We start from the raw sequence: 115,647 nt of genomic DNA, 5'->3' as shown, positions 1-115,647 counted from the left end.
TAAAAATGATATCGAATTTATTTTTAAAAAATTTCGGCTAAAAAAATATTGATATATCGATATATCGGACAAAAAATAGAGGCCAAAAGTATCGATATTTTTTTCAGAAAATATCGATATATCGACATTATTTTTGATGACATTTTTGTTCAATTATTTTATTTAGATTAGAATTTTGTTGTATGTCAAAACCAAACTGAACTAAAACTCAGAGTTGATGCGGCAACATTGCTACGTTTCGACGTCACAAATTTAGGTGACCTATGTACAAAATAACTAGTAGGAACTAGTCCTATTACTATTATCTAGTTACAGCCTGTTGAATGTTTTGAATATAAAACCATCTTAAAAAATACGCTGAATACTAAAGCATTATACAAATTATTTTAGCATTCAGCTTATTCGCCGGGTTTACCTTCCTCTGACTTCTGGATCTTCTCACAACTCATAAATTATTTCGTAGAAAATTGTTTTGATCAGAAGTTAGAAAAATTACATATTCATGGGATCCCTAAATTTGGCAACGTTGCAATAATAAAAAATAGAATTCTTAATAATTTTCCAACCAATTAGTTACTAGTAATCATAAAAATTCGAAGAACAATATATTTGTGAAATCTAATACAGGAGTTTTAACTGCTTTCCTTCATTTCAAACTTGACATTTAATGCGAACCAATTGGAGAAACGAAGGAGACGGGTTCGGGCACGATTAATCATTATGAAAATTTCATTGTAGCAGGAAAATGTTCTCGCCTCTCACTGCCCGACACCCATCGTAAAAACCCGGTTTTTCTCGCTCTGTTTCCTTCTGTCGAAATTCCAAGTTAAATGACACGTCGGAACTTTGAAGCCCCAAAACGTTATACCTGATAAAACCAGTTATAAATTACGATATGGATTCCCGAGCGAGACGAAACGAACGCCATCCTGGCAAGGGTTTGAGGTATTGAGGAAGTTTTGTCGTAACGACAGCGGAAGAGACGCATCAGATCCATTCAACGGCACACGACTTGGTTAGAAACACCCGATTGCCGAAAACTTCTATAATCTGTATGAAATTTATTTTCGAACTTGAAAATGATATATTTTATATATTTACAAATTATACTAATATTACAGAATGAAATTAAAGTTAAACTATCGCATTATATGTATGAATATATTTTATGAAAATAATTATATATATAAAAAATATATATATATAAAATATATCTTATAAAAAAAGATAATAACTATTTGCATACAGGCTAAAGACATTTGACAGTGACAGTGACAGCATTTTAGATGAATATAAAACTGACACTCTCTAATATCATTGCCACAATTGCATTCTGAATTCTAATTATATTTATATATTACATCTTAAAAAATATATATTTTAATACATAATAAAGTGAAAGTTTTTTTGGTTACCTTTTTAACATTAAACAAAAGTAGCGCAACAAGATTTAATTTGTAACGAGGACTAAGCCGGATACGTATCCCAGTTTTAAGCGAAACTTCCGCTTTATTTACGGAAACTCCAGCCGGTGTGGTCTTAAAATAATCATATGCAATTTACGAGGGCTTAGGGGAAACTTAACCACAGTAACAGGGATTGCAGGGACATAAAGCATCCAGATTTACTAGATATTTTTCACCAAAAAAACGCGCTCTAAGAAAACATGTTTTTAAGCAAGGTGCGCCATCTGTTACTGAGCGTTGGACTTATTATATTATTTATTAATTAAACTAACTTATTATTGAAATGTATTTATTTTTATTGTATAATTTGTTGTTAATAGAAATGATATTACTGTTTTAATTTCAATAGACACTTTATCAAATTTTCTTTAAAGAAGAAGTGTCAATTGTCAAAAACAGCTGATATGTCAGACGTGGTAACATAAACAGTAATTAAAAAATATAATGTTGATAAATTAATGTTCGTTCCGTAGGTGTAATCTAGTTTTCTGTACCGTTATATTTCTATTAAAACGGCTTGCCTATGAATTTGGGATTATTTAATCGCATGAACCTCAAGGTAGGGACTCGAAAAACTATAGTTTATTCGAAAATAGTTTTAAATATGTATTATTTACTTATATTTGTTGTTTAATCTTTTATTTAATAAATACTTTTTAAATAATATATTTTCATAACATTGATTATTTTATATGACATTTTAGTAATGGGAAGAAAAATGTATCTTTATTATTGAAAAAGATTGTAATTAATTATTTTAGGACAGCAACGAAAATAAGGGGATGTATGGAGAATGGACATCCTTAAGCTTGATGGTTCAACAAGCAGAGCAAGAAGGTCAAAGTGTATTAGAAAAGTTTGATCTTCCTATTAGTAAAGAAATCACTATAAGTTTAGTGAAACAATTAGCTAGTAATCTAGGTCTAACTCAAGCTCCTGAGCCAAGTATTTTGATTAATGATAGAGATGTATGTACTACTTAAAACTTTATTTTTTTATTAAAATATTTTATGACAGGTACAATGGAGTATGGAAGTATTATGTTTTGGCCTCTCTTTACCCCTTACTGAACATGAAGCTATAAAAGACTGTGTTAATGTATACTGTGAATGGTTAACAGCATTATTACCAGTACCAAAAATATGTGTACCAAAACCGATAATAGAAGATCCAAATATATATGCCCGAAAAATTATATCCCACTTACATTATTTATTTGTACCTAGAAAAGGACAAGGTAAATATAAAAGAACTTTCTACATAAGTTTAATCATATCATTCATTAACATGATGTATTTTTTAAAGACTGGACTTTTTTGTACTTGGACTTGGGTATGAACTGTTTATGAAATTTAGTGTTTTATTTGTTGATTCAATAGATTTTTACAGTGCATGATGAACTGTGTGTTATTATACTGTTTTTCATAGTTAATGTTCTTCTTGTGCTCACCTAGAAGAACTGCATATCTCTAAAAAATTAATATGTTTTCTTAGTGTTTCTAATCAGAAAAATCGAAACAGCAATTTATGCATGTTCTCAAAAATGCGTGTTTGTGCCAATTTTATAATATTTATTATTTACTGCCTTAATGAAAAATTGGTTTCATATTTTTCAGGACCTGATATCATTCACCGTCAAGCGGTACTGTGTCACCGAGTACTAAGAACACTGCAAGAAATCAGCCATAAATCAAGAATACTTGACCGGGATACTTGGGAAGCCCTTCTGTTATTTCTTCTCGCCATAAATGATATCCTTCTCTCTCCTCCAACAGTGAAGGATGATGTAGCTGACCAACTGTGTGAAAGAGTACTTAGTGTATTATTTGAGGTATTTAGTTTATGGTTATGGTTTATAATTAATCTATGGTGATTTAAATTAAATATTATTTATTAGTTAATATATTTGGTCAATAGGTTTGGTTAATAGCATGTGCACAATGTTTTCCTTCACCACCTTTGTGGAAAACATTAAGGGAGTGCTGCATGAACTGGAGACACAGAGTGGCCTTGATTGAGCAATGGAACCGAGTTAATCTGGCTCTTACGTCAAAAGTTTTGATATTTATGTATGGACCATCATTTCCAGAGCTGAAAATAGGTAATAATTTAATCATCTGAGTAGTATTTTATTAATATTTTTTAATATCCGTTGTATAGGAGAAGAAGACTTAATACCAAAAGGAATGATGAATGATTGTATTGCTCAGAGTTGGTATAGGTTCCTCAATACTATTGGTAACCCAGTTAGTCTTACCAAGCCAGAGGTAGAATTTGTTAAATTAACATGAAAATGCATTGATGTTTTTTTTTTGTAGGTTATAAGCCAGACTCAGAAGTTTTTACAATTCGCCATCAGTACCGATGATGTAGTGGATCCTTGCCAGCACCCTTGTCTCCAAATGCTCCCAATGATTTTCCTGAAGGCCATTAAAGGGATCGCCGGTCACGTCGACGCCTTCCTCGGTTCGTACGTTCATCACCGCGTTGCTGCCTTGCCTAAGCGTTTGTTTGTGTATAACTTGTTTGTTTTTAATTTTCCACCATCTTCAGAAGCGGTAGTTGTTGAATGAAGCTTGTAATCATTCGAGCAATTACCCCCTGGTTAAGACGACATTCTTTTTATTCTTGCGATCTCTAGGCATAGCACCCTCTGTCTGGTGGGACACGATGGTGGTGGGCACAAGCACGGAGAAATCACGTGGCGAAGTTCCGGCACCAGTTGTCACACATTCGCCCACGCCTCCCACACAAAGGAGACTGGCTAAAAGTTTTAGTGTTGCACAATCTTCCGTATCGAAGGGTTAGCCATTTCTTTTACCTATGGGGTTGTGTAGAAAATACGGTCTTCATTTAAAATATTGATGTCTTCAACTTAATCTAGAAAACATATAGTAGAAATGGCAATATTCAACTTATTTAGGCCTTGTTTTCTACACAGTCAAGAACTTCTATATTTATACGGAAATACATCAGTGTTTATATAAAAAGTAAATAAATGAGCCGGGTCAGTTTATGCCAATCATTAAGAATAGCTGTTGCACTGATTACACTAAGATAATTGATAAATTCCATTCCAGAACAAAATCATTCTTTTCTCTAAGTGGTTGTTTTATAAAACTTTTATATTCAATAAAATACTTATACTTAAAAGCCTCCATTAAACAATTACATATAAAATAATCCATGGTCTCAAAACCTAATTTTTTGTGATGATGTAAAGTTTTACTATTTTACTTCACTAGAAGAAACAATAAAAGGGCTGCTAAAGATCATCGAATGCTGTGTGAAGCTTATAACAACCATGCTCCACAGATTTCAATATGTGAATACTGCTTTCGACATTTTAAATGTGCTGATTTTGGCACCGAGGCAAAGAGTACCCTGGACAAGCAAAAAAATGGGAAGACGAAGATTTTACGGCATTATTCGATGAAATCATCAATGGGCATTGCTATCGGCTACAATTGATACGCTTGAGCTAAATGCTGCGTGAAAAACGGCCGGAGTACGAGCAAAGACACGGCAATGTTATTCTTCAGCATGACAACGATCGACCACATGTTCCAAAACCAGTGAAAACATACTTGGAACCTTTTAAATGGAAAGTGCTACTCCAGCCGACGTATTGTCCAGAGCTTTCTCTTTCTGATTACTAGTTGTTCCGACATATGAGTCGTGACCTGTCTGAGCAGCGCTTCACTTTTTATGAGGACCAAAAATGGATCGATTCGTGGATAGCCTCAAAAGATTCAAAAATTATCAAACAAGTGCGTGGCTTTAGTTTAATGATCCAAAATGTAGTTGTTTAATCACCATATTCGCCAAGTGATAACAATGTCCTTCAGCAAAATTCAGTTTATTGAAAAGAATAGAATTGGTACATTTATTTTTGAAAATTTTAGGTCACAATTTTTAATATTAATTCATTTAATCTGCTTGTTATTTCTCGCACTGACAGTTAACCCCTCACATTAAATAATCAAGTCGTTTCAGTTTCAAACTATCTTTTGATCAGTGTTTAATACATACATAATAATATTCTAAGTTCTGAATTATGGGCATTATAAATAATTATTTATAGGAAATTTCAACAAGGAAACCAGCAAGTATATTGATTACCATGTACAAATATGTAAATTACAAGTACTCACTTTCTTTGTTTAATGTCTTATGCATCTTTACATTTTTTGTATATTTTCAAACGCATGTATTATGTATTTTCAATGTACATCTACAATTTACATCTTTAGCGTTTTTCAATAAGGTATTTTATTGTGTCTTATCGGCATAGACCTGGAGCTTCAGAGAATCCCACAGGAGGAAGTCTAGCAGGATCTTGATGGTCAATTCGTATTACCCCTGCGAAAACAACAGTTTCGTCAAGTAGTTCGTGCAATTCGACCATCCTTAAACCACTATCGCGCAATTTTGACTAAAAAAATTGGATAATTAACAAATTAAACAGGCTCCATCAAACCAACATGGCCGTTACAGAGAATATGACTTATCCTTATTGAAAAACCCTATGCGTTCTATATCTGCGTCTTATCCACAAGCCTACTATCAACCATCACGGCCTAGAGCAATTATCTACTGTTTATATACACTATAATCTATATTTAATATCTGCTTTTACTATACTTTATATATTTAAATTTGTAGTCTATATCTATAATCAGCTCTCTAAGTCTATAATTCTACACCATCCTTATATACCCACTATTAATTATATAATTATATTTCAGATTGTATCAGTTAAAAACCTGTCATTTGAACCCTAACATGGCAATAGTTTAAACACGTGAAGAAGAAATAACCAATTATCAAAGCATATTCCATATAAATAAGGGTGATTTATATTTGCCAATGAGCCCCTCATAATTAATCATATCAGCGTATATTACTAGATAAAAATGAATGAGGAGCAAGAAGAAGAGAACTAAAATAAATTAAGATTTCGTGACTAATCTCGTTCTTATGTGCTTTTGTTCGTTAAAATCATCTTCAGTGTACCTGTTTATCTAAATTAATGTTCTTTTCGCACTTTTTGTTCATCGAATCCGGTCCTGTGTTAATATTTTCGTTTTTTTTTTTTGTGAATAGGTATACCCAAGTCATCCCTAATAGGCCTGACAACAAGTAGAACCTCCGTAGTGCCTGTTATAGCACCAAATAGTGGTCCATCCTCGACCAGCAGTGTATCGTGTTAGTACCTGTTTTGTAGTTTTTATTTTTTTTTTACTTAGATTATTTGATGGCGATCAATATCCTTAATTTAAACAAAGAAAGATATTGCAGGTCATTAAACAATCCTAGTAAAATCCCCATTTTCTGATTAAATATATCCAATTCCATACCATAAATTAACCAAATAAAAAATATGTGATTTTTTTCTGCATAATCATCTGGGCCCTCCAATTTTTAAAGGTAGTTAAAATTAATCTATTTTTGTACTGTTTCAGCTTTAACATCATTTGGTTTAGACCCGAGAATGGCACTGGCACCAGGTAGACCTAAGTGTAACACTATCCTTCACCTATTCGGTGAATGGCTCTTGGAAGCCGCCTTTATCGGAAGCGAAGTGAACGCCCAGCACAGCCGTGAGATTATCAAACCGAGTTCAGTGATTACCTCTGATTGTTTTGGCTTCTAGGTCAATCGAGTGGATCCTTCAAAAGGCCAAACTCGATGGTACTAGACGGGTCTAAGAACTCGTTGAATTATTCTCAACCAAGTTCCTTATCTGACACGGAAATTCCTCCTGGTTTAACAATCGACAAATACGAAAGCGGCAAGGCAGAAGCTTTGGGAACGCTGTGTCGGATTTTCTGCGCTAAGAAGACGGGAGAGGAAATTCTTCCAGTTTATTTAGCCAGGTAAAACATTTAGCATATAATAACAACCTTCATATAAGCATAATTTTTCTTCGACAAATCGACTTTTCAGATAAAAATCAATTAATTTTAGTCAACGAAATTCAATTTAAAAAAACTTTTTTATAACATCTTTATTAGATACGCTTAGTACAATTTAATTTACAATTAATTTATTACTACATTTCCTATGTACTTGAATTAATTCACAAGCAAGACAAGTGCGAGAAAATACATCAATATGTATACCTCAATTATAAAATTATAATAACTTATAGTTATAGTTTTAGTGTAAACTATGGTATACACTTTGTATAAGTTCGTATGGTTTTGTTCGCTTCAATCTCCTGACATCCTGCGCGTTGTCCAGCAGTTGTATTGCTTCCACGTTAATATGATTTAGTAATCTTCTTTCGTGTTTCAAGGCGAAATCTTGGATAATTTCGCAAATCCATTTGATTTCCAGGTCATCGTGCGGTTCTTCGTTGGTTACGTAGCGATGGGCATTGGTAATCAATCCAAGAATCTTGTTTTGACAGCGTTGTATGACTAGTTGATTTGAATTTTTAGTGCAACTCCATATTTGTACCCCATAGGTCCAAATTGACTTTATATAGAATAATTGTATTATAGATCAACCCCTTTGATTTTAGATCAAGTTGAGAGTATCTTCCGACTAACCAGTATAGTTGTTTTATTTTGGTTCTAATGTGTTTTGCTTTTTGTCTAACATGATGTTTCCAATTTAATCTACCGTCAAGATGGATTTCAAGGTATTTAGCTGATTCTGCTTGAGGAATCGGGCATCCATTGAGTGATACAATTAAGTTTTTATGATTTCGCCGTAATGCAAAATTAACCTGGACAGATTTGGAGCTATTAAGTTGAATTTTCCAATCTTTCGTCCATTTGTAGATTTTGTTGACTGCCACTTGTACTTTTTCTATTGCCCAGGCAGAGATATATCTTTCGCCATAATAATTGTGTCGTCAGCAAAGGTTCCAAGTAGTGTTTCTTTTGTTGTTGGAATGTCAGCAGTGCAGATCAGATACAGGAAAGGTCCTAACACGTTACCTTGTGGAACTCCAGCCGAAATAGTTTTAAATGTCGAGAACGCCATTTCGTACGATACTCTAAATTTTCTTCCGAAAAGATATGGCTGGGGTCAATTGACAATTGTTACGCGGTAACAATTTGCTCATCTTACAGATTAATCCCGAATTCCAAAACCGATCAAAAGCTTGTGAGTCATCCAGGAATATTGCAGGGCAGTATTTATTTTCCTCAAACGCTCTTTCAATAGCCGCAGTTACTCTGTGTACCTGATCGATTGTTGAATGATGATTTCGAAGGCCAAACTGGAAATCTGGTATTATTACAAAATTTTTAATACATTTAAATAATGTAAAGAGAATAAATAGCGTAAGATTCGACTTGTTCTGCAGGTTTGTCAGGTTTTTTGAGCATAATTATTTGTGCCACCTTAAAGCATTCCGGAACATGCTTTAGCCTTAAACAGGCATTAAATATATACGTCAACATGATGATTGCTTTTTGTGGCAGTTCTTTCAATAATCCAGGTGAAATGTCATCTATAACAGGTGTCTTTTTAGGATTGAGGTTATCAATTTCAGTGGCAACTTCCGATGGAGAAATTAGATTTAGATCTACATCGGGTTGATAAACAGGAGATGTATCCATGGTAGATGCTATATCATTAGGTTGAAATATGTTAGCTAAGTATTGTGCGAACAATTCAGCTTTTTCGTCGTTTCGCCGAACCCATTCATTTCAATCATTTATTGGCGGTACTCGAATAAATGGTCTTTTAAATCTTCGAGTTGCTTTCCATAGCGAATAATCTTTGTCTGCTTGTGGGCTTAATTCACTTACATACTTTTGAAAGCAATTCTGTTTATATTCTTTAATCTCTTGATTCATCTGATTACTAATTATATTAAAAGTAATTTTGTCTGCAGCATTTCTGGTTCTGTTCCATACTCTTCTAGCTTTTCGCCTTTCTTTTATCATTTCTCTAATTTCGAAGGGGTAAATTACTTTATATTCTGATTTCTCTCTTGTTATTGGAGTAGCATCTTTTGCAGCTGACCGAATTTGTTCAATTATATTTTTGGTTTGTTGCTCAAGATCATCTATACTTTTAAGTCTTACTTTTAAATTGATTTGTTCCTGCAGTATTAATCTGAATTTGTCCCAGACAGTATATTTGTTGGTAAGATTAGGCTTTCTTGCTTTTCTTAGGATTGTCACGCCCAGTGTTAACAATTCTGGAGTGTGATCAGATGTTAGATCGCGCAAGCTTTCTGTACTAATTTGATTTAATGAGATGCCTTTTGAATTGCAGAAATCTAGCAGGTCTGGGACTTTTTACTGTCTTTGAGCCAGTAAGTGGGTTCGTGCCCTGAATGACAAATTTCAAAGAACTGATAGAGTTTATTCCGATTTAATTTTCATTAATCATTAATAAAATCGATTTTTTTTCTCTTTTTAGGTTCTATATGGCTATATCTCAAGGCTTGAAATCAAATTCCAATTCGAAAGAATGCGGAGAATGTATGGTAGCTATCCTTATGAATTCTACAGATATTTTCAGTTTAGATTTAGATGGCGCTAGGTAAACATAAAAACACTGATAGTTTTGTCACTGGTTTATATCTCTATTGTAGAATATTGATTCCCGCCTATATATCAGCATTGGAAGTGGTCTTGCCTGATAAGGACCTAAAAGTTTCAGGAAATGTTAACAAAGTGGAGCTACGAAGAGCCGCCATACATTTACTACTTTCACTGCTGGTTTTACCTCTTCATTTTCAAAATTGCCCCATAAAAGAATTATACAGTACAGGTAAATTGGCCTGATATACACGAAGTCAACACTCAACAAATTTTCCATCCTCCACAGGCGTGAATGATAAAATTGTGTCGTTCGCTGTTCTTAAACCCAAACTGATGAACTTGTTAATGAACGCGTTACAAGTGGAGTTCGATCCCCAGAACACTCACATGCTCCTGGGAGGCTTGTTCCTTTGCGTTCAAGATTCCGCTTTATACGAAACTGCGGAGCACATCACCCAACCCATCAACGACACGACATCTAATCTTCTGAGCAGTGGTAAAGTATTGTCGAAATCGCTTTCCCGTTCTTCATTTATCACGTAGTGAGTGGGTCCGAAAATGTACAAAAGGTGTTTGCGCTTGATCAGGTCTCGTGGAATTCACTGACTACAATGAAAAAATGGCATTAAAACATTTCACGAAAGATTCAGGGCAAAATTTCACCCAGTTTACGGCTTTTCAATTTTGTTTATTGTTATTTTTGCAAGTACGATTGAATAAGAGTATCTTATATAAATTTCAAACAATAATTAAAGACTCTTATTCAGTAATGTACCCAACCAGGATATTGTTCAATGGGAATGGTCAAATTGCTCCTTTAATTTTATGTTTTATATTCATTTCTAAGCAATATTATCTGTGATTACACAGTTCTGCAATGAAATCCTTGAAAAAAAATTAATATGAAAATTATAACGCACCAAATTACTATCTACTTTATTTGCTTCGACCGAACTCTGTATTGATTCAATTTAGTTCACGAACTTTGTTAAACATTTTAAATGCCTTTGAACAAAAATATATAACTAGAAAGTCAACAAAGCTTTAGCAACAAACCATGGCCATTGAAAAATCTACATTCGCTTGAGTTTTGTTTTGTATTTTCGTTATTTCGCTTGTAGCTTCAGACACTGCAAGTACCATAAGCATGGCTAGCAGTTGTGATCGTTCAATCACTCCAGATCAACGTTCTGCATCCGATAATGATCAACACACTCCATTAGGTACGTCACCATTTGTTCTTGTTTTCCTATATTCACACAAGTCTTTGAAAACGCACAATGGCCACGTCTGAAGACATTCATTCTTCCGAACAGATTCAGCTCATGCCTTGTTCGTCAGAGCAACGTACTTGGTATGTCACCGGTTGATATCTTCGTGGAAGACCGACCTCAACGTATCTCTGGCTGCTTTAGAATTGCTCTCTGGATTGGCAAGGATACACATTAAGGAGTCAGGTGGGTAAATCATTATATATAAGATAAAAAAACAGTTTAATGTCAAATACGTTTTCATTAAATCTCTGTGTACATGCAGCTAAAAAACTTACAGGTATAATTAATAATGACAATTCTAAATATATTTCAATAAGTCTAATTTTGTTTTTAACATAGATGCAATGGAATGCAAAAGAGCAGTTAAATGGCTATGCGACTATATCATTTATCAATGCTCCAGACCTCCCCCTGCTCATTCAAAAGATCTCCATTCTACGATCGTGGCAGCTTTTCATTGCTGCTCGGTCTGGTTATGCGAGCATCCCTATTTATTGAAGGACAAAGATTGTTTAACAACGGTAAATGACGACATTGCCTCAATTTCGAAACAACCAAAAGAAATCAACTCAAACCCTAATCTAGGTTCTGGAAGTGGCAGAATTGGGTGTTTCTGGTAGTAAATCTGCAGGTAAGATTGGAGAAACTACCAAAATGAAAGAGGAAAAAGAGCTCAAACCCGCTTCGATGAGGGTGAGGGACGCTGCGGAGAATCTACTAACTTGTATCTTGGAACAAGTATCATATTTTCCCAACCAGTGCGGTCCTGAATCTATCAGTTCACTCCTAAACGAGATATCTCTACTCAGGTAAATTTCCTTTCATATTTGTATATTAAATTTAATTATTTCAATGGTGGTAACGTGATTTTTTCATTGACATGTGTATTCTAATATTTATTGACTCGCTATTAAATCATGCATCTTTTGTCAGTATGGATACTAGAATAGAATTTAATAAGATTTTAATAAGTTGAACCTGGTTATGTAGGACTGCCTCTGGGTTTACCAATACACTAAACTAAAACTGCCTCACAGCTGATATCTGTAGGTTTCTACTGCCAATGCATTAAATTTGGGGATAATGGCACCTGCCAACCGGGCAGCCATTAATGGGCACGAGAACCCGGCGAAAGAACAGATAGTGAAACTATTTATTAACGAACTTAATTTAACACACGACTGGGTGCTGTCGTATGGGGGCAAAAGTTATAGCTGTATCATCGGATGAGGTCGTTACAGCCTGGAATAATGGGGAGATTAGCGGTGACGCGGTGCTAATCCAACCTTACTGGATTTGGTAATGCCAACCGAACCTTTGGTCGAAGTGGAGAACTACGTACGTGACGTTGTCCAGCCATGGAACTGTTGCGGTGTCGTTCTTGAGTTGCGCAGTGCATAGCGTTTCTTATAGAAAATGATGGCCTGGGTTTTCAGAGGGTTGATTTGCAATCTCCACTAGGCCGCATGATCGAGCTGCTTCTGTAAACGTCCTTGAATGGTATCCTCGAGTCTGAAAGCTGTTAGAGGACTACTCCGAGCTTTTTACGTTAGCCAAGAGCGTGATAGATGTGGGCGGCCGGACAGGTGACCTGATGAACGGATAAATAGTGAGCGCCGAAACCGAATTGTTCGTTATGAATGATGTTGTTTTCCTTCATGAAAGAGTTGGTAGCGTAGAGTATTGCCCTCTCGGTAAGCTTCGAAATGGCACCGAGAAGGCTGATGAGCCTGTAATCAGATGAAGATAATTTTTCTCCTCTTTTGGAAATAACCGCTACATGTGCGTGTTTCCAGGAAACCGGGAAACGTTGCAGCCTCATGATGGAGCTAATGATGTTTGCCATTTCCGCGAGCTGCTTATGCAGGAGCTTTTTTAATTGGCTGATCGATATTCCGTCGAAACCCAGAGATTTTTGACTGATTCTTCTATGTCAAGTCTCTGACTGATATTCTTGCATTATTTGAATTTTATAGGTGTAATAATCTATGCACATTTACTTGCACACATTTTCGGACATACAAACTGATACTTCGCATTTTCTACCATTCTTGATAACTTGTTTTTTAATCTGTAACATCTCTTATAAATATATTAGTTAAGATAGTTGCCATATTCACTTATCATGTTTGAATATTAATTGATTTGTTTAGCTAGTTTAATACGTGAAAAACAACGCTTTTTTATTTCCAACAGTAAAGAAAATATATATAATGAAATACCTTCCAGGCAATGTAGTTCTTCAAATGCTAGCTATAATGACCTATCGAATGCGGTCGAAAAGTTTCGATACTTTGTGACTGAGGGTTCGGTCATGTTGGCTTTATTGGAGGAGCCTTTAGGGAACGATCAGGTATGCATATAATGACCCCCTTGAATATATATTAAATCATTATATGTGTAGGACCCACAACCAACGGTTACTCTGTTGATCCGAGGCCCATTCGGTCGACATACCTGGACCATGCAACTGAGACATTTACCTCGCCACAAATCCGGAATTAAATCTTACTCTTCCAACGCCTGTAGACCTGTGGCTATGCAGGACGCGCCAGTAAGAACTACAGTGAAACAAAAGTACTTTCCAGATGGGGTAGATCGGGTACAACAGTGTCAAGTGTAAGGACGACGTGTGGTGTTTTATTTTAGATGATCTTTTAACGTCGTTTATTACAGAGATCATTCCATACCGACATTAGATTCTCTTCTGGAAAACAATCTAACTCTGAAAGAGGAATCAGAGCTAATCCGGCAGTTAATTAGCCGACAGGACACAGTTGAAGCTAATCTTTATAAGATGCAAGCTAACACTCCAAAGGAATGTACACCGCCGCCTGTTTGCCACGAGTTTCAAACCGCAAGATTATTTCTCAGCCATTTTGGTCTACTAGCGTTAGATGAACAGGTATTATACATTATGTTACTTTTTTAGTAAAAGTGGGACAGATAAGGAATACTATATTTTATTATGAGTGAAAATGTTACATTTTAAATATACATAATTAATAAAATGCGACATCTAGACAGTCGTCTTATATTTGTCAGAAGTGTAAATCAATTTAAAGATATTGGATCTAAATTTCAAGTATGAATGAAGCTCATGATTGTTGATAACTACATGATTTGTCGATGTTAGTCTTGGTCCTCTGAATGATTTTCAAGATTATAACCATCAATAGTATTTTTTTACTTCTCCATATTTTATTCATCAATTAGAAACTCCTTCAATTACCACAAATACTAATTAAAAATTATATGAAAGTTGGTACTGTCGAAATTATTAGGAAGTGTTTGAATAACTGCTCCAAATTGTCTTCAACAATAACATCCTCAACTTGGAACATCCTCAAGAAACTTTTTCATGATAATATATTCAAAATGAACAAGAAGACAACCCGCTGTGTTTGTGTTGTAAACTAGTGGGCTCCAAGTCCAATCCAAGAAGCTGTCTTCCAAGTAATAAGTTTAATTTTGCATAAACGTTATCAGTTTCTTTTCTGTTTTCCCTTCAGAATTGCAGTTCGCATTATTTCCATAAAGTTTTCTGATTTACTTCAACAGTATTCTATTGATTTGTATTATCTTTTTGGCCCCTACACATTAAAATACATTTTAACAAAAGTAAAAACTTTCATCTAATATATAACCATATCATGTTTCTGTATAGGAAAATCCTGATACTACTCCCAATCTAGTAGCACTGGATAGTAGTGTTGCGGAATTTTGTAGAGATCTGCAAATTCTGGATCAGCTTAGCCCCCGAACCTGCGACACCGTTCACATATTCTACGTGCGTTCGCAGCAAACCGATGCTCAAGATATCGTCAGTAACATGCACAGCCCCAATCTCATCTCTCCGTATTTCTTTGAATTCATACACACCTTAGGATGGCCAGTGAAAGTGCAAATTCATCCAGGTACGTTCCTATCTCACCATGTGCAACCTTTTAATACTGCATCATAGGATGGACAGGACACATATCCACATCCTGGCAACTTAATCAGCATCAAGATCAACCTGATCAGGCTCCGAAACAGAAGCTTTATGATGGAAACAATCACATCCTGTACTGGGCAGATGCTTGTTCCGAAGTTGCCTTTGTTATACCATCCAGCTTGAAACCGAATGATACCCAAATCAAATTTAATAATAGTAATTTGTCATGTAAGAATTTGATTCTCCTAAAAAATACGAGTAGTTCACATTTAACAAGTAATTAATCCCCTAGCTTGGAGCGACAATTCATGGTCATTGGATGATAGGGGCAAGAGGACTCAAAGTCTGGAATTTGAAAAGCAGCCGGTACCCCCGAAACGGGGCAATAAAGGAAATATGTACACCAATGTTAACACCAAAATAATGGTTGTATGGTTAGAAAGCTTTGAAGACCACATTAATCTACCTATTGGAGATCTCCTGGAATCCATGAACACAGGTTTTGAGAAGGGGGTTGCCACGAAACCCAGTGATGTTCTAGTGATATATTTACATTTGCTGGCGACTGGTCTGCTCAGAGTTCATCTACAGGTATACATATTTGTACTCCCAAGATAAAATTGTAGTAAAATGTACTTTTAGGGTCCCACTGGCAGAGTTAGTTTAGCATCACCTTTAATCAACGGCATGATTGCCAGCAGAAGAACTTTGGGTTCCTTGGTGAGACATACTGCATTGAACATGGCCAGAAGAAAGCGTTTGGACTCTGATAAGTATGTTTATACTTGAGAGGTTAAATTGATTTAGTAGAACTAATTAATGCTATCTGATTTAGCTACCAACCACCTCATGTACGACGGAGACTTAAAATCCAAGAAATCGTTCAAAAGTATAAAAGAGAAATGACCAAACCAGAGCTGCTTACATACCTTTTCAGTGTTACTTAAAACATACATTATTTTAAGAAGTATTGCTAATCATTACCTTAGAAAGTATTATTTTTATTTATATTAATTATAATTACAATTAAAATAATAAAGGAATCTATAAGGAATTAGTGATCTTCCTTCTTCTCATCTGTTGTAACCATTCTTCTAATTGTTCGTGTGCTTCTTTAGGTGTGTGTTGATAATAATTCTCTGGTGGAGGACCTTTTTAAAAAATATATAAATTTATCAAAATATTACCTAAGTTAAAATAAATACCTTCTTCCAATCTTACAAAATAGTGGCAATGTATATATTCGATAATTCCAAATCTTTGTCTACCATGCCTTCTCATTCCTTTAATCACCCTACCTTTACCCACAAAAGACTCAGCTACAATAGAGCACAATATAGATCTTATGTCTAATATTTTGTTAATTAATTACTGACCAACCCACATATTACTACCAAATTCTACATTGTGTTCTTTCACAGCTAATTCCTTAGCTTCTTCAATAACTTCTCTAACATCTTTAGCTCCCTTTTTCGGTATAAATTTTAACTGTTTAATAGCTTCATCTACTGCCATTCCCCTGACAAGACTAGCGATGTACCACATTTTATACGGACTGTATTTAATGTTGGTACGTTGATGGCAGACAAACTGGAAATAAAAATAATTTAATTAAGAAAATGTATTATATTACAAAAGCATTACAGCTGGTCTAGGTTCCTCATCTGGAGTTTGTGGTGGATAGATCTTTTTATTATAATCTAACCATTTAGAAGGAACTTTATTTTGTCCATGCCATGCACTTAAAGCTACAGTATTGTGAAAATGTGCAGCAGTTTGAAAAAATATTGGATTGCATAATTTAGTTCCTAGTAATAGACCTGCTTCGAGAGACCTTAAAGACATTATATATATTATAAAAAATTCGGTTGTATTATCCCAACAACATCGATTTAGTATATAAACTATATAAAAAAATTTACTACTAAGTTTGGTTAGGTTTAGGGTTGTGAACTATCGACTAAGAACAATCGAATTAACCGATAGTCAAAAAAGCAGTCGACTAAATGTAGTAATTACTTTTTCAAATACTAATTCCCTATAATTAATATTATTAATAATTTTTCAAACGCATGTTTCTACTGCTCAGTTGTATGAATTAATTCCTGTATAAATTAAAATTTGAGTGATAAATAAAATAATGAATTAAATTTGAGCAAAGACGGGGATAAATGAATCACAAAATATAGAGAATTACTCTCTACGTTTTGTGAATTCAATGGATCGCTATGCTCAGAGACCAGTTCATTTTAAATGCTTTGAAATTGGCAAGTGGCAGTATAAAATGAATTTTATCGATTTTATCAACACTCCAAAAAGAAATACTCGTAAAATATACCGCTTTATTAATTACTTTTTTGTAGAAAACATTCAAATACTGTAATACATTTTTGGAGGTTGCAAATAATCTCTGCAAAACCTATACCTCTATCTTCCACCGCAAACCTTCGTTAGAGTTTTGTATGTATCTAGATTTTCTATTGGACCGCATACTTCAATGTTACGTTGTTAACCCTGCCAATTCACCTACAAAACCAGCAAACCCTATCAAATGTATGCAATACGTATCTCACCATAACCGCAGCACAGACTCCAAGCTTTCTGAAAAATTGCTTTCACACGAATTATGATCACCCAACAAAATCATTACTTAGGGTTTTTTAAATAAATAAAAACTTGAGGTATGAAAAATTTATTGTGAAAATGTTAACAATAAATAGAAATAACTTTTACTTCTCGCGTAAGATGTAGGTTACTTGTTTTCCTAAACCTACGATTTTCTTATCGAGAACAACGTTGATTTCGGAGGTATCAAGGTCAACGTTAAACGTTGAGTTATGGGGTATTGCAGTTTTACCCTTAAGAGGTTCTTCGAACGATGGCAGAGTCACCAAACCTATAATAGGATCTTCAAAACGATATAAATCTACTAACTCGGGCTCTGCAAAATGGAATACAGTTAATCAAGGATACAGTCATACCAATAAAACTGCTTACTTTTTATTTGCCTGAAATGTTTGGCTAATTTCTCGACGACTTTTCTGTAAGTGTCTCCGTTATTGATTACTATGTACTTGGAAAACAATCCAGATCCTGGGATCGGATTAACAAATTCCAACTTTACACCAGGCTTGTTGGAAAAGACCACAAAGGGTGAGCCAGGACAACATTCCTTCATTTTCTCCGTAGCTTCGGGTTCATCTGTATATTTAATAATAACTTCATCCACCTAAAAAAAAAACAGAAATCAGATAATCATTGACAATGGAAAATCCTTAAACAATACATCTAAAGTGTTTGCCAGATATATGCTATTCTTCCTCAAAATTTCCGCCTCATCAAATTCCAGAGTCAGAGCGAGAGCTTTAAGTCCAAGCTGGTCGACCTTTTCCCTAGTAGCTTGTACGAATGGCATCACGCGCTTCATGTACTTTTTCAGTTCCTCCTTCTTGGAAAATTCGCTGGAAAGGGTTTTGTTATCCGGAAGATATCCATCCTTCTATAATTTTTCATATAAACCGTGCAAAACTAATATGAAGTTTTAAATTTATTTGCTCACCACAAAATGATCCTTCAACACTGTAAGTATACAACTCTGCCAAGGAGGGAATGATTTGGCTACCCAAACAGTCACTAAGTTCGGTTTTTCAACTGGAGGTGGGTTAGGATTTTGTTTAGTTTTAATGCCTTGCATATAGGTCTTGAGATGCACTCTAAAAGAGTGGGCAGTTTCCATCAGGTATTCTGATGCTTTTATGTTTATCTCATTTATATCACCCACTTTTGGCATTAAGGCTTTAACAATACTGGTTTTCTAAAAAAAATTGGAATAAATTACAATTTTATTAGTTTATAGTATTTAGTAATAGTTCCTTACTTTTCCAAGAAGCTCCCATACTTTTTCCGAAACATGCGGACAAATAGGTGATAACAAAAGGGCCTGAACTTCAATAAACCTAAATGAAGTAAAACTCAAGAAGTTTTAAATAAAATTATTCTGTAAAAAAACACAAATGTTACCTTAATATCAAATCAACATGCATCCCATCTAAAAGAGATAACTCCCTGTACTTATCCCTGGTGGCTTGGAGCTCAAAGAAACCAGTCCTTAGAGCCTCCTTGAATAACATTTTGTTATAAAACTCATCAGTTTCTTTAATTTTCATATTAATTTCGCTCTCAAACACTTCGTCATTGAAGGTCTTCTCTTTTGATGATCTATAATTATTAAAAATAGTAAACAATAACAATGAAACTGGTGAAGTATACCTAAGAGAATCTTTAGATTTTAAGATTTCTTTTACCCATTCGATAAAAGTGTACAGTCTTAGGATTCCGGCATCTGCTGCAGCTTCAACAAAATTTGCATCCTCGACAGAATCGCCAGCATCTGCGAGGCATAATCTGTAAGAAATATATCTTTCATATCATGTGGGAATGTATCAATCATTTACCTCATGCCATCTGCGCTGAATTTCTGAAGAGCCTCCCTCAGTGATAAGAAATTACCATCGCTCTTGCTCATTTTTGCAGAGTTTAATAGCAAATGTCCATTAGCTCGGATACCCTTGGGCCACTTAGATTCATCTTTTGGCCAAATTGCACAGTGGTTGTAAATAAAGTATGTTAAGTGGTTTTGGACTAAATCCTTTCCGGATGTGCGTACGTTAACGGGATACCTGAACGATAATATTATAACCAATACAATAAGAATGTAATCAATACTCACCAGTATTCAAATTCACGTTTCATACGATCCAAAGACTCCTTTTTGATGCCACAATTGCTTGGGTACTTGGCGTCCTTGAAAAAGACATAATCCCAAACTTCCGGCGTTAATTTTTCTGCTTTAATTCCCAATACGTTCGGTTTATCACCACGAAAAGAGTTTCCCTGTCAAAAAACATTAATCTCAAATAAATGCGTCATAAAAAACTAACACCAACCTGTAAAAGATGTGCAACTGTATAATAAGCATTGTATATTGTAGAATCTGAGAGAGACTCAATCAACCATTGAGGATCCCAGGGAAGTTTAGTACCTAAGCCATAGGTTCTTGAGCATGCATGCTCATGTAACCAATCCAGACAACCCAAAAAGTTCTTGCGTACTTCCTCATGATAAGTGTTTATCCCATCAAGAGCTTTATGTGCCTACATTAAGATTATAAATTATCATTGTTACAAACAAAATCGAATGTATTCACCTGCTTCTTCCAGTTTTCTTCCCCATAATCTAAATACCACTGGTCACATAAAGATACTACACACTCATCTCCAGATCTAGATATAACTGTTTTCTCTGGTTCATAATAGATAACACCCTGATTTGTGTCTAGTAAATTCTTCTGAAGTAGTTTTTTAACATCTTGTATTTTCTTGCCTTTATATTCACCCACCAGCATTATCTAAAATTAATTGATCATTATTGTACTTGGTCATAAATCATATGTTAGGCATACTCCATCATAAAAGCCTTTCAAGTACACCATTTCTTTAGCTTCAGCTAATTTATCCTTATCATTTTGACTCTGTATTTTCAATTTATCATACGCAGCAACAGCTGACAAGTTTCCAAAATCCGGCACTTCGATAATTGGCACAGGATAGAAGGGGAGTACCATCTCATCTTTGATTCCATACTTTTCTCTGAAAGCCTATAATATTCTCATAAGACAAAATAGTTGTTCTGAAAAATTGGTATATCTTAAAAAATCAACAAAATCATCTCTATGACAACAAATTCTTCTCTAAGGAAAATGACCTTGAAAAAGCGCATAGTAACTAATTTTCCAAGAGAACCATGAGAAACAAATGCAGCTCATTTCCGGCTGAATTGTTGAGTGAAATGGTTGGGTCCTGGACCAGGTAAGTTAACTTGTTTTAAATTTTTAATAATTAATTAGATATATTTATTAGTTTAATATCTAATACTCTAATAATATTATTGACATATACATTTTTCATTAAAGTATATATTAAATTTTTTTATTGCCTACCAATAATTTTTCAATTGAGATTTTATATTTTAATTTAATTTTAAAGGTTATATTAAATAAATATAAATATTTTAAAAGAAATATATGTTCCTTGGGACATATTATACAACAGTTATCAGCTACTTTTTAAGTAGTTAGTTTTTCAAGTTATTTTATAATTTATATTTTCGAGAAAAAATAATATGTAATTCTAAATTAATTGTATAATATACAAGTAATAACTAATATTTAAAAATTCCCAAAACTGAAATACTTTTCTCGCCAGTCAAATAGAATGGTTACCTGTTTCTTTTTTAAATCAACTAAAGCGGCATAATCATCCGGGGAATCCGAAGGTACGCTAGTAACCACACCAGTTCCTTTATTATCCTTGATGGTCAGCATTGGTAAAGAATAAATTTTCTCATAGTTTGTCATAGGTGCTTTTAAAGCACACCCAAGAATATCCTATGAAAAATTAATTAAAATTGTAACAATAACAAGCTAACCATTTTATTTACTTGACCCAAAAGTTCTACTAATACTTCGTAATGTCCTTCTTTATTTGTAAATGCTTGATAACACATGTTCTTTGCTGCCCTTGCAGTTGAAATAAATATTTCGCCTGATTTAGTTTCAAAGGCAACATATTTCATGTCAGGTCTTATCCAACAGTTAGTTTGCCCATACATCGTCTCAGGTCTTAAAGTGGCAGCAACCAAGTATATTGCTTTGCTCGATAACTTCCTAAAAATATATAATTTCCAATGTAATCCATTATCTAAGTTCTTTCACTAACCTAAGTTTCACTGGTAATGGTTCAAGGAGTTTCATTTTAACAAGAGTATACTCCTGGGGTCCCACACCCTCCCCTGATGATCTATCATGGTCCATACAAGGCTGCCCATCCTTAGCTGAGTAAACAGTGTATCTTTTTCCAAACTGTATTTTGTTTCTCTCTTTTAATCTTATGAATTGCCATCGAACAAATGAATCGTAAAAAGGATTAACATCAGTAGTGATAAAAGTTCTTCTCCAATCAACATGTAAGCCCAAAGAATTTAAGTCTTCTACAGCCAAAGGAGGGAAGTAATCAAGCCAATAATCTGAATTAGCAAATTTTTTTATTTCTTCATTTTTTATGCCTAAACTCTCCATTATTTGCCACTGGTATTTAGCTGTGCCTGCTTTAGCAGTTGCTTTACTCTACAACCATCAATAACATGAGCCAAAAAAGGTTACTGTTAAAATGTAATCACCTTCTTTCCTTTACTTTTATCTTTTGGTATTCCATCGTTATCCTCACCGACTTCAATTTCTTCATCAGTAGGAAACTCAGGAGGGTAACCATACAATTCCATTTCCCTTTTCAGTTTATCAGCACATGCTTTGATTGGCATTCCTGTGCAATGGAAACCAAAAGGAAATAATACTTTTTTCCCCTTTAGTCTATTATATCTATAAATATAATTATTTTAAAATTATTCAAAACTATACTGAATAGCATCTACCTGACAGCAAATTCACATTTTGATAAAGAAAATGTGTGTCCTAAATGTAGCTGACCATTCATATATGGATAAGGAAAAGTACATAGAAATTTTTCATCATCCGATTTTTTTGATGAGGTGGGTGCATCTTCTTCGAATATTTTTTCTTTCTTCCACCGTTCCTGAACCTCCAATTCTATTTTTTGAAGGTACTCAACTTTAAAGGTGCCTTTTCTTTCAATGCTTGCCTAAATCAACAAAAATTGCATCAGATTTTTAGTTTAAATATTGACTAGTACTATGAAACCTTTAATACTAACCATTGCTATATTCGATGATATAAAACGTTTTTAATGGTATAACGCAGCTAAATTAAATAAAATATATTGAGGTTCTAAAAAGTAAAATTGTAGATAGAACACGGAGTACAACCGGATTGTCAGGCGTTTCATAACCTAAAATATCGTAAAAAAATTTCTAGGTACGTATGTAATTCTACATATCTTTTCTTTTATTAACCCAACCTACTTTAAAATAATGTTATATTATATGTAACTGTATATATATGTAACTCTTTTGAACTACCTCAGATGTACTATTAGAACTACTCGGCAATTGCTCAGGAAACGGAAAGACGGTCATCTGTTCAAAAATATATTTAAAAAATTATAATTTGCTTAATTTTGTCAAGCCATAAATGAAGCTAGTTGCCCCTGTTAATATTGATAATACCTTACATATTTTATTCGGTAATTCCTAAATAATGTCAAGCTAATTTTGTTAGTTTTATGGCATATAACAAAATCACCATAGTAAACTAAGGAAAACAAATGAAAATCATCCCTTATTTTGTCCATTTTGTTGGTAGGCAGTTTATCGGTGATATTTTGTGTATTTTTTCTGAGTAAGTTTTTTTTTATAAAATTATATTGTAACTGCGCATTAAATAAATAATAATGCAGTTTTAAATGATTATGTTAATCCACGTATGGAAAATATATTGCGTTGCAGTAGTATAGAAAAATGTTCCCTGAATGACAACTGGTTAAGGCAGTTGTCATTGGCAATGTAACGTGTTTTCTAAACCGAAAATTAATAAAACTGATATTTCGATCACTAATAGAAATTGATCCAATATCGGCCCCCCAATTTCTCGACGTACGTAAAAATGTTCATTCTGCAGCGAGACGGATAGACAAGAACGCACACACAGGCAAAGCCGTATATTTTTCAAAAATAACACCTGCCAAGTGTCGAAATAAGGTCGAAAATTGCATAACGCTGTTTTCCGGGGCTGCAGATATTTCGACGTTCCCCCCCTTGTTTTGGAGTTTTTGCGTGGCATCAGCTCCATTAACGCTAATCTTATCGTGGCAATTTTACTTACAAAAGGCGTATCATGTGACCGGTTACAATCGCCATCTTGCTTGGAACTGGCTATGCGAAAAGTCTTCGATTCAATAACCATTTTGTCCTTGCGTTTTAGACGCAGACGCGCCATTTGCTAAACATTTTCTCGTCATGGCATTGGTAAGTTTTTCCTTCGTTTTCAGTCACTTAAAAACACTTTTGACCGGTGTTTTATAAACCGGCCATCTTTTTTTACCATCTAGTAAAAGGAACCAGTTAACAGTGATCCCCATAACCTTACAATTGTTAGTTATTTTTCGGCGGCTAAGTGCTGCTTGTTTATTCCGTCGTTGTTTTCTGTCGCTAGCAATTATTTAAACCGTCTCACAGGACTCTTAACCACTAAAACGATCCATATATTGTTTCAGATAAACGTTTATTCGCAAGAATAATATATTTTGGCCTATTTGGATCTTGCCTTTACTGGAATCAGTTAACGGGCTTCAAACAATACTGTGGCGAACAATAAACAAATAAATGCAACAATGGGTACAAACGTAAAGGAAGACTATATATCGGAAGATCAGTGCCTGACAGATGCCATGAAGCCTGAAGACTTTGCACTAACTGAAGGCACAATTGAGATAAATGGTAAAATTTGCAGAGAACAACTGGAAGATGCCCTCCTGGCCGATCCCGATAATTGTGGAATTTGTGGGTAAGTACAGTAATTTTTTGTAGTCTTAATATTAACTAATTATATGATTATCCTCAGGGAAACACTGGTTATGCCTCGTATACTCCACTGTTTGCATGTGTTCTGTGAGAGTTGCTTGGAGAAGAAACTGATGGATGAAGGTGGTGATGCGGGAAGCCCTAACACTACCATTGAGTGTCCAACTTGCAACTTTGGTACAAAGGTAAGACTCAAGGGTTTTTTTATTTCCGATATCTAGTACCATTGCATAACATGTAGTCTACAATAGTAAACAAGTCTACAAAGTAATGAATGATATGAAGATTTGCATAAACAAATACAAATATACAGAACTTAATTAATTCAACTTCAGTAACAATTATTATCTGTCTGATATCTTATAATATCTATGTCTCTTATCTTGTAAGTTTGTGGAGGATTTGTCATTTATAGTTATTTAGTTGTTGAAGTATGGCTTATTTCTGTAACTGATATGTTTAAATAACATTTAATTAGTCTATAATATACGCAATAGCTCAAAAACATTTACTTTCACTTAATCTTAATGTAAATTTTAAACTTAATGTAAAATATATTTTTAATGCCACTTTATATGATGAATAACTAATGTATGAATTACATTATCTCTTATCTTTAGTTTTAAATTTGCATGATTTATATGATATTAAATACTATCAATTTGTGGGTGTATTTTTAATGTGTTTTAAAGTGAACCATCATAAAGTAAATATTTTAATTTATTTCCAACACTTCCATAGTATTGTTTTTTGATTGCATATTTGTAGAAAGATTCCATGTTAAATCCCTAGTTCAAATACCAAAACTTGAATAAATGTTGTTTTCAATGACAAATCATTGACAAAACCGGCAACACAAAAATAGTAAAAATAATTGGTAACTTATCAGTTGGGTTTTTTACATAATTAGAAGGATTTGTGTAGTGCATAAATATTAACACCATTATTATTATTTCATGTTATTTGAAGTGTTCAATAATAAAAATTTTCTAGGTGGGCCTAAAGAAAATCGCTGCTTTACCGCTGGACGTGACTAAAACCAATGTATCTGATGTGTCTCACTCTATGAATCCTACATGCACTTCTTGTACTGCCAAGGAGATTGCCAAGTCGCGTTGCAACACCTGTCATAATCTACTATGCAACAATTGCGATTCTGCCCACCACTACATGAGATGCTTTGAGTCGCACAAAGTGGTGGCTTTGGAGGACATGAGAAAGGTATGTTGTTGCTATAAGAACCTCATTATTTGTTTTTAAAAGGGTTAATTTTAATTGTGCTAATTATTCTAGGATGGTATTAAAATTACTATCCATAAGCCATTAGAATGCGATTTGCATGCTGGTGAAAATATCATCTACAATTGTGCCTCATGTAACTGCTTGATATGTGGACAGTGCGCTAAAAACGAACATAAGGGCCACCCCACTGAGGGCGTATCTGATTCTGAAATACGAGTACGCCAGGATATGGAAAGTATTCTTGCCAAAAGTAAGGAAAGAGTTGAAAAATTGATGAAGTTGTCCAATGGATTGGATGGAAATATGGAAGAATTGGATCATCAACGGTCCGCAGCTAAAGACTTGATCAATGAAACATACCAAAGTTACAAGGCTGTCTTAGAAAAGTGTAAGGTTAGTGTAAATTATCAGGTTGCTTTTTGTTTATGTATATACAGTATTTGTTTATGTATATGTTGTTATTTTGATTATTTTAGGATGAAGCTCTAGAAGAGTTAAACAGACTATATCATGATAGGGAACTCAAGATAATGAAACAGTCAGACGAGCTAGGAAAGACAATCAGCAATTTCGAGGATGCTTGCAAGTACACATCCAAACTCCTTGAGACTGGTACAGTCTTGGAGATGATGTATTTACGTAAGGTGGTTGCTGCCAGGTTAATGGCTCTCAACACCAACTTGCCCATAAGTGAGAAGACTTTCACCATCGAGTTTAAGTCAGATTTTGCTAATTTTGAGAAGGTAATGTTTTGGTTATTGTATATTCCAAAAAAATATAGTCAGTTTATATATTTTAGGTTATGAAAGAACATTTTGGTACTTTCATCACCGAAAACATCTTGGTATCTCCTGTGCACAGTCCTGTGATCAAAATTATCGAACTGCCCGGGTTGAGTATCAACGATGTTATGCCAAAAGCATCGGCTCTCACCAATGGAACGTCTATCGGCCTGCCCACCACGATTCAATCCAATTTTGATAGCAATCTTTCTAATAGTTTGCAAACTTTCACTCAAATGGGGAGTCCCCCCTTGCCGCACGTTTCCTCTACGCCAAATCTTCAAGGCTATTCCAGTATTGCTGAGTTTAACCTAGCTCAACTCGCCACACTGGCAGAGACTTCTAATAGTGCAGCCACTTCACCGACGCCCCCATTCAATCTGGCCGATTTGTTAACCAACGACACAGCTTTCAAGAATTTGGCTTCTTTGGCCAAGTTGGGATTGAACGGTAATGGTAAGTAAATTAGTTGATATCTAACAAAGTTCTCTTAGTTTGTTAGTCTGTAGGAATGCTGAATAGGCTGTATTAATACCGTCAATGATCTGTTTTATTTGAAATGTTCCTGCGACAATATTTGTGTTCAATCTAGTTACATCGTTTTATTTTAGACTCTAATCCTGCCCTCTCCAACACCTCAGACATGTCTCCGGACATGAACGATCCCCTTACCCTCTCCCATAACGTTGTTAACCGTTTCCGACGCATATCCCCTTCAGTTTCGAACTTGATGATAGAGGACTTAATAAACGGTAAATGTTACGCCTTATATATTACATCCAAATTAGCAGTGGCCATATATCATCTAAATACGTCACAATGTTGCCGCATCAACTCTGAGTTTTAGTTTATCTTGGCTTTGACATATAACAAAGTTCTAGTCTAAATAAAATAATGAAACAAAAGTGTTATCAAATATAATTTATTTTAACATTATAGCACATTTAATGCATATATTATTGAATAATTTAAACTGCATTTACTGATACAACCTCAATGGTTTATATTAGAGTTGTTTTATTATATTCACATTGAATTATTTTCCTCATGAGGTAAGAGTTCTGGGCATGTTTTTTTATGTAGTGGGGTCCTCTGGATTACCATTTACCTTTTTACATTTAGCTCTTGCTTCCTTCAATGGTGTATTTCCTTGTCAAGTATTTCACATCACTGTATTTTTTTGATTCTTCTGTTACTACATGTGTACACCATTCTTGATAAAACTAATCACTGACTTCCCCCTAATGCATTTATCATATCTACAAAACGTTTTTCATTCTCTCCTCGCATTCTAATTTAATGCTCATGTATAATTCTAAACAATTATACACATATCTAAGCACATAAATTGTTCACACTCTACAATACAACCTTTTACAATATCTCAATTATACATTCACTTTTAGTTAATTCCACTCTGATCACCCTGTCTTGAAAGTTGTCAGCATTGAATCGTAATCCCACATTCAGAAAGTTTAATTCAAGTCAATAACGAAGCTGTTCATTTCCAATCTAACATTTGTTCACAATTTCAGCTTTTGTCAATTTTTTCCTTAATGTGTCTGATTGAGTTCATCCAAACCAAAGATGTTATTAACCATTCCAACTCAACAATTCTAAGAACAAAAATTGTATTATTTTGAAAGCAATGTCTGGAAGTTCCATTAGAGCTCTTCAGTGGTTATCTTTACACCATTTAAATCCTATGTTAACGGTGTACGAAGGGGATGTTCTACATTCCTCAAACACCATATATTATAGATCTGAGCTATCTCTGGATATTTTCCAGATATTTTCTTCTGAAATAATGAATTAAATTATATATGTTTTGATACATTTCATATATTTGATCTGTAATAGAGCTAACATCAAGCTGATCTATATTCGTCAACCGCTTCGTGTGAGAACCGTTAAAAAACTATTGCAACAGTTTTGTATTTAACAGTAAAAATATTTACCTCTCTAACCAATTTTATTGACAAGAGGGGGCCTCCATTATCTCATTCCTGTCTGATGTAACTGATTATAGACGCAATTTGTTCCGTCTGACTTCGGCATTTTCAGTCAGAGTAATAATAAACAACGATTTGAAATTTATCAAAATAACCAAAGCGTTAAAACAACGTCTGTCGGTTTATTATAACATGTAGTCCTTATAACTAATTTTTTAAAGAATTTTGCGGACATTTGACAACCGAACGACTTTTATACTGTCATTCGTTTACTTGTTTGAACATATCACATAACATTGTATCTCTTTTTAACTGGAATAAAATGAGAAGGAAAATATTTTCTGATTCTAAAACGAATTTACAAATTGCGACAGGCATTACATTAAACATGTCGATGACGTATGTTCGCTTCTTCTTTGGGTAGGCTATGGAGATCAGACCTTGGTTGATCGTTTATTTGACCTACAGCGAACCACCACGTTTTTGTTTGATAGTGAAATCGTACCATTACTTCTTATGCCAACTTTTGTTTATGAGGTATAGTTACAAATTCCTTTTGTTATTTTAGATGCAAATCCGTCACTTCCTACCAACGGTTCCAATATGCTAGTACGTTCCACATCCACGGCCTCTTTGAACTTGTCTAATAATCTAATGAATGGTTTTGGTGGGGTATCTACGTCGACTTCACCGTTATTGTCGACCCCGGAAGATATTATTCCGAATGGTAACGACTATCTTTGGTAGTATTGGCCGGATTATTTATCATTTTCTGTTCCAGACCCCACCCTACCCAATATCTTACCGGCGCCCACCGCCAATCCAAACCCAGTGCCAAATCGCACTAACAAGGTTAGTCCGATGCAAATCAGGTGTAAATTTGGACAACTGGGACCTAGCAAGGGTCAATTCAATTCGCCGCACGGATTCTGCCTTGGCCTGGATGAAGATATCATCGTAGCGGACACCAACAATCATCGCATTCAGGTAAGCTACGCCGCTATAAGTTAATGCTCGAGTTAATTGGGTGTGTGTTTGAAGGTTTTTGAGAAGACTGGTTCATTCAAGTTCCAATTTGGCATCCCGGGTAAGGATGAAGGTCAATTGTGGTACCCGCGCAAGGTGGCCGTAATGCGTACTACTGGCAAGTATGTGGTGTGCGACAGAGGCAACGAACGGTCTCGTATGCAGATATTCACAAAAAATGGTCACTTCTTGAAGAAAATTGCTATAAGGTATATTGATATTGTGGCTGGATTGGCTGTCACAGGGGATGGGGACATTGTTGCTGTAGACAGTGTGAGCCCGACAGTTTTTATTATCCATGAGAACGGCGATCTTTGGCGGTGGTTTGATTGCAGCGACTACATGAGGGAACCATCTGATATTGCCATTCATGGTAAGTCAAGTCAAAATTAATCATTTTTCTGTTTATTCAACTTGGCTGATGATGGGGTGATATTTAAATTAGTGGTCAGTGGATAAAGTCCAGGGGTGTTATGGATATGAAATTATGTGACTAGTGGACCCAGAATTTTGGATGGAGGGATTTTGAGTTTGAAATTTTATCAATCTCATATATGATTGTACTTTTATTTTAGACTTAGAATATTAACATAGTTTTATTAAATTAAAATATTAATAAGCAAACCAAAACAATGAACTAAAATATAATCTTCAGTAGAAGAACATTTAGAGATAAAAAGCTTCTTCTGTTTTATTTTGATGTGGGATGTAAATAAATTTCCATTTGAAAATTATGACATTCGATTGCAGAGATCCATGACATCCCCGATAGTCCTGTTATATTTAAATTATTTTAATTTAACGTTATATGAAATTATGTTTTTGACAGGCAAGGAATTCTATGTTTGCGACTTTAAAGGCCACAATGTGGTAGTATTCAACGAAGATGGTCAGTTCTTGCGTCGCATCGGATGCGAAAGCCTGACAAACTTCCCTAACGGCATCGACATTTCCGATGCGGGCGACGTGCTGATCGGTGACTCCCATGGCAACCGGTTCCACGTGGCCGTGTTCGCCAGGGATGGTTCTTTGATATCCGAGTTTGAATGCCCCTACGTAAAGGTACAGTTATAGTTTTTGCGCTTTTCGATTCTTTGACAAGAATCTAGTTCTGGAGAATCCCTGCATGCGCACAAGCGTTTGAGTTTGCAACATTGCCAGTTGTTGGACATTATATGTATACTTGAAAATGTAATATAATTAGAATAAACTATCTTGGATTCACAAGTTAACCTAATATCATAGAATCTAATATTTTTGTTGAGGCCCAAGTTAAAATGTTTTAATATATTTTTCGTCCCCTAATCTTTTATAAATATCTTTCATTTTAAAATAATTTTGAAAAGAAAAAGTAAAACAACATGTAATTATTTATCAATACATAAACACTAAAATAACAAACCGGATTTCTTGTAAATTATTCGTATACTTAAATAGTATAACATATATTTTGAAATTCACAAATTAATCTAAAATCTCACTTGAAACTCAAGTTAAAAGTTACTGTCTTATTTTAAGGTTTATATATTGTTCTTACTAGTTACTTAACCTTTTATAAACATATTTATTTTTAAGGGAAAAAAAATAAAATAAAATATGTAACAAATATTATTTATTTATCAATATATAAAAATACAAGCATCCATTTATCTTTAAAATTACTTAATAATATATCTTACAAAGTACTAAAAATACCTTCGCTTCCTCATAGAATCTCTCCGATGTGCAAAAGCCGCATCTCTCTGAATTCACTTAATAACAGGAAATAATGCAATTCAAATCAATATGCGTTAAGCCTGTGTAGAACATACACGAATAAATGCATGGCTATATTATTTTTACATTTCATATTGTCCTTCATTGATTTTTACCAATGCTTCAACGCTTGTTAAGTGAAGCAGAAGAAAGTGACGCTACTGTTATGTTTTTTACCTGTGGAATTCCATTGGTTTGCTTGCTGAATATTATATAAATCTTAATATATCAACTAGATGGAAAATCCTCATATCTTTTGAAGTTAACCGTTATAATAGTTTTTTTTGACAATATTCACAAATCGATGATTTATTCATAATTGCCTACCATTTATAATCTAAATATGAACAGTACAAGAAGAAATAAACTAAACAATTCTTAACCTTACAAAACAGAGCTCCTACCAACGCCAGGGTCTCTCTCGATTGCTTGTAAATGACAACGTCGCAAACTCAGGCGAAAATTACTGAAGTTTACCGAGAGCTGTTGAATTCTTCAGAACTAACCATTATTGATTCTTTGTTGCTTACTGATAAAGTTGCATCTGTTTTTAGGTGTCACGTTGCTGCGGTCTGAAAATCACCTCTGAAGGTTACGTGGTGACCTTGGCCAAAAACAACCACCATGTTCTGGTGTTGAACACCCTATACATCCTTTAGGGACGGCGTCCCCGCCCATTGATCTCGCTATGTATATAGTATCGAACTGATTTTTTTTAAAACACGTTAGACGTTTAAGTTTTTGTATCCATTTTGAGGTAACTGAAATTATCCAAAGCTTAATTTTTAAGTTAATTAATTTTATATACTATACACACACAAGAGCGCGCGCGCGTTTTTGGGTTTTGTTCATTCTTTTTACTACCGCCCAGTTACGGTAGCGCCGTGTACACATGGTTCCTACATTTTGTTTTTATTATTATTTTAGATTTAATATTTTTTGCTGGCTTTGGAGAGGAACGGTTCCTCGGTTGTTTTGATTTTATCGGTTAATTTTCTTTTACATATAGATTTTCGGGAGAAATTCTGTTCGTAGTGCCAATTTTATTTTTTATTGTTTTTTTTTAGATAGATATATATATATACGCATATGTTTTTTTTTTTTTAATTTGCTTGAGATGAAGCGCGTGTTACTTTTTCTTTTTACATTTATACGCGTTGTTTTTCGAGGAGTCGATTTGTTATTTTCGGAGAGTGAAGCTTTAATTTTTTTGTTTTTTTTTAATTGTTTACCTTTTCAATCGCATATATATCCATCCACTTCTATGTACGCGAAATATTTGCCTTATGAATCATTAGAGTTTTGTTTCAAACTTAACGTGTCCATTGCCTTGTGATGTTTTTTTTTTATTTTCGTGCGTAGATGTGTGTAGTAAACAAAATTCTGGATTCGGTTAGCGCCTGGATCGTCCGCACAACGATCAAATATCCTATCGGTTTAAAGTTTCTCGCGATTCTCTCCCGCGTTCTACTACTTGTCCATCCTGTCATATTAACATCGCCACTATGCCTACTCACCAACCGACACCACCACGACACATCCTTCACCTGGTCCTCAATTCAGTGCCATTGTAGTAGTAGGACGCTGTTGTCCTAGAGTTGCAGCCTAATCGAGAAGCTTGTGTGATTCGGTATATGTCAACACTCATTAAAAAAAAAACAACCCGCTCACCCGCATTTCCCAAGAGGAAAATATTTTATCGATGTTGCGTGCGTGTTTCTTTCTGATGGAGTTGAGGGGCTTGTTGGCGAACGAGTCACTGCCAACGGGCGCCCGTCGTGCCAAACGTCCCCAAATGTTAGACGATTCGCACGACCCGTTAAAAGCCGAAGGCCTAGACCGCTATTGAGCGGGCGTGGAATAGTCTTCCCCACACCCCAACTCGAGCCGAGACCACCGTTCAGGCAGTGCCGTTCGACGAGGAGACTCGGCCCCGGGACTCAAACTTAAAAACACCGTGTCGGGCACCAAGTTACAATAATCGATTTTGCCCGCTATGGTATTACATGCCTGTGATAATAGTATTTCAGGTTAGTTGTGACCTTAGGCTCTTGTTGTTATTTTTCGTGCCGCCGTTTGTGGTCCGACCGATTATTTCGCGGACTCGCGGTTTTTAAATTTATATATGTAAATAATGATAAAAAGCCAAGTGCAAAAAAAATCACAAAAAAATATAAAACTCGAATTTTAAAACCAGATCGTTTATGTATTTGAAGTAACCGTATCTTATACACACTGTTTAATGAGCTCGTTGGGATGGAACTGCCGCGCCGTTATACATCTCGTGTTTGAAGACAGTCATTTATGCCGTTTTAGGTATTACTTCTAGGAGTGGAGACGATTTTTTCCCCGGTGTCTATTCATGTTTTCATTTTTATAGGCCTTAACTTTAGTTTTACTCCTTTTTTGTTTTTTTTTTTGGCTCGGTTTGTGGTCGACTATCCCGGACACGTTTATTTATATAGAGTTATATTTTTAATTTTTCTTGTTTATTATCGTTTGGTGGGGGTGAATCACACGAAACGACTATCCCTCCCGGATGAAGTCATTTTGTGACGGTGCAGAGGTTTGCTTTTATGTGCAATAATTCATACGCAGTTTAGCCAGTTTTTCCTTGAAGATAGAATGGGAGGTCCGCGCCGCATTATTCGTATGATTCATTTTTACCCATCCGTGTTGTATATAGCGTTTTGAATTTTTTTAGCTGTCGCTGATTGTTCTATTATATATTTTTTGTACTATACAAATCGCGGACAGTTCAATCCTGGCGGCGTTGTTCTTTCTAAATCTTACGATGTGATGTCAATAATCTCAATATTTGACATATATTATTATATATATTATATAGTCTTATATATTTACAATATAAGTCTTTTTTATTTATTTACCAGATGGATTTTTCGATTATTTTAGGGGTTCACAAATTTTATTATTGCGTAGAGAGCGCGTTCCGTAGAAGACTTGCATTTGCTCATTTCGCGTCTGAACAGCGCCACGGGGGACGCGCCCCCCGTCCGCCGTTTAAACGAGGAAAACTGAAAAGAAAAAAATATACGTTAGAAAAAAATAAAAATCAAACCAAAAAAAATGAGGACGTGTTTTTTTGATCCGTTGATTTCTAATCTTATTATTGATATGATATATTGTCAATGTGATAGAATTTTTCGATAATTTTTACAATCACAACTTTTAGTGTATGTACCGACATTTTTTAGATACTCGTATACCAATGTGTAATTTTTGCCATAATTATATACATGACGACTATACAATGAGACAGTTTCGGTTTTCCGTTTGTTGTTAGTCATCGGTCTGTTCCTGATTTGACAGACAGACAGAAGAAGATTCGTTTAGCAATAAGTATTTCTCGGTCAGTATTTTAGCGACTTCGGTTTTAGTTCTCATATCATTCCAGACTTGTTTCGGTCTTTTTTTTCTGTATATCTCTCTCTTTCGTATTAATTTTCGCGCGTTCGTATTATTTTTGTGTGTTTATTGTTTCCTTATTTTTTTTGCAAAGTTATATTTTTTACCATGTTTTAGTATGTTAGTAACGAGAGCGCGATCGAGACTGAGGGCGTCCGCAATGCCGTACTATTCCGTTCGGTTCGCACGACACATATCTCATGGGATGGTACGACGATGTCGTTTACGGCTTGACGGTGTCGATCGCGCCGCTTTCGCGATGGAAAAATAACGCATCGTTACTTAAAACACAACATATATACCTTATATTAAATATCTATATATCAGTGTACTGTAGGAGCCCTTTTGGCTTTTTTCGATGAGATCACCTCCTTTTCGAGACCATAACTAGAAATTTAAATGGTTGTGACCGGTACTTTCCGCCTTCCCGCCCCTCTCCCCCTTACAAATACACCTACACACTCACAAAGCGCATCCCCGTTGTCCCTTTCGACCGACAATATCCTGAAGAGTCGACTGGGGCTCATTTACATATTACCTTATGTATACATATAAAAAAAGATATAGTTTATGTGTAGCAGAGAATATTCTAAAAAAAATTTTAACTAGTTATTCTAAATGTGAGAGAAGTTGTTAGGGTTCTTGATCACTCCCCAAACCACCAGCCCCTTCCCACATTTTTTTAAGAATCGATGTTCGTGCTTAGATAATGTAAAGCACGCGTCAGTACAATGTTTGGTGATTAGATGTGAGTGTTCGTCGCAAAGAAGGCGAGCCGACAAGAACAACCTATATATTTATATATTTACAACAGTTACTATGTTACTACTGATTTTTTTGCCAATCGTTTTGCGCTCGTGGAAACGTCAACGCCGAGGAGAGAAACACTTTATCTATTGTTGCCTGAGGATGGGTATGGAACAACGAAAGACGCTTACCCTATGCAGCCTCGGAGCTGGCGTCGCGACGCGCCTCTTTCCCGTTACATTATTTACACAAAAAGGAGTTTTATTTATATCGAGAGTTATTTTTTTAGTATTTTATACAAGTACTATTATACCTTATACATATATATCTATATACCAATTCGTGTGTTATTTTTTTTTTACTGTCACAGTTTTTCGTGCTGCTGCATGGTAGTTAGCAAGTGAAACAAAACAAACTTGTGGATTGTTAAGCAATAAGCGATATGAGAAACCTATAAGTAATATACCAAATATATTATTGATTATATACTATAATAAAAAAGAGGAAAAAAACTAAAAAAAAACTTAAAAAAAGAAAAAAGACGAAATACAAATCGTATATATTTTTTATTCTGATTCTAAGTTTTTCGACAAATTTTCGAGTAGGTGAAGTGTTAGTAAAGAGGAAACAGATATTATATTATACATGTTTTCTTGCAGTTTATCCATTGTGGCTTCAATCATAAAACGTCTCAATAGTCATTTTCTAAAGTACAAATGTTCGAAGATGTATGTGTGAACATATCACGTTCTAAAAGCCCCTTCTTATCCATCGTAATTTTAAACAACACAAATCTTATGTCGTTACAAACAACAAATTAATAACGCGATTAAGAACTCGGGTCGGGTTGTACCTATTTCCACCTTCGTTTTCTATTGATAAGTGCCATATATATATACATAACAATATACATACCTATATTATACATTTCGCGGTTGTGTAAAGATTCGGATCAAACCGGCTTGATTTTAAGTATCACCGGCGATGCCGAGGTGACAATGGAATGAAAAAGGCAAATATGACGCACCCTGGTGATACTGACGTGGACGTCGAGACGTTAGTTCACGGTAATTTGCTGATCCGAATTAGTATTTTCGTTTATTGTGACGAAGGTGCGCAGGACAACACCGATACCGACGTTTTCCTATAGCTACCTATTACTATTAAACGAAAAGGAAAAAATAATTAATTGTGTCTTAGTCCTGTCATATTAAACGAATTAAGAAAGAAGTGTATACATTTTTGACTAATATTGTTATCTATTTCCAAAGATTTTTAGCTGTAAGTTACTACTAAATGATAATGATTATTAATCGTGGTGTGGCCATCGCCTGGATGGTGTTTTTTTATACCCATCCAGGAATCGAGACTTTCTCTTTCTCTCTATTCATTACGTTGTGTTTTTTGTTCTCTTTCCTAAATCGGTTTATATTTACTAGATTCGGGGACGAACTTATTCTACCCGCACCAGCTTGGATTAATCCCGGGTTTCTGTTTTTATAGATCCTGCGTATCAACCGGACTCGTCTTGATCCCGCCCCTAGAATCAAGCAGTGGCGGCGGTTTTTTTGAAATTTGTTTTCGTATGTATTTTTTTATTTTTGGCGGTAGTTCTATGAAACTGGAACTGATCCTCCGATGGAAGATGATGTTTCGCAGAAAAGCCCCCCAATTTTTTGAACCATAATTGTCCCCTTAATTTGTTGAAGAAAGAAAGAGAAGAAAAACTATAACAGTCTGTGTACCTTTGAGATATATTTATATAAGCATAGCACCTCCGTTGTTTCTTCCCGCTTTATCGCATCAAAATTTACCAGTAATCCGCGTTTTGAGTTTGTGCATCGATTCTGTATTCGCTAAATATCGCGGCCGATAATCAAATTACGATGACTAGGACGATCACGAAGATGATGCCTCCTCTTATATAAATATACTTCATACATAGTTTATCTTAGATAATATTGTATATGTATTACGTCTACTTGTATTCGGGATGGAACCGGGACGACGGTGGGAGATGGCCCGCTTGCGTACCCCCCGTCGGCCTTTGGAGTCCATGGCCGATTTTTGCTACGTAAAATATTTAATTATTATATTCGTATTGCCTTATTGTTTTACATCTATATGGTTATTCAGGGTGGAACGAGCTCCACCCGGAGCTCGTGTATTTTTCGAGATGTTTTTTTATTTAAATTGTACTAAAAGTTGTTTTTGATTTGTATGTTATATTGGTTTATGAATATAATTCATTATTCTAGATTTTGTCGTTTTATTGAATCCGATATCATTTTGTAATTATTTGATGAAATTTAATGATGTAATGAATATAATTCAATAAAATTCATCTTTATAATCGATAGCCATTTACGATTCGAATCCCCAGAGAAACTGCCCTGGAAAAGTCCTAAGTGTTAAAGAATATTAACAATAACATATTAACATAAAAATAACCGCCAGCTTGGTGTTGCGCTTATTTTTCTTCCCGATTATAAAAAAAACTAGCAAAATTAAAACACTGTATTGTATACATATCCCTAATACATAATGAGCTGAGAAACTTGCTGTATGGTTTAAAGGGCCCAACACTGCTGGTGTATCTGGGCCAGCAAATACTACCCTGTACTTACAAAAGTACAATATGTTAAAAGAATAAAACAATAGATCAGCTTGTGTAATTATTTATACATTTTATTTAGTTTCAACGTTATATAAAATAACATAATTCAATTTGGCTGCAACTAAATTTATTCAGCGCATGAGTTGGTCGAAGAAGACAAAGAAGTATATGAACAAAGTCCTATTAAAATCAGAATTAATTAAGGTATGTACAATACTTTTCGGTACAGAAATAAAGGAAAAGGAATCTAATAAACATAATAACTATGATCCAATCAATTAGATTTATTTACAAAATAACGAATGCTTCATACCGGCTTAATAACTTTTGTTGAAAATAAATATTAACAAAAAAAAAGGTGTATATACAGTAAATGCTTTTCGTTTGTTTTACGAAATCGCTTTATAATCAATGTTCATCGAGTAGCCGAGCAATCAATACCTTTAGTCAGTGTTTAATGGATAGCCACTTAAAAATCATTGAAAATAAACATTTACTAAGATTGATCGGAAGATGCGGTGTGCATTGTACAAGGGAGCAGACCTGCCATTCTCATTATCTCATCCACCACGCGGGATCGCCTCACTTCAATGACGACATCCATCATTTTCTGCACCTCGGGTGTGGGCTGCTCTGTCACGTTATACACGAAATCGGCGTATGGCGTATCCGCCTTTTCTTCATCGCGCTCGCCGTTTTCTGCAACAGAAAACGTCTATGGTGTAATCGGAGGTGATGCATCGGACATCCGGTCGGACGTACCTGAACTGGGATCGTCGATAATGACAGGCTCTTCAACAACTGCATTGGTTTCGTCCTTTTCGGGGCAAATATCCTTTTCTACCTTGGGGGCCGGCGGGTCATCAGGAATAGTTATACATTCTGATGTTACGTTTTGCAATGCCGAAAAAGATCTAACCTATATAGAAATAAAAAAGCATTAATATCTATTGACCAAAAAGTTATTGTTTTCTTAGAATTAAAAGCTCTTCATAACAAAAACTATTCAATGGGATTATATGAAAATCTAATAAACATTTACAATTCCTTTTTTTTTACATTTTCAACTTCTGTTTATCCAAAAATATTTTCTGTTCTCAATTAAGTATTGCCAAATTTAACAGTTTTGATTTCTACCTGCTATTTTTTAAAATTACAACAGTTAGTTTACAACTACATTTTGATTAGTTTTCCTATTTAATTTATCGACACAAAACTGCAGCTGAAAAGTGAATCTACTGCCATAATCCAAAACAAATAACTCACAGATTGGTTGCCAAGAGCCCTTGTTATTACAACAAAAAGAGTTGCATTTATTATAAACAACAAAATGTGGTATACAAGTTGGTAAAAAAAACTGAAACCGCTTAAATAAATAAATGTTCTGGAATAGACCAGTAATAAAGCAGTCCAATGGCATATTCTCACGTATATCGTATAGTCCAAGTTTCGGACATTCTGATTGTCACTCAAAATAAAAATATTTTGACCAAAACTAGTCACATGATTCCATATAGCCCAACACAAGTTTGTAACATCATATTTTTTAAAACAATTGACCGTTTGGCATGCACTAAAACATTTCACAAAAATTACGAAATTGTCCATTTAATTGTAAAAAAAAGGATTCCACATCATGTACTTTCAATTAAATGATATAAAAATCAATTTTTCAATATGCTTGCTTTTTTTATATAAAATCAATCCACTAGATGTTCTTTAAAATTTCTTTTGAGACACCAAGTTACCACGATATCGAACTTATTGCCTATTGCAATTTGTAAATTCGTTTTATAATCGGGCAATATTTTCCTTCTCATTTTACTCTAGTTAAGAGAGAAGAGAACTAAAATGCATTACCGAGAAAAGTAAACTGTTATATATTGGCACTGTTGCACCGAAATGAAATTGACCTCATATGAAGTGACGAATTAAGATCACTTTGATGATAGCTCTATCAGAGATCAATTTCATGATTTGTATAAAAACAGTGAGTAGTTTCTTTAATAGAACATCCCTTTAGATACTGTTGGGAAATACAGAAACTAAATGGTCTAAAGATAACCCATGAAGGGGTCTAATGGAATCTTCATGCGTTGCTTTAAAAATACCATTTTTGAAAGCATTTTGCCGAAAAATGTTATGAGGAAAGAAGGAATACTGTTTTGCAGATATGGTAAATGCATTAGGGAGAATACAGTGATTATATCTAATTTTATCTAAGTTGCAGATGAAATATAGCGAAATGAAAATAACTTGACAAGAAGGCACTAACAAAGGAAACAAGAATTAAACATAAAAAGACAAATATGATCTCTAATGAAAGTAAAATACATTACTTGGATATACAATTGTGAATTAGGTGGATTAGACCTCCAAGGGATACAATGTAAATATGATAAAACAATTCTAGCCGACAAACTATTGTATTATTGGATGTATAATTAACTGTAGTTTATGTCCATGTCCTTCAATAATATATGCATTAGATGTACTATAATGTTAAAATAAATTGTATTTGATAACATTATTTCTGTTTCATTATTTTATTACATTAGAATTTAGTTATATGTCAGAGCCAAGATGAAAGTTGATGCCCCAACATTACGACGTTTTGCCTAAATAAAGTAGCAACACTACTTAACACTAAAAAAGAATGCTTAATCATAGATTCTGAATTCCAACTTTTCAACACCAGGTTATTGTAATGATGACTATTCTAAGTATTATAGAGAGAAAAAACCTAATAGCTTCAAATCAGTTTGGGTTTGTTAACAAATATTCGACGATTGATCAGGTGCATAGAATAACAGATGTAATTGAAAAATCTTATGAAGGTAAAAATGTATATTCAGCTATATTCTTAGATGTGGCACAAGCCTTCGATAAGGTATGGCATGACGGCCTTGTAGATAAGCTACAGAAAGTGTTTCCGAAACGATACACTAAGCTATTGAATCTTACATTACAGCCAGAATATTTGAAGTCAAACAGGAGGAAACCTACTCCACAATAAAATAAGTCAAAGCAGGTGTACCACAAGGAAGTGTATTGGGGCTAATTCTTTACTTACTCTACAGATGTGATATACCACAAATGGAAAATATCACAATGGTTACATTTGCTGATGACACTGCAATTCTTGCTGTCAGAGATAATAGCGAAGAAGCCACACGAAAATTACATAAAACGGTCATAAATAAACAAATAAAAAAATTACAATATAAATAATTGGACCCAGATTTGGAAAAACATTAACGAAAGTAAATCTGTGCATGTGCAGTTCACGTATAATCAAGCGGCTCAACCACTAATAACTAATAATATAATTCCATATAGCAACAATGCTAAATATCTTGGAATGAACCTTAATGCAAAACTTCACTAGAAGGAACATGTAAAAAAGAAAAAGAAAGAACTGAAGGTAAAATATAGGAAAATGTATTGGACAATTGGAAGAAAATCACAATCATCAGTATGTAATAAATTGCTATTATATAAGCAATAACGTCAGAACAGAACACATACTAAAAAAAATCAAACCATTTGATCTTGTGTAATGTAGTGTAGCATTTAATAGAAAAACAATAGTGTTATTACATAAACATTATTACACCACATACTATAGGGTTGATGAGCCTTCCTAAACATATATATAGACTTAGATTAGTCATGAACGACTAGTAACAATGTAATCAATATTTTAAAAATTATAAGTATTACCTTTAGAAATCCACCTCTAGGTATCGGCGCCATCGAGTTATTCCTTGTTGAAGATGGACCGGCTTTTGGAGAGGCCGGTTTAGTAGTCTTCGATTCAGTAGTCTTTGCCGTCGATGTGCCAGAGGCAAAAACAAGCTGCAAACGAGTTACGTTACGGATCAACAGATACCTTTCAACAATAGCCTTCCACTTACCGGAGGAGGGCTTGAGGTGGTTGTAGGTCTGGTCGCGGACGAATTCACAATGATCACATCGTCATCATCCTTCACCATGATCGGTGTGTTGGAGGTCGGCAAGGCTTGTGGAAATTTCACATTTTTAATTCCTGAAAACGGAAGCTCTTTCACAGCGGTAGGTTCTGAGGGATCGGAAACTTACCAGCTATAAATTCGGTTCGAAGATTCTTCCTAATTTGGATAAGGGAGTTAATGGAACTGCTAAGGACTTCTTGAAGCTTATTGTGAACCACCGCTAGGGCTTCTACGTTATTGGCCTGTGACTGTTGTCGATTCAGTTGGGTTAGGGTGTAAGAAAGATTAGAGTTCACTCTGGCAGCAGCGCGTACGGTTTTCTCAAACCATTCGTGCTTCATTCCTGGTGTGGAAGGCGGCGTCTGTGTTTTGTTTGGTATTCGAACGGTCGCGAAAACCTGTTGTTTATTGGGTGCTACGAACATAAAACCGTCATCATTTACAAGAACTTATTCAGTAGTATCTTTATAATTATGGTACAATGAATTTTGGTTATAACGATGATTAGTGGACCAATAAGAACCACATAAAACGGACATTTGACTATTAATGTGACAAAGTATTTATTCCTTATTGATATTTAGAAAAACAACAAAAACAAATCCGCAGAATAAATCTAATCTTACAGGCCTATTTCGCTGTTACCTGCGATGTCCAAATTATTTGTGAAACTCCCATTAAAACATGTCAAACCACTTATAAAAATACCAAATTTCTAGTTTGGATTATAAAATCACCACTCAAGAATCGGCCAAGTGCATAGAGTAACGGTAATTATTGTAAAGGCGTTTGGAGAGAAATTACATTTTGGAAATACATACAACATATGATGTGAAATAGATACATACATGTTGTCTTGCTTATGTATTGATGCAAGTACAATAGCATTAAATTAATTTGTAAATTAAGATTGCATTCCAACATAAGATGTAATAAAAAATATATTAAAATGTATTTGATATTATCCAGTAATTTACATTGTATAATACACAGGCATAATTGGAAATTACGTTCTTGTATTTAAGTTCCTGATGAACCACTAATAAAAATAAAAAAGTAAATTAAAGATAAGTAAATCAAAAAGATACGATTGAAATACTAAAAACTACTTTTTATTACTTAAAATAAACACAAATTTTAACAATATTTTCCAAAATTATTGAATTTATATGATTTTTGATATCGCAATTATATTATAAATATACCAATTCACATAAATATCTAAAAATCAAAAGTTTATTCAAACCAAACTTAAACAGTTTAAATAATAAAATACACCTACTCGTTTACCAATGCAGTTTCTTTGTTTTTTTAACTAGAACTGTTTGCTAGTCTGTCTAGTTTCTGAAAAGAAAAGTGTTGCAGTGTAGAGTGTTCGTAGCAATCGAGTATGATCCCATAACACAAGAACATGTGTGTGCGAGGAAAAGTTAGATTAGTTCAAGGAAAAGTATACAAAACGCCATGATAAACCGATAACATCATTAAATAGTATTACATAATTTTAGATTGAATTCCTTCGATCAGTAAGAATGAGAAATTACTATTACGAACGACGCGTTTTCAGCTCCCTCAATGATTAGACCTATCAAAACATTTTCCCAGAGTTTACTATCGAAGATGCACTCTCCAGACTATCGACTTGAGCAATCGCTATAACCAAGATCATAATAAGCGAAATTTGCTGTATATAAAACATGCAATGAAATCTAACTAATACTAACCTATTATTGTAGCAGGTTGTGGTGCAGGCATGCGTTGAGGCAAAGTTTTAAGAATGGAATTTTGACCTAAAATACAAATAACCATTTTTAGCCTATTGTTAACAAAAACGTATTATTTTGAGCTATATGATAGGTATATATCTATTATAGTAAAATAAATAACGACTTTATATCATGCAATTGCTATAGGACTGGTTTTTCGGACACAGTTGAGAATCCTGGTCTATTTCAAATATTCTGGACATAAGTGGTTTACAACACATGTTCAGTTCAAGTTAAAACAAGACCCAAGCAGCAATCTAGTCGCCTCAATAAGTAGCTACATCCCTTTCTTAAAATATAATAGTAAATTAAAAGCGTATTTTAGTCCAATTACACTTCATAACTGATAACAATTATCGGAATTTAACATAGCTTATAATTAAGTAAATAATATAAATTACAAAAATGTTTTATTTTCTAATGAAATCAGATAAAAATGCATTTATTTTCATATTTAGGTCGACATTGGTGATATAATCGATAAAATATGATTAAAAAGTAGCAATCCACCATTGAACACCAATCAGAGTAAATTACGTCGTGTTCAGTGGACTAACAATATATATATATATATATATATATATATATATATATATATATATATATATATATATATATATTATGTGCTAACTTCGGCAATTTCTGGGTTTTTGATCATTTGGTGTGCATTTGTATTGGACCACACCACATATCCATTTAGAATTCATAATTAATACACAAAAAAATTATATTGTTGCCTTGGCTTCTAACTTTTTAAATATTAAAATAGAAGAGAGCGTTTTTCTCTGAAAACCTTTATTTTCTGCAAAAACAATACAAATTTAATATATAGTAAACATCTTGGAATATATAGAATGATTTTTCAAAATTATTCGCCCTAAATAATCTAACTTAATATGAGTGTTATATCACGCGGTAGTGCCTTTACGAAGAGACAAGATGCAGTGTTTATGTTAGATAAGTCGCATCTTCTTTCCATAAAATATGATGTTAAATTTTTGTTATTTTAAACCTTTTACATTTCATAACTTATTTTTTAATTCTACATTCTACATTTTTTTAAATTTTAAGATTGAAATTCCCATCAGACAGCTTGCCTATTTCATATGACGTCAGTGTACAGTTAGTAAACAATGAAGTTAGGTGCGAAACCATTATTATAATTTATTTTAGATATTCATTATGGGTTGTGTGAAGTGTACTTGTACGTGGCTATGTAAAAATGTAGATCCATGGACCTAAACACTCAAAAATTGTCGGAGTTTGCATAGATAAAATGACGGTTAATGCTACAGAGCTTTTTGGCTAGTCAGGTAAGTAAATTGTTAACATCTTTTATTTTAAATAACGATATATGGATATATCCAGCATCCTTTAATACCCGTTACTGATTAGTAAGGTAATTCTTTCTGACTATTTCTAATTTATAGACTTATCAATCCGATCGCATTAAATTGTTATACTTGTAAAATCAAATAATATAAATGTTGGGTGCCATTCAAGAAAGTAAGGAAAAGAGAAATACTACTCGCCATTCAAATCCAGTAGCAATTCGAGTGGAAAATTATTCTCAAATGTTGAAGTGTGAACATCGTTAAATGAATAGAATGCTTCAATATCTAGATGGTATCGCATATTTCCAAAAAAATAAGAAAAACTTCAAGCGAAAAATTATAACGATTTATTTCGGAACCTAATAGCTAATATTAATCATAATATAATTATTATGGAACTTACCATGTACCATACTAGGTCTTACAGCAAATCTGGGAGTAGACATGGACTTTGCTCTGAATGTAGTATTACCCACCCTGAACACTTGTCTATGTTGTACCTGTCCGATGTTGGAATGTGGCTGAAGCAAGATTTGTCTGACGCCAGGAGTGGAGGGCGCTAACTTGGGCAGCAAAGGGCGAAAACCACTACTAGGGACAGTCACTGCTACTGGAGTAAACGAAATTCTCTGCATCTTCTTGGGGACCTCCTCCTCCTCGGTCACTGGTTTATAATCAGGATCGTCGCTGGAGTCTTTCCGTTTCCTTCTGTTCAATTTTGCTTGGGGCGCAACCTTTGACTCTTCCGGTTTAGGCTCCGGGTTGCTGCAGCACTTGGTGTAGTCCGTCGTCATCAGTTCTGGTTGTGATTCAGCTAAAGGCCTTACACGTCTGAAACCATTAACTTTGACAGATCTCGTCCGAATTCCCTCTCAGTTATTACTTACGCCATCTCATTCCTATAATAGTCCATAAATTCTGAACAAGCGGCACGAAGATAGGACAGTTGGGGAGCATCACATCGGAAACAGTTCCAGTCATCGCTGTCGCGAATTTCTTTAAATTTCTTCTGACCAAAATTATTCCTGATGCATCTCTATGAAATAAAATTATCTTTTATTTGAAATGAAACATGATAGTGGTTAAAATATGTACTACATTACCTTACAGAAAACATATTCGCAAGAAGAACAGCATAATACTTGACCACCTTGCCCGCACCATCTAAATAATAAAGTAGTTTTTTCTTTTAATATTCGTATTCAGAATAGTAGTCTGTGTAATTTGAACCATTCAGATCAGTTGTAATATGAAAAATCACATGTTAGCCACATACTGACTGTCTAGTTCATACCATTTCAACATCGACCCGCCGTTATTGAATAACTCATATTACAAATTATGAATGCTCTTACCTGCAATATAATTCACTACCATCTTCGTCTTTCTCGAACTCCCCACTGGTATAAAAATGATAGCAGTTCTTACAAATCAACACCTTAAGTAAGGGATGCACGAAACGGTTATTAGCACCTGCCAAAGCGCTGCCCAAGTGCAAGTTACAGGCAGTACAATGAATTTTTGAGAAATGAACCGGGTTGTCTGCAAACCAATGATAATAAACACCAATAAAGTAGGATACACAAAAAGGTAGGGCTTACTGGGACCAAACATTGATCTCTTTAGTTGAAGTTCTTTGGGTGTTAATTCAAATTCGACTTCAGTTCCTGTAATCTCATCGACCATTTCGGAAAACACAGCTTCATAAGGTAAAGGACTGCACTTGCCATCATCTGGGCCATCTTCTAAAACATATTTGCTTTAATATTTCAAGCACACAATGTCAACTGAAAAAATATATTAATGTGGTATAAGGAATGTCGACTGATCTTCATGTATATCTTGAAGAAAAAATCTAAATAATCACAAAGTATTACCATTATTTGTTATAACAGAAGCTTCATCAACATCCATTGAAATATCTGGACATAACAATGATGGATCAAAATCCTCATCCATATCCACATCATTCTGGATCATGTCTTCCATTTCTTCACGTCGTTCTAAATGTTCTTTCAAAATTGATAAATTTGATAACTCACTATGTTCTTTTTTCGCGCCTTCAGATTGATTGGAATTTTTTTTTATGTTACGATTGGTCCTCCTGGTTGGTTCTCTTTTAGGAAGGACTCTTTTAATGACCACACGGTTCCCTTTTGCCCCTTTTGATGATGTATTTTTTTCAGATAACCTACTGCTATCATCCTGAGTATCTTGTATTACCTCTGTATCTTTTTGCTCATCTAAAGTACTTTCATTAACAGTGTTCTGCTCTAATTTATTTGATTTTTTTTCTTCACTTTCATTATCATTTGAAATTTGTTCATTAACCGTCGGCACATCATTATCATCAATTTCATCTAATTGCTTATGTTTATTTATATTTTTATTGTTGGACTCTGTCTTGGATTTGTCTTGATTAATAACTGACTCTTGTTCCTCGGGAATCTCATCAGATTCATTACATGTTTCTCCATTTATCAGGACTTGTGTAGAATCAGGCATAGAGTTCTGTGTTGAAGAACCTTCTGAAATATCAATGAAATGATGTCAAATATCTAAATGTCAAAACATTGTCAACTAATATCAAATACTAACCTTGAACAATATCTGTTTTCTTGTTACTGTCATTAATTCCATTATCAATTTTATGTTCATTAATATTTTCTATAACATTATTATAGCCTAAAATTAAACATTGTTAGTTTCATTTCTATTAAGTGTTAATTAATATACATTCTACTGCATTATCCTCCCCATTTGCATTAATTACATCATTATTGCCTCTTTCGTTATTGGTTTCTTCTGAAATTAATGCCCCTTTATAGTAACTTAAGTGTATTTTATTTATTTTGTCTATACCTTCTACATCATCTTTTTCTACATCACTGTCACAGTGAACTTTCTTTTTTATGTTTTTGTTTTGACTAGTAGGGTTGTCAACCCCTTGATCCAGATCTAAAATTTAATATATATGAGAAGATTATAAATATATATGAACATTGAAAATTAAGTACCTTTAGACAAGTTATGTATATTAATACCACTTGTATTATCATCATCTCCATCTACAAATTTATAAAAAAATATGTATTAAATTGCTAAAAAGCCTAATTATTTACCTTCAAATTGTTTATTCAAGTTATTTTCATTGGTTTCATTGTTCACCTCTAAAAATTAAAAATTATTGGTAATTGTGTTTACAAAAAAAACATTTTATTAAAACTAACCATTATTGTGTTTTTCAGTGGTATCAATGTTAGCTGAAAAATATCTATTTTAACAAAGCCGAATCATAGAAAGAGTAAATCAATAAACTATAATTAAAAAATATTTATACCTTCAGAATGTTGATAATCCTCATTGTTTGTATTTGGAACTAAAAAGTACTTAATGTTAAACAGTACTCATCAAACAGGATTCTGAATTTTGTTAAGTAAAAATAAAATATGCTCTAACCTGTTTCTGCATCGTTACGTTTATCCGATTTTTCTCTTACATAAAACCCATCCATTTGGAAGTCATCATCTGAAACCAATTTTAAATATAACAAATAAGAAATAAGTGTAATTGTTTACCATTATTTGAAACGCTTCTGTTCTCATCTACTAACGAAAGGCGGGTTCTTGACGTTTCGTAGGTGCTTATTTTCTCTAAAACAAAATTAGATCGATCTTAACTTTAACCTCTTAAGAGTCTGCGGTCACATTTATTTACCAGTTTGGGAACTGAGTTGTTCCATGTTGAGGTTAGACTCAAATAGTAGAAAAATTAAAATCTATTCATGTTTACATTCGGAAACAATTGAATACGCTTGATATCGATACGTCAAAATTGTTTTCCCGGTTTGTCAATCTTGCCAATGATAAAAAATACAACGAACTAACTTGAACAATGAAATCTAATAAACACTGCTAGATACGCACCAATCGATTTACCTTGTTCATTAACCTATAATGTGTATTACATACAATCTCGTATCGTAAAATTTTGTTAGCTACGTCAAAAGTTACAATGGCGAAAATCGCGGCGGTGGCGGTTTGCGTCACTTTTCACGCATAAGTTTGACTTTTGCTAGCTACTTATCGGCTTGTCTCTGTTTTTAGTGAAATGTCAATGGAGACCGTACGTCTGAGATTAACAGGGTCGCGTCTCCACTTATCGTGAAATATCGCCAGATGGCGCATTTTACAAATACCTTATAGGTTATAAAAATCGTTTATTATATTTTTTTACGATAATTACCTATTGTTGTTTGTACATAAAGCATTTACACTAGTGATAATATGAAATGAATTTCCGGTATGATATAAAATGTTCATTAAAAATGTCGAATAAGAACTAACGGTACTTTAACGAACTAAGGGCAGTATAATCTAGCTCAGACGTACGTCCTATTGCATTCTGCTAAGGGTGCCCTCTGAATATCTATAAGTATCTGAGCATACCACATTCTTGTTCAAGGTCAACGATCTTTTCCAGTATAATTTTTTTAAAATATATTTTTGATACCCCATGGGGGTTACACTGTGTGAGTTATGAGATTGTTTTTGTGTTAGCTCTGGGATTTCGACACTTTATTATAATAAACCGAACCAAGATGTGAGAGTGTTCAACACATAAACTTGATGAACAACTTTTAACAATTGTTTTAACAGATATGAGAATATAGTTGAGTTACTACAAAATGTAGATTGAGAATTCTTGTTAAACAAGGGAGGAAATTGGTAAAATTGTTGTTGTACCGTCAGTCAGTCCAACATAATGAAGGGGCATCGCCAGAGGCGACTGTAAGGGCCCTCAGCAATTCTGATTCACTTACTCTCAAAAGGGGTAGCCCTACTCAAACCTAAACTTTGATTTTCTTTATTACTTCATCCTCTCCAATTTATAATAAATTATGTTTTAATCGATATCGGTCTTCTTTTTTCTTTTGCTTGTATCTATTGATCTTATAATCATGTTTGTAATTTATTTCTACTTCTAGTGGCTTTACTCTCTGTTGTTCTGTCTTTCTTCTATTCTTTTTTCGATAGGGGTTTTCAACAAGGACGGGTTAATGTTGAAATATAATGAAAATAACTGTCCGTGAGATATTAGGGACTTTTAATGTCTGTTGTTCTGTTTTATTTTTATCGTTTTTTTTTATGGAGTTTTTCAACAAGAACGAGTTAATGTTGAAATATAATGAACATAGCGGCATGGAGGTATTAAGGACTCCACTCTCTGCTTGCTTCTATCCTTTTTGTAGAATATTTTTTCAACAAGGGCGGGTCGATTTTGAAATATAATGAAAATGGCTGCGTGTGAAGTCCTAGCGATTTTACTCTCTGTTGTTTTCTCTTTCTCCTATTGTTTTTTTTTTCGATAGGGGTTTTCAACAAACATCCAAGTTCCGGCCTTCAAGTACCCAACCCCGACACGGATACTCGACGGTCTCTTCCCCGGGCTCCTTCGAGTGGCTGTGTCGTCAACTGTAAATTGTCAATCATTCGAATAAACCATAAATAATCCCGTTAGTTTCTATCATTTTACCAAGCGCCTATCCTCAGTTCTTACATATACTTGTTACTCATGCTTTGAGGAATATTGAGCATGTTCCTCAAAGCCTTGCTCTGAAACCTTTCCAATATTTCGATATTGTTGTTCCTTGCTGTGCCCCATAACTGAACGCCGTAAAACAGGTCAATTTAAAAGTCCCCGGCCTGACAAATAGATGGCGCTACTCGAACTAAATCTATATATGGTTCGGTGAATATATTTTGGGATGCGCATGGAATAATTTTCGTTGACTACCTTGAAAAACGAAATGAAACAGTGGTGTTTACATTATGTGACCGTTATTTATTGGCTATATAAAAAATGTAGAAAATACAAAACAGATAAAACGGATGGCAGCGGTGTTATCTGTAGACGAGGCTTGGGCAGTCGATGGTGGCATGTCTAAACCAAACGATGGTCGGTTATTGAATGATCGAAATACCCTTGGGGTTGCCAGCTATTCGTTATCGTGTTCTAGTTGTCGCTGCTGGCACCCCGCCCGTGTTCAACATCTGGGATTATATTTCTGGGTACTATGTTGACCGCTATTCCACGATGTAAAATTCGACAAGCCCCAAGGTCGCTATAAATCCATATGTTTTTAGTTAGCACTAATCCTCAAAAGATGCGTGTTTAAATTTGACCGCTGTCGGATCATTAGTTTTTGAATTATAGCATTTTGAGTGAAGCAACTTTTGTTATTGTGAAAAAAAATGGATAAAAAGGAATTTCGCGAGTGGTTAAAAGCTTATTTAAAAAAACAACGACGAGTTGATGATTCGAAGTAGTGTTTTAAGATGATCAAGCGTAATAAACTCAAGTTTTTGCGTCGATATGTGACAATGGATGAAACATGGCTCCATCATTTCACTCCGAAGTCCAATCGACAGTCATCTGAGTGGACTGCACACGATGAACCCGCTCCAAAGCGTGGGAAAACGCAACAATCGGCTGGTAAGGTTATGGCGTCTGTATTTTGGGATGCGCATGGAATAATTTTCATTGACTATCTTGAAAAAGGAAGGACCATCAACAGCGACTATTACATAGCGGTATTGGACCGTTTGAAGGACGAAATCGCCGAAGAACGGCCGCATTTGAAAAAAAAGAAAGTGCTGCTTCACCAAGACAAGGCACCGTGTCAAAAATCCATGAATTGGGCTTTTTTCAAAGAAATTTTCGTCGAATGAAGAGGTGATCGACGAAACTAAGGCCTATTTTGAAGCAAAGGACAAAAATCGTACTACAAAAATGGTATCGAAAAGTTGGAGGGTCGCTATAATCAGTGTATCACCCTTGAAGGGAATTATGTTGAATAAAAAAAACTAATTTTGCCAAAGAATGTGTTTTACTATGGTAGGCCGGGGAATTTTCAAATGAGCTGTTATGTTTATACGTACATGTATGTGTGCCTCAGGGAATTGAGCATTTTCAAAGTTTATCGATATGTAGTTTTCAGATGAAGCTCGTATTCATTATAATAGAGTCGTATATATTCAGAACTATTGCTACTGGAGTTCAATGAATCCGAAATTCAAACATCAACATCATCAAACTTTGTTTCGAAATTTAATTTGTGTATATGTCACAAAGTTATTTCATTTTTATATTGTTTGGTCTCGGTACCGACTTCAAAGTGATCAATTGGTAGTAGTTAAACTAATATTGTAAATAGATAAATAGGTCTGAGTAGGTATTAAGCTAAATTGTGTGTATATAGCAGAATATAGAATACGTGTAGTGTACGGTTAAATAAGGTTTCTGTTTATTTTTATTTAGTTTTTACAACGATATTATGTACATATTCTATGTTAAAGCGTTTTTTTTTGTTAAAAACCTAAGTTTGATTATTTTTTACCTTTTAGTGAGTTCCTTATTTATTTTTTGAAGTCGGTTCAATTTTTTGTTAAATATATTTTATTTTTCTCTTTTTAGCGTTAGATATTTGTTCAAGAAATTACGCAGTTAATTTATCAAGTATTACAATGGGTAGGCCAAGTAAATGTCCAGCCAGTATGAGAAAAAATAGGAATATAGAAACAATAATTGAAAATAAAGAACGCTTCAGACCTCAGGGCCCGCCTGCTGGCCTAAGAGATTTGAAAAATGTTCTAACCAAACAACAACAAAACCGTAAAAACAGTTGCCTCTAATGTTTCTACGATTTCTCATGTAATATGGTTTGTGCTTAAAAGGCAAACAATGGTTTTTGCACTGAACGACTGATTATTTTAGATAAAAAATATTTGAAAACTTCCCTATGTGACTTCACATCTCGACCTCGGAAGTGCACTATTTCGAATAAAATAAGAATTTTGAAAATCAGTCCATAATTGACGAAGAAATCGGTGAACATACATTACTATAATATAGAAAGTCGAACATAAAACCTACTCCTTTTTTGAAGTACTTGCCACAATTATCGATACATTTCTGCATACGCTTAAACATTTTCAAAGCATTTATTCCATTCAAAATGAGGTATCTTCAAAACATGATTTTTGAACGCTCCAATAGATTCTTTGGGCGACGAAAATCGTTGACCACGCTGTTTATTCTTCACGAATGGGAACAAAAAGAAGTCATTGGGTGCCAAATCAGACCTGTACGGCGGATGACCCACCAATTCGATGTTTTGAGTGTTCAAAAAGTCTCTTGTTTGAGCCGATGTGCGAGAGCTCGCATTGTCATGATGAAGAACATTCCGGCGTCTCTTGTTTGTTTTCCTTATTTCACCGAAGATTTCTGGCAAAAAATGGTTGTGTACCAATCAGAATTTAATGTTCTACGATCCTCTAGAGGCACTGTTGCAATATGACCAGTTTTCCTGAAGAAATAGGCCATCATTTTCTTTGAAGTGTTGCGAAAATCGTTGACCACGCTGTTTATTCTTCACGAATGGGAACAAAAAGAAGTCATTGGGTGCCAAATCAGACCTGTACGGCGGATGACCCACCAATTCGATGTTTTGAGTGTTCAAAAAGTCTCTTGTTTGAGCCGATGTGCGAGAGCTCGCATTGTCATGATGAAGAACATTCCGGCGTCTCTTGTTTGTTTTCCTTATTTCACCGAAGATTTCTGGCAAAAAATGGTTGTGTACCAATCAGAATTTAATGTTCTACGATCCTCTAGAGGCACTGTTGCAATATGACCAGTTTTCCTGAAGAAATAGGCCATCATTTTCTTTGAAGTGTTGCGTAAGCGAACAACTTTTGTTGGATTTGGTTCATTATGACACTCACCTATCACGATTTTATAAACGTCTTTCGAAGCACCGCGATTGAATTTCTTAAGAATTTCTTTCCACCAATCGACACGAGCCTTTTTTTAAGCGATTGTCAAGGTGTGTGGGATCCAACGCGAACATAACTTTCGCATAGCTAAGTGTTCATGTAAAATCGCATATATGCTGGTGGAACTATTGCTTAAGGATGCCTCAATTTCACAATAGGTGACATAACGATCGACGGCATGATTGCTTAGTCATTTCGCACACAGTGTTGATATTTTCTTCGCCGAAAGTCAAATTAAGTTGATTGATGTACTCTTGTTGTGATAATCCACGTTGAAAATCGTAAAAAATCATCGCACGAAAATGTTCACGATTCAGTTCCATTTTTTTCCGAGACGAAACTTTCAACTAAATATAAAATAAACAAATAGCGTCCGTGCGACAAAATGTTCTGAGTACGTATATCGTCAAAAATGTTAAACTTTACTATGGAATCGTCAGATTTCTCGTTTTTCCGAATTTGCTAAAAGAAAATTTCTTAATACGATAATAATACAACTTTAATACGATAGAAGAATGTATGAACAAAAAATTTACAAGATTTGATCTAATAACTGGAAGAATTTTATAAAAACTGGCGGAAAAGAGCTCAAGTTAATAACATTTATTTATGATACCATATTACGTCCAAACTATTTCCCTAACACTTGGAAAGTGACCCAAATCATTATTACTCTCAAATCAGCGAAACAGTCAAAAGAGTTTCCTCCTATCGTTCTATAAGCCTATTACCTGTACTATCCAAAGTTTTCGAGAACGATATATTATTCCAGAGTATCAATTTGGTTGCCGTAACAAACACAGAACATTAGAAGAAGTTCACAGATTGATCAATCAAATAAATAAAAACTTGAACGAAAAAAATATTGTTTCGTTGCATTCCTCGATATATCTCAAGCTTCTAAAAGGGTTAAGTTTTGGAAATATGAAAAAAAAACGATTATTTCAAGTTTCTACACTAGAATGCCCTTTTATATGGATGAAATAGTAATACCTATAGCAGTACCAATGTATTGAATGCTGAAATAGTAAATACCTATAGTATATTCAAAGTTTATTTGTATATGCGTCATGTAAATTTGTAACGTCAAAACGTCTCAATGTTGCCACATCAACTCTGAGTTTTAGTTCAGTTTGGCTTTGACATACAACAAACTTCTAATCTAAATAAAATAATTGAACAAAAATGTTATCAAATATAGTTATCATATATTTTAACATTATAGTACATCTAAAAACTACAGTTAATTATACAGCCACAATAGTTTATAGTTAGAGTTATAACCTCTTATCACTATTGCTTTCAAGGCTTTTGCATATGCCTGACAACCTGACGACTTTGACAGGCTCGTTCGTCTACATGTTCGAACTAATCAGATAGCATTGTGTCTCTTTTTAACTAGAATAAAATAAGAAGGAAAATATTGTCTGATTCTAAAAAGAATTTACAAATTCCGGCAGGCAATACATTAAACATCTTGATGACGCATATGCAAATAAATCTTGAATAGACTGTATATAATAAGACTATTAGATGTTAAACTTGTTAACATTCGAATTATTTTAATTTTAAAAATAACGTTAGTAATTCGTTTAGAAATATTACTTTACTTTCCTTCATGCAGTAGAAGCGCAAGTGTTGTGCAACATAAAATAGAATACAAAAGAATACGAAACCCCAACATCGAAACCGCGACCATAGATGGCGCGGCCTGGGATCCTCTTGAGTTTTTGTGGTCATAATCAAAGCTTTTAATATATAACAGATGGTAATCGTCTCGCTGACAGAGACTGTTGATAGATATCAAGTTTCTAGTGATACGCAGATGCGTATCACTAGAAACCACTTGAGGGTCAAACAATGGGACCCATTACGAAGGCACCAAAATTATATAGCAATGCGGATATACAAAACTTTCTAGACATTTATAATGAAACGGAATGGAAAAAATATTATTACTGGAGTAAACTATCACTACATACACAAATACAAAATATATCAATAAAACTCTTATACGGTAGATTATTTCTTGATTTTTTTGTATATTTTATAATGTCCTTTCACCAATAAGGGTTTATCTGGACTGGACCTACAGTTTAACATGTGCTCCGAACAACGGTCCTCGGCATGAAGCCTACCGGCTGGCAAGTGACTAACTTAGAAATCAACCCAGAAGACACCCGGTCTTACCCAGCCTGGTTACTGGCGTGACTGGGATCATTTTCCTTGTCGGATTTTGCACTCTTGTCTAAGGACAACCACAAATTTTAAACAATCACAAACATAAATTTCCGACCACATGCCCCAGCAGGATTCGAACCCGCGACTATCGCAACAGTAGGAAGACCGTCCTGTCGCCTTTACCACTGCGTCAACCAAGCAGGCATTTCTCGTTCTTGTAGTGCGTAAATCAACTACGGATGCGTAATTTTTAAAATCAAAATCTGGCAGCGTTGTACCGCAAAATGCCGACAGGCAATTTTGAGTCGGAAGCCAAATTCTTACATTTTACATTAGGAGATAATCTATTCAAAGTTTTTTTAGTAATGCATCATGGATATTTGTGACGTCGAAATATTGCAATGTTGCCGAATTAACTCTGAGTTTTAGTTCAGTTTGGCTTTAGCACACAAGAAAATTCTAATCTAAATAAAATAGTTGAACACAAATAGTATGAAATATAATTTATTTTAACATTATAGCATATCTAAAAACTACGAGTTAATTATACAGCTACAATAATTTATAGCTAAGAGTTAAAATCTCTTTTGGGAATAGAAAATTTTTATTCGAAAGAATGCATTTTCGAGGTGGTTCCATTAGATCCAAGTCAGGATCTATTAGGAGTGAGGGGGGAAAATGGGGGGAAACGCTCAAATTACAAAGACACGTACAAAGTTTTCACATATTTTTTATCTAAATTAGATATTTGGGTATAATGTTATTGCTGAGCTGATGTGACGGAAAATCGGAAGTCGGGCAGTGCAATAGTTATTCAGTTTGCATTTTAGTTAGTGCTTAACCATAGCATATAAGACCACGTAGAAATATTGTAGACAACTGCTTCTACGGTGTAACGGTTAAAGTGTTTACTTTCCAAACGGAGGTCGCGGGTTCGATTCCCGGCGGGGACGATGAGTTTTTGTTGTTGCTAGGTTAGAACCTGTTTCAAATCGCCTAGGCTAGATAGCAGATCCCGGGGCCTGAAGCGCCGCTTATTTTCAATCATTGTTTTTCTATTCCTCATACGGGCTGCACCTTTACTTGATCTATCTTTTATAATAATTAACTGGGTAATTTACTGAATAAAAAGTAGAATATTTTTAACAACAAAATTGAACCGACTTCAAAAAATAAATAACAAACTAACTAAAAATTAAAAAATAATCAAGCTTAGATATTTGACACTTTTATATTTTTTTTATTTACAAAATTATTCAACATATCACCTTAAAGTATACAAAACGGTTGCTAAATAACAACAGTGTGTCTACATTACTACAACACAGCTACTGGAAATTACACTATAGGTACTATTAACTTTAGATTAAGTTTAAACAAGTATCGGCATCTGTTTCCCAAATTAAAATGAAATTAAACTACATAAACTGAAGTTAAAAGTAACACTCGCATAAGCCCAAATATAATTTATAATTGACTGACTGAAGCCAATTTTTGACCAAAACCTCCAAATCTATTTGATTTTAGATCAAGTAGGAAATATCTGGCGACTAATCTGTACATTTCTTTAATTTTGAATTTGATTTGCTCTGGTTTTTATCTAATGAGAAGTTTCTAATGGTACTTGGACTACCATGGAGATGGATGCTGAGATATGCGCAAATGTGCTTGATTATAAAAATGAGTAAATATGTTGATTTATACTCAGGAATATAATAAGCGTACCTAAAAAGGATGCTATATTAAAAAAATAACTAAAAATAGTTCATTTATTTCCATTTCCTCAATATTTCTTTTTCGTTAACATACATACCATTATATGTTAAGGGTTTCATTAAACAAATCAAAGAAAAAATGAAAAAATAACATAATAAATCAATGACACATACATTCGTGTTTTAGGACGTCTCTTGGAAATCGTAACGACGTATTCTGTTTAATCGATATCGAGGTTAGTCGCCGAAACCCGGGAAAACATGACGGAGCTCAAAGATCAGAGCATCCACCATATGACGGTGAAAATATGCGAAGATCTAAGATCCTCCGCCCAATACAAGATGCTCTTCGAAGACGTACAGGTAACTATCTGCCCAACAATTACGCCGATCATCTAGAAAAAGTCACAAATGTCACCGTATCGCACCTTTCAAATTTCCGTTCAAATTATCCGGATTGTTTAGAAACTGGTATCGACTCCCAATGTGAAGATCGACGATTTCAAGATGACCCTCCTGAAGACGATGCAGGAACACGGTCTGGAGGCTGAACTTAAGAACAGTATTTATCGTTGGGTGAAGACCAAACGGAAAGAGACCACGCCGTACGATTCTTTCTTCCGCAAGGCCCAGATCCACTGGGATAAGAGGATACACAAATCGCTGAACTCCATGTGCAGCGAGTTGGGCATCAGCCTGGCCAAGACGAGGAGTAACAACGAGAAGGAAGAGCTCACCAACAAATGGAACGAGCTGAGTAACTACGAGGTAACGCCATATAATTTTTGCCAATGAACTACACTGATCATAAAAATATTTATAAAAACTATTATATACTTTTGAATGTTGAAATCGAACTTGATATCATTTTTGTATCATCCACATTTCTCTCAAAATATAATATCGATTGTATATCTCTCATTTTATAGGTACAAATTCAAAAAATCGTTGCTTTTCTTACAATTTTTAGTAGCGTTGGGAACTATCGACTGTTTAGTAACCGACTATTTTTAACGAACTTCAAAAAAGGAGGAGGTTCTATGTTCGGCTGTATTTTTTTTAATGTACATTCGTCGATTTCTCCGTCATTTATGGACCGATTTTCAAAATTCTTTTTTTATTCGAAAGAGTGCACTTCCGAGGTGGTCCCATTGGGACCAAGTTGGAATCTGATGGGGGAAGGGGGGAACTCCAAGAATAACCTCAATTTCAAAGGCACGTACAATGTTTTCATATATTTTTTATCTAAACCACACTAACCATATCATATGAGACGTCGTAGAAACATTGTAATCAACTGTTTCTATGGTGTGATGGTTTGAACGTTGAGCTTGCACTCGGAGGTTCCGGATTCGATTCCCACAAGGGAGAAATTTTTCTTGTTCTAGTTTAATTGGAACATTTGTCAAATCACCTAGACTACGTAGCGGACCCCAGGGCCACAAACGTCCTTTATTTTCAATCATTATTTCTTTATTCCTATTTTTTCTATAGTAATATAATAATAATATAAGACAGTAATAGAAGAATATAAAATAAGTATAGTAGATAGGTTAAATAAGTTTTTTGTTTGTTTTCATCTAGTTATTACTATTATTATTATGTGAATATTTTATTTTAAAACGTTTCTTTGCGTTAAAAATCAAAGTCTGATTATTGTTTACTTTTTAGTGAGTTCCTTATTTATTTTACGAAATCGGTTCAATTTTTTTGTTAAAAAAATTATTTACTATCGACTGTTTCAGTCGCTATTTTGGTTTCGGCTGTTTTTTATCATCGACTGTTTCAGTCGACTTCTTTCGATCGCTATTTTTGACACGACAACTTTTTACTATCGACTATTTCAGTCGCTATTTTTTGATACTTTCTCTGGCTGGTTTTGCCGTTCTAATCGCGACCTTGAAAATTGTATACCGATTCTAACTTTATAATCTACTTACAATAATAACGCTAAATGCTTACTTACGATTATATTAAATTATCAACATATTTTCCATTTTTCATTTCTACAAGTTTTTCTCATCTTCCTGGTAACTTTCTTTCTTTAATATTTCGAAACCGTGTGCCAGCCAAGCCATGCTGCATTAATCTGATTACCTCCAGACATTTCTTGATTAATCTTAATGATCTTTTCAGATCAGACAGACATACTTTTCATCACCAGTTATAATACGCCACAGAAAACGATTCTTCTTTCGACTGGCAAGCAATGAATTAACATTTTCAGCCAATTCGTAGCCATTTTGTTTCATTTCGGACCTCCCTGTCGTTTTTTTTCCGTCATCGACTCCATAATCACCAAACTAAACCAGTCCAACAGATGGGATATGGGACTGGGAGCATCACCATAAGTTTCTAAAAGTATTTGGTGGACTTTCTTATGAATGGTAATTGTTAATCCATAAAATTCTCATTGTAGTCAGCAAATATCAAATAAATAAATAAAAAAGTACATGACTCTGACTATCAAATGCCTTCGGTATTTTTGATCAGAATAATAACAAGCAGCAAATTGAAATTTATTAAAACAAGCAAAGCAACAAAACGATTGCCTGATTAAAACCTGTAAGTATAATGAATCATTTTTTGAAGAATTTTTCAGAAGTTTGACAACCAGGAGAATTTTGTAGGGTAATTCGGCTACGTGTTCGAACGTATCAGGCAGCATTGCATCTCTCTTTAACTAGAATAAAATGAGAAGGAAAATATTGTCTGATTTTAAAACAAATTTACAAATTGCGGCAGGCAATACGTTAATATCAATCATTAATCATGATTATCAATATCTTGATGACTGGTATTTTAAATAGACTATATATTATATTTTTTCCTTCATATAGTTCTAAGATTTTAGATCTAAACTTAACACTTGATGAATGTAGTTTCACGGGTGCATTCTACACATTTTTAAAACACGGCACACTTTTCACGCATAATTTAACTGCAAAGGGTTTTTGTCTCTTCAACCTCCTCATAAGTTCACTGTTATCCAGCAGTAGTACTTCAATGTTCTCGTGATTACTCAATCTTTCTTGATGTTTTCTTTGCAAACCTTGAATAATATATTATATTTATTATATAATATTTCTAATATACCATGGGGCTTTAACAATGATGTGGAGAACTTTGTTTTGGCAAGTTTGGTTCATATTAACATTATATTTATTTGTGCAACCTCATAATAGCAAACTGTAGGTCCACACTGGCTTCAATATTTGCCTGTATAAGAATAGTTTATTGTGTCGTTCAAGCAGCCACCACATTTTTTTGAGGTTCTGATTGTTTCTTTTTAACACGCTCTTTACACTTGATTTTGTAGTCCAGTATCATTCTAATCGTCCAAATATTTAGCTTGTGCTGTGTTGTGACATACGGACTTAATCTAAAACCAATTATAACTGACAGGTAGTAATATTATTGACAGCTCTTTGCTCTTTATTTATAGCTGTCAGGGGTGGGCAACTCCAATGGTAAGTAGTGTGGCATTTAAGTAAGTTTTGCGTAGTTCAATCATTGGCGGCGCTGACATGAATTTGATTGGTTAATTTAAAATAGTTATGTAGAAACCTGTAAGGAAAATACTTTGCTTTGATTGGTCTGCCATTTCGCCTGATTACTTCGTGACGTCACATTTATTGGCCAAAGTATTTAATTGAAAATCAAATTTAATTTTTAAAATTTATTTATTAAATTAAAAACTTATACAAATGTACATAAGTGTAAATAATATAAACATATATAAATAAAACGCAAAAAAAAATTATGAATTCTATTCTAGGCAAAATTAAAATATCTATAAATCTTCTATAACGCCTTCTCTTATTTGTTTAACGCCATCAATTTTATGGGATCTATTAGAGTTTTAAGTTATCTTGATATATTGAATATAAACTTTAAATCCTTCCCCGTTGATATTGCATTAACTTCATTGAACCAAAAATACAATCACACCTCATAATAAATAAATTTGGTCTTGAAAATCATTATGGATTGGACAGTTGAAATACTAAAAAATTATGTGTTTTTTAAAGATATTTAGATTTTAGAGTATTTAATCTGTAGAACTACGTAATATAGAATGTAGACAAATATTGCATGTTGAGAAATTTCTTTTCAGAAATTTAAATATACAATAGCTCTACTATAAAATTATTGAACACTGATTGTTCTAAATAGGTAAAGTATTTCAAATATTTTCGGGATATTTTACAATTAAAAGTAGTATTTATTACTGCTAATTATCCAGTTATCTTAATTATTACCTTCTTGTAAGACTTCTTTATGTAGAGACATCACTCTGACACTGCATTCGAACAACTAGGTAGATTAATTGAATTTTATTACTACTAACATCTTCATAAGTAAGTTTTGATTTTCTGTAAACAAACAATATATAAATAGACATGTAGTAGAGAGATAATTTTATATGTACCTGACAAAAACAATGTTGGATATGCATTTACCGTAGTACTTGTTCGTGAAGGAAGGGTAATTCTAAACTTTTCACTAAAATGCCCATGACAGTCACCATGACGTTGATATATTTGCATTGTGGTTTATCCAGGTAACTTACTACTATTTACTTTGTTGGTCACCCATTTTTGGAAAGGAGCGAATTCTTTGGGAAACGATGTCTAATTTCCGTAGTAGATTTTTACCCCGGTACACTACATCTTTTACCACACTGACGCATTGTCAGTTTTTATATTATTACTCCATAATAATTAATGTAAAACAGAAAATATGCACAACGTAAAACGAAGATTTTTTTGATCTAAACAAAAACCAAAACCTTCAAACAACAAATTTAAAAATGGACGCCCATAGAAAATGCTAACTCACACAATTTGATCGACCAATCACGTTCTATGTTAGTGGTGGCACCAGGAATTTAAACTGGCCAATAACAATTTGCGATCGCAGCCCTACCGTTGATTGAACTAAACAAAACATTTCCCCAAGGTCGCCTATACCGTGAAATTTCTATTTTTTCTATGATAGCTGTCTCAAAATTCTTACTTGTAGGGAGTTGTGTTGTATTATCAACAAATCTGGCCATTGTGACTGCTTCATATTTACGAATATCACGTAGTATAGAGCCAATACAATATACCTCTACCTTGTGGGTATACCGGCACAGATGGGTATGAAATTTGAATATTCGTTACCGTATCTTATTACGAAATAATGATTGGAAATATAGAATTTGATGATCTAGCTCATCTGCCTAAGTAATTGGTCTGCCAACTTATATTGGAGACCCTCATGCCATACTCTATTAAAGGTTTGGGTCAAGTCTAGAAATAGGGTTGAACACATTTCAAAAATTCTTGTCCAAAATATTTGTTCATGTTTTTTAGTTTTAGTTTGCCTCTTACAGTCTGTGCATAACTATTTTCTTTGTAACTTCAACTTATAACTTTGTTGATTTACATACTTATATATGAAATGTGAAAACTTTGTAAATACCTTTTATTGACTGATAATAATGTAGATAAACCTCGCCACACCATCCAGCCATGAGCCATGTATAGTATAATTTTCTGTAAAGCTATAGTAAAAGTTTTCTTTATATCAGTTGGTTGAGCAAGAAACAATGAAACATGTATAGTCTGTTCAAAGTTATTTTGTATATACGTCATTATAGATCATTAAGTCATCAAAACGTCGCAATGTTGCCGCATCAATTCTTCTGAGTTTTAGTTCAGCTTGGCTTTGATATACAACGAAATTCTAATCTAAGTAAAATAATTTAACAAAAGTGTTATCAAATATAATTTTTTCAATATTAAAATGTGAGAAATTAAGAGATTTTGTAATTATTATTTTAGAAATCAGCGCACCACATGAAGACTTATTTAAATTTAGTGAAAACATCTTTCATCATTGGCTTATTTAATTGTTTATATTTAATTTATCAGGCAGATATTCAAAAATATCGTCCCGTGTACGCACCAAAGGACTTTCTGGAGGTGCTGTTAAACCTAAAAGGACCGAATCGCGAAAAGGTCAAAAAGTATTACACGATTGTTGAAGCTCTTTATCAAGATTAAGCTATTTCCAACTGTTACAGCGAGAACCATCGGTGGGAGTTTGCTCAATTGCCTTTGAGAGTCAAAAATTTATCAGAACTGGTAAGAATCATAAATTATCTATATCTTTTTTAGTTCGATATTAAAATTAGTTCGTTTTTTGGTGTTAGGTCTGTAAATTATGTTAAGTCTGTTAAAAAGAAATGTGTTATTTTCTTAAATATTTGTATCTTATGCTCTAAAAGTCTGATTGGCTACCACTAGAAGGCATAAGAAAGTTTACGTTTGGTAGTAAACAAGATTATTTGACTGTTTCGGACTAGCTGGCTCAGTTTTGTTTAAACTCACACTGAAAAGGTGAAAATGCAAGCCAGACGGTTGAAAATATGAATAGTATTTACGGTTTTGATACTGTAACAATCAATCATGCGCAGTTTTGGTGTCGTTAATTTTGTTCCATTAAATTAGATGTCAATGTCAAATATGGATAAAATAATGGAAATGGCCGAATTCCACTGTCATATAAGCACTTCTTCATTGCCCAGGAGGAGGAGCAAGTAAACTGTTTGAAGTCACCGAAAATGTTTGAATATAAATGGATACAAAAAGAAGTTAGCGTGTGGGTGCTACATGAGTTAAACCAGAAAAACATCATGGACCAAATTTCTATTTGGAAATCGCTACAAAAGTAGTTCTGAAGCGAATGGTGACTAAACCTATTGTTGGCATTGGCAAAGAATTATGTATTATAAGCTTTTTCTCTAATTTGAATCCGTAAAGTGAATAATTGGGTCACGTGAAGCAACCAATCACCCAGAAGGGGCCAACTTTGGCTACTAGAATAGGAATTGTGTTTCATCAAAACCAGGCCACGCACATCGATAACCACTCCCCAGAAGCTCGTCGGGAGCTTGGTTTGTAGGTTCTTATGCATCCACCTTATAGTCTGGACCAGGCAACAAGTGATGTCGAACTGTTTCTGTCTATGACGAACTATTTTCTTGGTAAAAAATTCGCCTCAAGAGGAAGAAGAAAGTCCTAATTAAATTACTTTTAAAATGGCAACAAGTTATCGAATAAAACGACATATATCTGACTTAAATCATATCATTCTAAGTACCTTAAATAAAGGTTCTTTTTACATCACCTATTATTATTCCAGTTTATGTTGTAAATATTTTAATTAAACCCATTGTTGAAGAATTAAAATTCTAAGCATATAATGCGGTAAGAATAATAGATACTAAAAAGGAACAATGTCTGGTGAATATAGAATATTTCTCATTTATATTTTTCCAAGCACGTTTTGAAATAAGTAGCTATAGCGAAAAATAGCAATAAAAAATATTAAAATACATTATTATATATAATTAATCATAGAACTTTGTTTCCGCAGCGTTGTATTTCTAGTTGGTTTTATGTTTTAATGCAATCCCATATTTACACGCCATAGGTCCAAATTGGTTTTATAATTAACTAAATAAGCAATATCAATGTATTCTCATCTCCTGTTTATCAACCCGATGTAGATCTAAATCCAATTTCTCTATTGGAAGTTACCGCTGAAATTGATAACCTCAATCATAAAAAGGTCCCTGATATAGATGGCATTTCTCCTGGATTATTGAAAGAACTGCCACGAAAAGCAATCATCATATATTCATATATGTATTTAATGCTTGTTTTAGACTGAAGCATGTTCCGGAATGCTTTAAGGTGGTACCAATAATTATGCTCAAAAACCTGAGAAATCTGCAGAACAAGTCGAATCTTACAGGCTTATTTCGCTGCTACCTCCAATATCAAAACTATTTGAGAAACTAATATTTAAACGTGTTTAAATGTAACTGCGGCTATTGAAAAAGCATTTGAGGAAAAGAAATACTGCTCTGCAATATTCCTGAATGTCTCACAATCTTCTGATCGGGTTTGGCATTTGGTATCAATCTGTAAGATCAGCAAATTGTTACCGCGTAACTATTGGCAATTGCTGGAGTCATATTTATTCGGAAGAAAATTTAGAGTATCGCGCGAAATGACATTCTCGACAATTAAAACTATTTCGGCTGGAGTTCTACAAGGTAGCGTCTTAGGACCTCTCGTATATCTATTCTACACTGCTGACATTCCAACAACAAAAGAAGCACTACTTGGAACCTTTGGTGACGACACAATTATTATGGCAAATGACATATCTCTGCCTAGGGCAGTAGCAAAACTACAAGTGGCAGTCAACAAAATCTACAAATGGACGAAAAATTGGAAAATTCAACTTAATTGCTCCAAATCTGTCCACGTGTTAATTTTGAATTGCGGCGAATTGACAAAAACTTAATTAAATCACTCAATGGATGCCCGATTAATCAAGCAGAATCAGCTAAATACCTCGGAATCCATCTTGACGGTAGATTAAATTGGAAACATCATGTTAGAAAAAAAGCAAAACACATTAGAACCAAAATAAAACAACTGTACTGGTTAGTCGGAAGATACTCTCAACTTGATCTAAAATCAAAGAGGTTGATTTATAAGACAATTATAAAGCTAATTTGGACCTATGGGGTGCAAATATGGGGTTGTACTAAAAATTAAAACAACTAGTCATCCAACACTGTCAAACAAGGTTCTTCGATTGATTACCAATGCTTATCGCTACGTAACCAACGAAGAATTGCACGATGACCTGGAAATCAAAGGGATTTGCGAAGTTATTCAAGATTTTGTCTTAAAACACGAAAGAAGATTACTAAATCATACTAACGTGGAAGCAATACAACTGCTGGACAGCGCGCAGGGTGTCAGGAGATTGAAGCGAACCAAACCATACGAACTAATATAAAGTGTATACCTTTAGTGTAAACTATAGCTATAAGTTATTATAATTTTATAATTGAGGAATACATGTTGATGTATTTTCTCCTCGCACGCGTCTTGCTTATAGTTAAGATTGTACTAAGCGTATCTAATAAAGATGTTATTAAAAAAATGTATTATCAAACTCAAATAAATGTTTTTGTTCAATAATTTTCATTGATGTAATGACGAAAGGTTTTTCCTATTATCGGTAAAATCTAGCAGCATTGATTCTTTGGAGTTCTATCATTTCTTAGATCGTTAATAAAAAACTGACGTATGATATCCGCTAATAATGTTGTTTTTGTTACTTAAACCCAGAGGAACTTGTACTTGGAGATATCGCGAGGTGACCAGATACTGACCGGTGGCGGAGGAAACAGCATCAATCCCCATCACGCCGCCTTGGAGACGGAACGAATCAGTCTCGGCGAGAAGGTCCTGGCGAAGAACTACGCCCCTCTAGCACAGGAGTACCTTAAGAAAGGATGCCCCAAGTGTTTGAGGGCGAGGATGTGGACTTTGCTGCTAGGTGCCGAAGTCCGATCTTCCGTAAGCGTCATCCCGCATCCCTCAAGACTGTTTAACCATCGCGCTTTGTCGGTTTCAGCAAATTGCATATTTTGAAGGTCTTAAACAGAACGTCCTCCAGTACGATCTCATGATAGATAAGCTGATCATCAAAGATATCAGCTTGACGGCTTCCAACGACGACCAGTATTTTGTGTTTGAAGATGTTTTGTATCAGGTATGAAGAAAGGAAAAAAAAATAAATTAAAATGGTTAAATGATTAAAACGAAAAACGCTAAATATAAAAAAGTTGTTTTAAAGGTTATGCTCTGTTTCTCGAGAGATCCAGAGATCCTGAAGAACTTGCCTAACCAACCGGCTTTCATGCAAGTCTCCTTTAAAGGAAAGACAAACGCGCCGGAAAATACCATAGTGTTCCCTCCTAGTGGCGTCATCCCTTTTCATGGCTTCACTATGTACGGTAAGCTATTGTAATACGCTATAGTAATTAAGCTTGGGCAGTATTTCATTAGTTTTAATTAAAATGGATAATTGAAATACAAATAAGTGTTTTGTTTTTCAATTAACTAAAATGCAATTACTCAATTAGAATTTTCGTATAGGATTCGTAATTCAAATACATGTAGCGGTATACAATAAAAATGTTTGACCATATTCACTTACTTGAAGAGGCTAGCATGGCGCTAGAACGTAGCATCTTTTAAAATAGCATCAGTCGATAAAACGAGCCGAATTTAGCAAGCCAAAGAAAGAAATTTATTTCCTTTGTTTTGTCCACATTGTATTATACATTAGTGCTCTTAAATAAATTTATTTCTGTTGGTGTTTGAATTTTAATAAAATAAACTAGACCTCACATACCTGACGCCGATGTATTTTGTGGTTAGTATTTCAAATACTTATGGCTTCAAAATACCTTTTAACATAAATAGATTTAACAACCTTATTAATGAATGCGTTCTACAGAAAATAACTTGATAGCTTTCGTAAGTAAAATAGCGATCATAGATTAATAGAGAGATGAGATATAGATGGGGTTATAATCGTCCATTTAAGTAATTTTATTGGCCAGTTTAAATCTCCATTATAAGCCACTGTAAATAAAACCTTTTTCTGTATAGACATTTGTTTGGTTCTTTGATAAAGTTTGCCACACAGGTGAGGGTCGTAACAGCCTTAACGTCACGCCAATGAATGAAAAATGAATCTACTAATGAAGTAGAAAAAATTATATTAATATTGTAATATTATTACTTAATAGAGTCAGTTTGGGATTTCTAATATTATCTACCCATTTTTTAAAGACAGCCAGATACTTCTTCAAAGACAAACGATGTTGCATTCCTTTATTACCTGTGCCTCCGGATACACAACACTTCCCAGATCGAGGATGCTTTAGACTTACGAGGGTGATTCGATATGAACTTAGCCTACAAATGAAAAACAAAAATCTTGGAAAAGTGGCTATTTATTTCTCAACATAGTCTCCTTTTAGCTTGATACATTTGACACAGAAACCTGTCTGAAAAATACGTTTTCTCGAGGTCTGCAAGGTGGGCTCCCATAGTGGCGATGACCTCCTCATTGGAGTTAAATTTTTGCTGTGGCCAAATCTGGAGAATATGGTGACGAGTGAGGTGGTTTGAGCTGGTGCGTTGTCATGGTGGATGAGCACTTTTTTCTTCGTTAAACGAGGTAGTTTTTTTTTGAAATTCAGCGTCGAATCGGCCCAATAATTCGGCATAGTGTAGCCCTATGACCGTTTTGTCCCCCTCCAGGTAGTGGATGTAGGTAAAACCTTGTGAATGCCAGAAAACGGTGGCCATCACCTTTCCGGCCGATAGGAGAGTCTTCGCCTTCTTTGGAGCACGTTCGCTGGGTGAAGTTCACTGTTTCGTCGACGTCCACAAAACAATGCAGAAACGGATTGCACTTAGACAGCATCACTACTCTGGAGTGGTTTCACGGTTGCGCTTGTCCGGAGTAAGCAAACGCTGCACCCACTGCACCGACATCTTTCTCATGCCACAAATTTTATGCAGGATATGACTCATGCGGTTTTTGAAATGCCTACTGTCTCAGCTATCTCGCGCACACTCAGTCGGAGGTCTGCCAATACGACATCGTGGAATTTTCATGTTATCATCCGTAGTAGCTATTTTGAGGGCATTTGGGCGTTGCTCATCAAAAATCGACGTGCGACCACGCTGAAACTCGTTTAACCAATTTTTGACGGTCGCCAACGATGTAGAAGGGTCACAGAACACAGCATCACAGCGCTTTTTGATTTTGCTGCGCGATTTTCCTTCCAAAAACCAGAATCGAATCACCAGCCGATATTGTTCTTTTTCTATTTTTCTAAGATCCACAGACAAGCCCGCTTCCACACGCAGACAAAACAAAACTACAAGTCTGATTGGGCTAAAATTTCGACAGTAACCGTACACGAGAATGTACTACACGATAGTAAATTTCTCTTGCGAAAGTGGCACCAACGGACAGTGAGTTTAAGTACTTGTCGGACCGTCCTCGTATATTGTATCATCGACTAATGTTATACTAATGAACTAACGACTAATAATTTAATCATGAAACCGTATGAAATACTAAACACATTCTTCCCTGCGTAAGGCACACTGAAAATAACACCCAAGACAAATAAACTTCAAACGCGCCATAGAAACGCAATGAACCAACCAAATGCCTTCGCGGCTCTTAGCATAGCGATCCAAACAAGTAATAATATCGAAGTAATGGCATCTAGATAATTGACGTCATGAAATATTTCTCCTATTTTGCCTATAAAGTTAAATCTCTGTTTTTCAATGATATCTACTATGACATTTCCAAGTGCAAAACGTTACGGGTTAGTCCAGAAAAGTTAACTGAAACGGAATATGTATAATCATAACATCTTGCTGTGTATAGGGCCGAATCAACAAGGTATAGCGTATAAAACTAATAAAACTGTTACAGAGGATGTTTACTAACATCATTTGATTAATTTGAATGAGATATTGTCGCAAAATGGATTAGTATTAGCGAGTTACAGATCCGAAATCACTCATGTTCTGTTGCCCCCAGCGGACTTATCAGACATAGCGCCTTCTGATTACCATTTGTTCAGATTTAATTTTTCTCAGTAACTGCTTTTTTAAAGTGAATAAATAATTTCTCTTGTTTTTCATTGGCTCCATTATACCCTATTAAAATAACGGAACTGATATCTAAATTCAGAATATTTTTATGTATTCCTGTTGCAGCTGCTCCCTTCTGTTACCTGTTCGACAACTCCGTGGAGCTGTACTTTGCGTTCAGGGCCTTCTATTTACGCTATTGGCACAGGCTGCACCGGGTATGCTCCAGCTCTCAGGGCGTCGTTTCCCTGTGTCTCCAGTTCGAGAAATTGCTACAATGCTACGAGCCCAACTTGTGGAATCATTTCAAAAAGTGTCGGATTTATCCGTAAGTATCCAGAACTACGTTATTTGTATAATCTGTTACGAATTAGTAATTTTATTTACATTGCTGCCATTATATATTGTGAACAACTGGCCGAGACAAACTACATCACTCTCTGCTAGTTATTCCTCTTCTTTTTCTGCCTATTAGAAATGGGTTCTTTTATCGATATAAAACATATAGTCTATTCAATTATTTTGTACATACGTCATCTAAATTTGTGACGTCAAAACGTGGCACTGTTGCCGCATCAACTCTGAGTTTTAGTTAATTTTATCTTTGACCTATAACAAAATTCTATTCTATTGCTTTCAAGAATTTTGCATACGTCTGATAACTGCACGACTCATTCTTTTACATGTTCGAAGTGATCAGACGTCATTGTGTCTGTTTTCAACTCGAATAAAATGAGAAGGAAAATATTGTCTGGTTCTAAAACAAATTTACAAATTGCGACAGGCAATACATTAAACATCTTAATGACGTATGCACAAATAACTTCGAATAGTCTATAACAGGTCAATTGAAGAGTCCCCAGCCTACCACAGTAAAACAAATTTTTTGGCAAAATTAGTTTTTTTTATTCAATATAATTCACTTCAAGGGTGATACACTGATTATAGCGACCCTCCAACTTTTATATTTGTATATATATATATATATATATATATATATATATATATATATGTGTATACTTTTATATAGGTATTTTTTTGCTATTTTTGTAGTACGATTTGTCCTTTGCTTCAAAATAGGCCTCACTTTCGGCGATCACTTCTTCATTCGCCGAAAATTTCTACCCAGTGAGCATTCTTTTGAGATCTGAGAAAAGGAAATAGACGCTGGGAGCTAGATCTGGAGAATACGGTGGATGAGGAAGCAATTTGAAGCCCAATTCATAGATTTTTGCCATCGTTTTCACTGACTTGTGACACGGTGTATTGTCTTGGCATTATTGAAGCAGCACTTTTTTCTTCAAATGCGGCCGTTTTTCGGCGATTTCGTCCTTCAAACGGTTCAATGACGCTATGTAATAGTCGAATGACTGTCGATTAGACTTCGGCGTAAAATGATTGAGACATGTTTCATCCATTGTCACATATCGAGGCAAAAACTCGGGTTTATTACGCTTGATCATCATCAAACACTGTTCCGAATCATCAACTCGTCGTTGTTTTCGGTTAAAAGTGAGCTCGCGCGGCACCCACTTTGCACAGAGCTTTCTCATACCCTAATATTCGTGAATTATATGATGTACACGTTCAGTTGATATCTTTAGAGTATCTGCTATTTGATTCAATTTCAATTTACGGCCATTCAAAATCATTTTGTGGATTTTTTAAATGTTTTCGTCGGTAACAACCTCTTTTGAGCGTCCACTGCCTTCACCGTCTTCGGTGCTGATTTCACTACGTCTAAACTTAGCATACCAATCCTTGATGGTTGATTTTCCTGGAGCAGTGTCCGGAAACTCAACATCAAGCCAAGTTTTTGCTTCAACTGTATTTTACTATTATTCAAAAAGCAATATTTTATCAACACGCGAAATTCCTTTTTATCCATTTTTTTTACAATAACAAAAGTTGTTTCACTCAAAATGCTATAATTCGCAAACTAATGATCCGACAGCTGTCAAATTTATACACGCATCTTTTAAGGGTTAGGGCTAACATGCCGGGGACTTTTCAATTGATCTGTTATAACACCCCATCTCAATTCCAGACCTAATTAACATTATAAACATAAACCAGTATAAAAATACTTTTAAATTGAAGAAGCAAAACTATTGAATTCTAAATATAACATAATTTGTGCTTATGACTACTCAATTTCTGGTGAGAAGTGAAGTTTAATCCAAAAAATTTGTACTATTATCTGACAATCAATCATATTGAACAATAATGTCATTCTTTAGGCATAGTTCCTTAACAAAATGATAGTTTATTTCAATACGTTTGTTTCTTTTTGGGTTCAAGGATTTTAATCAAATAGTTGTCAAAATTTTCAACATTTAACATCACTTATTTAGTATGTTCCTTGGTTGCCAAACCTCTCAGATATGTATTTGCTTTCCAATCAGTTGATTTCATGTCACTGGGTTGCCTTTATGAAACGATATGAATCTAACATGACTATAACGATAATTTTCCAATCTTCCAATTTTGTTAAATGAATCTTTATGTCAAAATTCTAATAGTTTGTAACCTTAACACGGGTGCATCAGTTAAGCTCTTCTCCATTGGTTTCAATGGCTTCCAGTAACTATGTTGGACTGCATGTTTCTAGCTTTTTAGTGCTTCATTGGTCCTTCGGTACTCTAGAGCTCTATAACTTAATACCGCCATCTATTGCATCCAGTCGTCCTACTATTGATAAGTAGGTGACGAAAAATCGGAAATCGTTCAGTTTAGAAGTCATTCAGTTTGCATTTTAAGGAAAAACTATAGCATAAAAAACATCGTAGAAATACTATATACTACTGCTGCTATGAAAATGATGTGAAATGTTTCAAAAATGCTGTAAATCAATTTGAAGTCCTCAAACAATACAAAATTAATAATATAATTTTATGTCATAAACACAAAATTAAAAAGGAACAAAACAAATTAATTTAATATAACTATTTGGGCACGATACCGACTTCAAACTAATCTTTATTTAGTTATTACAACGATTATTACGTACATATTTTATTTTAAAACTTTTTTTTTGTGTTAAAAGTATAAGTTTTATTATTTTTTACATTTTAGTGAGTTCCCTATTTATTTATTGAAGTGGGTTAAATTTTTTTGTTAAAAATTTTTGTTTTTCTATAGTTCGTTGTATTCTACGTCCCCATTGCTTCGTAAATAGCAATGTCGCAAAATCAGGAGGAAACTACCGAAGTTTACCGAATGGCGGCCATGATTCTCCAAAATTAGCCAATATTTTTCTATTATCGTATCGTCATCATCGATCATAACCTGCATATTTTTATAAGTTTAAGGGTGGTCATCAAGTGGATCATGAGAGCATTCAGCGGTCATCTAGCCCCCGAACAACTGCTAACGCTCTGGGACCTGATCATAGCTTATGATTCCCTGGAGATCATTCCACTGCTGGCGGTAGTTATCGTGGTCTTCCGCAAGGATAATCTGATGAAAGTGAACACACTGACGAACGTGGAAGCCGTCCTAGCTGACCTCAGCTCCATCGCTGTAATACCGTTGCTGCAGATGGCACTGATGAAGGATAGTTGAAACAACAACATAGTATTGATGAAACGGTTCAAAGAAGAGTCATATCATGTTAAGTCGTCTATTTTTTTTATTTTGAAAGGATTAATTAAATTTTTACAAGGTGAATCATCGCGAAAATTGATTGATTGATTGATCCGCCAAATAGTACGTTCATTGTTTGATACTTACTGTATAGTTTCATTAAATTTAAACAAATAAATTAATTCTAAATAATCCAATTGCATTTTTTATTACTTTTAGTGATTCAGCAATCTCCCTAATGGGCAATAATATTTCTTATATGTAGAAAATCACTTCAGTATGATATCTTATATAAAATATCTTATACAGTGGGTGACCAAATTATTAGAGACAATATTGGGATTATTTAATTTTCTAGTATAAATGAATTTCTGTAACAAATCATTAGTTGAGTCTTATATATTTTTTTTATTTGTATCTGTAATTTATTGGAATCATAAAAACTACAAAACAGTTAAATCTTGGTTTTAGTAATTTAAATATTATTAAAGAATAATAGAACTAATTTTAATATTTAGTAATGCCACCCTTCGCTGCAATAAGAGCTTCTATGCGTCGGGGCAAGCTCTCGAAACATGTTTTTGCACCTTCCTGCAGTTTGGAGTTGTGATGCCATTCTCTATTGAGAATGTGAAGTGAATGCTAGGTGATAATCACTTATTTTCATTCCCCCCTTTGGTGAGTTCCCACCTGTTTTCTATGGGACTCATGTCTGGTGAGTTCCCTGGCCAAGGCGAGACAGTTTTAGATTGTTTGATTGTTTTAGACACAAAAAATCGTTTAAAAGTAATAAACTTCGCGCTTTAACGGACAATGACCGAACATAGAATAATTCTATCTGGAAGATTAAAAATAGTGTACAATTAAAAGGTTTTAAATTTACATTTTCTAAAAAATGTTTGACAAAAAATATGTTATATCATCGACGTGGTAATATCGTGAGATAAAATAAAAAAGATAACTCAAAAAACTACTGACAGTATAAGTTGGATTATAAAAGTTGTAAAATATCAAAGTTGGATTTTTATATTTTGTTTTTTTTTTTGGCATCCGTACAATCGATTTTGATTAATTAAAGGGCTCATTTGATCCAATAAAAAATCATAATTTTAAAAATAGATTTTTTCATCCACCCATTTTTGCAAACTCCCTCCACCAAAGGACGCTTTATTCACACATATTTTAACATTAATTGTCTTTCCAAGGTTTAGGTTTGATTTCTAATCATATTTTTTTTATCTATTAATAAGACTGAATTATTCCATCCATATTATTAATTCTCCGTATAAACACTTCACATATGATTTAAAACGGACCATAAATAATAAATAAAACACCTGCGCGTTTGTACAACACGTAAGAGAGTAATGTCAAGTTTAAACTTTAATCAGAAATTTTGGAAAAATAAACGAAAGTTTATAAAGTTCTTGCCAATTTTTTTTGATCTTAATAATAATTTCTTACCTGTGTACCTTCTTTTGAACTCGTATAAACTATATCCATATCCAGACATCCATTTTGACGAAACATCACACAAAATTATGAAATTCCCTATAAGTCTTCGTCCATGTCATAAAATAACACAATGAACAGTGAGACACAACATAAGCTGAGTAAAGGTACACAAAATACATCATTCAACTAATAAATAGGAATTCAACAACTTCCAATAGCATGTCCTTTACTTATCTTGTTATCTTGTGAAACACCAATGTATATAAAGTATTATAATTTATCTAAAGTTTATGTTCATTATACTTCATTCTATATCATACAAGATATAATCAGTCGAATTATATGAAAATATACTAAAAATAAAAGTACTTCATCTCAAGGAAAATTAAAATTTCAACAAAAAGTGACATGCAATAGTATTTATATTTTATGTCAAACTGATCTGTATGTTTAGTTGCCTATTATTTATCTATATTTAATAGATATTTAAAATCAGTAGAAATACGATAGTGTAGATTATTAAAATTATTATATATATGAATAACCTTATATCTTAATACAATTATTAAATAAATAAATATTTAAATTAGTTTTTTAATGAAATATCAATAATTATTTACATTATATCCCTAAATTTTGGATGATTCAATTTTCCATGCATTTGTTCTTCGACTATGAAAGCTCCTAGACTTCCAATGGTATGATTATATTCACTGTCTTCGGTTTTAACATTCAATATAGCGTTTATTTTTTCTAAAATTTGTATATATATTAACACGTTGCTTAGATGATCATTATTGGTTATTTACCGTTTTGTCCTAAATTATTCGGACGTTTAATAACGTAAGGGGGGTCCATGGCGTGTTCACTAAGTAGTTGCGGTGGCCTGTAATCATATTTTTGTGTGGTTAAAGGTATTTGCCAACCTTCCGGTAAAGAATAATGTTCTTTGCTGGTTTCCAATAATTTTCTTCTTATATCCGCTTCTACAGTGTACATTTTTATAATCTATCTTCATTTGATCAACTGAACTATATAACAAACATACCTATATCACAGTAATCTACTTGATATACAGAATTTCCACTTTCCAATTTATCAGCATCGATAGTTACTCGATCCAACGCGCTTTCAAAATACATTCGCCCGATTTTGGGCTTCTCATTTTTTACCTTAAATGTAATTGATAGTTTAATTAATTATATTGTAATAAAAAACCACAAACCCTATCAAAATAAGTATCCGCTTTTTCTCTGGGTGATGCCGGTGGAGTTGTTGCGTCCAGATCTAAATAATTTTTAAAACCCTCACAAATTGGATCGCTAAATTCTTGAGGGGTGGAATATTTTATGCCTTGAGGTGGAATTGTCTTTTTAATGTAATCCTTGTTGTAGATGGTTAGATAATGTCCGAATTTTAAGCGATCGTTTAAATTCATTTTGACATTCAACGGTTATTAATCGAAAAAAAATGTTATCATTTTAGGTTATGTTTTAAAATTACCCTAATATATCTATTTTTTATTTGGAAGTGTATAAAATTTGAGGCGTGTCAGAATTAGCTTTAAAAAAAATTTGTGTTAGTTTTAAAATATGGAAATCATTTGGTAATATAAATTTTTATTTCTATTATTTTTCGCCATGTTGAATTTCGTGTGTTTGAGAATAAAAAGTTGAAAAGTTACCTTAATTATCATAATAAAGACATAAAAGCATGTATAAAAATAAAATGAAATAATTTCTAAATTATAACAATTAACATTAATATTAATAAAATAAATTTTTGTTGGGGTCACTATTTTGTAACAAAAAGGTTATTTAGTGGTATCGTCATCGTGATTTATTCTAGAATTTAGAAAGAAATTAAATACAATGTCATGCTTGGCCTTGTATTATTTGAATTAAATTTTGATTTTGTTATTTTTATACCTAAATTGATAAAAATATTTATTAACATACATACATAATTATTAACATATATAACATTTTTATTAAAGATCAATTTATTTTTGATAACTAAATTATAATAACAAAAGATTCTTAACTACTAAAACGTGTCTTCTGGGCAATTACTCTATTAAACATTTTGCTATAAGTATATATTCTATGAATTAGGAAATATCAATAACACAAATGATAGGGTGCAAACTTGTTTTTATTAATAATAAATAATCAAATTTATGTAATAGGGTAGGATAACAGCAAAGAAATACCTACCATAACATAGAGTACTTTTTAAAGTTAAGAAACGAAACAACATTTACATAAAAATAATAAATATATACAAAACAAAATACTCTATAAAATAAGAGTAGTCAGAAAGTTTTCGAGTTGTCATTTTATGAATTTATTTATAGCCAAAAGGTGTTGGACATCAAGTCTAGAAACTTTTTGTTTGAATATGATCCGAATCACTTCTGTGAGATTCTAGAGCTGCTTTGGTTGTTGACTGGAAGGTACACAAGAAGGTCTTGTGTTGTGACAATTTTCCCTGATTACTGATTTTTGCCTGCTTCTGATTAAATGCAATTGTTAGATTTATTCTTGTGGACTGACTCGACGTGAGCTTTAAGAGCCTCTTCGGTCGCGGGCTGAAATGAGCACAAGAAACATTTTTTAGCCAACTTTTCGGAATTGTGGCTTTGCAGATGGGAAAAGAGATTTTCCTTTTGGATGGTCTCGAAGCTGCAATTTTCGCATTTGTACGTCTTCAGTTCGCTAGTCTTTTTATGAACTGACATATGCTTTGTAAGGTAATTACGTCTTCTGGTCTGATAAGGACAAAATTGACATCTGTACATTTTGAACGTTTGCCCATTGATGGCAAATGCTCGCTGTTTGGTTCTCGGAGACATTAGTTTCTGCGCACTTAGAGATTTTTTGTGCCCCGCCACGTGTTGGTTGAACAACTTTTTCTTAGTGAATGTGGCCTCACAGGTGAGACAAGTCATAGTCGCCGCCTGGGTCTCATGTTGGGCCATGTGGCTTTTAAAATCGGCACTGACCGCAGTTTCAAATTGGCATCCGAATTTCGCGCATTTATACTTTTTTTTATCGGAATTATCCCTGACTTTCTGGTGCATAGTGGTATGGTGAATTTTCAAGCCGGTCTTCGTATCGCAACTAAAGCTGCACATCCCACATCTATTCTTTTTCTTGTGTTTCGATCTAAAATATTCATAGTGACATTGAAACTGAAAGGAAAAATAAATGGCACCTGATAACTTACAAATAGTCCGGATCTAGGTCAGAATTGTCATCCTCGGTGCTCTCGTCACTTTGTGGCACCGTTTCTGGCTCTCGCATCTCTTCCATTTCCATACTAGCCTTCGCCTCGTCCACTTTCGGATCTTCCGAATATTTTACGTTAAGCACCTCGCTCATCGGCGTGATACAGTTTTGGTGAGTGCTATCATCCTCTTCGGCCGAAGCGTCCGCGTGGACATCTGTAATGATCTCATCGCCGTCCATATCTTTTGTTACCTGTAACGTAACGACTTGTGTCGCCTGAGGTGCAGGTTGAGGCGTATCTTCTGAGAATACTTCGTCGGGTTGTTCACATTTGATCGTAAAACCTGACAACGGAGACTCCGAATGTTCGCTATCGCCATTGAAGTACACTAGACCGTTGTCCTCCATGGTTATGGAGAATATATACACGTTGTACAGATCAACTTTGCTGAATACATTCTTTACTTCACAGTAATAATTGATTTTTTCTTCTGTAGCCAAACACTGCATCAGGAAATGAAAATATTCCTCTAACATTTCCAAACAAGGTGGACACAGGACTTGTGGTACTGTTTCTGTTTTCTGGAAATATAATTATATCAATAAGTATATCTACTATGTATATGTTCATAATACATTAGGTTCGAGGAAAAGGAATTTCAGTTTTCCATAGAGATAGTGCACATATGTATGTATGGTGAAACGACGATATAAGTGATACTGATGTTACAGCAGAAGCTAATCAACTATAACTATTTATAATTATAATGGAGGATGCGATCCAATGAAAATTGAATGAATAAAAGTTAAAAAATCCTTCTTTGGTGTAATACTGGTTCTGAACTTAAAATATAAATAAATATTTCCCTTCATGGGGTGAAAGGCAAAATTTTTAGGTGTCGATCATTGTTCTTTTCAATAATGTCCTTAATATTCCGCAAATGTCAATATTCCGATGACGATATTATGAAGGCACCGTTAATATTCAACAGTGCAGATATTTTTCTGCATTTATAGTTTGTGGCATATATATTTTATATACTAAATATATCTAATAGCGTCTTTCGACCTAACAGATGGCTTCAATGTCGCATATTTCTAGTTATTTCCAGATGGTAAGATGATGGTGGTCCATAAAATATTATTGATTCAAAAATAGCGTCGTTAGTTGAAAATTAAGTTTCCTTAACGTCACTTTCGCCACATTTTGCTTTTTTACACCAGAAAAGAAAAATGCAGCTCATATAAGTTAATATGCAGATTAGTACTTAAATGAACACCAGCATCAAAAATGCTTTGCTCGTTTTCAATTCGGCAATTTCCCTTACGGTCAAAAATATTGATCATAAAGCAGTTTTGAAGCATTTTTATAAGACTGGATACCAAAAAGTTCAAGATAATATCATAAAATTGAGCCGTTTTTTAAACGAATGATTATGGGTGATGAAAAGTTGATCACGTACGACCATAATGCGGGATAAAGACAGTGGTCAAGGCCTCAATAATGAGTTTTTGGTGAGATTCCAAAGGTATCATTTATTAGAACTATTCAAACATGATCAAATCATCTAATCGACTTTCTACTGTCAACTAAAGCAGATGATTAAAAAATTTTTTTATCACAACATTGCTAGATTACACCTAACTTTAGTGACTGTGAAAACAAGAGTGGCTCTGAAGTTTTGACATGTCTACTGTATAGTTCAAATGTTAATCCATCCCACCATTTACCATTTGTTCTACTCCCTGCAAAATATTTTAATGGCATAAAGTTAGCTTCAAAAAGGGCTTGTGATTCACTTGGTTCAGTTTTTTGGCCAGGCCAGACCATAAAAATTGCACATACATACACAATTAATTTTTATATTTATATGAATAAACTTGCTTTAGTAGACATGAAAAATAAAATAGGACTTTTTTTTAAGAAATTACTTTTTCTCCCAACAGATATTATTTTATTTGGTCAAGTCCGTTTACACAATAAAGTTACATTAGGATCAACAGCATGAATAAGAAATTAGGGTTCAGACCAATACTTACCACTTCTGGTAAACATTTATCCATCATGTGTTTCAAAGGATCTTCATCATACCTGCCTAATTTTGTGTATAGATTTCCTTTACCTGGTTTTAAACATATCCTACATATAACATCTTCCTTATCAATTTTAACATTCATATTGTCCATTCTTACAACCTACAGTGATCCAACTAAATTTCGTTGTTCTGTTCAATTGAAAACAAAAATACCTGTTTTAAATCAACTATTTCCTTCTTCGACACTCTGCCGAAAGCTTGTATTCTTTCTTCTATATCTAAACAGGAAGTTTTGAAAGTATATGTTTGCTTCAGCATCACTAAACAGTTGTGGCATATTATAGGATAGTCACTTATCAACAGCTTCTATAAATGGTGCCCAATTTGATATTTTTCAGTTTTAAAACACGGTTTTACTTACTAAACAAACCACTAAATCCAACATGTATTTTACACTACCTATAATGGATTGATAATTGTTTATTTCTAAGAGACATAAACGGCATACTTTATTCGATGCCCCTTTATCTATACTTTCTTTTTTAATAATTGTATTCACTGCCAAGTCCATGCTCTCAGTTTTACAGCAGTTAATGTATAACAATAATGGCAATAAAAACTGAAGCATAAGTATGTTCAGTAAACAAATTCAAATTATTAATTCAGCCATTGCCATTATCCTTTTCCATTTAAATATGTTTACAAGAGTTCAAAACAAACGAATCCACTTGTATACAAAATATTTCAAAAAACAGGTTAAGTTAAGTAATCCCGTCCTCTTCGTTTCAAAATGTTAGGATAACATTGAAGTGCGTGACGTAGGAGAAGGAAACAAATTCATATTCAACGTGTTTTATTTCGACTTTTTGGATATTGATTAACATATTTCTTTAAGACATTTCTCATTACATATTCAACTTAGTAAAATAATCTCTGCAATATCTTTTTTATACAACTATCAATAAATATAAGTAAGTGTTATGACGCCACAAAAATTTTTCTTGAACCACATTTATAAATTTTTGTCTTATAATGATTACAATGAAATGTGACAGTGATTTAAACGTGATTATGTTTGCGATATATACTCATGTAGGCTCTGAAAACTTGGGTTGACACTATTCAAAATAATATAGATTAACATTTTTATATCAATCTAACGTAAAAGCAAATATACGAGATCATAATATGTCTAACTATATGGTGAATTTTATCTTATCATCGCCAAATTTTCAGACCGATTGTAAAAATAGGGCTTAGATAGGCAGTACGGGGAAGGGGGGCGGGTGGTGAACAATTTGGATATAAAAAATTACAATATATAATAGGTCAGGTTAATTTCCAGCTTAAAGTGAAAAATCCCTGGATAGAAACCGTTTGAAGGTATCAATAGCAAAAAACGATCTTTGCTATTTTACAATTCAATACGTATTAAGTACTATAATCTTGGCGAAGTATCACACTATTAATTATATTACGATTTATATTGACTGTACCTTTGGAGCATTTTCTGTTAATCCTGATAAACATCTGCAAAATAAATAATCTAGTTAGTATATTCATACAAACAAAAATGAATTCAAAGCACAAAGCAATCTCTGTACAACTACGTACATTCTTAATCTCTCAAAGAGAATTGCGAGCCTCTCGAACTGCAATCACAGTCACCTTGTAAAGTTTCAGGTCCCTTTTCGAGAAGGTTACCCTTCTCCATCTCGCTGACGCCCTGGTTTACGCTGCTCGAGGAGTTCCTTTGGCGGCACAGGTACGGAGTGTTGTTTGGTGTTGGAGTGTCTCGTCCCTAATTTAAAATACAATTATTACACATAATAGAGCAAATTATGGTCTTAAAAGAATTATTTTATTATATAATTTGATTTAATTTGTATTATTAAAATGACTTATTACAACAAATAAGTCATTTTGTGTATATTTTCAACAAGGCCTTTAACTATTTTAAAATTTAATTATTTCATGTTTTTAATAAAAAGCATTAAGATTCTTAAAACATAATCTTATCTTAAGTATACATATTAAAGCATAGATAGGTTTCAGTTTTTTTAAATACCAGGATAGGCTAGATAATTAAATAAGTAAAGGAGTACACCCAACATCTAAAACAAACCAGCGTAAAAACTACTAGCACCTGAAAAGGGATCCTGCAATGTTAAATGTTCATCAGTTCAAATTTTATTTTGGAAATTATTATTTCAAAGTTTTCTTTGTCGTCTTTATAATTATTTATGTATTTATAATTTATTTTATTTTTATATTTTTTTTGTTTAACTTTCTGGTCAAAAGACGGCTGAATTTTGAATATATTAAATCAATCTTTTCTTTCACTCACTCCAAGGACTATGACTATTAGTTACTTATAGTTTACAAGAAGCTTTTATTTTATATTATTTTATGGTATATTAAAAACGCGGATTACTTCCTCACACAATTCGTATTACACAATACGTGACAAAGAATTTAAAAAACTCTGATATAGTAAATAAAATAAGCAGTATTGTTTTACTTTCGAAATATGAAAATGTGTCTGTTTCCTGCCGGAAAGTTGACTTGAGATAAAATTTGTTTATAAATAAATTAAAAAAAGAGAAGAATGGAAGAAGTTTACTGATTTATACCATCGATAACTATGCCTGATTCTGTTCGCTTATGACTCAGTCGTATAAATAGTTTTTTAATGTCGCCTCGAATGTTACTAGTTTCATCTTCTTCGCTACTCTCCGAATCCTACAAAGAAATTTGAATCAGCTGGCGACATTTAATGGAAAATTTTTGCGTTGAGTGTTGCCTTGTTTAGGTGTGGATATGTAAGGAATAGATATTATCTGTGAATCGTCAATTAACGAAGGTTTAAGTGAACTGCAACAGATGCAGACTTTTTTTGGTGCGACATGCATAGTTAGTCTTCTAACTAACGATTAACAAGATAAACTTTTTGATTCATTATGCCCACCTATGGGTAAGTATTAATTTTTGTTGTGTTTTATGTTAAAATACACCATGAAACTTACCTTGGACGGTCCACAGCATGTGTTCTTAACACAATTGTCTGATTGGTTCGAAGTTCTCGGACAATCTAACACACAGTCTTCGGTTGCTGAATCATGACCACCATCCCTTCAAACAATAACAGGAATGTTGTTAAAAAACAAATCGCGCGTTTATTTTTGCAGTATCCTTACCTTGACGTGGTAGGAATGTCTGTGTAGTCAATAAATTCGGGCTGAATGGTGGTGGAGTGTATACCTTCGTTATGGAAGAACTCCTTCACTTTTTCGGCGATTTTCATGTACTCCGATAAGTTACGACACCTATCACATGATTTTTAATCGCAATGCTGTTTTGATTCAAGAAGATTTCTTACCTGATATGTGCAGAGGCTATGATTCGATCACCGGCCAACTGCCATACGTGGAATTCGTGAACCGCCAATACACCGTCGACGTTCTTCAATAACCTTTGCTGAATGGCATCGACTTGAATGTGTGTTGGTACCGTTTGCAGTAATATAAGAGCTGAGTCCCGGAGCAGTGGCCAAACCGAACGCAGGATCAGCAGCACGAGCAGTAGGGACAGAGCCGGGTCGATGTAAAACTTGTATGACCATTCTGTCATCCAGAACACCTACAATATATAATTGAGTTACGATTGTTATAATAACATTAATGTTTCTTAAGAAAAAATGATTTCTTAAGAAAATAAGTTATTAAATATGACTACTAGAAATCTTGGTTTCTCAGAAATAAAGCTTATGGTGTCATCACAATAAAGTGTATTGTTTTGTATCTTTTTTGTCAATAAATAAATAAATATATATATATATATATATATATATATATATATATATATATATATATAGTAACATAACATTATATAGTTTAACTTTGCTAATAATATGATTTTACACAGTAGTAAAAACAGTACTACAGTAGTGGAAACTGTAGAGAAAGCAATCTGCTTCCAATAGAATTTTCGTTTGGACTAGAGATAATAGTGTAATAAATTATGTGTCATAATAAGTATGTGGGAGATGGAGCATTGCTTTGACCATTCAAAGGTTTGACTTTTTTAAATGTAACAAAAATTACATTTACTTTTTTTAATTTAGTAACTATGGTGAACATTTTAAAGAGTAATACTTTCTAATTATTATTTTTGTTACTGTTAAAAACAAAAAGTAAATTTGAGAGTTAGTTTAAAAAATTATTGGGTATGTTGAACTTCGACCACTGGATGATTACTAGTACTAACTAATGGACTTCATATTTGTGTGTGTTATATACTGATAATGTTACTAAACAACATACTAATTTAGCATGAGAGGCATTGCGATGATTAGTATTAGTATATTAATATGGAGTTTTCATGGTATTTACTTTGTTAAAAGGAGAAATGTATGATTTATATTTAAATATTACTTTATAAAATCAATAATGAGACTATGTAGGTAATTACAATGGGATTTTTCAATGAAAACTCTGTATTAGTGATGAGACGATGGATATATGAGTTGTATTTAGGTTCTGATATTTGTTTTAACCGAGGAAGAGCTCTTGCCGTCTTACCAAAGCTGAAATAATGACAATGACAGATCCCAGGGCGTCGCTGAGCACGTGCAAAAACACCCCCCTCATGTTCATCTGTCCCGCTGAATGAGAATGACCGTGGGCTTTAGCTTTAGATGGAGGAGGCGGCGGTGAGGGGTACGCCTCGTCGTTCTCGTTGTCGTCGGTGAGGGCCAGCTGCGTGAGGCGATTGCGGGAGTGTGACAGTCCGCCGGCCGGTGAATGAGAATGACCATGCGCTGATCCATGCTCTATACCACAAAAACTAGCGTGAGTGCCTAGCCTGTACGGGTGAGGTTCGGTGATGACTTACCGTGGAACAGGAGTAAACCCACTAGGTTTACTAGGAGCCCGATACCACCGACGATCACCAAAAGCTGAGGGTCGTGTATGGTCTCTATCTCGATGAATCTCTTGCAAGCTTCCACCGTGATAGAGAAACATAGAGCGACCAGGAATACCGCGTTCACTAACGCTCCTAGAACTTCCGCCCTGGCCCATCCGAAAGTGTTCTTCGACCATTTCTTCGGCGACATCTATCAAAGAGAAGTCATTAAATTTAAACATTTCTACTTGAGTAAGACATAAACCATAATTGTATACGAGAACTTCTAATACTCACCCGTACTGACACAAATGCTACTACCAATGCCGCTACATCACTTAACATGTGAAAACTATCCGCTACCAATGCCATGGAATTTGTAATGTAGCCCACAACGATCTCCACGAAGAAGAAGAATGTGGTCAGCAATAACATGGACAACAGGCGGCATTTTTTTCCCGTGAACTTCCCCATATTGAACACTTAACCAAGTACAGTCTGTAATAATGAAAATTTTCAGGATTAAATAATGTTCCACAAGATAATATTGTTATAAATATTAAGTAGTTTAATGTGGTGGTTATTGATATATAACTGAAACATTTATATACATATATGTCCTGATTCTTTCTCTTTATATGACTAAAGTCGAAAAGCTGATAACATATCTGATTTTATTCATAAATTGTAAATAGTATTTGTAGAAAAGCTTGTCATTTTTGTCATTGTATGGTAATTACTCATAATTATTAATATTAGCGTGACTTTTTTTTAGTTCTGTTGGATAAATATTGTTTTTTAACATTATTGTGTTCATTCCAAATTTTACACCTGTATTTTGTAAGAATCTTTATAACAAATTAATAAGGAAATCAATGTTTTATAATAGTTGTGTTTCCGGTGAAAAGTAAGTATATCATTATCATTAACAGCGGTTAGTTTATAAAGACTAACTGTTCTGAAAAGGTTATTGATAGCCAGACAAGAAAGTACTTCAACTGTAGATTAGTAAGATCTATTAGAAATGTTATTAATACAACTGTCCTTTATATAATGTCTGTAAAGGGAATTGTTATAGTGACCTGTTGGAATAGTATAACCTTTCATATTTTGGCGGTATTTTGGCAGAATTTCATCTGCCATGTTCAAGTCTTGTTTCCTTTTGTTCCATTTCTCGTTACACGAACTGAACTGAACGCATATGATATGAATTGTTATTAAGGCAATTTGGGAAGATTACTTACAGAATTGGTAAGATAGTATGTACGGTAAATAGGATATTTTAGAAAAATTCAGATGGCCACTAAAACATTGAAAAACATTGCATATTTATTTAACAGGTCAATTGAAAAGTCCTCGGCCTACCATAGTAAAACATTTTTTTTTTGGCAAAATTAGTTTTTTTTTATTCAACATAATTCCCTTCAAGGGCGATACAGTGATTATAGCGACCCTCCAATTTTTCGATACCATTTTTCATAGGCCTTAGTTTCGGCGATCAGCTCTTCATTCGACGAAAATTTCTTCCTATTCTAATGGAGATTAACTGTTTTTATATCTAATTTAAGGATCTATAAATTCATTCTACAACTGGTTCTGGTGTTTTTGTGTATTAAATCGCATCGGGTATATTGTTAATCAACTTTTTGTTGAAGCCCCACTGACACTTTTCAGTAGGTGTCATTTCGTTCGAGTATGACAAAAAAAATTACATTGCGTTGAAAATGTTTGAATGTGAGCCATGTTCCATCGATCTCAACACGGTACGTAGTACTGGTAATGATACGACGTGAAAAGTGCTGATTTTGACACCGAAGACAAACAGCGTTCAAACAGAAGTTTCAAACATCTCGAACAATACTTATATATTACAGATGATGTATGAACCTAAGGAAAGAAAGAAATTAAACTAAGCAAAGATCTAGTTTAAGATTTCACAGGAGAATTTAATATGTTAAAGCATGTATAAACACAGCTTTTGTAAAGTATTAATGAAGTATTGCAGTTGTATGTGCTTATAAGTTTATTAGTCTGTTATTAAAATAGGCTTCAAAATTACAATTTGTGTAAATTTAGGTTATTTGTCTTGATAAATCTCAGCTCAATTTTTTCGTTTATTTTTTTCGTCGGTAGCATAGAAATTAACTGTGAAATATAAGCCACACAATCCAAATAAAACTGAAGGGCTCCAAAAATTCAAACTTCGGAATGCGGAAATGATGGTTAGGAAACGTTAAGTGACGTCAATGTTTCGTAGTCGAATTTTGAAATGTTTTGTGTTTTTATTGCTAGTAAAATTTGAGTAATCCCACATTTAAATTGAAAATAAATGTATTTTTAATACTCCCCATATAGTATATTATTATTAGAAATCAATATTTTTGTATTTCTTTATTACAGCCTATTGTTAGGTGATTGTATTGGTATAAATATGATTTTTATCGCGCCTTAACTGACCTAAACTACTTCTTTGACGCTTCAACATGTACATATGACGTACGGTTATTGCCTACTCATATCCTGTTAATCATATTCCGGGAAAATAAGAGAAAAACAATCCTGATTTCTCGTAAATTGTGTCCCAAAAACGGGAATTTCCCATACGATGACTGTTTACATCATCGTAGACGAGATTTTTCGATGGTATCAAGGTAAATGTGCCGAACCTCATGTTAATTAGCGAGTCTATTAAGCGCGCTTCGACAAGCGGCAGAACCATTTTGGTTTCGACGAACAGTTACGAACGAGTTTAAAAGCAGACTATGACCGCGTGAATCCTTCGATTATTCTCGACCCGTCGAGAGCATTCACGGAAATTGTTTTAACACGGATTATTGGATTCGGGAAATTGACCACCTATACTTTCAGATTTTTTTAAAAACTTATTAGCTAGATTATTACTAAATGTATTCGCTGTTATCAACAATATTACAGAAGTCTATAAAACACATTCTAAGAGCTTTTAGGATTTGTGATGTGATCTGTATGTACACGGACATACAGAGGTTTAACATAAATAGGGAAAACCGAGGAAATGTATTGCGTGTTCCCACCAATGCAGGCACCGAGACCACTTTTTTTATTGGTTCGTTTGAATTGCCCCACAAAGGCATTTGATTAGCTCATTTCTATAACGCGATTGTGTTTGTTTCAGTTTGTTTATTACGCCATTTTGTGAGTTAATTATAATCACTATAATTTGATTATAATGTATCTTCAGCCTCAAAAGCGTTGTGAACCTAGTGTAACACATGGGATGAAAAGTCCCGGGCGTAACAAAAAAAGGGTTTTTTTCTTTGTTCAAAATTGACAATATTCATCAACGTAATTTCCATCAAGAGCTACACAATCATTCCAGTACCGCTCTAACATTTCAATACAATTTTTGTAGAAGGATTTAAATATTGCCTCAAAATAGGCCCCAGTTTCAGCGATAACCTCTTTATTGAAGTGAATTTTTTTACCGGCGAGCATTTTTTTAAGGTCTGCGAAAAGCCAGTAGTCGCTGGGAGCCAAATCTGGCGAATACAGTGGATGTGAGAGCAATTCGAACCGATGTAGTTTTGTTATTGTTTTGATTGACTTGTGAAACGGTGCGTTGTTTCGATAAAACAATTTTTTCATTTGCCATGTGTGGTCATTTCTCTGCAATTTCAGCCTTCAAACGCTCCAATCACGCTATGTAATATTCACTGTTGATGGTATTTCCCTTCTCAAGATAGTCGATGAATATTACACCACGCACATCCCAAAATATCGATTGTTATGGTTTCTGGCGCTTTGGACGAGGTTCACCAGTTGCTGTCCACTCCATGTGGATCCATGTTACGTTTAAACATTGCGGCACCCAGTTTGAACATAGAGCATTCTCATAGTTAAATGCTCATGCAATGTAAAACCAACACGTTCTTTTAATATCTTTACGATGTTAACTAACGTCCAGTTCGCTCTGTTCTTATAACACTTTTCAAGCAATTGCTTCGCTTGAACAGCATTTTTCCCATCAAGAAGCAGTGTTTAAAAATATATTTAAAGTGTTTTAAGGCATTATAACACGAAGTTGTTTTTGATCCATTGTTTTGAAAATAGCACCAATAACTACAAACCTATGAATAGAATATTCTGAAATTTTAAGTACTACCTGAAAAAGCGGTGAATGCAATAGAACTAGCGCCATTTATGTGTTAGGCCCGGGACTCGGCCCATATTTTCCAGTTTAAGATTTAACGACGATAACATTAAACCATTACTGCAATGTTCCTTGAACAAAACATAGCAAAGAATAGCGTACATTTAATTTTACACGCAATTTAATCAGATATTGCTTTTTTGTGATATAATCACTTTTTCAAATTATTCGATGACCTGACATTCGTCTGTTCTGCCCGAAAACCTTCGTCTATAATCGTAAGCGATGCGCTCGCGACCGGCATATTAATTGAACAATTGAATGGGGCTATTCTATTGTGACGCCGAATAATAGCGCCAAGGCTGGAAAACTCAATGCACTATTACGCAAGGCGGACCTTTAAACGGCTCCCATTCATTCAACGGCACCCGTTTAATATGTCTTTCTGATGTTAAGCACAATATAGATCGGATATTAGGCGTTGGAATTAATTCGTAGCGTTTTACAAAATATTAATTTGCCTAATAATTAGCGTTGGGAACTATCGACTGAAAATAGTAATCATTATTTTCAGTCAAATGCACGGTTCAACTGTTTTGTTCCATTCGTGATGTCGGACGAAGATGTGGGAATTCTTGTCTGTATAAAATGTGAGATAGGAAAGGACGGAGATAAATGCTTGGAGCAGTTAATTTTAAATGTGTTTATATTCTCCAATGGTAGTATAAGAGAGGCAAAGATGTATATGTATATATATATATATATTCATTCACGTTTAAAAAAGATAAGGAAAAAAATATTACTAATTTCTATTAACATGTAATAAATAATATAATTTTAAAGGAAGTAGAATTACTTTTATACTGAATGTTCTGTGAATAAAACCTAAAAACTAAAGATGTTCAATATCCATAATTACTATAAAATGTAAACGTATACCTAATCATTGAAAAATCTAATCCATAACGAACCTAAAAATGATCGTACAATAACTACCAGACCCTTTTTAAATAAAAGTTTTATTTATTTTTGAAGGGAAATATTTTTTAAATTACTGTTCAGGAATATTATCATGTTCAACTTTTCTTCCGTGAGCCGATTTCTTCGATCGTTAATTATTTGCCCAGATTTTGAAAAAAACTCGTTCCGAGGGGACAGATGTTGCGGGTATAGAGGAATATTTTGGGTAACTGATATAATTCAGGTAGTCATTTTATGGGCTTGCCAAAAATCCAATGGGTTTTCTAAACGCCCAATAAATGGCATTTCCAAATACTGCTTAATCTGTAAAGTTGCTGCAGTACTTGGAGTATTTACTTCTTTCATTCTAGCCATTTTTTTATCAAAATATCTCCAGATGTCAATACATTCTTGGTCGATAGTTGTGTCTTGAATTTCGAGTTGTGGAACTATATTTGTATTTTTTGAAGTTAGAATGGAAGATACCTCTTTTGTGATAACTTTTTGTATCGCCTTAGCATTATTTGCAACACCAAATCCTGCTTTTTTAAATCTAGGATCTAAAAATGTGGATTTCCCGCATATCGTGTTCATTTTTAAAATTACCAATCTTTTGTTGATGACATCTAATAGACAAAATTAATTTTTTTCCCCATTCACTTGTTAAAATCCTGGATTTGATGGAATGTTGCATTCGTCTTATTAACGGTATAATTAAAGACATCGTGGGATATCTTTCATCAGATAACTCGGTGGTCATTATTTCAATGTGCTTTAAAAGTTGAACACATTCTGTCAAAAATAAAAACTGTGGTGCTCTTCTTAATAGCCGTCCAAATAAATTGTTGAATAGTAAAGTAGAGTTTTCCTATCAGAAAATGTATTTATTACAAATATTTAATATACTTTATTCACCTCTTTATTGTTAATATTTTTAAAAGAAATTTAACAACTGCTACTGCAAAAAATTTTTCAAATCTTTTGGAATCGATGCAATTTCTGAAACCTTTGGAACCTAATTTTAGTTTTCAAGATTTTAGGAAAAAAGCTTTGACAAACAAAAGGCTTGGACAAAAATCGTGAAAGTTTATCAAAAAAGTATTAGCTATTATGCCAGTCAAAAGTATCTTACTATTTATCATTTACAATTTTATTTTTTTGCCCTCGAAAACTAGCGCTCCAAAATGCCGATATATTAATTTACAATACATAGTTATTCACAAGCAACCTACAAAAAACATGAAACCACATATATTACACATAAATCTATATAAGCATATATATACATTGTTAAAAATCAGTCGAATGAACTAGTAGAAACGAAAATAGTAACTAAAAGTAAACGACTGAAACAGTGGATAGTAAATAGTAATAAAATCAGTCGGACCGAAAATAGCGACTGAAAACAGTCACTAGTACAAACAGTCGAACCAAAAACAGCGACTGAAACAGTCGATAGTAAAAAGTAGTCATTTACTAAACAGTCGATAGTCGATTTCAGTCGATTGTTCCCAACACTACTAATAATATATTGAATATGTTTGATTTCGTGCCGAATAAAGCATAACAAATCGGGAATTGGACACTTAGCCTTTTACTCTAACGACAAAAATATAAGAAATGTTTGAATTGGATTAGTGCTGGCACCAATGGACAATGGATTTATTACAATAACTTCAAAAGGAATATATTGCGGATTAAGATGAGAAACAATTTTAATAAGTTTTTTCAATCCCATTTATTCTTTTGAAAAAGTTATAATAATATCAATCAAGTCAATAATTTTATTAATATAACACAGTGGTAGCGTTATACTGGAAGTGTGGTTAAATTAAAATGCAAGATTTCAGGTTTTTCCTGCAATGTAAAACCACATTGATGGACATCAAGACATAAAACAATACTGTACCATAAAATATTGAGATGCTAAATAGATAAATTAGTACTGTATTTAATTTTGTGAAACTTTTTACTAGAATACTTAGTAAGTTTAGTAAGTATGACGGGTAAACAGGACATTGTAGGGAAGTGAATGAGAACATCTCATTCGCATGAAAAATTACTTTATTACTCTTTCACTCTCAAGCTCACCTCTTTCTTCAAATATCTTTTTATTGTGTAAAATCGTTAGAATGACTCCCTATCGATTACAATTCGCTGTAAGAATAGTATTTGATTTTTATTTTTAAGGCAATATTTACAAGATTCAAATCGTTGCATATCACTGAAAATTTATTTCTGCCAACTCATGGGGTATTTAGTTATCTTTCTTTATCACCAACGAATTGAATCTACGCATTTACCTATTTACTTGCTCAACTAACTGTTGCAAATGGTTTTATTTGAATTTTCGTCCAATAATTCTTTAGACTTATTAGCTTACTATTAGATTTATTAAATTAATTATGGCTAATCAAAATGGAAATGTAATGAAATAAATAAAATGTTTTATAATTTTAGTAAACTCAAGTTTTATTCTATAACTTTTATAGCCACTACCATTTTCGTAACAATTTTCTTAATTATATTAAAAACTAAACGAGCCCAAATTTGTTCCTATTAAATTTACCAACAAAAGACTAAACATCTCATTGGTCTTGAACTTAAATGGCCACTACCGTACCATATGAAAATGTTGTAAACGAACCTTGGTATGTAACAGGTCAATTGAAAAGTCCCTGGCCTGACACATAGATGGCGCTACTAGAATTAAATACATATGTCTTTTAGTTAGCCCTAACCCCCAAAAGAAGCGTGTATAAATTTGACAGCTGTCGGATAATTAGTTTGTGAATTATAGCATTTTGAGTGAAACAACTTTTGTTATTGTGAAAAAAAATTGATAAAAAGGAACTTCGCGTGTTGATAAATTATTGCTTTTTGAAGGGAAAAAAAATGCAGTTGAAGCAAAAACTTAACTTGATGAGTGAGTTTCCGGACACTGTCCCAGGAAAATCAACCATCAAGGATTGGTATGCGAAGTTTAGACGTGGTAAAATGAGCACCGAAGACGGTGAACGCAGTGGACGCCCAAAAGAGGTTGTTACCGACGAAAACAATAAAAAAATCCACAAAATGACTTTGAATGACCGTAAATTGAAATTGAATGAAATAGCAAACACTTTAAAGATATCAACTGAACGTGTACATCATATCATTCACGAATATTTGAGTATGAGAAAGCCCTGTGCAAAGTGGGTGCCGCGCGAGCGCACTTTTGATCACAAGCAACGACGAGTTGATGATTTCGTCGAATGAAGAGATGATCGCCGAGACTGAAGCCTATTTTGAAGCAAAGGACAAATCGTACTACAAAAATGGTATCGAAAAGTTGGAGGGTCGCTATAATCAGTGTATCACCCTTGAAGGGAATTATGTTGAATAAAAAAACTAATTTTGCCAAAAAAAATGTGTTTTCCTAAGGTAGACCAGGGACAATTGACCTGTTCCTTGCATAGAGACTGTTAAAATACCTACAGTCAAACAAAAAATCAAAAGGTTCCTTGGGAAGCACGAATCTAGGTTATAATTCAGTAGAAACCCAGAGGCCTCGCAGCTACTAGATAAACATATCTTTCGCAGACTGAAGAAGTCGACCATTATCTTTGGAGACGTTAAGTGAAGTGAGAACAGAACAACTTTTCGTTAGATGAGCTATAGTATATGGGCACTAATAATTGTAACGAATACATTAATAGTTGGTTTAGAAGACTATTTCGAAATACACTTCTTATTTTTACACGTAATAGATTTTAATTATTCAAATTGAACTTTTTTAAGTATCGAAAATAACATTAAAAAATTGAAATCATTTTAAAAACTTTGAAAATACCAAAGAAAAATATCATGGCGGTGGATAAGATTCACTTTTAATACGCTTTATCTAAACACAAATTAAGTAAATTTAAATTTTCGGCAAAGTATTGTAGCGACCTTGAGGCATGTCGAATTTTACATATTGGAATAACGGTCTACAAAATACCCAGAAATATAATCCCAGATGTTGAACATGGGCGGGGTGCCAGCGGCGCCAACTAGAACCCGATAACGAATAGCTGGCAACCCCGAGAGGTTTATCTGGGATGTTATTGAAGGGTATTTCCATTCGTTCAGTACTCGACCAATCGTTTGATTTAGACGTGCCACCATCGACTGCACAAGCCTCATCTCCAGGTAACACCGCTGCCATCCGTTTTATCTATTTTGTATTTTCCACATTTTTATATCACTTCAATAAATAACGGTCACATAATGTAAACACCACCGTTTCATTTCGTCTTACTTTAATTCACCGAAACCCTAAAGTATAAATATCCATAAAACATGTAATACCTTGTGAAATAAGTGTAAAGGAACGAAGGAAAGAACGTAATTCATTATTAACGTTATTCAACACATATCTAGAAAAAGAGTGCACATTTTTATTAAAATGAATTACAATTTGAGTAACTATTGTTAGAAAAAATAAAAACAATATAAGTGATGCAAACAAATAAGAAATAAAATTTGATTTATATAATAAATTAAACTTAAGTTAAAATCAAATTTCTTTTCATACCAATACACAAAGCTTTTTATTGAAAGTACACCAACTACTTGATGGGAAATATCAACAAATATTCTCTAAGTTTTATTTTCTCGTTATATACTGACATATGTTTACAGTTCATGTTAGTAGGTTAATATTTAACAGGTAGTGTCTTAATCTATCAAAATTAATCTTGTTCAACGGGGAATTTACAATAGTAAACAGTCATTATCAGTGCTATTTAAAGGAATGGAAAGCAGCTGGATACACTGTTGACGTCATCCTATAGAGTTGTCATTCACCGATGATCTTAAATAAATTCAAAGTTAGGGGATATATTTTCAAGTTGTTTGCATTCTGAATTACATTAGGTTTGGCAAAAGGCAAAGTAGATCAGACTCAAAATCAAAAAACTGTATTGACTAGTAGGGAGGATAAAGAAGTTGGTTTAGCAGTTAATTATAAAGCTTATTTGGACTTATGGGCTGCAAATATGGGGTAACATCAAACCGACTCAGACTCACAAATTTATGAGTAGAACATCATGACATTTTAACAAATTTCTTTTGAGGATTAGTACTAACTAAAAATAAGCGGTCAATACAATAAAACTAGCGCCATCTACGTGTTAGGTCCGGGACTTTTCAGGCCATGTGTTATATCGTGATGAATGCTCGAACACTTATAATTTGTACCAGCGAATATAGTGCTAACATCAGCAAACATCAAACAGCATGTTGTTAAACAATTTTAACAATTGTTTAAATGTTGTAAAAAGATGATTTGATACTGGTTAATACTTTTGGTGAGTGATGTAAACCCGTCAGGTTAATTTTTTAAAAATGGTGTAAAATATTGCCTAAAACCTAATAATAAATTCTATATAGATATATACTATGTACTATGTATATATATGTATATACCACAAAATATTGAGAATTTAGAAGGGTATCTTATGGCCGCATGGAATACAGTGTTTTAGTTTCTTAATTTGGCGCTAGGTGGCTCGAAGTATAAATTTGGTAGCAAGGTTGAAATTTGACATTTTCTGCTTTCAGATGGCTATTCTAAAAAATAGAAGGCATAGTGTAAGCGTGTTTATATTTGGTGGAAATAATCAAAAAATAACTGGATATTTTGGACTTTTTTGGTAATTCTATGCTTCGTATAGAAACAATTTGATTTATATATAAAGAATTTCGGTTTAATTTTTTTCGACAAAGCTTTTGTTGAAAGCGTCTCTTTCGAATTGGAGCATTTTTTTAACATCAAAACAAACTTAAAAAACCTATAAACTTACGTGTTAAATATTCTTATTTTGTTAACTGTGTTTTTATAGTTCTTTTTTGGTTAAAATAATGTGTTTAAATCTTAAGACATCTGAGGTGTTGCGTCCCTGGATGTAGTACCATTTCAAATAGAATACCCAGCTTTCCTAGGGATCCTGCTCTATATCAGAAATGGCTCTTAGCAATAAATAATGAAAAACTGATGGAAATCTCTTGTGAGGTCTTAAGTAAGAGCACAAGAGTTTGTGATGTACCTTTTACACAGGATAACTACAAACCGAAATGTAGAAGAGCATGGGTTAACAGGGATACGGTTTCCAGTTGTTATTTAAATTTTAAGTCTTTTATAATGTTAATTATATGTAACTCATTTGTAAATTATAAGAAGCCTCCATTTCAGCTGTGGCATAGAAAAACGAAAAAATTGATCCAAATATGTTAGGAAATGTGAGTTGAACAGTGAAGTTATTAAAGCCCGTCAAGCATGATAGATACAATTTGACGAAGCCAGTGACTTTTTTTACTTTGTTGGTAAATGATATCTTGACCGTTCTATTTAATTCCTAGATTATGCACAAAACTTAGCAAGCAGCAAGACATTTCAAAATAACTAGTCTTCAACATATATATTGTACTGTACTCTGTATTTGGCCGAATTATATTTAAGATAATATAAAATGTTCCATATTCAATAGTTTATTAAACTTTGTATATTTAAAAGTATAAGTTTTATGTTAAATCTGTTATATTACGTTTTAATGTATTATTACGGAAAATTATAAGAGTTCTCCTCAGAAATAATATCTGCAATATAAATTTTACATATATTTAAATAAAATGTATTTTTAAACTTTTATTTAATTTTTATTACTGCTATTATTATTAATAAAATGTTTTAAATTTCCCGATACTCATACTGCCAGTCGCGCCCCCTGGTGGCAAATGGACGCTAAACTTGTTCACAGGTAATATAGGGGAGATACACTTTTAATTTCTCTGTCTTGTGGTATATATATATATTGTAACTGTGTTTTTATGGTTCTTTTTTATTTAAAATAATTTGTTTAAATCTTAAGACATCTGAGGTGTTGCGTCCCTGGATGTAGTACCATTTCGAATAGAATACCCAGCTTTCCTAGGGATCCTGCTTTATATCAGAAATGGCTCTTAGCAATAAATAATGAAAAACTGATGGAAATCTCTCGTGAGGTCTTAAGTAAGAGCACAAGAGTTTGTGATGTACATTTTACACGGATAACTACAAACCGAAATGTAGAAGAGCATGGGTTAACAGGGATACGGTTTCCAGTTGTTATTTAAATTTTAAGTCTTTTATAATGTTAATTATATGTAACTCATTTGTAAATTATAAGAAGCCTCCATTTCAGCTGTGGCATAGAAAAACGAAAAAATTGATCCAAATATGTTAGGAAATGTGAGTTGAACAGTGAAGTTATTAAAGCCCGTCAAGCATGATAGATACAATTTGACGAAGCCAGTGACTTTTTTTACTTTGTTGGTAAATGATATCTTGACCGTTCTATTTAATTCCTAGATTATGCACAAAACTTAGCAAGCAGCAAGACATTTCAAAATAACTAGTCTTCAACATATATATTGTACTGTACTCTGTATTTGGCCGAATTATATTTAAGATAATATAAAATGTTCCATATTCAATAGTTTATTAAACTTTGTATATTTAAAAGTATAAGTTTTATGTTAAATCTGTTATATTACGTTTTAATGTATTATTACGGAAAATTATAAGAGTTCTCCTCAGAAATAATATCTGCAATATAAATTTTACATATATTTAAATAAAATGTATTTTTAAACTTTTATTTAATTTTTATTACTGCTATTATTATTAATAAAATGTTTTAAATTTCCCGATACTCATACTGCCAGTCGCGCCCCCTGGTGGCAAATGGACGCTAAACTTGTTCACAGGTAATATAGGGGAGATACACTTTTAATTTCTCTGTCTTGTGGTATATATATATATTGTAACTGTGTTTTTATGGTTCTTTTTTATTTAAAATAATTTGTTTAAATCTTAAGACATCTGAGGTGTTGCGTCCCTGGATGTAGTACCATTTCGAATAGAATACCCAGCTTTCCTAGGGATCCTGCTTTATATCAGAAATGGCTCTTAGCAATAAATAATGAAAAACTGATGGAAATCTCTCGTGAGGTCTTAAGTAAGAGCACAAGAGTTTGTGATGTACATTTTACACGGATAACTACAAACCGAAATGTAGAAGAGCATGGGTTAACAGGGATACGGTTTCCAGTTGTTATTTAAATTTTAAGTCTTTTTATAATGTTAACTATATGTAACTCATTTGTAAATTATAAGAAGCCTCCATTTCAGCTGTGGCATAGAAGAACGAAAAAATTTAAATATGTTAGGAAATATGAGTTGAACAGTGAAGTTATTAAAGACCGTCAGTATAATAGATGTAATTTGACAAAGCCAGAGACTTTTTTTACTTTGTTGGTAAATGATATCTTGACTGTTCTATTTAATTTTTAGATTATGCACAAAACTTAGCAAGCAGCAAGACATTTCAAAATAACTAGTCTTCAACATATTTATTGTACTGTAATCTGTATTTGGCCGAATTATATTTAAGATAATATAAAATGTTCCATATTCAATAGTTTATTAAACTTTCAATAGTTATTTAAAAGTATAAGTTTTATGTTAAATCTGTTATATTACGTTTTAATGTATTGTTAGTATAATATATTGTCATTAAACAGAAAATTATAAGTTCTTATTATGAGTTCTCCTCTGAAATAATATTTGCAATATAAATTTTACATATATTTAAATAAAATGTATTTTTAAACTTTTATTTAATTTTTATTACTGCTATTATTATTAATAAAATGTTTTAAATTTCCCGCTACTCATACTGCCAGTCTCGCCCCCTGGTGGCAAATGGACGCTAAACTTGGGGATATACACTTCTAATTCCTCTGTGTTTTGACCGATTTACGAACGATTTACAAGAAATGGTGTTACTGGGCAATAAATCGTATCAGGTACATTTGTAAACAACTTCATATACTTACAGACAGATTTCACTTTTCAGTATTTGTCATTTCGTCGAAGTGTGAATACATTTTCTTTTTCAGTATATTGAAAACGTCTGAATTTGTACCGAGTAAATCGCATTTGAGAAACTTTTATTTTTTTACCTCAATGTGAAGAAAAAGGTGCCTGAAGGTCATCGATTGCTGTATGAAGATCGATTTCCATATGCGAATATTGGTTGCTACGTTTTAGAAGCGGCGATTGTGACACCGAAGACAAAGAGCATTTTGGGCAAGTAAACGAATTTGAAGGTATTATTCTATGAAACCATCAATGGGCATTATCGACTACAACTGATGCGTTTGAAAACAGTCGGAATACGAGCAAAGACACAATAAATGTTATTTTTCAGTATGACAACGCTCGACCACATGTGGATACTGTGAATAAAATATATTGTACCGATTTTTCACAATAAAGCTTATTATTATTATTAAAAATAATCCTTTAAAACCAATTTATAGACTTATACATATAGCATAGTCCAAATACTATGTGATTATCATTTATTTAAAATCTTATAAACTATAACAAACTAAGGTAAGGATCATACATCTCTATCACATAGTCGAGTTTTGTTCGAATTGTGATTCATACGCATTGAAATGAATCGTACGGCATCAGAACACATAATGCCGCAGAATTAGATTAAAAAAATAACAATTTTACCGCTGTTTGTCACGATAAAAATGAACGCGCTGATGTATAAATACACACTGGCGAAAACAAATGATAGATGCGGTTTTATCTTCGGTTTGGCCGCGTGCCAGCGCCAACCCTGCCCTTTGTTAAAATTGTCGAAGAGTTGATGCACCCAAAACGATATAAAAAACTCTCATTTAGAATTTTTAGAAAAAATCTTTTTTGAATAATTTCGTTTATAAATGTGGTTTTACAGTTATTAACTATTTAAATCGATTTAAATCGTAACTCAAACGCGCAAAGATCTTGCAAACCAAGACAATGGTTCAATAAAAAATAGCATTGCAAATCAGTTCACCATCGCAGTTTCTTTGTTCAGCAGACAAACAAGGATTTTTCTCTAACCTGTTGTAACTGGAGATCGAACTACATATAATCACAATACGAGCAATAGGAAACGAACCATTCATTACTGAGTTCTACCAAAGCTATTTGTTTTATCGACATATGATATTATATTGCAAGAATATCGAGAAAAACTTGGTTGAGCCTAAGTCGTACCAAACTTTTCCAACAATTATATGAATTAATATTTGGCGCTAATACGAGAGCAGTCTGATAAGTCAGTAAGTTTTTGAATTTTTAACGCAGTAACTTTAAATATATCACTGGTGTTTTAAACTGCCATCTATCAATAGACTATTGTGAGACTTCCAGCAAGATGGGTAATTTAGTTTGTATTTGTCGTGTGCTGATTAAGCATTGATTTTTTGCTCAAAGCAACTATCACCTGCGCCATCATTTCAATGGTTAAGAAGTGTTTTACTGAGTGAGGCCGAATATTTAGGTTGTATTTTTAAACTAAACAGTTCGCCCCTAACAATCTATGGAATGATATTCGATCATCGGATGAATGCTATGTGAGATGACTGAGGCTGTAGTCATCTCAACTCAACAGTATGTGTATATTCACAGATCATCTGTCTTAGCTTATCGAAAAGGAAAATATGGCTACGAGTTAAAAATTGGAATCAGCAGTTGTTCAGTCTACATTTGAATCTTCTTCAGATCAAAATCCTGAGAAGTCTTGTAGGTCCATCCATCGAGATACTACAGGACTGATTACGTATATCGAGAGCTTCAGATACTGACTGTCACTTAGGAAATCAAGAGAATTGCAAGGAGACGAGGACAAACTCCATTCTCATGTCAATTCCGAACTAATAACTCTCCAGATACATACTCAAAAGAATCAAGCCATTTGATCTTGTGTAGTGTAGTGGCGAATAATAGAAAAACAGCAATGTTAATACATAAACATTATTACACTAGAGACTAAGATTGGGTCGATGGGTCTTCCTAGATATATATCTAGTTTTTAATTATTGTAAAGACTACGTAAAGTACTTTTATATATTATAAATTAAAAAACCTTGAACCCCCAAGAAGAATTAGAATTACAATTTTTTTCAAATGACATAAATTGAGAGGTTTTCAAACTGGAAATTGTGACACGTGTTTCTCCGCAGATCCTTTTGAAACAGACGAATCTCTACCTTCAACTTCATGCAGATAAGAATCAGACAGTATACTAGCAAAAAGACCAAGAACTAAGTATAAGGGATATATTTTTATTATTGTGCTATTGCTATTATGTTATATTATTTAAATGTTATTTATAGGAATGTTATATATTATTTATAGGTGTTAAATATAGGAAAACAGAAAAGGAGGTAATACAAATTCAAGTATATAATTTTCATATTCAGTAATGTAGTAAGGTGTAATGTTCACCAATGTACAATTAGAAAGTAAGTTATCATATTAGATAGTGATTTTTAACTTATTTTGGCCATGTTTTATACAAATATTAACTAGTATTTAAATAATATATTTAACTAAAATCCTATTTTTAAGGCTCAGGCTCAGGTGGCTAAGTCACACGAAACTTGGCTATAACTGTATACAAAAGAGAAGATAATGTACTTCTCCATTTTAATGTCCATGAAGATTTGGGTTGAACGAAGGGGTTATCGCCGAAACAAACCCCTATTTTAGAATAAAGGAAAAAAAATCAAAAAACGCTAGGTAAAATGTATTAAAATGTTAAATTTTATGCCTTTTGTTGTTATCGATTTATCGAAAACACCGAACAATTTGTGTGCCTTGATAAGAATAAACCGCTTAATATTAGTATCGTGTGACACATTTGATCTGGTCACGTTTCGATAAAATATAAATTGCATTTAAGTGTTTGATAACAAGTCGGACAACCGGCAACTACACTCGTTACTACAGTTGGATGTGTGATTCATTTTTACGTTTAATTTTCTTTTTATCAGTAAACGCACAGTTAAAATCGAATACAATTGATACGCTATATCGAATAATAATTTGAAACCAATGAATCCTGTTGAATTACTTATTATCTACAATATAGAAAATTACAATGAGATTTTGAAGCATTTATTCAATTCCGAACGAGCCGTCATCAAGACAATATGGTGGGTGAGTCTTGAGTGCTTAAATTCTAGCGCAGACATCTCAAACCGGCATATAGACAGCATCTATATTTGCCGAAACCACAACCGATTTTGAATGACCTTCACAAAATTTGACCTTAAGTTAACCACGGCCTCTATTAGAGTCAACAAACCATTCAAAAAGAGGCAAACCTTAATGGTACATTAACATAATCCGAAAATATAAAAGACAACCCTATTATCAACATATTTAAGCTGTAGTTTCAAGTATTGAAGAGATATATTGTGCGTATTTCAATAACTTGTTGAATATCATGATTTATCTTAGATATAGATTTTTATTTGAGTGTAAAGGCTGAATTTTATATTTTTTAAAATAAACATCGTTTAATCGTTGCGCTCTTATAATAATTACAAACTTAAATATAATTATTCTAGTATATTAACAAACAATTTCAAAACCCGTTAAAATTCAATAAGTGAAAAATAGATACTGACTATATAATATACTATAAGGTACTGATATACAATATTACTGAAATTTATCACAGAAACACAACTGTTAACATATGTGTTTAATGCTTTTATTTATTGTACTAGTTCCAAACCCAACGAAGCCTTCAGAAGAGTTAAGGTTCTATAAACCATAAATTTATGATAATAGATACTGAATAATAGTTAAAAAAATCAAACTCTGCAAATACTTTAAAAAAAAACGACACTGGATTTGGGAAAATAATGTTTTGGTGTTCACATCAAGAAATTATGCGAATATGGTTAAATATTGACTAAATGACTGTCCCACAAAATGTACTAAAATATTATTTACATCTAAACACATTTGGGCTGAATATAGTGAATCAATCAATTGCAAAATCAAAATTACTAAATGCTTTACTAAAAGTTTTAATTTAAATCACTCCGTATGATGAGACATTAAATTACACTGAGGAAATTTGAACTTGATAAGAATGCTTGAATTATCATTACGAATCAAATATACTTGTTAAGTGGCTCTTCATTTGATAAAATATAATCAGTGGAATAATTCCATTATACATAGAGGTTGATCTGTATATACTGATAAATATGTAATTTCACAAATCTGATATTAGATTTGCTGAAAGACAAAAGTGTTTATGATTTAACAATATCTGTGATAATTGCAATACGAATATGAACAGTTTGAGTACTAAAAAGAACAATTTGGTTTTAAAATTATCCCTGAAAATTAATTCACAATCAATGTGAGTTCCTGGAATTCCTAGCTGAATTTATCAGTTATTGAAATTTCATTTTTCAAGATTTCAAATACAATATATAGTCTGTTCAAAGTTATTTCGTACATACGTCATTTAAATTTGTGTCATCAAATGTTGCCGCATCAACTCTGAGTTTTAGTTCAGCTTGGCTTTGAAATACAACAAAATTCAAATCTAAATAAAATAATTGAACAAAAATGTTATCAAATATAATTGATTTTAACATTATAGTACATCTAAAAACTACAGTTTATTATACAGCCACAATAGTTTATAGGTTAGAGTTATAGCTAACCTCTTATCTCTATTGCGTTCAATAATTTTGCATATGTCTGACAACCGGATGACTTTGACAGGCTCATTCGTTTACGTGTTCGAACTAATCACACAGCATTGTGTCCCTTTTTAACTAGAATGAAATGATAACGAATATATCGTCTGATTCCAAAAGAAATTTACAAATTGCGGCAGGCAATACATTAAACATCTTGATGACGTATGTACAAAAAACTTTGCATAGACTGTACCAAAAATTAAATAATAAAATTTATCACTCAAATATGAAGTGATAATTTAATTGAAACACGTGATTATTCAATATAAGCGTCATTAATACTACAATAGAATTTTAATAACCTATAACCGTGTAGTAAACTAACCAAAGCTGGTCTAGGTGAAAGACAAATTATTATGGCATTTTAAAAACAACAACTTCAAGACAAATTTGTAAAAATTATTAACATCCAATACTAAAAATTGTTGAACATATTCAGTCAATCATAATTCAAACACAAAAGCGTTAATGAGATTGAATCACTTCAATATACATGATAAATAATAATTATTACTAGAAGAGAGAATTGTGTCATCATATTTCAGTAAGCTAAACAAAGCCAGTTATATGTTCAGAGGCAAGTTAAAATTATTGTTGCAAAATAATGTTAAAACATTATTTTGATACATTAAATACCTACTACATTATGGTTATTGCTTAGTTATACACCTAATTAGATTTAATATTATATAACAGATAAAATATTATTTAAACACTTAAAAGCGATATATCGATAATTAATTTGCAGATTCTATTAATACTTAAAATAAATTAGAACACGTTCGTTATTATTATCAGTGGTGTCATTAACAAGTGCCCATTGATTCGATAACAACGTTGATTTCTCTGATACTCTGTATTTTTACAATACACTTCAATTATGACCACAATAATTAAAAAATTTTTGTTTCCATATACATCAGTAAATCAACCAATACTAGTCTAGCCGAAAGATAAATTATTAAAATATATTAATAAGAAATTTACAGAACTATTACCGGCAAAGCTCAAAATAGTATACATATTTGTGAGCCAATCACCATTCAAATATAATAGTCGTAAGTTAATTGAAACACCTGTATATTCGCATTATTATAATAAATTTAAAAAAAAGCATTATTAATAATACACTGCTAGTAATACTAAATATATAGGTTAAATATTTGAAGAATTACTATACAGATAAAACTGTATTTTACAATTAAAACTACAATTCCAATTAAAATAGCAATAAATAAAAGGCAAGTAATTGGAACGAGTTCCGATACTAGAAAACGTAACATATTTCGTTAAATGCTAATTCAATTAAAAGAAAAATTGTGACTGTATATCAAAAACAATATACTGTCTACGTAATTGCACACCTTATACTACATAAAAACATATTTGAATATAGTATATTATCATTAAAATGTATATCATAATTAATATTTCCCACAAATACATGTATATTAAAAATTGTCTTTAGAAAATAATTGTTACCAGAATCATCAAGATATAAAAGCACTTCTACTATTATTTTCAACAAATTTACACCATCATGATGATAAATATATTAGCCCGAATAAAAATAACCAATTAGAAAAACAATATTGAAAAAATAGAGTCTATTTGAAACCGCCAAAATCCCTAAACATTACCTATATTTCGAGCTGTATTTAATAAATCGCATCAAAACAAAACTATCAGCAGAGAAAAAAGTGACTTACTTACAGACGACTATATATAACTGCTTCGTTGAATATTCACATCAATTTGAGGCAATTCAGCTTAATTGCCCATTATTTAGCCAATTACATGCGGCTTTATCAAAAACACGTATTAAGATAGAAACGCGTCCTATCTGAGGATGATCTTCAAAATATATATATATATATATGATTACTTGCTACGTAGTGTAGTGATGTGTGAAAACAATTATCGTGCGACACTTTCCACAACACAGCCATATTCACTGATTCTTTGTATCACTGAAGGAAACCTAAACGCTTTTTCAGCGAACGACGCAAGACTCGATCAAGATATAGATGCGATGCTGCGGAGCACTGAGACCACTGTGCGAGATAAACGAGATACAGGTGATTAACTACGCTGATATCGTCCTATATCTATGACAGATATTGTACCTCGTTGAAAGCGAGATATAAAATATCGATTGCGGGCTTTTATCTGTGTCGAGAGCAGTGTAACATCTCCAAATCAATCTTAAGTAAATATTTATCGAACATCAGTCTACACAAGAACAGTTGATATGTTTATAAAAATAGTTGCAATCTGGAACCGATAGAAATTATTTACTTTAACATCCTGTGTGATTGTGGTTAGTAATTCACAACAAACGATAAAAAATCTTCAGGGTCGTGGAGAATACTTACGTTTTGAACTAAAATTGGTACTCAACAGTGATATGAAGACAAGAATACATAGTGAAAGAAAATAAGTGATTTCTATCTACTTATTGCATAAAACTGTAACTGTTTGAAGAGCTGGCAGTGGAACTTCTTTGTTATTTTTAACATATTCTTATTTCAATCAAGTTCAATGTTTATTAATACAAAGTTATATTGTGAAATTGAAATATTACGTGAGAGTTATACTTTAAACAAAGATTGATACTTGGTTAGATCTTAACTAAGGCCCTCAAGGGACAGTAACTACTGAATGACAATGAATTATAACTGCTACTTTGTTCTACAGTGTTAAACGGCCTGGACAAAATATTAATTAGTGTTAAACAATCCAAGTATAAAATATATTAATATCAAGGAAAATCAAAAGACAATTCAAGATGGAACTTAAAGCATTTGCCATTAACATCTTCAATTAAAATGGTTACTTGATAATAAATATTGCATGAAAATAAATGGTCATTGGTTGATGCTACATTATTAGTTCAGTAACTGTGTTTGAAGAGCAGGAAAATGTTTTAATTAATAGTAAACAAGTCATTTATAACATTTAAACATTCCAATTAATAAAATATTTCAATCAAATTAAAATTCTTACTGAGTCATGTTACTCTTTCTTCTACAATATATAGTTAGTATATGTATTGAACTACACTTGTTTTAACTTCTTTATGAACGAATACCCAACATGCTAATATAATAAGGTAAAAGTTAATTGTTAGAAGAACATTATAAGATCAGAAGAAAATATTTTTCAGAGAATGAAACAGTCAATATTTTTAATTAAGATTAATCTTTAAGAGAATGTGCAATAAATAAGGACATTACTATTATCTACCAATTATAAAAATTAATAATTATAGAATTAAAATCTGAAAGTACTACAAATTAGTGTTACATAGCCACTTTAATGATTAACCAGTAATTTTAAATTAATCAGTAATTAATATATTTACTAAAAATGATAATGTTAATTATCAATTGTTAATAAGATAAGAAACAGACATTTTATTTTACTACCCATTACTTATGTTGATTTTATTTTCTTTTGCATGGCAAAATTTCTAGTAATATTATACAATAATATACCAAATATATGACACCCAATTTATATTGCAATAATCCAATAAAATCAATCAATTAAAATTCAAAGAAGACATATTTCAATGCCATGTAAACTAGTTACACATTCAACAAGACTTATATTTGACATGGAATAATTAGGTAAATGAAACTGGTTAAGCAGTCTTTAACAATTACATAAATTAGTATGACGGTTCTGCAATCAAATATTTGGATAGGAATAAATAGTACTAGTAACAGGGCCAACAGAAGGTTTACACTATAGCTCAATAATGTATTTATGAAAGATTTATATTAAAAAGTTGTATTTCAATGAATTATCACAAAGTAACATTATGCTATAGAGAAATATTAAATAGAAATATTAATTAGCAGTCTAACGTTTGTTAATATTCTATGGCACTGAATGTTTAATATGCAAAGAATAAAGTTTAGAATAGAACATATAAAAATGTAATATGGAATATTTTCTATATAAATACAATAAGAAAATATATTCATAAATAGCTTACTCATCTCTTTTTACCACATTATAATTTCATTATCTATCAGACTAAATCCAAAAAAGACATCTTTAATACCTTTTACAATAAGCTAGAGACTTACATCATTTACCTTTCCATTGTTATCTATCAAGATAATATTCACAAAGACTAAAAAGATTATTTTTACAGTATAGTTTGCAAAAATATGCGACATAAAAAAGTAAATATCAGTGAACTATTAAGTTGTAGGCATTCTCTGTAAAGAACCCGTTATATTCTAGCCATTTTTTTCTGGACAGTGATTACATATTTTATTAATCAATTGTACATATAGCTATAAAAATTACGACAGTAGTACATTGTTGACACTACTATAAAACCCTATTAACCCAAATACAAAGCTTTATCAATAATATCAAACCAAAAGATATGTTACAGGAAAAATTTCAAAATATTTTATTTTTGATTCTAGTTGGTTTGATTAATTCACCTACAAATACATGTGTTATGCTATATGTTCCACAAAAAATATATATGAATTCATTCTATTAATAGAAATTCCTTTTCCAACGAAAACGAAACATAAATTCCATTTTAATTGTTTATTTAATATTTTCATGCAATTTACCTTTGTGGAATTAACTAATGAGCACACATATTAACTATACATTTATCACAAAAAAGTTAATTATACACTAATATTTTCCAATAACTATTTCTGGTTTATATATTCTCAGAACTAATAAAATAGTAAGCTTATGAATACAATTATATTTTAGTATTTCATTGTTTGGTACGACTTGAATGAAAAAGGTATTTAAAATTATTAACTATACGAAGTGGAATGATTATAACTTAATTGGTTAAGAAAAGATGCGTAGCGCGTAACAAAGAATTTGAATAAAGCAGATACAAATTAACAATATCCAAATGTAATTATATTTACCTTTTCAATTGACTCTCTTAAAGCATTGTCGGATGTTAAAATTGTTACTAAAAAGTTTAATTCCACTGAACAACAAGACTTCAACTGAATTAAACGACCGATACTACAATGGTTTTCAAATAAAATATATAAAATTTATCACTAACCACTATAAGTCTTTGCTAATATTTATACTACTTATACCCTGCTGCAACACACTTCTGTACACAACTGACAAATTATATTGACGTTTCTCTCTCGTTGACAACATTTTAACACATTTTTATTTCACGATTTATATAGTTTTGTTATACATCTTATATTGTTATAATGTAATAAAATATTTTAATTTTTAAATGAAATAAATTATAAATATTCATATTAAATATAATTACTTTGTTCTGTAGTAACAAGAAGGAATTTTCTTGTCCTATTAGCTACAGCATATATAAATATAAGCTGAAAAATTTATCATTGAGTAATTAATTCAGTAAATATATTTAAAATAAAGAATAAAAATAACTGTAACATATGTAGTAGATGTTTAACACATAAAAAGTTTTATATTTGTTTTTTCAACACATGTTGTACCTAACTTCATACCATTATGTGGCCAATGTATCTGGGGACAAAATCAGCTGATTCTATTTCATTCTTTTAAAAATAAATTGGGACTTATATGCTGAATAATCACAAATATATTTTTTGTTTGTTAGTTTCAAAATTATTAATCGTACGTAAATATTAATTAATGTTTTGGTGTTAATTTGATAAAATATATATTAAAAAAACTAATATGTATTATAAAACAATATATTTATAATATAATAAAGTATACACTCATTAACGAAATTTTAAAGTTAAAAAATTAATTGAAAATTAATGTCTCAAAACAAAAATTGAAAAGACTCCTGGAAGATAAACGGAACTAAAAAAAGAAAACTACGTTACCTCCTAAATAGAAAATCACTTCAAGCGTCATTAAATATTGATGGCGTGTAGGTGGCGTAACTCTCGCTCCTGTTCACTGTGGGAGCAAATTAAAATTTTAAATCGTTAATAAAAAATGTTGATAACTGCCAGATTTCGTATTGAAGAAGTTACTCGGACTGTCAAAGGTCATGGAATTGAGTACATTTAGGGTTGGTTGATGTGTTTTTTTAATAATATGTTTACATTTTTAATGCATATAAGATACATCAATCAAGGTATATTTTTATGTATAATTTTAGATATGATTTTTTCAGATAAGACTAATGTTTGAAAATATGAAAAGTTTATTTTGTTACTAGAGCATAAAGCATGGTATTTTTAGAATCCTTATAATTCTTCTTTCTATTTGTTTTAGTTTATCGGGCTACAATGTAAGGTTTATTTGTTTTTAATGGTGATTATAATGATAATATTAAGCAAATATTAAACAGATGAATGCAGTGGCTTTTTAGCTAGTATTTTTTCTTGGTATTTGCTAAATTTGATAGAAATTATAATGAAATAAAACAAGATATTGGAATTCTAAGTTAAATACCAATCGTGTATAGATTCGTTTTTATTTCTCAATATTTTCCAGATTGTTAACATCTTGTCGTGTATATTAGTTCTCGATTATTATCGTTAATTCTTTTTTATTTTTAAGCTTAAGGAATCTCATTTTATAAGCTCAATTCTTATCTTCTTACGTTATCTTTTGTAGTAACGGTATTTTTTAGTGGCTTGAAGAACCGTAAGTTTTTCCTGTTTTGTTATTGTTTGTTTTTACGCAACGTTGTGCAATGTTTTGTGAATAAACGAATATTTTATATTTGTCCCTTACTTAATTGTTATACTTTAGCTTTTTATCTGGTAGGGTTTTTTAAACAGGCATCTCTTCCCCAACTTAGTTACTAGAGCGCTTGAAATGTTTGTTTTTTGTCATCTATAGCCAAACATGGCCTCTGGGGTTGCGAGGTTGGCTCAGTTTGATATTAATTATTGAAGGAATTGTTATTACTAAAAGTAATTTATTTAACGGACATATATTTTCAGAGTAAACACATTGTTCAATTAAAGTTTAAAGGTTATAATGGTTACCATGGTATCTTAAATTTAATAAATTATGAGTCAATGTATAATGGAAGGTGTCAATGTACCTTCCTGTTAAAATACAGTGTCCTATAAAAATTTCAAGTTTATACATTACTGCATTCCGTGTTTTGCGGATACACTCATAAGGAAGCTGATTTTTTTATTATATTTTTATATTTTAAAGTTTGTGCTTTTTTAATTAATTTGTAGTATTTTGAAATAGTTGGCGTAGGTAATTGACAATTTCGTTGTTTTTTAATTCGATTTCGCTTGAAACTACGATTACTAAAGTCTTATTTAATACACTTACAATTATTTACGGAGTAAATAATAATTTGTATTTTGTCAATTATGTCGGTAAAGTATGTAGGTAAAGTGGGAAAGAATCCTAAGTTTGTTAAATATATGAACTATGTCGATACAAGAGCCAATTTAGAAAAGAAGAAGAACAACTAGTAGATCCTTTTAAGTGAGGATTGGTGACGCAGCCTCCTCTCGAAAACAAATCTCCGCAGGAGCCCCACAGGTGCTCCACTAGCCCCTGCCCTGTTCAACACTCCGCAAACAATACCACACAGCATTTCATGCAGATGATACAGCTTTCTTTACCACCGGCTACAGTCCCGACGCCATCCGCGACATACTTCAAGTCCAATTGAACCAGGCAATTGCGTGGTACAAATTCTGGCGGCTGCAGTTAAATCCGAGCAAAACTCAGGCTTTTGTGTTCCACCGCAAGAAGGAGTTTGCCCCCAAATCGATAAAATCCCTATTCCCTGGCCCCAGAAGGTATCATACCTCGGTCACCAGTTCGACCGTAGGTTCCAATAGTCAGCCTAAATCCAGCACGCTATCTGCAAAGGCAATGGTGTGTACAGTCTACTCTTCCCACTTCTCTCTCTAAAATGCTAGTTCGTCCAGTCTGCCTCTTCGGAGCACAGGTGTGGTATAGGTACGTCTATGAGAGATAACGTGAACTATTCCAAGTGCTCCAATTCAAAAAAGTCCTTACGCTACTCAATGCCCCCTGGTTTATGAGGAACGTCAACACTCACCCTACCCATCCACAAACCCCGGTAGATAACCAACTACGACAATTCCAGTCGTAACCGAGGGTCTCTGTCGCCCGCAAAACACTTCTTTATCCCGAACCCGAAGCGACATCACCAAAAGTCTATTTGGTTCCAGCTGGTCATTCTGGAATAAGAAAAAAAGTTTCCCTTTTCTTCCAAAGTCATAAGTGGTGTTATGAATTCCGTCCCGTCCCGGTTCATAAGTGATTCGTAACAAAGTTAACATAAAACTACAAGGGAGTAGAAGTCACAGAGTTGTGTAACAGTTAAGTCATTCACTTGAGTAACACTGTTTTGAGAAAAGCAGTACGGTGGAAGCTCCACAAGACTAACATTCATGTAAGGGTTGCGACTACAAAACCTTTTACTAACGGAGGTCAAGGATAAGATGCGAAACAAGTAATGCAACTATCATAAAAAAATCTTGACTATTGGAAAAATGTTGTGTCGTCCGACGAATCATCGTTTATATTGTTATCTACAATTTTACAATTCCTGAATTGTCATGGGGTGCATAAAGCAAAAACTGAGAAATCATTTTCCACCTCCATCACTGAAGCAATTGGGCCTATTTCGCGAAGAATTTCAGCTGTTTTAAAAGCAAATGATATCCTTATTTATAAATAGATATTGTGTAAATATCAGGTGTCCCCTGTAGAATATTCAAAATATAATCTTAACTTCTAATTCTATATAAAAATTTCACATATCTTGTTCTATATGGATTAGTTAATATACTATATATAGATTATCTAATTTAATATGTTATTAGTATGCAACCCTCCATACCGCAAAATAATCGATTTTTTCGACACGTTGGATTTGATAAATAATATGTCTCACAATCACACTCTGCCTGTCTATCCCTGTCTCTTAATCAGGGGGCCTACGTATTTAACATCGGGCACATTTGTTTTGCATGTGCATTGGGATGCAGAAATATTCTCTCACTATCTTTAACACACGTTGGATTCGAAAGGAATGTCGGATTGAAATTCGTGAAGTGGTTCTTCACCGTTTAATTAAATTTATTCATATAGTTGTAATAAATTTAATATCTTTGTTCAAGTTGTTTACATTTTGTGAATATATGTTTCTTCTATGCTTGGCGTGGATCCAAATACGTGCCAAAATACTTGGCATCCTTATTCCTTGTGGGTGTAGGAAATTTTTTAAATATTCACCGCTAGACATGCCTCTTTTATGTAGGATGAACTTTACGTGGGCAGCGCATTTTGCTCCTCTTTCTTTAATGAGTGCAATTTTTCTGATTTCGATTGATTCTTTTTATATGTCTTTTGGTTGTTAGATAAGCATATACGGGAGGTACAATATTGGACCATTTTATCAAGTTCTTATGAATCTAATTGCACTCAAACTAAATCTTAAAAGTCAGACATGCATTGATTTGGGTCTATTCGAATGTTGTCACGTTGCAAAATAATCTTGCGTGTGCCCTTCTTATTGTCTATCATTCAATTTTCTATACGTCCTTAGCCTAAAGACATTAAACTCAAATTAGCATCATGAGCCATATTGAAATTTTCACTTATAAAATATTGGAGTCAAAACTGACCCATTTTTATCAATGAGGTATATTCATTGTAAGTTTACAATAGTAGTGAAGGAGATTCAGTATCAGTTTAAAAAAAAATCGTAATTTGTTTCTTTTAATATTTCATAACAGAGCTCTTAACATTACAAGTACTATAAAATAAGTTCCGCTCTATCACATTTCTTGAAATTGAATTAGACTCGTATTAAACATTAAAATATGTTTAATTTATAACAGAAAATAATCATTGCCGGTTTTTCTAACAGATGTTTAGGCTAGCTTTACGTTGCAATGTTGTGATTTTTTTTATTAACATCAAGCTTCGAAGCTATACATGCTATATGTTGCGAAACTGTCATAGATTTATACCTTTTTGAAAATGTCAAGTTTATATTACTTTACACTTACTTTACTATTTCAATATTACTGTTCATATTTAATTAAGAGAAAAAAAACAGCTGAAAGTCATAGTTTGCTGTAAGCCGTGGTTTAGGAAATTCAAAAGTGTTGATTTCGATATGAAGATAAAGAACGTTCTGGTAGACCGAGAAAGTTAGAAGATGCGAAACTGCAAGACTTATTGCCTGAAGACCCAAACCGAACTCGAAAACAATTGACAGAAGCACTAACTGTGGCCCACGAAATGATTATCGACCGATTACGAGCAATCGAAAAATCCACTAGATGAGATGATTAGTGCCACATCAATTGAATGAGGAGCAAATAGAAAATCGAAAGATCGTTTGTGAAATGCTGTTTCAAAGGTATGATTGGAGGTTATTTCTGTATCAAGTAGTGGCGGGGGATGAAAAATGGATTTATTTTGAAAATCCTGAGCCCAGAAAATCATGGTTATCAGCTGGCGAAGCCGGCCGATCGACTCCAAGGCGAAACCGTTTTAGTTGCAACGCAATACTGAATGGGTCCGAAGACACGTTAAAGTGATTTTATAGCACGATAACGAGCCAGCTCATAAAAGCAATACCGGTCAAGGAAGTGCTTTCAGCATTTGGGTGAGACTTATTATTACATCCGCCGTATTCTTCAGACCTTGCCCCTTGCCCCGATTATCAACTTTTCGCATAAATGACTCACGCGATTACACAGCAGCACCTCGGTAACTTCGAAGAGTTTTTTTCATCAACTTTTGTTGTCTTAACACTATTTTTGTTATCATCTGTCGATGAGTGACCATTGGGTATATTGGTCTCCTGAAATATTCATGTATTGTCTAAATAAACATACTAAAATAATAATAAGTATCCTTTGATTTTATTATATGCTTTTAAAAATTGAATTCTTTTAAAAGCCATGTCCGGAAGTTTCATTTGACCTCATCGTAGGTTATGTTTACACTATTCCTATTTTACCTAACAGTCTATGAAAGGATGCTCTACTTCTCCCACAGCTGCATATCTCTAAGATTTTTATGGATATTTTTCAGATTAAAGGTTTCCTGCGAA

General features: G+C 33.3%; 9 protein-coding genes across 34 annotated transcripts; 3 read left to right on the top strand and 6 right to left on the bottom strand.

The window, feature by feature from the left end:
- Positions 1-1,867: 1,867 nt before the first annotated feature.
- LOC143191444 (ral GTPase-activating protein subunit beta) lies at positions 1,868-16,244 on the top strand. Of its 13 annotated transcripts, XM_076396509.1 has the most exons (29): positions 1,868-1,882; positions 1,940-2,025; positions 2,228-2,434; positions 2,484-2,703; positions 2,772-2,798; positions 3,083-3,297; positions 3,384-3,567; positions 3,627-3,733; positions 3,785-3,932; positions 4,108-4,269; positions 6,573-6,674; positions 6,932-7,069; positions 7,123-7,345; positions 9,855-9,977; positions 10,030-10,208; positions 10,266-10,475; positions 11,101-11,202; positions 11,296-11,436; positions 11,516-11,530; positions 11,593-11,774; positions 11,839-12,062; positions 13,450-13,606; positions 13,658-13,872; positions 13,930-14,158; positions 14,921-15,170; positions 15,218-15,418; positions 15,483-15,781; positions 15,833-15,963; positions 16,026-16,244. In XM_076396509.1, the coding sequence occupies exons 2-29, from the start codon at positions 1,990-1,992 to the stop codon at positions 16,135-16,137; spliced, it is 4,539 nt and encodes a 1,512-aa protein (XP_076252624.1). In that variant the 5' UTR covers positions 1,868-1,882; positions 1,940-1,989; the 3' UTR covers positions 16,138-16,244. The 13 variants fall into 13 exon arrangements, with proteins under 13 accessions (XP_076252624.1, XP_076252632.1, XP_076252628.1 ...); XM_076396511.1 differs by lacking the exon at positions 1,868-1,882 and having other exon boundaries at positions 1,889-2,025; positions 13,483-13,606; XM_076396508.1 differs by lacking the exon at positions 1,868-1,882 and having other exon boundaries at positions 1,889-2,025.
- On the bottom strand, positions 16,171-17,121 carry mRpL22 (mitochondrial ribosomal protein L22). Its single transcript, XM_076396523.1, has 4 exons — positions 16,835-17,121; positions 16,567-16,780; positions 16,396-16,509; positions 16,171-16,341 (listed from the first exon to the last, which is right to left on the bottom strand). The coding sequence occupies exons 1-4, from the start codon at positions 17,033-17,035 to the stop codon at positions 16,235-16,237; spliced, it is 636 nt and encodes a 211-aa protein (XP_076252638.1). The 5' UTR covers positions 17,036-17,121; the 3' UTR covers positions 16,171-16,234.
- Positions 17,122-17,866: 745 nt separating this feature from the next.
- LeuRS (Leucyl-tRNA synthetase) lies at positions 17,867-23,561 on the bottom strand. Of its 2 annotated transcripts, XM_076396496.1 has the most exons (18): positions 22,978-23,561; positions 22,679-22,905; positions 22,427-22,625; positions 21,967-22,373; positions 21,689-21,914; positions 21,471-21,635; positions 20,652-20,846; positions 20,397-20,597; positions 20,137-20,343; positions 19,920-20,083; positions 19,645-19,869; positions 19,460-19,594; positions 19,211-19,408; positions 19,068-19,146; positions 18,750-19,004; positions 18,477-18,689; positions 18,188-18,419; positions 17,867-18,131 (listed from the first exon to the last, which is right to left on the bottom strand). In XM_076396496.1, exons 1-18 carry the CDS (start codon positions 22,978-22,980, stop codon positions 17,920-17,922), a joined length of 3,543 nt encoding a protein of 1,180 aa, XP_076252611.1. In that variant the 5' UTR covers positions 22,981-23,561; the 3' UTR covers positions 17,867-17,919. The 2 variants fall into 2 exon arrangements, with proteins under 2 accessions (XP_076252611.1, XP_076252610.1); XM_076396495.1 differs by having other exon boundaries at positions 19,211-19,594.
- mei-P26 (E3 ubiquitin-protein ligase meiotic P26) lies at positions 23,303-40,654 on the top strand. 8 transcript variants are annotated; one of them, XM_076396501.1, is made up of 13 exons: positions 23,303-23,561; positions 24,436-24,725; positions 24,783-24,927; positions 25,736-25,963; positions 26,036-26,377; positions 26,461-26,727; positions 26,784-27,222; positions 27,378-27,518; positions 29,287-29,445; positions 29,500-29,705; positions 29,760-30,117; positions 30,574-30,806; positions 32,054-32,245. In XM_076396501.1, exons 2-13 carry the CDS (start codon positions 24,553-24,555, stop codon positions 32,156-32,158), a joined length of 2,796 nt encoding a protein of 931 aa, XP_076252616.1. In that variant the 5' UTR covers positions 23,303-23,561; positions 24,436-24,552; the 3' UTR covers positions 32,159-32,245. The 8 variants fall into 8 exon arrangements, 7 of the variants coding, with proteins under 7 accessions (XP_076252616.1, XP_076252620.1, XP_076252618.1 ...); XR_013004504.1 differs by lacking the exons at positions 23,303-23,561; positions 30,574-30,806; positions 32,054-32,245 and adding exons at positions 24,063-24,187; positions 40,313-40,465; positions 40,520-40,654; XM_076396503.1 differs by lacking the exons at positions 23,303-23,561; positions 32,054-32,245 and adding exons at positions 24,063-24,187; positions 37,176-37,387.
- ADD1 (ADD domain-containing protein 1) lies at positions 38,340-49,438 on the bottom strand. 3 transcript variants are annotated; one of them, XM_076396498.1, is made up of 23 exons: positions 49,302-49,438; positions 49,081-49,245; positions 48,942-49,016; positions 48,823-48,891; positions 48,704-48,742; positions 48,594-48,626; positions 48,486-48,533; positions 48,381-48,431; positions 48,226-48,321; positions 48,100-48,168; positions 47,962-48,048; positions 47,241-47,891; positions 46,965-47,108; positions 46,719-46,905; positions 46,467-46,527; positions 46,251-46,399; positions 45,767-46,194; positions 43,988-44,053; positions 42,391-42,678; positions 42,207-42,337; positions 42,013-42,147; positions 39,052-39,208; positions 38,340-38,988 (listed from the first exon to the last, which is right to left on the bottom strand). In XM_076396498.1, exons 2-23 carry the CDS (start codon positions 49,103-49,105, stop codon positions 38,786-38,788), a joined length of 3,192 nt encoding a protein of 1,063 aa, XP_076252613.1. In that variant the 5' UTR covers positions 49,106-49,245; positions 49,302-49,438; the 3' UTR covers positions 38,340-38,785. The 3 variants fall into 3 exon arrangements, with proteins under 3 accessions (XP_076252613.1, XP_076252612.1, XP_076252614.1); XM_076396497.1 differs by having other exon boundaries at positions 49,081-49,379; XM_076396499.1 differs by having other exon boundaries at positions 46,965-47,105; positions 49,081-49,379.
- Positions 45,208-74,357, top strand: LOC143191443 (TBC1 domain family member 19). Its single transcript, XM_076396507.1, has 10 exons — positions 45,208-45,342; positions 58,281-58,456; positions 58,559-58,861; positions 64,015-64,109; positions 64,167-64,227; positions 67,300-67,530; positions 67,589-67,726; positions 67,811-67,970; positions 70,774-70,975; positions 73,953-74,357. Exons 2-10 carry the CDS (start codon positions 58,355-58,357, stop codon positions 74,209-74,211), a joined length of 1,551 nt encoding a protein of 516 aa, XP_076252622.1. The 5' UTR covers positions 45,208-45,342; positions 58,281-58,354; the 3' UTR covers positions 74,212-74,357.
- A 1,925-nt stretch (positions 74,358-76,282) lies between these two features.
- LOC143191880 (uncharacterized) lies at positions 76,283-77,226 on the bottom strand. Its single transcript, XM_076397322.1, has 4 exons — positions 76,913-77,226; positions 76,736-76,859; positions 76,497-76,673; positions 76,283-76,440 (listed from the first exon to the last, which is right to left on the bottom strand). The coding sequence occupies exons 1-4, from the start codon at positions 77,123-77,125 to the stop codon at positions 76,304-76,306; spliced, it is 651 nt and encodes a 216-aa protein (XP_076253437.1). The 5' UTR covers positions 77,126-77,226; the 3' UTR covers positions 76,283-76,303.
- A 597-nt stretch (positions 77,227-77,823) lies between these two features.
- LOC143191436 (uncharacterized) lies at positions 77,824-81,745 on the bottom strand. The gene is made up of 5 exons (XM_076396490.1): positions 81,375-81,745; positions 81,167-81,319; positions 80,958-81,113; positions 78,916-79,499; positions 77,824-78,854 (listed from the first exon to the last, which is right to left on the bottom strand). The coding sequence occupies exons 1-5, from the start codon at positions 81,579-81,581 to the stop codon at positions 78,206-78,208; spliced, it is 1,749 nt and encodes a 582-aa protein (XP_076252605.1). The 5' UTR covers positions 81,582-81,745; the 3' UTR covers positions 77,824-78,205.
- A 44-nt stretch (positions 81,746-81,789) lies between these two features.
- On the bottom strand, positions 81,790-109,733 carry ZnT63C (solute carrier family 30 member 1). 4 transcript variants are annotated; one of them, XM_076396494.1, is made up of 9 exons: positions 109,514-109,733; positions 86,156-86,356; positions 85,847-86,069; positions 85,534-85,784; positions 84,333-84,592; positions 84,151-84,279; positions 83,980-84,085; positions 82,622-82,754; positions 81,790-82,483 (listed from the first exon to the last, which is right to left on the bottom strand). In XM_076396494.1, the coding sequence occupies exons 2-9, from the start codon at positions 86,330-86,332 to the stop codon at positions 82,467-82,469; spliced, it is 1,296 nt and encodes a 431-aa protein (XP_076252609.1). In that variant the 5' UTR covers positions 86,333-86,356; positions 109,514-109,733; the 3' UTR covers positions 81,790-82,466. The 4 variants fall into 4 exon arrangements, with proteins under 4 accessions (XP_076252609.1, XP_076252606.1, XP_076252608.1 ...); XM_076396491.1 differs by having other exon boundaries at positions 82,568-82,754; positions 109,514-109,732; XM_076396493.1 differs by lacking the exon at positions 109,514-109,733 and adding an exon at positions 106,301-106,649 and having other exon boundaries at positions 82,568-82,754.
- Between the last annotated feature and the right edge of the window lie 5,914 nt (positions 109,734-115,647).

Source organism: Rhynchophorus ferrugineus, unplaced genomic scaffold, assembly GCF_030347505.1.
Source record: "Rhynchophorus ferrugineus isolate W39M unplaced genomic scaffold, kcgeb_rfMv2 rfM2, whole genome shotgun sequence".
Lineage (NCBI taxonomy): Eukaryota > Metazoa > Arthropoda > Insecta > Coleoptera > Curculionidae > Rhynchophorus > Rhynchophorus ferrugineus.
This window is presented reverse-complemented; position numbering and strand designations above follow the sequence as displayed.

Excerpts from the sequence above, each read along its gene's own strand:
- mei-P26 (XM_076396501.1), top strand. The coding sequence starts at position 24,553 with ATGGGTACAAACGTAAAGGAAGACTATATATCGGAAGATCAGTGCCTG. Across the intron at positions 26,728-26,783 it reads ATTTTGCTAATTTTGAGAAG|GTTATGAAAGAACATTTTGG; the intron begins GTAATGTTTTGG and ends TATATATTTTAG. Across the intron at positions 30,807-32,053 it reads TTGAATGCCCCTACGTAAAG|GTGTCACGTTGCTGCGGTCT; the intron begins GTACAGTTATAG and ends ATCTGTTTTTAG.
- LeuRS (XM_076396495.1), bottom strand. Across the intron at positions 19,870-19,919 it reads AAACGTGAATTTGAATACTG|GTATCCCGTTAACGTACGCA; the intron begins GTGAGTATTGAT and ends ATTATCGTTCAG. Across the intron at positions 18,132-18,187 it reads ACATTTCAGGCAAATAAAAA|AGCCCGAGTTAGTAGATTTA; the intron begins GTAAGCAGTTTT and ends TCCATTTTGCAG.
- LOC143191443 (XM_076396507.1), top strand. The coding sequence starts at position 58,355 with ATGACGGAGCTCAAAGATCAGAGCATCCACCATATGACGGTGAAAATA. Across the intron at positions 67,971-70,773 it reads TCATGGCTTCACTATGTACG|CTGCTCCCTTCTGTTACCTG; the intron begins GTAAGCTATTGT and ends TTCCTGTTGCAG. Across the intron at positions 70,976-73,952 it reads AAAAAGTGTCGGATTTATCC|TTTAAGGGTGGTCATCAAGT; the intron begins GTAAGTATCCAG and ends TATTTTTATAAG.
- mRpL22 (XM_076396523.1), bottom strand. The coding sequence starts at position 17,035 with ATGTCTTTAAGGTCTCTCGAAGCAGGTCTATTACTAGGAACTAAATTA. Across the intron at positions 16,510-16,566 it reads TGGTAGTAATATGTGGGTTG|CTGAGTCTTTTGTGGGTAAA; the intron begins GTCAGTAATTAA and ends GCTCTATTGTAG. Across the intron at positions 16,342-16,395 it reads TTTTGTAAGATTGGAAGAAG|GTCCTCCACCAGAGAATTAT; the intron begins GTATTTATTTTA and ends TTTTTTAAAAAG.
- LOC143191436 (XM_076396490.1), bottom strand. The coding sequence starts at position 81,581 with ATGCTTCAGTTTTTATTGCCATTATTGTTATACATTAACTGCTGTAAA. Across the intron at positions 81,114-81,166 it reads AAATAGTTGATTTAAAACAG|GTTGTAAGAATGGACAATAT; the intron begins GTATTTTTGTTT and ends GGATCACTGTAG. Across the intron at positions 79,500-80,957 it reads ATAAATGTTTACCAGAAGTG|AAAACAGAAACAGTACCACA; the intron begins GTAAGTATTGGT and ends TTATATTTCCAG.
- ZnT63C (XM_076396491.1), bottom strand. The coding sequence starts at position 86,332 with ATGGGGAAGTTCACGGGAAAAAAATGCCGCCTGTTGTCCATGTTATTG. Across the intron at positions 85,785-85,846 it reads GGGTTTACTCCTGTTCCACG|AGCATGGATCAGCGCATGGT; the intron begins GTAAGTCATCAC and ends TTTGTGGTATAG. Across the intron at positions 84,086-84,150 it reads GACATTCCTACCACGTCAAG|GGATGGTGGTCATGATTCAG; the intron begins GTAAGGATACTG and ends TATTGTTTGAAG.
- LOC143191880 (XM_076397322.1), bottom strand. The coding sequence starts at position 77,125 with ATGAATTTAAACGATCGCTTAAAATTCGGACATTATCTAACCATCTAC. Across the intron at positions 76,860-76,912 it reads CGGATACTTATTTTGATAGG|GTAAAAAATGAGAAGCCCAA; the intron begins GTTTGTGGTTTT and ends ATTACATTTAAG. Across the intron at positions 76,441-76,496 it reads GAATAATTTAGGACAAAACG|AAAAAATAAACGCTATATTG; the intron begins GTAAATAACCAA and ends TACAAATTTTAG.
- ADD1 (XM_076396498.1), bottom strand. The coding sequence starts at position 49,105 with ATGGAACAACTCAGTTCCCAAACTG. Across the intron at positions 48,049-48,099 it reads GGAGGATAATGCAGTAGAAT|GCTATAATAATGTTATAGAA; the intron begins GTATATTAATTA and ends GTTTAATTTTAG. Across the intron at positions 44,054-45,766 it reads AAGACCTAGTATGGTACATG|GTCAAAATTCCATTCTTAAA; the intron begins GTAAGTTCCATA and ends TTTGTATTTTAG.
- LOC143191444 (XM_076396509.1), top strand. The coding sequence starts at position 1,990 with ATGAATTTGGGATTATTTAATCGCATGAACCTCAAG. Across the intron at positions 7,070-7,122 it reads AGTGAACGCCCAGCACAGCC|GTCAATCGAGTGGATCCTTC; the intron begins GTGAGATTATCA and ends TTTGGCTTCTAG. Across the intron at positions 11,775-11,838 it reads ACAAAGATTGTTTAACAACG|GTTCTGGAAGTGGCAGAATT; the intron begins GTAAATGACGAC and ends ACCCTAATCTAG.